Source organism: Anabas testudineus, chromosome 3 (genome assembly GCF_900324465.2).
Source record: "Anabas testudineus chromosome 3, fAnaTes1.2, whole genome shotgun sequence".
Taxonomy (NCBI): domain Eukaryota; kingdom Metazoa; phylum Chordata; class Actinopteri; order Anabantiformes; family Anabantidae; genus Anabas; species Anabas testudineus.
The window spans coordinates 16,079,606-16,223,784 of NC_046612.1; the positions used below are offsets into that span (position 1 = coordinate 16,079,606).

A 144,179-nucleotide genomic window follows, 5' to 3' on the forward strand; every position below is an offset into this window, starting at 1 on the left:
AGGCAAAGCACTGAGGACGGAGCAAAGGGAAACACAAATTACACACTATTCGTACTGAAAAGATTCAGACAGCAGTAATGCCAGCATTACTGTAATTAGTCGGCAGCAGCACAGCAGGTATGTCTGCCTCTTCAAACCACAGCTGTCTTTTTTGCCGGCATGTAAATGTGTCTTACGTCACGTATCTGCTGTGTCTCAGCAGTGCAGTGAAGTACTGTAAAGTGAAAAGTGCTGAGAAATAACTACTTATGAAAACTGTTGACACTAAATAAGTGTTTTTTTTTTCTAAACACGGAAGGCCTCTCAAACACACTTACTGTTTATTGTGTAACCTCTAAAAGGTGTCATTAAAACATAAATCGATGTTTTAGAAAGTAATTTGTGCATATCACAGGTAACAGGTCTCAGTATAGTATAGTATCTGACAGTACATCTGATAATACACACACATACATGAAAACACATACAGTGAACAAACAGCATAAAAATCATATTAGAATAGGTCTGAAGTCCAATTTCAGTATTTAATCATGTTGCTTTGAGAGTTAACCAATGTTGACATAAGGCTGGTAAATAGTAGTTTTAAAAATATATGGCTGTCAGTGTTCTGTATTTTTCTCATTGGCATCAAATCTCAAAAAGCCCAAAGCAACAATGAATAGATCTTTCTACAAAAAAATGTGCAGCCAAAGTCTGATATTGTCCATTTATCTGTGTCACGGGCCATTGTTGTCCAAAAACTACTAAAAAACACACATAGTAAATGATTCACACCATCTCAGTGGATGCAATTTCTCTCCAGTACGAGGCATTGCTGTTTATTTTTTCAATCAGTGCTACATATGCCTCCCCGCTGCTCTAAATTTTCAGGAGTGCACAAAAATGTGTGTTAATCCAAAGCTAAAAATAGACAACAAATGCAGTATTTACTCCCATTTGAGTAACATTTGCTAAAAGCTAATGTTCAGTGCCAAGCTTTTAAAGGGAATTACTTAACCTTTTTCAAATGAAGCTATGTATTGCAGTAAGCACTGTGGTAAACTGTATGAAGATGAAGGTTTCATATTATGCTTTTTGTGGTCTGATGTTATATATACTCTTGTGTAGCTGGGTGTGTTATTCTATGACACGACAAGCTAAAGCTACAAAAATGATCCAGTAGACCTACAGCTGTGTTTCAATCAATCAGAGAATGAACTATATTTGTATACATCATTTTGTGAAGGAGAGCTTTGTGTGTGTAAGATATAACACAGAGTCACTGCAGTTTCTAGACATAATAAATTAGTTGTGTTATAACAATTTCTTCTACAGGGAACAGTAACAGTACACCGTCATCATTTTTGTAGCTGTAGGCTTACAAAAAGATCTGTGAACTGCTTAGCCTGTGTTTTCACGTGGCTCCGACATATTTTTCTACAGTTTACTGAGACCTGGTACCTGGAGCTGGAGAAAGACAGCGACAGTTTTAAAATGAAGCTGTGTATTTATGATTTTGAGGAGGTTTTCCAGTGTCTGGCCGATCAGATTAGAGTCGAGTGCGGGGACTGCTCAAATCTTTTTGGTGTCAAAGCCAGTGGGACTGTTGCATAAAGAGGAATTATGACATGTATTTGTTTTTTTGTTTGTTTTTTTTACTTGAAATTTATATAATATTCTATTAGTGGAGCCAAAAAATTTAATATAAATTCAACATTTGGCATACTATGGTCACTTTAATTAATTGCATACATAATTAGAATAGAATCCATTGAGCCGTCTGCACATTGATTTTTTTTGTTTTTTCTGTAGTTCTACGGCGCTAGAACAGTGACTTCAATATTTGTCACTGAAAAATAATAATTTGGCATTGTAAACAATGCATCAACTGCAAATGGAAATGTTGGCATTCAAACTATAGTTTTGAAAATAGTTGTATTGGCACTGAAGAAAACTGATGAGTACTTTTCAGCTTTGACTTTCTGTCACTCCTTTGGCGTAGGGGAGTGACGGTGGGTGGTGGTGTGCTGGGCTGAGGAGATGGTGATTTGCATACTAAGGAGAGGGAACGTCCTACTTTCTGATCCACCATCGGCTCCGAGCCTCTGTCTGGCAGGGCACACAACACCGGGCATGACAGCTGAATTAGCGGTGGGGTTCCCTACTTCATGTACCACAGTCTGTTTCTGTCTGACATACTGTTTATACTCGTACAGCCAAGCACAGTTATTGTATTATGTTGATTTGGGAGAAGCCCATTGAAAACAGTACTAATATTAGCTACAGCTAGTAACTAACTATTGGTAATGTAACCAACTTTGGCAACTGATACAAATAGGAGATTTACTGTATGCTTTACAGTAAAGAAGAGAGAGAAGACATAAAGCATGTTGATTTACTAGTTTCTGCCAATGTAACATTACCTATGGTTCGCTGCTCTACCTCCATGGAACAGCAGGGCAAAGACGCTTCAAGCCTTTGTCTCACACAGTAGGTGACACAGTGTGAAGCCTGGCTAATGGATTTTAAAGTTCCCTGGAGTGGCAAATAAATAAATAAATAAAAACACATTTAGCAAGTACAAAAAATAAAACAAGGAAATAATAAGACATGAGAAAAACTAACAAGCAAACACTTTTGCAGCTTCAACAGCTTTAAAATTCTTTTTTCCCCTGCAAACAATTTATTAAAATTTCTACAAACTTTTCTCATCCACATTAAGTGTTCGCATCCTCCTACAACGTGTCAGCATCCACAGCCTACATTTCTGCTGAGAGCAGAGGTCAAAACCAAAACCAAAATGAATAAATAAATAAGTAAATAATAATAATAAAGATACATATGCACATTGTTTGCATTTATCTTTATGGATGAATATTTGTTTTACAGTTTTTGTTCATTTTATTTTTGTTATTCTTATGTTTTGTTTTTGATTTACACGATAACAATATTTGGAAGTCTATTACAATTACTATTAACATATAATGCTGATGACTTTGTGTAATCCTCTTGTACAATTCATTCTTAGTTTCTTTCTATGTTGTTTAAAGTTTCTAAAACTAGTTAAATTTCAATTGAAAAATAATTGCATGCTTCTCTCTCTCTTTCTCTGTGTGTGTGTGTGTGTATCTTAACTAGAGGGAGAGGTTGCACTTTTCCCTTCATCTGATGATGTGCTGCAGTTTGCTCTCAGATTTGGCAGGAACAGTGGAGGATTTGGGCATTGAAGGAGGTGTTGATTGATTGTATTGTATCCTCTGTGTAGAATTGATATTGCTATAACATCCCTGAAGAGGTAAAGCTCAGCGTCTGAAGAAGGAATGTATCCAGAATATCCACTGCAGGATCTCCAGGTTCCTGTGGCTGGAGCATAACACCATTTTACATTTGTCTTGTTACTAGTGACTCATTTGTCATTATTATCCTCTTTGAGGACTTGCTATTGTAATTCTAGCTTAAGATCAGCTAAATATTACATTACTATACAAATCTGTTTTAAGGAAACATAATTTCAGCCATATTTTATTAACATAATGATAATATATGGATAATGAAGGAAAATTAGATGTTGGTGACACTTAATTGTCTATAGGTGTGAATGGTTGTCTGTCTTTATGTCAACCTGGGATAGGAACTCCAGCACCCCACAACCTTTAAGAGGCGAAGCAACCTTAAAAGAATAATGGGTGGATGGAAAAATATCCAGTCTACAAAATTTAGCTTAATATCTGAAATGTTGCAGTACAACATAGCGTTTAGTGATAATGGTGTTGTTAGACTTTATTATGGTTTAGACTTCGGCACTTACAGCACTTAGCTGTGTGGCTTAATAGAGAAAAACTGTAATAGTCACATTAAATACAACATGTTTATTAAATTTGAAACAAAATCACATTTTATCTTTTATCCTTAACCAAAGTGCTTTTCTTTCTCTTTCGCTCTTGAAGAACTACATTTGGAGTTTTAAAACAGGCTATTTAATGATGTCAATAAAGCTGTGGTTTGATGGAGCTGCTTCGTCATAAAATTGTTATGACTCTAAATTACAATACTGATTTCCATTAAGTCTACAGTAAAATACAAAGATACACATATTGCACTGTTTGTTCATTTTATGTTTCTATTTTGAATCTCCTTCAAGAATTTGTATATGTATAATGCAGTTATTACATATTCACTTAAGATGTGGAGTAAACAAAGGATCTGAAACAGACAAGTTTACATTTTTACATTATTTTTGGACATCAAAGTGGCAGCGTGTGAACGTCTGAAAGGAAACAAGAGGAGTGTACTCTTCAGAGCTCAGGTGGAATTTGTGTCTAGGCAACCAGGCTGGATCAAAGCGTTTGTTTACAACTTTGTTTTTTTAAAGTGATAATTTTTAAAGGAAATGTTGTTTATCCAGATGTGTGCAGCAGTCATATGAGCTACCTCGCAGTCAAATGAGCTACCTCCTGTTTGCATGTAATTCTTTGAACAATCAGCAGACTGATATCATGTCAACTAGAACGCAAGAATTTATGACTTTCAGCTCTGACATTACCTGCAGTAGGTAGAGAGACCATTGCATTTTTCTGTAATATACCCTGTGGTTATTGATGTCTTGTATAAGTAAACTTTCCACAATCACATCTGGCCTTTCTAAAGTTCACGCCTTCAGTATTAACTATAATATTCCACAACTATTGTCTCTTTATTCTGAAACTGTTCACTGTGAAAGCGTTTATCTTTTCTGTTGTACCTCTCAAAGTCTGAATTAGGGTCAATGCCAAATGCAGTTGTTTGCAGTTGAGTCAGTCCAGCATCCTACACGTGTCTGAACTGTACCCTTTCTGTAAACTTCAATTAGTTTCTTTTAATTACTGCTTTGCCAAAGACTAACTCTGTTTTGTATACAATCCAATCCATTGATAAAATGTAGATTTTGAACTCTTTACATAGTATGGTTATTATTGTAACTTTTTGGGTGTTAATTATATTCTGGCATAGAGTGTTGAATACAGCACTTACATGTGAAAATAAAGAGACTGTTAGTTTAAGAGACTGGAGGTGATGACGGTTGATAAAGACCTTTACGGCGACTCTTGACAGCATCACAGATGTTGCACCTGCAGATCAGGCTGCCTATTCAGCACTGAGTCAAGTCAAATTAAGTGCTCGTTAACTGGTTCCAACTGGCTATATTATTTGCATATAAGCTCTTGTTGAGACGTTTAATTAATGCTGTGGAGAGATATTTCCAATGCTGCACTTCAGCCCTGTAACACATACGCATGAGGAAAATTCAAAAAGTCATTACACAATGAACAAACATGTAAAATAAAAGAAACAAACAAAGTCACAGTTTATAATTAATTTCTTAGCATATTAGCACTAGAATAAGGAATAGTCTATATTGTAAACAAATAAATCACACATTTTAACATTCCAGTGTTGACTAAGCACACACACATTTTGCCAGCTACTACTTGCACACACCAACTTTACTCATGTTGGGTTTCAAAAATAAAGTTCAGATAATATTTTGTTTTTGGACTTGGCATAAAACAAAACCACTAAGAAAGAAAGGTTGAGGTAATTTGTATGTATACAAATGTCAAAGTGTCAAGGCGTGTAATCCTTTCAAGAGGTGATGAGGTCTTTGGTTAGACCTTGGCTCGACTCCAGACTAACACAAGAAAAGTGCTTACTCTGAGTTCTGGAGGTGAACGCTGAGTTCTGATCCCACTTTCCTCTTCTCTCATTCCCTCTGTCCTGTGCTCCCACTCTCCTTCCCTCTCTCTCTCTCTTTGGCTTTGTAGGGATTATTTTGGTATCAGTACATATGGATTTACAGTCACAGTGTTGAGTACATCCTGAGTGGCATGTTCCTTTTTATTTTGTGCCAGTGTGCTTTTGTTGGTGTATGTTTAAAAAAGGAAATAAACAAAGTAAAATAAACAAGAAGAAAGAAAGAAAAAAGAATAATGTTGCTATAAACTATTAATAATATATTAATTAAATGTATATTAAACCATTTTTTGCAGTCATAACACTACAAACTTCACATCATATCCCCAGCTTAATAAGAGCCGCATCACTCAGATAGACAAAGTGTTTTAAAAGCAAAGAAGACCAAGACACATCATCAATACCCCTCCAGTTAAATATGAATGAGTTTTTACAGCCTCATATGACAGTATTTGTTTTATATACAGTATGAGTGATTATTATGAAGGCTAGTTGGTAATATTTTACTGTATATAATAATTTAATGTCTTTACTCATAAAAAACATACATTGTACCATTTTATACTATAGTTTTGTTATGTTTAGATATTCTCAAAGATGTATAGGCAGGTCTTTTTGATACATGAAAAAACATTGTTTGCCATTTTCCACCTGGCTTTTCTTTGCACATAATCATTTTAAAATCTGTATACTTTATTTGATATTCTAAGTATCCCTCTAATACTTTTTAAAAAATTCTGTCCAACGTCTGTCCTCCCACCACTCGTCTGTCTTCTTCCACTTATAGAAACTGTTGCTAGGCAACAGCTCATGGCTAAGAATGTTAATATTTACATAGAAATATGTAATAGTTGGTGAATAATGCTATTAGATATAAGTGTCATCTTAAAGACTTTTTATACTTAAAGTAGCCATAATATACTTATTTAAGGTTTTTATTTGATACAAAATTATATCATATATATCATATTCAAGTTTAAAAAGTGCAAATCTATGTTATAATGTGCATTTATCCAACTGCTTCTTCAGCCTTGAGACTGAAATGACTCATTTTAGTTCTTCCCCCCCCCTCTCTGTTCTCATTGGCCAGCATGTGGAAGATGGGGGGTCCAGAATATGTCCAGCTGGAACACAGACTGTAAACAGCACCAGTCTTTCAGCAGAAAAAATGTGGCAGGCTATATGAACAAGTTCAAATCCATGTTGCGGCTGTGAGCGGAGAGGCTGGTGCTGGTTCAGGTGTTAGTGTGTAAGAATGGTGTTTCTCTGGGGCGGCTAATGCCAGTGCTGCTAGCCTTGGTACTGTTGTGACGGCTGCAGCTGGTTCTGGTTTGAGTTGATATTCTTTCAGAAGTCCAGTGGGTGGCCTTTTGAAAAGACTCTTGAAAACAACACGACCCCTTTAATGTAGTGTACATGATAAGTTGAGAGGTGACAGTTCACCTTGAAAAAAATCACAACTTTTCTTCAAATAAAAATAAACCAATAATAATAAATCATATTATTAATAAATTGGTTTATTATATAATAATAATTTAACCAAATGAAAACTTAGGTCAGCCCCAATTTGTAGATGTTTGTCCAAACATACATGTGCAGTGCCTATAAACTCCCCATTTGAAGTTTTACTAAAGGTGCATCTATTGTACACTGACTTAAAGGGGGTGACCAATTATGTCAATACTTATTTTGTGCCTTATATTTTTAAAATTTATATTACTTTGTTTTCTTTACTTTATATTACTTTGTTCTGTTTTCACCTTCACACAACATGACAAGTGTGTTTTACAGTTGATCACTGTCAAAAATGCCAAATCAATTTTGTGTTGTAAAAAAAGTTAAGAAATGAAACATTGAAACTTTCATGTTGTGTTAATAGTTTTTAAAATATCTTTATTGACCATTTAATTCATCAAATGTTTTGACAGTTTGACAGCAGTAATTACATTTTTTTTACAAATTTACATTTTACTAATATACAGTAAAACTATTGTATATTAGTAAACTGTAAATTAGTTTATATTACGGTTCATATGTGAAGCTAGCTAGCACAGTGTTCAGCCTCACATGCCTTTACAGCCTCTCCTTACCGTAAACAGTGTTAACAGTGTTTTTCTGACATCATATGTTTCGGGTTTCATAAAATATGAATTTCTCCTACAGCTCTCCAGGCAACTGTGTTCTGCAAAGACTCCAGCACTCAAGAAACCATCAGATAGTTCATCTTGAGGAGGAGGAACCAGACTTAATGGCTGTGAGGGAGTCTACAGATATGTTGAGTTCATCAGCTAAAAGAGTGCACTCTCAGTCTAATTCAGCAGTCACCTAATACTCCCTCCTTTCTTCTTGCATTAGGTTTAATTTTTATTAGGTGTTTCTGTGCATCAGCTATTTGAGTCTAAACCATGTTTGTACCATAATGTACCGTAATGTACCATTAATAGTACATTATGTGAAGAAATGTAGAGCAAGTTTGAAAATTTCATAAATGGTATTACCTTAATCATGCAAAACAAGGATACGGGATACGGTTAAAAGCAATCCACAATTACTATTCTGTTCCTCATTGCTGTATATTCTATAGCTGTAGTTCTAAACACTGTATGTGGAAACAGTCCAGAAAGTGTGTGCTGCACCTCTCCTGAAAAATTCCCCATAACAATGAAAATAACAGGAACATCAGTGTTTTTTGTTTGTTTGTTTGTTTGTTTGTTTGTTTGTTTTAAATTCCATAACCATGCAATTAGAAACAGTGGCAGATGTTGATAGTACTACATGAGCCTTGGTAGTTGCTTCTGCAAAGAGGCAAGGAGTAGCTCATTTGCATTTAAATCTACAGACACTAAAACCGAGCATTATCCAGGATGGTAGAATGGAAACATTTTCTGACGTGCACAAAAGCATGGTGCAGTAGGAGTATTTCAGCTAGAAAATCAACAGATACATGTAAGGGACCTCTGAGAACTTGTTAAAAAGGGGCATAATGTGAGACCTTTAAACCGATAGTAGGGCAGAGCATTAATAATAGTAGTACTTAATAATATACAGTAGCAGGTGAACTTCTGCCTTAAACAGCTAGATGTCTTCTATGGCAAGGGAAGACTGTAAGTCAGTGTTTCTATCATTTTGTTGCTAACCCTGCATATGACCTATTGGTATACAGCTTACTGAACCAGTAGTCTGGCATTTATCAAGTATGTGAGAGCAGAAGTGTTGATCGATAATTCATTTTGGCTTTGCCGCCATAACGACATAAACAATCGAGAGGATCTGGTGGGAGCTGCTGCTAGATTAGTTCTCTTACGTTTGAGGTGCCCGAGTGAAGCAGCAGCCCGTCATTTGAACAACTGAACAATCGGGTAGTCTGCTCCCAGCTCATCAAAGCAAAGGAAAAGGGCAGAGAATATCTCTGCCACTGTCACTATTCACCAACGGAGGTTACCACCTGTTTAACATAGGACACTTAAGGTGTGTGGGAGCTCACAGCAACAGTTAAACTGCTCTACTGACTGAGCAAGACTCTTAAAACCACAACAATCAATACAAACTGCAGTATTTATCATTTATTAATTTGTCATTTGTGATTCATCTGTCAAACAGCAGGTTAATGTTTTACTCCGTAGAAAGTCAGACTTGGTCAGAAATGTCCATTGCAATTCAATAAGTTCAATAAAATTTGTTTTTATTGATAGCCAGAGGATATTTTGATGTTTTTCTAGCTGACTACACATTATGTCATGACTGTTCTCCAATAAAAAAAACAATACAAGAGCTCATTTGTGAGGTTACCATTTTGTGTTTTATAGTTAAAAAAACATCTAGCTGCAGTGTGAGCCAGGAACAGCATTAAATACTCCAAAGTGACATATGCCTCTAACAGCTGTAATTGTTCTGATAGCAAATGAGGAAACTGCATGCCAATATTTCATCAAGTGAACAGGTTTTTTGTCTTTGTCCAGTTTCAGCATCAGGTTTATTGTACAGTTTGAAGAAATTCAGACACACCAGTAGTTTATTATTTTTTTGTCCATTCAAGCAGTGGTCAACAATAATTAATTCCACACACCGTTTGTTTCCTGTTTTAAACTCACATTCTGTAATGTTATTTGCAACTGTGGCAAATCATGTTAATTAATTAGTGATTTGTCATTGCAAACATGAAATTGAAATAATTTAAATCATAAGAACTATTTTTTACTATGTATGTGTTACTATGTTTTTTATTATTATTATTGTTTTTATTTTTCACCTGCAATTCTAACAGTTCATGTGTGGTATCTCTCCTGTGCCAGCACAGGCACTATTTTAGTAGATGCTCCTATGCTTCATTTTAAATATTTAGAACAAATGACCTGCATGGAGGTTTGGATTTCACTTCTCCTGCCCTCTGTGAAATAAAAGTCTGATTTTCTATTATGCTTTGTAGGCATTTTAACATTGTAATTGCTTTTGTTGGTTTAAAGACAACTTACTGATAAATAACTTAGTGTCAAAGCCTAAAGTTCTGTAAAAAAATACACAGATTACTTCTTTTTAAATATTTGAAAAGCAACAAGAACTAAAGAGGGGTATGGGAAAAACAAGTGAAGTATAACATCCTGAATATTAAATATTGAAATCGTGCTATTTTCTTTCCATTACGCTGGAATTCACTGTGTTCTTATCACTTGAAGTCCTAAATAAGTAAAACGATTAGTATTTTTTTTTAATCAGACGATACTCAGCTTGTCATATTTGCCTGCTAGTGTTTTCATAGTAACAACCACACAACACTACTACAGATTAAAGTAAGCAGATGTCTTCTTCCACTCCAAAGGGCGACATTGGCTGACATCAACGTGTTGTTTTTTAAGCTCTCTCTCTCAAGGAGAACTCATTTCTGAAGCTGTAACACATATTTGAGATTTTCAGCCCAAAGGCATGTTCAGCAAGTATCGCTTTCAGGCAGCAGCCATATGAGTCTGCTGCTGCTGCTGCTGCCAGTTTGCCCAGATCTACTTTTGAATAATTTGTTGCAGCACTGGTTGCACTGGTTGTCTTGTCGTACAGGTAGGTGGAACGCAGCACTTTGTTGGCTGCTGTCCAGTCAACCCTCTGCCGTTGGTTGTGCCTCATAATTGCAGTTCCATATTGCCATATCACTTATCTGTCATTACAGACCACAGATGTTCCAGTACAGAGGTCTAAGTTATTTTCTTCTGCATAGATCAGCAGTATCTGCTCCTTTTCAGCTGTAACTGAACCAAACTATTAAATACAACAACTGTACAACTCGAAATCTCTGCTGTGATGTAAGCCTATAAAGTGGGAATGCTGTTACTCTGCAATCTGTTTTTTTTTTTTTTTAGCTGTTTGCTTCAGTGGGATATGATAATAAATTATCCATTAACTTGCATATTTATCAAACCAAATAAAAAAAGCATCTGGTACCTTACACACACAAACTACTCGGCACGCACACATAGTGCATTAAGCCCACATGAATGTTTTCCTCTTCTATTCTCAGCCTCTTTATAAAACCAGACACTTGGCTATTCCTCTAATCCTGTCTGTGTGGAGACCAGTGTCTGTAGCTACTTTGGGCATAAAAGCTGTCACAAATGTGGGTGATAGCAAACTATACTGAGATGTAACAATCAACTAGAAATTCAGTTTTACACCTTGCTTTAGGCCCTGACCCATATCTGTGTCACATTGACTAAAACTATGTTTGCAGTTTTAGTTACTGAATAGAAATGCTAATTATATCTTTTCATATAAAATGATGATACTATCTGAGTTTAAGCTGATTCTTATATTATTAAAATACATTAAAATAAGCAGCATTTACACTATATTATTGAAATCAGTAGGAGAAACTACTTCACTAGCATTCCACTTTGATAGCAAAGTCGATCACTTTCTTTTATATACTGTTTGATTGAATTGATTATTAATGAATATTAATTCCAGTAAATGGTCAGTGTGTTGCATTTTGCCCCATAATGGGAAAAAAACTGTCAAGTATATCTGGATAAGACTTAGTTTACATGGCAGCCAATTGACTTTTCTTTTGAAATGATAAAATTTAACTCTGTGTGATTCATTCAGATTGAAACCAATGTAAAATGATTCATTTCCCATTTTGATAAAATACTGTTGTCTGTAAACTGTTCTCTGTAGACAACAATCAAACAGACAAAATGAGAATCAGTAATTAAAGTGTATCACGTGGTGATGTCACCGCTGGCACATGAATTGAGCATTAACGGCAAATAAAGGGAATTTAAGGCTTTAAGGTTTGTGCACCTTGTCTATCTGTGATTTACAGTATGTATGATTCTGCTCAGAAACAGTCTGGCTCATTTCAAATTGGTTAACGCTGCGGTGACATCACCACGTGATATTACTTTCACTCTGTTCTCTGCTTCTATATTTGTCTAAGGTCATGTTGTTTACATTGATCTCAGCTGACACTGATAACTAGACATGTAGATAGAGCATAGAAGTGCAGTAGTATAAATGGTATAATACTGTGTAGTTTGGGTAACACAACATACCCCAAGTCCACTCATTTCTGGATCTCATGCTAGAGAAAGTGTGGAAAGTGGCCTGAGTGTAACAGAATGATGTCACAGAACTCTTTTCAGGACTCCAGGGATGACCATTTTAACATCTGAAAAGGTGTCCTTACCTGTAACCTTCCCTATTTATAGATGGTTGTTTCCAGTTTTCGGTTCTGTCATTTCAAAATGATAATCCATGACGTACATGGACCACCAAAGTGGTACTTTTAAACAATATTTGTTCAACATTTGTACCCCATTGAATCCAAGCAACAACCAGTCTTCCACCTGACTAAAACTTGTATTAATGCAGTTACATGGTTTGTGCCATAGGCCACTGATCCACCAGCAGAGTCCAGAAGTTGCCCTTTTAAAGGATTTGTCTGACCCACACCTTTCAGTCTCTGTGTGCTGCTGGCTGGCAACCTGTCCTATCTCTCTGTCCACCTTTCGTATGTTTAACAGGTGTTATTAGCTGTTTGATTATAGACGACAGCAGTCAAGTGGGAAACCATCTGTTTCGCAGCTTGCCAGTGGTCCGTTTAACCTGGCTGTCTTCTCTTAGAAGTAGCCTCCCTGAACAGAGCTTCCCTTAAAGGGGACGTTTCTACATACTAAGCAACTACATAAGCCAGGAGTATTGGTTTGGGTGATACTTGTGTTTCAGGTAGATTTTACAGAGTAAAAACAGCAAAAGGAGGATATTTTGGATGGTATAGACTACTTTTAACTACAGCATGATGAGTTCTACTTTTCTCGTTCACTGAACCTCTAGTGCACTGTTGAAGCAACACAAGTGTGTTCGACGATTTAAAAAGGTAGTGTACTGTATGTGCAAGCACACAGAGTGCCAGATAGAACACTGTTCCTTGCCATGGTTTCCTTTTTACAGTTTTACAATACTGCTGAAAATGATTAAAACCAATTGTATGGTATTAGAAGGTTGTTTGGTCAGCCTTCAACCAGGACTCAATAGACCGATAATAATAATTAGAAGAAATTCTCAGTTTAAATGTTCCTCCGTCCTTATTCTTCATCCTAGTCTGTTAATGGGTGACACAAGATAACGCAGCCTTATTTCTGACTCTGCAGAAAAAACAAAAAAGCAGGCCCCTTCTCAGTGAGAATACTACTTTGTAGCAATTGAATACAACAAGTGTCCCCTTAAGCAGCATGGGAGAAAATAATGATTCATTGACTAGAGATGCTAAACAAAAGAAACCTTTAACAAAGGAAAATCTCCTTTTTATAAATTCTGCCTTGCTTAATGGTGTATTTAGTATACCACGTGTCACAGTCTTCAGTCTCCTGCCTCTCTACTCTCGTCACCTGTGCACCAGTGTCTAACCCTCCATGACCTAACTGCAGTCAACGACAGATTGTGCTACTTCAATCCAGAAGACACTGTCCAGCTGTTTCTGAAACTCTGCCCGTTGCCAACCTGTTCTGTTTTGACCGCCGATTCCCTGACTCTGATCTGGTGCTCGTAACTCAGTTCTTTGATTCTGACCTGGATTGTGAACCCTGGACCCTTCTTAGTCTCCCCCGTTTCAGAAAAACTCACCTGTTAATGAGCTCTACTACTGGTGTCCTTAGAGACCAGTCTCTTACCACTCTCTGGACCCCTCCTGCTCCACCATCCACCATCTTGGTAGTGCCTGTTTCTTGGATAACTATGATTCAAACCATTCTGAGTTGGCAATTCTCCCACAGGCCCACAGTTAGTAGTATTCTGTTTCTTCTAGACCCTGTCGGCCCAGAACCACCACTTCACACCAGTTTCCAGACCTCCTTCAACTCGTCCAAGCATCTTAAAATAAAACTTGTTTTTAACCAGTCGTAGCCTGTCGTGTCCTCATTGATCCTGGTTGTGGTTTAAACTTATATATATTTTTCAAATTTCAAAACTTCATTATCAACTGATCATTTTACTGAAAAGGTAACCTTAAAATCAGTTAATTTATCATGCTGTTTTTTCTTTGCAATCTTTAGATATTTTGGTAAAGTGGTGCAATTCTGCATGTTTAGGATGACCAGGCGTCCACAACAGCACATGAATGCACCACAGCCTCACGGACACAGGGAAGCTTGGGTTTTTGTGGTTTTTATTTATTTATTTGTTTATTTTTCCTGCCTTTCTTGTCAGATGACGTCGAGCCAAGTGTGCTGGAAAAATAAAGTGAAATCACATGTCCACATCCAATTTTAAACCTACCCTGGTCCCACAGAAAATAAATCGTCTGATTTACTCATTGTAAGAACACTTTCATCTCCCACGAACATATTACAGCCTGAATGAGCTTATTAGTCAGCATGTGAATTGGATCCAGCATTTCATTGAGGTTGAGTGTATCATATTTTGACTAAATTGATCAGTTAGCAAATTAATGATTCCTTTAATGAAATAGATATTTTAGGGATTGAGACTGACCTTATATACAGAAACATGTCTGAACCAAGCCTGCACTAATAGCCTCACAACATTTTTGCCAGGCAGCCACCAAATACAGTGTGAATGATTGTGAGCCATTTTGTACTATTTGGATCGTGGGGATGTCATATAGTTAAAAGTCTCTTTACTAAATTGCTGCCTTTTATTTTCTCTCTTTGTTTTTTCTTTTTATTATTTTACGCAAGTCAGAGTTGTTTCCCTTGGAGATTCAATTTAATTGATTCAATATTAAGTTTTAAAATGCCAGCAAACCCAGTGTAGGGTAATGAACTTATTTTTTTCTTGCCGTGACAATGTTCTCCACGTTTCTGTGAGGTCCTTTGTTCAATGTGTTGAGTCAGCGGAGGGAGCTGGAATAGCCTATTGTGCAATTGGTTATGAAATTCTCAGATTTGCCTGTATGAATTGAATGATTCTGTCAGACAGATGCAGCGATTCAAATTAGATAAAAGAATCCAACTTCACATTTATAATGCCGAAAGATCACTTCCTTTTCCTCTCAAAGAGATCTACTTTCCTCCTCTGACCTGAAATAGAATAAACTAAAGTGCATTTCTTCATAGCATTTTCTTCTTGGCTCAGCATTCTGGGAACTGCTTAGTAGTCCTTTATAGTTATTTCTATGCTTGTGTTCATGTGTAAATAGGATGAAGATGAAGAAATGGTCACCACATTTCTGTGAATAGATTCCATGAAATTACTATACTATTGAAAAAAAAAAGAATTGCAATTTTTATTTGTATTCATGTACAGTATGAACTACAATCTCAGGTATCAATAATTGAACATCATCCTCAGAGAAATTAGTTGGACTCCTTACAAGCACAGTCTCTTGTTTTTTTGTTTTTTTTTCTTGTTTTTGTTTTGCTTTTTTATCTTTTTTTAACAATTGAAGCACATGTAAAATTATGATCTGAAGATTTTTTTGCATCATGTTTTTGAAAATATTTTTTGTAGAAATTTAACCATTTGATGATTATTCTCTCCAAAAATGAGAGAGAATATTCCCATGTAGAGTAACCCTCCCCTTACATAGACAGTTGGCAGAATAACACACAAGAATTTGATCACCTTGGCTTAGGGTTTTGCACAAAAATCAAGCTCACTCTGCTGGTATTTCAAGTCCAACATTCTGCATGTCACTCTTAATTTCATCCTGGCATAAAAGTCTCTCCTCACAAAGCCATTCTGCCCAAGTAAATACCAATACAGAGATATTCCATTCATTCCGAGTTACTTACAACCCTCATCCCTAATATGTATATATATATAAAAAATCTCAACCGTTTTTTCACTGTAGCCAGCATCAACATTGAATCATTAAGCCACCAAAAGCATTGAAAAGGAATTGAGCATTGAAAAAGAAAACAGTAGAAAGGGAAAGAATAGTTCACTCACTGACTTTACCGTTGACGTTACTATTCTCATTCATAGTCATTTATAATCCTCAGTGACAGGTTGATGATGAATGGGTTTCCGTTTCAAATGTTTCTGCTCCACTTAAAGTTTCATCTGTCTCTACCTCACCAGACATGACCAGCCTTTAAATGTATGTTTTGTATCTATCACTTTTGGTCACTAGGCCACCATTATTGTAGAAAATGAAAGAATAAATGCAAGTATCTGACTGATCAGACGTGCATGATTTTGTGAGTCACACTGCTTTATTAGCTTTTAATATTCGCTATGGTAGCGGCTTTCACAGAGATGTAAATCAATAAGGTGAGTTGGACAGTTAAATTCTTTTTTTCCCATCATTTCTTTCCTTCAAATAGCTCATAAGGTGTGTTTTTCTGCAGAGGTGACATCATGTGCAGGTCAAATCCCACCTAACCCATCTGTAAATATCCATTCTATTATGTCAATTTTATTGATAATCAGTCACATTTGTGAAATTGCCAGTGGGAAATTAAAATATGCTTGTTGCACAGAGACCAAAGCAAAAGGCATATCTACCTCTTCTTACTTTCTGCACAAGGTCACTGTTTCCATGGCGACAGTCTGATGGCTAGTTTTGCCTCCTTATTTCTTATCTACTTTTTCACTCCTCTCCCTTCATATCTGCAATATCTCTGTTTGAAGACCGCTCACGACCATTGTGGGGCTGGCTCCCTGACTCCCCACCCACTGTTCTTCAATTTTTATCCCTTCCTCCCCTATCCTTAAGCCTTTCTCATTGAAAGACTAAATGAAAAATCAAAGTATAAACAGACTACAGGAGAGACAATGTTTTGATGAGCTATAAATGATGCAACATCAAAGTGTGTGTTTGTGTGTGTGTGCGCGTGTGTGTGTGTGTGTTTCCCTGACGAAAATGAGACTGAGCAAGGGTCGCCTTTAATATCAAAGGCCTCTACTTCCTGTTAGATGTTGGGCACAGTGAGAGTGGAAAAGCCTCATGCTGTTTTGTTATCAGTTTTCCTCTGTTAGTCTGCAAATGAACTGCTGATACAGATTAATGAGCTATAACTCATCTCGTCTTATTTTGTTGCAGGTTCCTAGCTGCTTCACTGGCTATGTTAGCCCCATCTGTGTTAGTCTGACAGGGCCACACTACATTACAAAGCAGCCTCATTTGCCTCTTTATCTGTACTAACAGATGGACTATCAGCGCCTGAGCTCCTGTGACCCTGGCATGATGGCAAGGTAACACCACACTGAGTGGACGTAGATCATTACTGGGTTAACATAGAGGCTACAGACCACAGCCTTATGCTTCCCTTCATATTCCCAACCAATATTCTGCCATCATGAGACGCATACCGGCGGATAAACCAAGACAAATGACACATGGCGAGGGGTGAGGAACGTGCCCGAGCTAAGTGACTAAGAGACAATCAAAGAAAAAAAGAGTACAAGGAGGAAAACATAAAAGGGAGAAAGCAGAGAGACAAAGGGAAGAAGGAGAATTCAAAGAGAGGAGCAAGAAGTAGGTAGAGAAGTGTAAAGAATATGTAGGAAGAAGAGCAGGAGCAAGAACTTAATCTTAATTAAAGTGCAGGATGTATGGTTGTTGTTAAGGAGCCACAGGGGAAATGCACATTTATTCATTTGACTGCTTTACTCCTCAGGCATGCTGGCTTCACTGTGATATCATCCAGAGCTGGGTCATTAAAAGATCTCATTTTGTGTTGAGTGACAGCTTGAATATGATGGTAATGAAAATAACCCAATTTTGTCTCTCATAAACTTCAGCCAAATTGGGTAAGATATGAACAAGCAAACTGTGAACAACAAGCAAATAAATGCTCATAAAAACGGTCCTTCTACAAAGTATATTATTATAAGGTAAAATCAAAATTTTACACTAATGACATATTCGTTTTAGCAGACCAATTTCTAGAGTTGTTTCACATGAGCTGCATTTGAGACACTCATATTCACATTCACATATTCACCTTTAGTAAACTATTCTTTCCCTTGTGCAGTACTACACAGAGATAGAGAAATAAAATGAGCTAAAAAGCTATCACAAATTGTTTTTCTTCATGTAGCCACTAGACATACTTTTAATAAATAATCTTTGTTTTTGTAAAGACACTTGTTAAAGTATCATATGTTGTCCCTTTGCCAAATGCTGATTTATCACCATTACTGACATCAACTCCGTCAAGTCAATATCATGTTGTTTCTTTTATCTTCATGTTTTGGTCCATTGTACTCCATGTATGAAATTGCTGATACTGGATATTTAGTCAAATTCAAGATTAGATTTGAGTCTCTTGTACATTGTCTTTTGAGCAGGCTTGAATCAATAAAGGTTCCTGTGTGGCTGAGCTGTGTATGGTACTGAGCATAGGAGGGTGGTGGTAAGTGCTCTTGTAGGTGTTGTAGTGGTTGTAGTGCTCAAGAGGGGGCAGAGATAGGTGTCTCTTCATGGCAGCAACACCTGCAAGCTCTTCTTCAACAGTAATAACCTCCATAGATGAGGCAGGACCATCGGGATCCTGCTGGTTATGCTGCTTCCTCATCTTGTAGAAGATAACCAACAGAACAGCAGCCATAAGTGTGATGGCCACAAAGCAGCCAATGATAATCTTCGTTGTTTTCATCACCTCATCCAGGCCATTGAATGCCCCCTCTCCATCCACATCAAGAACTGGAATGGTGTAAGTCCGCTCTGTGGTCCTAGTGGAAACAGGAGTATCTTTTGTTGTTGAGGATGACACCCAGCCAAATGGAGGAAGTGGCGTTTGGCTATCATCCCCCGTGGTCTCAATGGTCTCCACAGTGACAGTGGTAAAATAGGTCACCCCACTGTTTTCCACAGAAGTAACATTAAGCACAGCAGAGGCAGAAATGTTGCCTGCTGTGTTGCTAACCATACAGGTATAGGTCCCAGTGTCCTGCATTGTGACACTAGTGAAGTTCAGAGTCCCATCATTGAGTACAGACAAACGCACCTTATAAGCCCCGTGTGTCACCAATGAGCCATTTGGTGTTAGCCAGCTGATGGATGTCAGTGAGCTTGTACGACATTTAAGCTCTGCACCCATGCCTTCAGTCACGTTCAAGTCACTGGGTGGCTCCACAATGACAGGAACATCACACTGGAAGTAGCTGTGGTCTAATTCTCCAATGTAGCGACCTTTAAAGACTGCAGGAGTATGGCAGCGGGCACAGCAGCTGGTATTAGCAGGTACTGTCTCCTTCAGCCACCAACTGAGCCATAAGATATCGCAGTTGCAGTTCCAAGGATTGTGATGAAGGTGGACCCTTTCCAAGCGATGCAGCGGTGTGAAGAGGTCATGTGGCAGAAAGGTAAGGTTGTTGTGAGCCAGGTTGAGCTCTACGAGTGACTGAAGGTCATCAAAGGAATTTCTCTCAATAGTTTGGATCTGGGCATGCATCATCCACAGTTTCTGTAGGTTCACAAGACCTGTAAATGAGCTGGGCTTGATAACGGTGAGTTGGTTTCCTGACATTTCTAGCTCTTCAAGCCTGACCAAAGGTAAGATGTTAGGAATCTCCTTGAGGTTACACATTCCCAAGTTCAGGTAGCGTAGGTTGCTTAAGTCCTTGAAGGCTCCATCAGAAATGTAGGAGAGACGTTTGAGCTCACCTAGATCCAGCCTCCGAAGCGAGGGAACCCGGTTGAAGGCATAAGATGGTATACTTTCAATGGGGTTGTTGCGAAGCCACAATTCCTTTAATTTGGATAAGTACTCAAATGCTCCATTGGGGATTGTCGTGAGCCGATTATCAAAGAGCTCCAATGTGTTGAGACTGGCCAATCCATTAAAGGCGCCAATTTCAATGCTGCGTATGTGGTTCTTGCTCAACTGCAGGATCTCCAGATGGCGCAGATGTTTAAAACTGTCCACCTTGATAACCTGGATGAGATTGTCCTGGAGGTTCAGGTAGCGAGTGTTGGTGGAAATGCCATCTGGGACATCCCGCAGACTGCGGCGGGTGCAGATGACTTTGCTAAACTGGTTACTACATGAGCAGACTGAAGGGCAGGTCTGAGCACGGACCAGCCCAGCCACCACCAGGATCTGAAGGGCCAAAAGCAGCACAAAGAGGGGGTTGGACAGCGCCCCCTTCAGCCTACGACCTCTCATTGTCTGGCGCTGGAGGGAGAAGATCATTGTGTTCAGCATTCATAGTTCATCTGCTGTTTGTATTCTCTGCAACAAAAGAATAAAAAAAGAATCATATTTAGTAATCAGACAGAAGGGAGTATTTTCTATTTCTGTTATCAGTTAAACTTGTTATTGACCCAGTATAAGGTCTTTTTAAATGTTAAAGTGATCACTTAGTCACCAGAAAAATAACTGAGAAGCATTTGCTTGTTTCAACTTCTCACTTTCTGTGTATCTCTGTAAAGTAATATCTCTGGCATTAATATTGCTGGGCTGATAAAACAAAGAGGAATTTCTATTGGGCAGTTTTCATATTTTTGATGTACAGAAAAAGTATTAATGGAATTAATAATAAAAGTAATTACTTGCAGCCATAGCATATTTATACAGTGCATATAATCTTGTGACGTCAAACAACTAAATAATTTAATCAAGTGAAACAAACAAAATGTTTCTTGAGAACAGCTGATTGACCCTGTCTCAGCACTAGTATTTTAGCATATAAACATAAATGTGCTGAGAGTTTATCACTGCAGTATGTATGGTTTCAGCCAAAACCTTTTAACCAAACTTCCAACGACTGATTTGCCTTTATCACAGAAAGCCGGGTAACCATCCATGCTGCAGTGGCAGGTTAAAATATTTTCAGTAATCACACGTGTTAACCCATTATCACTGACAGCTGTAATAGAATCACAAGTGAACAAGAGCATGATAAATGAACAACTTCTATTAAGTGATAATGTTTCCCATCTGTGGAATATAACAAGCTTTTGTTAGCTCCATGACTCTGGATTGTCCCAGATTTCCAGACTTCACAGAAGGTCATCTACACAGAAAATAAAAAAATGAAAAATGAGAGCTTAGTATCATCCGACGATTTAACCAGTGAATGTCCTGTAAACCCAGTACAGGTTATCGAAATGCTAATTATTTAATGTCACTCATAAAAGTAACTGTGCAGTCTGTTGATGTTAATGAGAACAAGGCACTAAAATGAAAGCATAACACCAGAGGAATGTTGCTTCACTGTTGACTTTACTATAACCTGCTATAGCCTGTTAATGTAATTTGAAATACTTCAGATAATTCGATTCTTTTCATTGATTCAAGATTAATACATTTTTATCCAAAGCACTATTGCAATGCGATTTACTTTTCATTACTATCCAATTTATAGTGGGGTGTGATATTTTTGTTGCATGACAGTAGCAGAATTTATCTCTTAAATGAAGTAACAAGAACCTCGTTACTCCATTAGATTAGATTAAATCAGATTAGATTTGTTCATTCAGCCCAAAGTATCGAGGAATATGCCTGAGTGTGCTTGAGATAAAAATAGACCAAGATATTCATGCACAGAGTACAGCCTGTACCTCCCACTTCCAAACAGCAGTGTTAATGTGTTGCTATCCTTTATTATCTTCTGCCCACAAAGACGGTAACCCATACATAAATCAATACATACATGTCAAACATGTCACATATTTTGTTCTATTATGAAATGTGACAGTACTGTGCTGAGCTGCTATTAACTTATGCAGACACCGTTCGTGAGTGCAGTTAATGCCTTTGCCAAGAGCAAAGCACTTTTGCCTATTGCAAAAAACATTAACCTTGGGACTAGGTCCTTAGATTTAAGCATTCTCCTCTCCTCTTTCCAACTCTAGTTCTATTAATCATCTCTTTCTGTTAACCCATGAGCAAGAAGAAAAGAATATATTATGACAGGTGTTTTCTAAACTGTAAAAAATGTTAACTGATGTAGAAATGTTCTCTGGTGATAAGTGGCTAACTTCATCAGCAGAAATGAGATTGAGAGATCTACATGTGGCATGCTTTTGCACCAGCCAGGCTGCCACACCGGTTGTGCTGAAGAGAGATTGTTGAGAGCCTCTGCCGGGGAATCAGATCGAATGAGGCCTCCCACTGGCAGGAGCTCATTTTGTCTGGCTGGATTTACAACAACCACCTAAGAGAAGAAAATGTCAGACATGACAAAGAGATTATCAGCTGTCAATAGTACACCTCAGTCTCCACTTGAATGAAAGAAAATAACTAATTCAACAATGAGCTTATTGATCAACCACTTATAAAGTATTTATAGTGTATAATAGGCAACATGCCTTCTTTATAAAACATTTTATCAGCACAGAATGCCTTAGTACATAAAAAGATGGTGCATATGTAGAAATACAGAAGAAAAAAAAATCACTTCCTTTGTTGGTGCAACACTGCATGGATTAATTTGATCTAGGCACACTCAACATGTATTCAGATCCACTGAAAGCAGGAGCTGGTTACATCTAAAATCCTGCCAGCAACATGAAAACACACCCACCCTTACTTTTCTGCTTCTGCACCAGCAGCCACTGGCACTATGTCTGACACTACCGTGATTTGCCAAATTCATTTGTTATAATGAGTTTGTTGGAAAAGTGCTAGGACAACATATGTCTCAATAATGGTGTGCATATCAAGGAGCCAGTTCTGTAATATAACAGCAGAGTATTTTAGAGCACTTAAATTACAATGTCGGTGATCAGAGTCCGTCAGTGTTGTGCACTGCAAGCAACGACGTTCTACTCCGACTAGCAAAATGTGTTAGCTTGGACATTTCTTCACACCGGCGAGGAATGCTTGGCTGTCTATAATGCGGAGACATAAATAATTAACTCTACCAATCGAGAAATTAACACCTTGGCTCCAAAGAAAAGACTCTTCGTTTCATTGTATATGTTATGAATGTAGCTGCCATACACATGAAATCTACAATATTGCTGTGGAATGCATTTCATAAACAACTTGCTTTCTGTTATTTGGCAATAGTGTTAGCTTTTATTAACCCCCTTCGAGTCTTAAAAACTGTTTTGTTTCATGCACAATACAGTAGCTAAGTGACAAAAACATAAACTTCTTAATGTGCACAAATGGCATAAAATGCTATTTTTTACTTCAATTGAATATTCGAACACTGGAATTAAAAAGAAAATAAATTTATAACATCATTTATTGTAATATTTTGGGGGGTGACAATGCAACTAAATAAAGGGCCAATAAATTGAGTCATTATTTATTAGAGAATTGCTAATCACTAGTCACATTTGCAGTTGATGCAGTGAGTGTGAAATTGATAGAGTGGGTAATATATGGAGTGATATGAAATCTGGCAAGTCTCACATCATGATGGAGAAGAAGCCTGTAGCCACCAACGAGGCTGTCTGATGAACTGAATATCATTTTGCTAATTCATTCATCACATTACTGATTCACTGCATTTGCATACGTTTGTTGCATGCCTTGTTTTAACCTGGTTTTGTTCTTTTGCTGTAACTTCACAGGGTTTCTGTGGCTTACAAAACCCGTGTACAGACAATTTGCCTAAGCGTTACAGATGGATGACACACTTGTTTTGTGAGTCTTTGAAATTATGACACAAATCTTGTTTGCTGCTGCATTTTTGCATATATACTCAAAATATGATAAACAACATAAAACAGAAAATGAAATGTTTATGTCGGGCAACAGATATGAGGAAAAGACCATGGTATGTTGCTCTACAATGTACCTGTAGCACTGAGCTCAAAGCTGTTCCTGAAGACATACATTTGCATTATTTACTAGTAAACTGCTTCTTTTTGTAGAATTAGCTCACAAGTGTATCAACAAAAAATATTAAATGTTTAAACTTAGCTGGAATAACAACAAACAAAGATGAAACTAATAATTTGATGGGAAATAAATCTTTACTTTTTTCATTTTATTTATGTTTAATTATTTTGTGAATCAAAGTTTGGAAAAAGGAGAAAACTTTGTTCTAGCTTCTCAAGATATTATGATGGTAAGCTAAATAGCTTTGACTTTTGGAGCATGGTGACAAAAAAGATTTGACTACAACAACACATCAGGAAATTATGAAGGATATTTTTCACTGCTTTCTGACATTGCATAGACAAACAAAAGAACAAAAAAAGAAAAATGTTACTTTTCTGCAGTTTGTGTCCATACAGGCGTCTGTGCATGCTCATGGGGTATAATGGGACAGTAGGCTTTAAGTCTTGCACCATGATAACTAGTGGCCAGCGGCTGCTGTCTCATTCTGACATCCACAGTGAGAATGGTTCACTCTTCAGTTCTGCTCCACCTGAAAGCCAATTCCCCTTCCTTCACTCTGGCTTTAGTACACTGAGTGCTGGTGTTAGGGAAATAAATCTTAAAGGCTGTTGGGTGCTGCTGACTTATCAGCCAAACTCTATTCTTTTAACAGGAACAGAAATGATGGCCCTTTCGTTGACCATACGAGTCTCAGAACAGCAAAAATGAAATGCAAAAATTTCTGGACATTTTTCATTCTCTTGGGATGGTATTATATAGCAAATATATATATTTTTTAGCACTGTCACTGGCTTCCTTGCTGCAATGAATTTTATTCTGTGTCTATGCCTGGAACTAGAGTAAGTTCAGGTTGCTCAGTAGAGAACTTGCAGTGTTTACAGTGGTTATAATCATAACATTCATATGTTAATGCTTGACATATTTTTATATATATATATATATATATATATATATATTTTTTTTTTTCATTTAGTTTGGCCAGTTGATGTAGACATAATGCTATGAAAGAAGCACTTGCACTTGTTGGTTTAAACTGTAAATAGCTGTACTTGGCAGTACAGCTAATGAAAAGAATTATGAAACGCTGCTACCATACACTTAAACATAGGTAACAACACAAGGAATGCTGCAAACCGCATTTTATTGTTGTTTATTTCTTTAGCTAAACCATGTGTGGCAAATTGTTCTGCGTGATGCCCGAAAAGGAATGGAGAAATCATTATTTCAGCTCTGAATGAAATTTAATTTAAATAATTTCTGTGCTTTCAATCTGATCATCACAGCACAACTGACGGCAGCCACAATTTTTCATTTTCAAGGTAATGAAAGCAACACAAGCATCCTGGCAAAATCGCTGAAGTACAACTGTGTGGAACCACAACATTTCATTCTCAGAATTATGAAAAGGCACTATCATCCTGATTGCACAGGAGATACAATTCGTAACACATTCCATAACATCTTGATGAAAGACTATTAGAGTCGCTGATTCAATTGCACATTGAAAAAGTGCAAACGAGGTCATACAATTGGGCACCGTTGAAGAGTTTTCTTCAACCTATGCAGAGATAAGGTTCTCTCAGCTATAGGGAACAGGATGCCACGACTGCAGGGACACTTTAGATTTATTAAAGCTGACTAAAACATACATTGTATCTTGTATTTATAGTACAAGATAAGTTGCATCATTTTAGACACTTGGTACATTAGTACACTGTAATACAACAACGTCATTGGAGTTTTGGAAAGCTTTCACTTAAAATCTCCACTGATTCCTTCAATTTTAGAGCTCTGTTAATTGATAACATTGATTGAACACTAGGAGCCAACCACTAGGAGAGACACTGACTCAATAATACAGCAAAACAGCAAATATGCAGTGAGTATACAGTTATTAACAATGAGGTATAACAAACTAAAAGGTTTTATAGAACTGCCAAGTTGGCCAACTCGATGATCTCTGCACTTTGAGCGGCACTTTTCATTTGATTTTCTGTTAATATAAAAATTAGTGGGTAAGCTTTAGGGTGACAATAAAGTCTATGCTCAGGACGTGTTTACACATTGACTGGTGCAGACTTACAGATGGGAGTCTCTCCGGGCTCACTGTAGACAAATACTCTTGTTAATATATTTCTGCAGTTGTTACAGGGTATATTATTGCTTTAACCAGGTTAAAGGAACAGATAGTAATTAAGGCCTTTTATCATGAGCTATAAGTTGGTACAGTTGATCTTTGAGATTAACCTCTGCCCTCTCTATAGGGCAGTAGTGGAATGGAATTAAATTTAAAGCAATAACAATAGATAGGTACAGATAGACGATAACTGTGAAGACAAAACCTATACACACATTTTGATTTGCCATCAGGTGACATGTTACTGCAGTGTGAAAGCAATACAAAATACATAATTTTTTCAATCGATATCTTGTGTCAGATGCAAAATATGACATTATTAACAGCTGTTTTAGCAGATAGACTGTAGATTGCAATTCATAGTGACAATCCTATTCTTTTCAAATGGCTTTGAAATTGCCATGACCCATATTTCAAACTTTGGAGGATAGTGGAAAAGGCAGAGTAGTAAGAGGATGAGCACCGTTTTTACAGCACTGTTAAAAAGATCACGCTCTGAATGAAGACTGCTTGAAGAAAGCATCAAGCTGTATATAGATGTTTTAAATAGAAGAGATGACAAAGCTAATTTCAGCCTATTTCAGAGCAATAGTTAGAGCATTCCAGGTGTGCATCTTTGAGACATAAACTCTACTATATGCTGGAAATGAATCTATGTTGAGTAGGTTCAATTAGTGTCAACCAAGTAGACCTGAGTGCAAGTGCCAGGAAATCAGGAAATTGCATTCTTATTGTAATATGCTGCTCAACAGAGTCACGTTATCAAATGCAGAGTTCCTGTATGCTAGTGCTATTTCATGTGCCTTCATTTTAGGTAAGTAGAGGAACGTTGCTATCTTGTGCTAACACAGTACAGAGGAGGGACAAGAGGGTAAAGAGACACCTTTCAAGTGATAATTCAGTTCCTATTCACGTATTACCTTATGCTGCCTCCATTATGATAATTGCATGGGCTAAATAATCTGCAGGGACCTCCAAGTTCAAATGCACTCTGCCAAGGCTCTGTCTGGTCTCTGCAAAGGGATTAAGACAAGATGCCCTGGGTGGCAGACTGACTGAATGCGAGGGCGCTTTTAGTATTCGTGTCACTTGTCTAGCTCGCCAATCTGCTCCCATGACTGCGTTCCTAAAGAGAGATTTGTAGGATCGGCCAACTGTAGGTGGAAGGGCATCGTGGCAGAGTCAAGGCTGATTGGACTAAAAGAAAAACATGGCACAGTGAAGTATGTTAGCATGACTCAGCCAGTGAGGACTATCTTGGTAATTGGTTAAACAGATATAGACTAACACTCTCAGTGCACAACATTTGGGTTTTAGTGTTCAAGAAACCGTGGAAACATATTCCCTCCACATGCAGTTCACAAAAGCAGGTGGCAGCCTGGGTTTAGGTAGGAGAGCACACACAGCAAGCAGCAGTGGCAGAATAATGAGCTGAACAGGCCGCATAAGCTGCCTTCTTACAATAGTTACACTGATCACCACTTCAGCAGAGGACTTACCAAACGTGCAGCCGACCAAAAGGAGGCTGTCAGCAAAAGATATTTGAATGAACTTGCGACACACATTTTAGTTTAAAACGTCAATGATTAAATATTTAATAAATAAAGTTCAACGTTACAGCTATGCCCTTGTTGTATTTTATATTTTGTCACTGGAACTTGGCTTTTTCTGTTTCATTAACATATTAAATATGATTTCTTCTTTCTTTGTGATTGTTTTGTTTTAATTTTATAAGAAGTAAATTTCAAATGTTCACTGTCAGGGATAAAAAAAAACTTTTTGCGTTTGCAATTTGTAAAAGCCATTGAGATTTCTACATTACTTTGGAATATCACTGGTGTAGTGGTATTCTATGGTAATACCTCCAAAAGGCTTAAATACTGTCATTTAGTGTTAGTATTAAGAAAGACAACAGTGTTTCATTAAAAATGACACAATAGCAATGTAGCTTCAATGGCCAGTCTTGGCAAGTTGCCACTCGCTGCAAAATGCAGAGTGCTCGAAGGGATTAGTTCACTGGAGTGTCCTCTGTTCAGTCACAGCTATTTGCCAATGAATTCCAGCCATTCTAGTTTGCAAATTGACTGAACAGGAGAAGTTGGAGGCAGTTCTCTCTGGAGCTTTTGTGTTTACATTGGGGTGACAGGATACTGACAATACATGGCACCATACGTAGTGTAGTTCTCTTGTTCTATTGTTTAAGTTTCTTGCACACTGGTGAAAATCCAATTTATGGATTCAGCTTTATGTTTATTGTAGTAAGTATTTGTGTTAAGTTTTTTAAAAGTCATTCACACTTTTCCAAAAAGTGCAATGCTGGGACCATATACAGTACGTCATCACCTATCCCGATGCTGACAACCAGTGATATGTATGATTAGTGTCAACAGTCTCAGAAGATCTGTGTAAATGTTAATAATGTGTAATGTGTGAAATTATTCTTAAAACATTTGTAAAACAGTAAAACATTTGAGTTGTGTTAAAATGTTTGCCTTTATGTTAGTTCTAAAGGTCAATCAAATAAAATATAATTAATAAAAGCACAGTTATGGCTTCAGACATAGATGATTGTGTTTAATTTTCTATAAATCCCAATTTTAGAATTCATGGTCTCAATGGTTTTGTTTAGGTGTGTTTGTTGTCTTGACTGGATTTAACTTGATTGGACCAAATGTCGCAGCAAACATGCTGGCGAGTTTTATTTTGGAGAGAACAACTGTAAAAATCTTAGAAACAAACAGAAACAAGCTGCTTCTCCTGGCTCGCCCTCGCTGACACAGTACTTTTGACTGTATGCGTTAATATGTAATGGTGAGCAGTTCTTCTTTTAAATTTTAAAAGTGGATGTTACTGTTCTGATGCAACAGTGATGGATTACAGAGGCTGAGACATCTAGTTGGGTTCAGATGCGTATCCACTCTGTGGCCAGGCTCCAGCTCTTATAATCATGTTTGGAGTCTTAAAAACACCCAAGATGAAAGCTGTAAGGAAACAAACTGTAGCTTCTGTATGGTTCATAGGCTTGCACATGAATTGGCCTACATAGTCTAAAAAGCACACGGCATCCAGTCTATTTATGCTTCCATAAAGAGCATACATACAGTCTGCACCTGTGAGACTATAAATAGCCTGCTCACACAATTACCTTTATGCAGATATCAACGGAAATCATTAAGTATTGCTCTGAGAATTAAAAATGCAGTAAGAAAAATGTACATGCCATTATGATCTGTCTCTATGACAAAACACAGTGCCATATTATAAATGTCTTGCATAAAAAATATTAAAAAAGAAAATGAATTTAAGACTTGCTTATACACTTGTACAGTAGATGCCTACATGTTTTAGTCAACGTCTAAACGTAAGCTAAACCCTTTTTCCTACACAGGGTGACAACAGGGTGATACTTTAATTGATCCCCACAGTTAAACTCTCTTTTCACTCGGCTTCCTCCAGGGAGGTCAGAGAGTAGGGTCATCTTCACATACAGTGCCCCTAGAGCAGGCAGCAAAGTCAGTGGGGAATCACTGATTTGCTCAAGGGCAGGACAAGAACAGCATGTGCATCACCAGTCCTTTCCTGTGCGGCTACAATAGAAAAATGGAGGAACTACTTCAAAAGAAATTCCCAACATAAGACACAAAGCTTCCACAAGTAGAGGGTAGATTTTTATCTGAAGTGAATATTAGGAGAGTGCCATTAGGTTGTCCTACTTCAAAGGCAATCTACTGTATTCACCTAGTCCTCTACATAGAACAAAAAGAACAATGGATACCTCTCGACCATTCTTCTTAAAGTACATCCCAGATATGTGCCAAGTTGGTAGTTGGTGCCACTAGTGGTAATTAGTTTCTCAAAATTGCAGTATGGATCCTGAACAATGTTCCATGTTGGCCATATGTTGTCATCTACTGACTAAAACTGTAGGACACTATAAATTCTTTCTATAAAGCAACTAGTTCATCCCACTGCAACAATTTGCAGCTAGGAAATTAAATTCCCTTCGACCAGATAACTATAATTATCTACCTCAGAATGAAGGGTGAGCAGGGGATTAAGGTCTGTTTAATAATAACCACCAGCAAATATATTTGGACTCAATAAATGGAAGCTGAAGAGCAGACATTTTCTCAGTGGTGTGATTCGGATGTGAATTTCTTTTCTCTCTCCTCTTCTCTTTTCTCTCTGTTAATCTGCTTTGTGGGAACCTGTTTTAAAGTCAGTTGGAGATGTAGGCAGAGGAAATGCAAATGTTCAAGTGGCAGTCAACTATATTGTGAAAGATAGATGGTGCACTGTGCTAAAGTCTCTCATGAAGATTCAGAGGATCACGAAACATCACTGTGAGCAATATTATTGTGCAACATCATATTGAAGGCTTTGTATTTGTTGCTATGTTACAACACGCACCTTTTTAACTTTGTGTTGTACACTAATGATGATGATCTGTACCTCTTGTTTTTGATGGTGTTATTACATTTTATTATCTACCTAATTAGATCTTAGAAGCATGCCAATTAGCTTAGCAGGCTAATTGGGTAAATAGGAGTGGATGCTTTGTTACTTGCAAAAATGAGTTCTCTGAAGGTGACGACTGGGATCTTGCTCGGTGGAATGAGCAGCATGCTGCTGGTGGGAGCAACACAATGTGCTGCTTGACGTGGATTTAGCTGGTTGTTGATGGTTTGCTGATTTTGAAGTGAATGTGACCTGTTATACAAGTTTGTGCTGTGTGTGTGTGTGTTTGGGGGCCGTTTGAAAAAGAAGTGGCTCTGGAATACTGGAAAATGCTACTGATGACTCTGTGTCATGGGATGAACGCAAGAAAAAAAAAAAAAATTGAGTGGGTGCCCACCTGGAAACCTGCATGCACTCTCACACTCATATTCATTTTGACACCATATTACTTTACACGTCAAGAGCCATAATTCACTTACATGCAGAAGGGCTGCTGGCGGCTATAATTGGTCGGATTAGTGGAATTGTACAGTTATGGTGGTTGGACTCGTGTGGGCCTGCCTCTCAGGTGGTATAGGTTAGGGTTAGAGAATGACATTCCCTGTCATGGGGTCTAGCAGATGTGTCACAGCATGGCCTAATACCCAGTCCGTGATAGATCAAAATATAATTCAACACAAATACTCCAATGCTCGCTCAGCCTTTGGCACGTTCAACTGTGGATTTTTATGGTGGTGGAGGAAGTGTTATTAGTGTTTCATTATTTACCAGGCCAGCTGCTGAACAGACTAGATGTGGTTGTGCTAGGTAAGGGATTGTGTTAGTTTTCTCACTGCTGATGCCTGATTGATTGTGTGTAGCCAATGTTGACAGCGTACAGTAGGTAGTCCATCTTGTTTTCTTTCATTATTTGCTCATGGTGAGAAGTCTCAGCTGGCATGCTAATAAGCTGTTAAGGATTGGTGTTGTGCCAAAATGTGTTTCCCAGTTGGTTTGTCCTTGTTTGTCCTTGCTGTTTGTTGTGTTCATTTTTTTTTTTTTGTTGTTGTTGCTTTTGTTTTTGTTTTTTTTGAGAATTCTCAGGCAAATTATCACGTGGACATTAAAGTCCTGTATTTATAGAATATTATAAATCACAAACTACATGGGCATATGAAATTATTCAACAGGGATGCAAATGTTATCTCTGACTACTGTGGTTAAGTGTGAATTCCTCTGTGTATGAAAGTAAAACTAACATTTCGATCTCTGACACCTGATTTACTCGATGCTCTACAAGCAAACACCGTGTTACAGACTGTGTTAACTTTGGTCTTTAATTCAGGGTTAATGTAACACTACTGTGGGTTATCTTTACACATTTCATATTGTTATTTGCTTGAGGCAGAACTATTCAGACACCCTTGTGCTGATTACTTTTGATCTAAGGTCTCTTGTTTTTCTCCTTTTCACATATGATATAAGTTGCTTGGCACCTAGCGATATTTTCATTCACAAAAGTCAGCTTTGTACTATTATTTATTCATTATCTTGTGTAAACTTTGTAGTTAATACATGGTAATCATGTTATTTCTTGTGGATTTCATCATATTATGGATATTTAAATTGATACTTGCTGAAAAGAACATGTTTGTGAAAATAAATATTTGAGAAAAATATTGAACATGAATGCAATTGTTCGTATATTTTAAATATAGATTTTTAAATGATTAACAAAAATTTTCATGTGCTTTTCGCGCTCTGTTGAATAAGATTGGCCCAACTGGATCTATATAAACACATTTATAGAGGTAAAAATAAAATATGAAAAGCAATATCATACATTTCTCCATGTAAAATGTGTCCATCTTCTTTTAAAACTAGATAAATGTTTGTCAATTCAATTATGACCTGAGTGACTTAGATATGGTCATAAAATATGTTGCTGCCATTGTACCTCTTTAGTGGGTAATTCTCACCTTTAACATTACAAGCAGTGATTTAAGTCCAATCAGCAGTCAATAAGAAAAACGATATAGCAGTTTTAAATAAACAAAATAGACAGGCGCTTTTGAGGTTTTATAACCTGTATGTTTTCGGACTGGGAGAAAAGTGGAGAACATGGAAAGAAACTGAGACAGACAGAGATGATATGTAAAAAATACAAATAATAAAACACCCACACAGAACCTTTGTGTGCAGAGTTTACATGTTCTCCCCCGGCTGGCTATCAGGATAAAACACACACCGATCTGCATCTTTTTTCCTATAGTTGTAGATGTGTTTCTGTAGATTTCTTTTCTTTTTTATCTCAGCTCAGTGGAATTTGAAGTTATGCACACAGAGCACATTGTCTTTCTCTGCCTCTTTCTGCATGTCTGCAGCTCCACTGCACCTTAATCCTGCAGCTTTTTTCACTCTCTTTCCTCGAAGCACCTATCTCCTTCCCCTCTCTCCCCTGAGAACCACTATCTGTCTCCCTCTATCCTGGAGCCTTTCTCTGTCTCCGTCTCATTCTCTACTCTCATCACTAAATAATTCTGTACAGAAGGAAATCTAATCAAGTCTGAGTGAGAGTGAGAAAAGCAGAGATGGGAAGAAATTGTGTGTGTGAATCCAACTTGGAGAGGGGGGTAAAAAAAAAAGAAGAAAAAAAGACAGAATCAGAAAGCAACATTGGCAGTGTGTGAGGGGGTTGTAGAGCGAGAATTGCAAGTGCATTAGCAGTCAGAGCACTTAGTGTGAGGAATCCATTCATTATTCATTAGCTAATTCACCATGTATAGTAATTAAAATCAGGGCCTGCTCCAAACTGGAAAGAGCTATGATAGACTGGTTTTCTATGTACAATATTTAAGAGGGCTGTTTTCAGTACTCGTGCTTCAGGGTTTTATAAATCATGTTTATGTGTTTAAAGGATCCAACATGCTGTCATAACTCTTCTAGAGCAGGAAGTACATAGTGTGACGTGTTTCTGACATGAAAACAAATCCAAAATAGAAATATGCATATGTGCAACATGACCTATAAATAATAAACCAGCGCATATTTGTTACACAGTATCTGTGGGGAGATTGCAAATTAAAAATAGAAATCCTCATTGTGAAAGTTTAAATTTAATAATCACAGCACATTTACCTCAGGTAACCTCAGATTATTTTGAGAAAGATACTTCACAACTCAAATTGCGTTGGATTTTTGTGCACAGTACGTTTATAAAAAAACTTTGTAATGCATGAATATATGTCATGCCCCAAAAACAGGCGTGTTTATTGGAGCCCAAAAAATGCTACGAGACCAATAATGTTGTGTCAATTAATAGCAAACTAAAATAGGGCGTGTTGATCATCCCCCTGTTCAGTCTGCGGGGAAAAAGAGAGGTGCTTGTTTGAGCTATATTTGAACAACAAAGTTGCTTGTTTTGGCCTTGTTCTGACAGCAGAGGTAAAGGTTGGAGTCAAAATAAGCCTACACGTTGTGTGTGTCTGTGATGTGCCTGTTTATTCTAACCAGTAGACTAATTGTCTCTGTGGCAGGTTGTTCAGATCAATGGCTATAACCTCGAGCTTCTTTTTTATTATCTGTTGACTACAGTTGAAAATCCTCCTTGGGTTGCGTGTGTGTATGTGTGTGTGTGGATAGCAGATATTATGTAGACTCCTCGTTTATAAAAGGAGAATGATCATGTATGAAAATAAATCCACAATTCCACCACAATACAGATGTGCAACAATCCCAATAATGATGATTTAATCATTCGAATTGTGCACATTCGCATGCTAATGTGTAACTTAATAAACCTTTAACAGAAAACAAGTCTACAAAATCACCAGCTTATAGACACCAATTACAAAACACTGAAACCCAAAGCAATGCATGTTTTTCTCTATTGAAAATGCATACCACACAATAGTGAAGCTACATACAGCATATCCTTGTCATAAAGACGTTTACATGTGTTCCTCTAAGCACTCAATGTGTTGTGGTTCTCGTAGAAACAAAAGCTCCTGTTTCACACATATACTGCTTAACATAGAAATTACATGGTATTACCTTCCAACGATGGAAAGCACTAAAAGATGAACAGAGACAATGAGGAACAAAATAGACTAGTCACTTTTTTGGACAAAGCAATGAGCACTTCTCACCAAAGCTGCTGCCAAAATGGGAAAAATCCCATCACATGTAGAAATTCTAAGTGTGAGAGGCTGCTTTGTCAACAAAAGCTGTAATTTATAGCGTTACATCTTCTGCTTCTTTTGCCTGTTTAGTATCTGAGGACAGGGCGTACTGTCCAAACAATTCATTAGTATAGAAACAGCATCAGACTATCAGTCAGGATTTGAGTCAGTGATACTTATCGTTGGTCAGGGTGTGTGCACGCTTGCTTTCCCGAAACATACACTGATGATTCAGGCCCGCTTCTGTGTAAATAGAGTGTCCAAAACCTAAGAAACACCTCTTAATATAATGCAGTCCACAACCCACTGTGACCTCAATGAGAAATGTGTAGCACTATTATCACCTTTCTGACAGCAGGAACAAAAACTGAGAAATTGTAACATGTCAAAGAAGAATTCATTACAGAGCTGCTGCACTGGATTGTGCAGGTGTCCCTAATGAAGAGGCCAGTGAGTGTATTTACTGACTGTTTCATATCAACAGCTAATTATTGTTCATTTGTAGAAGTTCATATTTCCTGCTCACAGGTGCCTCTCACCTTCACAGCGATGCTGGAGAGGGAACTGTGTCTTCAGTTAGCATATCTGGTCCCGTGTCATGATTTTAAGTGGATGTAAGTGACTAGCACACGAGTGAGTGGAAGATGGAGGGAAATCGACAGATGTTGGCTGAAGTCACTGTTGCTCCTCTCTCTCTCTCTCTCTCTGCCCTGGTGTAAAAGTGGTTGTTGATCCCTTGCATACAGATGGCATTACACAAGCAATCCTCTAAACGGCTAAAACGCGCTAACATGCTGGTGTCTGGAATGGCCTGCGTCTATCTCCAGCGCCTTTGCAATGTCAAACACCTTTTTTTTTTAATCTCCCGGCCGAGAGCCTTAGTTTTGGCATATGGTTCAGAAGTATTACCTTTAACTTGAGTTCTACAGTAAATGGATTGAATTGGATTTTACATATAGTGGGATGTTGGTAAGAGGAGGGTACAGGAGAAGAAAATAGAAGTGCCACTTTGGAGCTGCTTGCAGATAGTCTGCACTGACGAATCAATGCCTAATGGAAATGATTGCTTGAATGCACAATTATCTTAATAAAATAGGACTTTGATGTGGCATCCCTCCTCTGGTTGCCTCCCTCGTTCCTTGGTGGTAGATTGCCCTGAACTTAGGACGATTAACCTTGAACACTGTGGGAAAAGCAGAAGCCCACAAGATTTTCAATAATTTAATTATCCCTGCTGCTGCACATCTCAGAGTTCACTGCCACATTCTGTGCCTCCCCACTTACTGATAGATCAGGTCTTTGTTGTGCAAATTCCTATTCACTGTATCCTACCTTACCATTCAAGCTCTGTTACTGTACAGATAGCTACTTTATAATTTAACAAGTGAGGTGTTACCATTGTTCTACCTTGTCATCCAGCAAACCCAACTGATCAAGCAATGCATATGTTTCTACGATTCATGTATGTATGTATTGGAGTAGCCTGACTAATATCTAAAATGCATGTGCAAATTGGTTTGAGACTGATTAGGTGTGGCTGCAAAGAGCCACTGTAACTGTGATAGAGGTGTGAAAAAATCCATTCAGCTGCAGCTGCAACGTAGGAGTATGAATTGTAATTTAAAAAGTCGGCATTTTGCTGAGGTCATCACACGAGAGAAACAACTGGAGCACACTGAATGACTTGCAAGCTTTAATGGTGCAAACAGACTACTGTTTTCGTATCAAATCTGTCAAAATAGACAAAGGCAACGAGCAAATGAATATGTAATTTACCTAGATTAAGTGCATAATTGTCAAGTTGAACAGGATATGCGTCAGACCAGTCAGCGATTTCAATGTCTGGACTTTGGACTTATACTATACTGTAAACTATACTTGTACTATTAATCTCACATTATAAATAAGTCTTTCCTTGCAACATACACAACATTTATTCAGTTGTCAGTCAGTTTGGATGGTGTGTTGACAGCGAGACATTGTCAGTATCCAGCCAAAGATTGTTTGTGAAGGCGAGAAATCACTCTTGGACACCATAGCTTTGCCACAAGTGGGCTTTGTGTTTTAGTTTGTTCAACTACTACAACAGATCGGTGACTCCAAGGAGTCTAGACAAATTCTGCAGTTGCACATTTCGTGTCAGTTTCTGGAGAATCTCACATTTAGGCCCTTATGAATGAATCATTATAATATTATCAGCTTTCAATACAGCAGGTCAAACTGTGACCCTTCTCTTGTAGCTGTCGGATACTTTCTGAACCACTGTGCTTCTGTAGGGCTGATGGATTTAGATTAAAGTTAAACTGTATAAATCTTAGTCAGGAAATTCCTCCTGAGAGCAGAGGCCAGTCAAGAACAATGTCATGGGTGAACCTACAGTTTGGAGTTTAGTACCTTGGTTAAGCATCCGGCCAAGAGTATTTCTAAAATGTTTGGAAGAAATCCTCAGGAAACACAGTGACAACGTGTCAGGACCAGCACCAACTCCCTATTGCAGAACCCTGTTTCTCTGAGGTGACGGTGGGACCTTGTTTTACCACCTCAGACTGATTTTGTTGATTAATGGCCAAGTCCAGAACAGCTGCAATGATTTATTGTTTTCTCTTTTCTGTCTTTTTTGTACTTGAAACTCGGGACAATAACAGCTCCGTGAGTGGCATGTTCATTTATTCAGGTTGAGAAGCGTGTGCTCTTGGTAAGGTGTGGGAAGGGCTCGTGCTGATGTTCGAGTGCAGCAGGGAGCTGCCAGTCATCCGCTGAACAACCTACTTGACAAAAAAAGTTGATGTCCATTGATCATCACAAGCCGCACTAAATTGCGGGCCATGCTGGCACGGATCCATTCTGGGAAAAACAAACCATTACTGTACCACACATAAACAATTAAGGTGGCTTACTCAAAGTCTGCTTCCAGCTAAAAGTCTGTCATTCTGGCAATTTTGTCTGAGATGACTGAAAAGATAATGACGCCTTTTAAGAGCTACACGTCAGAGTAGGTCTCATTTTTACCACCTTGACAGTGTCATTTCTGCAGCTTATTACCATCACATTAAGTTATCATGCTCATTATGGATTCTATATTTTGATTAAAAACAGCAACACATGATTAAGTTAAATTTTAGACAAAGAGTCTGTTCAGACAGATTTAGGCAAAGAAAGTTATTTAATTATTGCCGTGGCCTTCAGTCTAGGGATCAACTGTAAGTCTAGGGACTGTGATGAAAAATGGTCTGATCACCTAATAGGAAAAATGTGCCATAAATCAACAATGTAACAGTAATTGACCAACTGCACAGAGATGACAAACTACTGTAGATTCCTGTGTGACCAATGTAAATGAGGTGCTTTCTAATTTGATGTTAACTGAAGTCAAAGAAACATTTCTAGTAACGCTGAGAACAGTTATTATGGCTGAGTGGCAGCTTTCTGTTGGTTGTGTTGTTTTGTTTTTTTGTTGGGGGGTGGGGGGGTGGGGGTGTTACATGAATGCGCATGTTTTTCTTTCTTGACCTCATCTCTTGTTCTTTTTACACTGTGCACCTTCTCTTAGTACATCTGATATGAGATCACAGTTGTTGCTGTGTCTCCACCCATGTCTACACCTAAGAAACGGTTTGAAGGTTAACACGGTTTTCTTTCATCCTACACACTGTTTACACAGACACACACACACACACACACACACACACACACGCACTACCTCTCCTCTGTCTCTCACACACGTTCAATCAGTTACACATGTACAGGTGTCTCATGGGGCCTCCTTGCAGTGCTGCACTTTCCTCTGGATATTCCTTAAACAGAAAATACGAGCTCGAGGACTTGGACGAGGGCCAGGCTTGTCTCCTCAATTTTGGGTCATAAACGCGGCCTCTGCCCAAGGACTGCAGGGCCTTTAAAACAGGACTCAGCTTGATTGGACATACTTCTGTTACTCTGTCCTGACTGCTAGCAAGCCAGCTGATCAGAGAGGCAGAACAAAGCCGGTCTCTTACAAGCTAGTCGGCTCTCAACCTCTTGTACAATAAAGAGGATATATTAAAGAAAAGAAAAAGGACTTCAGACTTTGCTGCTTGTAGATGGTGAAAACTGGAAACTGCTGTAAAGACAGAAACACAGGGATGTATTCAGCATCAGCAGTTCAATTCAACAGGGAGCGCAGCATCAGGATCAGTGATGGAGGAAAAACAACATTCAAATTCTACACTGAGAGTTTCGAGTAAAAGTTCAGTTTGGAGTCCCAGTGTATTCTGCATACGGCCTCACTCACACTGGTGTTTTCAACGTCTAATTTGTTCATGAATATTACAACATGCAACATTTGGCTCATGAATATGAAATAGATGGAACCACAGGCTCTCCCCATAATCAACAGTCGACACACACAGTCCATCGTGAGCTCCCTAGCTCTGCGGCAGCATTTTCTCTGGTGCATTTTAGCCAATCACAGCCGATCATAGCCATGGCAGAATGTCAGTGTTGGTACAAACTGTCCCGTGAACGCGCCTTTTTATCGCCAGGGATATTTTAGTGGATCACAAGTCTCCTGTCTCTCCTCCTCTTTTTCACTTCGTTTCTCTCATAGAGACAGACAAAGCGTATTTACAGTGTGACAGTCCTGAGACACCAACTTTCTCTAGCATGGAGCTAAAAAATGTGATTGTTTTATTTACTGCTTGTTGGATAAACTGTGTGCTCGCTGTAGAAACAATGAAACATGATGCGGAGCCCAACAGCTAATGCACCAACAATCTCTGTCCATCCTTTTTTTTTTTACGCCGCCTTAAGCCACATGGCTCTGCTCCAAGATGGCCATATGCCCCTTAGCCTAGCTGCTCTACGCTATTTAAATGACTCATGATACATAGTCTGCATATCATTAGATATTATCAAAGAAACATGACTGGATGATGCTAATAGACAATTTAGTGCATAGAAATATTGATGTTTGTCTGCCACGACTCGTGGTTTTAATTTTTTGAAATCTTTCACAGTGGTAATTTTCAGGGCTGCTTTACTTTTATTATCATTTGATCCACTGTTTTGTGAGAGATCACCATTTTCTAAACAAAATAAGTTTGTTTAGAAATGCCAGTGACAGTTTTTGCACCCAAGCAGACTCAAAATTGTTCATTTTTGTTCCAACCAACATTTTAAAAAAGCCATAATAATTTTAGCCCTGGTAATTTGTTTTACAGTGAAAGAGTTGGTTATTTCAAATCACTTTTCAAGCAGAAATTGGACACATTGATAGTTTCAGCAACTTAAACAGTTAGTTGGATAAAACAAACTATTTCAACATGTCACTTTGGGCTTTAGAAAACATAAATCTTTTGAGAAAAATGTATCACTGCTTTTGATAATGGGTTGAGATGAATCCTTTTCTTTCTCCCATGATTTTTAAACCATCAGCTTAACTCAACATTACATTTTGGTGAAGCTAAAAACACGTCGTCGTGACAAAAAGCACAGTCCGATTTTATTCTTATTATCAGGTATAATGAGACTCATACAGTAACCGTGAGGAAAGAACAGCGGATAAAATGATTCTGTTTCCTAACAGGACACACAAACTACCTGTGTTACTATCTATATCCAGGACAGATGTGCTTTCTCATTCGTTGAGATGGCAGGACCTGCTAACTGCAGCACAATTGATAGGCAGGTTAGTCGAGCCGTGCCACAGTTTCTAACCTCATTAACTGACCCGTATTGTTAGTCATCTTCATTACCAAGGTGTGAATGAGACAAAGACATGTGGCTTCCCCTCCGTTTGTGCCTGTATTCCCTGCCAGGATAATTAAAGTCCAGGCAACAGGTGCTGGTTAGATGAGCCTGCAAATCTTATCAGCAGTGTATTCTCTGAGACATATACATATAAACTGTTAATGATCTTCAAGTGTAACAAATAATTATGTTAGAAACCACTAGACCTGCCGCTAATGATTATTTGTATTGCATTCTACAGTACATTGCACATTCATAACTTTTCTTAATGTGGGGAGGTGCTGTCAGAGGCTTCTGTGACACAGGCTCAATTTACTTGACATGAGTACAGAAATAGCCATGCAAATGCATGCATCATATTGTTATACTTAATAAAAGTTATTAGACTAAATTTGGTTTTGATAAAGACTCAATGAGATCAGAATTACCCCTCTCTCCAGTGAGTTAAACACGTTAGAGGCAGCCAGAAACTTTTTTTTTTTTTTGCCATTATTACTTCAGCGCCAGCTGGATACTTAACCATAACTTAATACATTTCACTACAACTGTAAGGGACTTTGTGGCATTATTGAGGAGACAAGACACAAACAAAGGCATCATAAGAGCGTTTGTGTTTTCTTCCCTTTTGAATTTGAAGGACAAAATTCTCTCGTGGCAAACAATAAGGTTCACCAATAATATATTAGTGCATGGCAACAAGAGAACAAGATGTTCTAACAGCCTGGTTCAAGCCCAGAAAACACAGTGTTGAAGAAAGTGTTATCATAAAAAGGGAAAAATGCAGCAGAGGCAACTCTGAGCCACGCGCTAAAGAGGCAATCTTGTCAGCCTTACAAGTTTCCCTTCTCGGTTTAGTAGTGTATGACTTGGCACCAGCTACTGGAGTTTCATCTTTGCCAATTAAGCCAATCTAGAATATTCTAGCAACTAGAATGTGTCTTGTTTGCCAAAGCATTAATGAACTAGATTATATATCATTTAATTCTTAACACTGATTTGGGAACTCCCTTCATTGTGTCAATGAATCACTGTCTGTTCCTGGTGAGTTGCAACATGAAAGCCCATGCATGCATGCATGACTTCAAGTAATGTTAAGATATTCTCATCAAAGAGATCTGAGCTAAATGAACTGGCAGGAGATAAAATGTGTATTAATATGTGGGGAATTAGATAAATAGGGGGAAGTTAAAGAGAGGGAGACAGAAAAAGGAGGGTGGGGGGGGGGGCACCGAACATGAGAGAGATAGAGACTCATCATGACAGTCATCACTTCAGCTATTATCCCTAATTCTCTAAGGGAATATCTCAGTAAGGCGGAGTAAATTTGAGGCTGATAAGAAGACAATGAGATTTGCCCGGGCTTTGAGGCAAAGCCCTTCCAAGGGCTTGCTTTCACCTACTCTGGGTTTGAACTTGAGACATCAAATAACACTTGGTCTGGTGCAAGTTGGACTTTGCTGTGAACTTATGTTTTGAAATGTCACAAGGACGCGCCGCGTAAACTGGGCGGAGGTCTGAAATTCCCGGCGTACGCTGCCTGCGGCCTGTGCGCTGCGAGGATTTCATTCTCTGCCCTCTGTCAGTCTCTGACCACAGAAAAGGTTAAAGAGAGAACTGTAACATCTCCATCACCATCCAGGAGATTCCTTGTGGTGCAAAGCTGTGGGCTGTGACAGCAGGAAGCGTTTAGTTTGTTCCTCTCACAAAGGAAAGAGCTAATGAAACTGTGCGCACACATTGACGCCCACCAAAAGACGAACGTTACAGCCTGCAAACTGAAATAGTCTTGTTAGTGTTCAAATGCACAACATGTATACAGTGTATCTGTGGAAGCTGGTAGGCTCACTGATTATTCCTGATTCCAGGCTTTGTGTTTTTCTTTATAATTAGAAGCTCCATTTAAGTGTGAGCACATGATCCAAAATCTCACTTGCTGTGGGGTTAAAAGAAAGCCTGACCCAAATTATCCGCAGCATCTCTATTCTGCGTTCCAAAGTTTCACTTAAACCATATTCTTGCAAAGATTTAATTGGAACATACTGACCATACAGATGGACAGAGGGGAGATGGATTTTCAGTGTAGGAGTTTAGAAGTTCTGTGAAAGTTTGAAGCCTGCCTTTTCAGATTCATTGTAACAGCTGTGCATCCAAGCTGCTGTCCTCCATTAAAGAACAGGAGCCACCTTTCAAACATGAGCTGACTGAATGTTGGATATTTACAGCGGAGGTTTACAAATTCGTTGAGCTCCAGATTTCTTAAAGCTACAGTACAGTATGCAGATTCTTTAGAAACACTGTGCCCAGCTCTTCGCGGCAATAAGAAGCTACAAAAACCTGCCAGTCCATCAAAAAATGTGTGGACTTCTCTAATTAGAAGGGGCGAGCCTCACTCAAAAACCATTAGAGGAGCAAATTTCTGCACCGCTCTTCAATGAATCTGGGCCACGGAGGCCTTTGACAGCATTAGTTTTTTTTACAATATGTAAAAATTGTTGTCAGCAAGATACATATATAAAAGCTTATTCAGGGATGTCTTAAATCTCCCTTTAAAGTAAATATGCTTTGGTACCCTTGGGACAAAGGCACAGGGCACCACTCTTGTGGCCTGCTAGTGCACAGAGATGCTTCCTACCCTCCAGTGTAGCTCTGTTAAACAAATCCGTGTGATATGACGGTTGTGTCACTTTTCATTCTGATGTATCATGGGAGAAATGTGTTGTTTGATGTCTGTCTGTAACTGCAACGTCCTTTGTTATTAGTGTCTGTCAGCTGCCACAGACACACAAAGAATCTCAGAGAAGATAAAAAAAAAAAAAAAATCTAACTAACAAGACTGACAGCCCACCAAGTAACTCAGGTTTCTGCAGAAACGTTACATCCCAGCGAATTCTGATTTGATTTGACTTGTAGGTCAAAGATGTCGAGACATCCAGGTTAAAACTGGGTCAAATTTGGGTGAGTTTTCTTAAATGTCAGATTATTTTACAGAACTTTAGTGAGTGGATGTGAACTTTTAAGGTGTTGCTCTACATTGATATAGCCACTGGAAAAATCTAATTAAGCATCAGCTGAATGTTCTGCATGTGTAACCAGGGCTAATATACAAAAGAAAAGAGGTTTAGTCCAGCATCTGGACGTCTAGACAGCCTGTTACCTAAAGAGCAATAACACCACGCCTACCCACTGCAATAATAGCTGACCTTTCCTGAGTGTCTCTGGTATTGAGAGAGAAGGTAGAAAAATAAAGATTCAGTAAAAGATCTGTTTCATTCTGAACTTAACTAATGAGAGTGTTGGGATCAGATCCAACATGAAACCAGGTAACGCACTCCCGAGAAACAAAATCCCATGATGCACAGCCTTCTGTGCTTTCTTGCAAACTGTTGTGATTATATTCATATTTCTACACTCTTGAGAAAACTTTTGAAATGGTTCAAAAAAAGCCGTGAAAGTGTTGTATAAAAGCCATAATTGCCTTTTGGACATTGTTTGCTGTGATTATGCATTTTTCCGAGCAGTGGGCGGTACTCAGCTGTGGCTCACATCACAGAACCGCTGAACCTATAATCATAGAAAATAATGTTGACTCAAGCATTATTGCTAAACTGTATATGTGTAGGTTGTTGGTAATCTGTAGAGGGATCTATAAAGGGCGTTATGGCATTTGCAGAAAGTGGCTGGTTGCTGAAAAGGCAGAAACATGGTACCCGTAGCCTGAACATACTCTTTCTATCAGAGGCTCTCGCTGGAGTTGATGTTGCTGCAGGCCACTGCAGACACATGGCATACCACACAGATGGTGAAATAAAGCACCAACGGCTGCAGTCACAACAGTGAACGTGTCATGATGACATTTGTGCCATAAGTTGTGATTTTTTTTTGCAGGCATCGACGCTGTCTTTCTGCATAAGACACACTTAATGTTAATAAACAGTAGTGGATTAGCGGCACACACAGATACGGGCTCTTCATACATCACCACATTAATATTTGTTGATGTAGAAATGCAGACTCGTGAATGACACAGAGCAGGATTCACTGAATAATCCCCTTTCTGGTGCACAAAGGCGTAGCTTAATCTGCTACAGTGAATACTAAGTCTCTCCAGCCTGGCATGCGTTGGACTCTTTCACACCCGAGCAGTCCAACTCATTCAGATTGGCCTGTCTCTTGACTCGACACAAACACATGTTTTGTGGAGGTACTACTGGAAAGATACAGAGCACTATCTATCAAAATGGAGCCAGCTTGTAGTCAGTCTAATCTCAAGCTGCATCCCACTTGCTTATTTATGTCACACAGACAAACTGTACAACTGCATACAGAAATGGGCAGTCTTTCTTTATTAAGATAAAAAAGCAAAGGCCTGGATGAACTGTGCTGTTTTTCATTTTATCCAGACAGAACCTCAGCCATAAATTACTGCCACCCCCAACACCAATACTCATATCACACATAGAAATATGCAGAAGGCCAAGACGACAATATAAATTGATGAAACAACAGAAAAGCTCCCCGTGCGTAGTAAAGCATATTCCTCAACAACACAGACGCCCCTCATCAACGGACAAAAGCAAACCTGAGATGGAGAAGACAGTCATTTGAAAATGAATCAGCATTTCTGCTGATAACAAGTAGATACTGAAGGCTTTCAAAAATTGGCATTAATCTATTTTCAACACAGAAATAGATTCTGTAGTTTCACAAAGACCATTATAAAAATAAGGGTTTAGAATGATCAGAACAGTCACTAAATAAAATGCAGAAGTTCGACCCAATGAGCATTGAATCTATGGCTGCAACAATATCCTGTTTTCATTAGGGATTAGTCTGCAGTAAAGGTTTTTGTCTTGCTTTAGTTGATGACATAGAGAAAAATAACATTGCTCATCACAGTTTCCCAGAGCTTCAGGTGATGTGTTTATGTTTATGTGTAGTCAATATATAATCATATAAAAACAAAAGATTTAAAAAAAATCCCATCTGACATGTAGAAACCAGATAACATTTGGTATTTTGCTTGATGAATTATGTGAATGTTATTTTTTTTTTTTGCTCCATTACTCATTTACTGACTAATCGTTTCAGCACTAAATGAATCCTACATGCCTACAGTTAATTTTAGTGACATCGTAGGATGGCACTGAACATAATGGGACTTTAAATACTGCAACAAGCATTTTCTATTGTTGGAAATGTCACGCTGAAATCACACTGAGGCTTGGCTACCGCACCAGTGAACTGTAATTTTGTGTTTGACCCATAAACAACAAGGGGGGAAATTAGTTGGGAATCCTAGTTCGACTGACGGGTCATTTTATCTGAATGGCAGAAAGAACCAATATGCAGTTTATTCCACGCAGGTATGTGACTGATCCTTAAAATTACTCAGTGATTAACATCCCACCATGCTTGGTGTTGTGTGTAAAAACCCAGGGCAGACCCAGCTGCTCATTATTTTGCCTCCTGTGGCTGGAGGAGAAATGCGTGACTTTTATAGAGGGCTGAGTGTTGAAGCACATTCTGCTGGTGCCTCTGTGATGTGCCGTACATTGTTTGACTTAATGACGTTGAAACATCTTGAAACAAAATAATCACCTGGAATGAAGATGCATATATTTCTGAACAAGGCTCTATAAAGCGACTCACTGCAAATGTCTTTCTGTAGTGTAAGAAGGCAAACCCTAACCCTAACTTGTCAGGAGAAATTTAGGTAGCAATATTGTGATGGGACTGCATCAAATAAAGCCCTTATTAAACATAAATTACCTCTTTTACGCAGCAGGTTGTCCAAGAACAAAAGCGATGGTTTACTGAGGAAAAAAAAAACCTAGGATGTTGAGATGAGTCACTGTTCACCCTGTTCTGAACCAGTGGTTGACTATACGTGTATCACACATGAAAAGAAATCTATTCGCCCAAGTGCTTATTTCCCACAGTGAAGGCTTCTGTCAGAGCTGTTCTGGTGAGTGGTCCTGGCACAGTTTTAAATCCATTCAGTCCCTCAGTGAGCAGGTAAATGCCAAAAGCTACACCGCCTGTCAGGATGATCACATTTCTTATGCCTGGGTGTTTCTGTCCTGATGACGAAAGAATGGTACCAGGTGACAAACCCAAATCCACAGGCCACCACAAGTAAGCACCCAGCTAATGGTCAACAATGGATTATTTAGTGTTTAGTTATTACTTAGTGACCTAAAAGCCCATATAAACACTTACAGTGTTGGTGTGTGACCATAATTTTAGCAATTAGCAGTGTATTAAAAGTGCTCTGAAAGTTTGAGGTATCTGCAGTTTTCAGATATGAAGCTAAACTTGATGCTAATTTAAAACTGCAACTCTAACTCCTGAGAATTAACGCTGAAGTACAAGCTATTTTATGTCTTTGTGGAGAATTTTACCACAAACGAACACAAGTAATAACTTGATTTAACAGATTTCTATACATCAAATTCAGTAAATTCCCTATTTATTCATCAGCTCGGTCAAACAGGCTACAGGTCAAATTTAAGAAGCAAGTACGTGTGCAAATGTTGTGGCAGCTCACTTTAAATGACAGACCCATTCTTAAACACTCAGACTGTGTCCTTCATTTTACAGCAGGTCGTTAAGTAGCCAGATGTGAATATGGAAGTGCACACTTGAGGACAAACTGGTTTAGATTTAAGTGCAAAGCTTTTGGCTGCAGCAGGCACCAGCAAATTTCAGATGTGATGTCTGCTCTGAATGCAGCTCCCTCTACCCATTTTAACCAACACACAAGTATTTTCAGCATCAGGGCATTTTCAGCACCTCCCACTGATGGACAGCTCCTATTCACATATTTTCTCTTAAAGGGATGTTTTGCCAAAGCGACATTGCCAGGACTTGAACAGTTTATGTATTATTAAACTGCACCCAGAATTTCTAGTTATCCCAGTTTGTAGGGGGAAGAAATGACAAGCTCAATTTTTTCTCGAAGGTGAATCACCCATGGGTGGCTTTGCTGGGGTTTTGCAGATATGCTAGGTCAACACACAGCTGCATAGAGAGAAAGAGATGAAATGTGCAGGAGGTCTGGGGAAGAACAGATTCTCTTTAAAAAAAAAAAAAAAAGAAAAAGAAAGGAAGCTTGACCTGAAGCTTTTGCTATGACACACTCCCACTCAAAGCAGCCTTCCTGTGGGCTAGCCTGCCCACCTGGCCAATAAGGCGCTCTTTTTGCTGCAAACGTGAATGCTGAGAATACCTGAACTGAATTTGAATTACCATATGACGTAGGCCTTTCTCTAGCAGTAATGTCCTGCTGGCAACAGGGACTACCATACAGTCTGTACCAAGCGCTCAAACGCACAATTTGTTGCACCAGCCACCCCCCCCCACACACCTCCTCAACCCCCTTTCTGTTCCTATCTATCTTATCTACATCTCTCTCTCTCTCTTATATATATATATATATATATATATATATATATATATATATATATATATATATATATATATATAGCTCACCCACAAAACGCGCATAATCGCTCACACACGAAGCAGGATGCGACAGCTATCACAAATCACCTATAGAGGCTATCAAGATGAAAAGGGGACATATAAAAAGTATCTTTCTTTACACTGAGGTTTGTGAGTCAACATGAATTCACTGGTTAAATAGGGATGAATAATCGGTCTATACAGGAATATGAATATGAAGGGCTGAATCCAAGAGGATACTTACGCATCTTCTCGAATGAATCAAACGGAGGTTGAGAAAAAACCAGCAGGGCCCCAGTCCCCGTTTTCAAGATTTGATGTACGACCGAGGCACAAATCTCCATGTGAAAGAGATCGGAGGCTGCTGCAGTCCGCGTCCCTCTCGATCACAAGTCAAGATGCTCGCCTGCGAAAAATGCCAAACATTCAGAAAGAGTTGCGCGGATCCGCGGCGTGGTCACCATTCCCTCGGATGGAAAATGTGCGATGAGCTCCGTTAGAGGACCAGCAGTAGTCCCCCGGACTTGACAATATTCCTCTGGACAGAGGAGAAAATCCCGCAGAGTTTTTGATGGGGGATCAAGTGTGTGTATAGGCCCCTCTCCCCCAAAACCAGTCTCAGTCTAAAACTGACTCCCACCGGTGGTTTCTTCTTTTCAAAGATCGCCAAATCAAATTGGACTGGAAAAACAAACCAAAGTGTTTCGATTCTTTTGGATTTGGCACTCTGGCTGTGTCTCTTTTCCTGCGTGGATCCCTTTCTCTGAGCAGAACAGGAAAACCATGACAATTAACAATTACCTATTTACAGCACTGATAAGGTCAGCGCGCAGAAAGATGTGCAGGAGCGTCCTCCAAACAAAAATAAAAAAAAATAATAATAATAATAATACAAAAAAAAAAAACGAGAAAAGCCAAGCTGATAACGCCTATTGGATAAAATTAAGGATATCCGTCCCACTGCAACCATCACACGCGTAGCATCAGGACAAATGGGTTGCCATAGGCTGCTCTAGATGTCTCAGAGCGTGTGCCATACATCGTCTGGAGAAGAATCCACGAGATTGTCTATGTCTCCCAAAGCAAACCGGTGTATTCATTACATAACCTGAACTATTAGTAGCCCGATCATTCCGCTTGTCGGGGAGAGTGGGTCCGATCCCGGTGGTTCGGTGGCAGCAGCATCAGCAGCATCAGCAGCAGCAGCATCATCCGTGTGTTGCAAATGAAGCGGGGCTTTGCCACCGGCTCCTAACGCTTCCCCCGCTCGCTGCAGTCCATGACTTGAATAGCGAGCACGTTGAGATCACGGTCTCCAGGCACGGATGTGTGCGAGTCACGTGTGTGTGTGTGTGTGTGGCTATAAGTGTAGGTAGATGCGCGCGTGTGTAGGCGTGAGCGTGTTCCTGTATTGCCCAGGGACCACTTCAACTCAGACCACTTTGCCTCAGCGGCCAGCTGCCTATTTAAATCACCCAGCGGTCGTTAATTATCAGAGATCAATAGCATTAACGCATAAAGCCCAGATCTGATGTCTCTCAGTGTGTGTGTGTGTGTGTGTGTGTGTGTGTGTGCGTGGGCGCGCGTACACGTGTGATTCAGTTGTTGATGAGGTATGGTTGCCACCTACAGGCGTTAGTCTCCATCCAGTCATCCAAAACAGACCGTTTCCATAGTCTGCATCCACACATAAATTCCCATTCAACACGTCTTATCAGGTCTCCTCCACAGTAGAAGTACAGATAAATCCTGTTACAGAGTAAATCAGAATTAGTTCTAAGCTGACTAAAACTGCAGACGGTTTATTCCTCCTAAAATGTTGTCAGAAGCAGACAAACTTCAACCCGGAGAACGTCTGCATGTTGTGTTCATGGCACATAACATGTGCCCGCCGGGCTCATGCAAAGGAGCAACTCTCCCTCCCGTGCCACACCAGCATGGCAGACAGGTCGGTACTGTAGCAGAGGAGGATTAGAGACTTGCAGACAAGTGAGTGTGAATTCATTTGATCTGAGATGAACAGCCTGTCTCATTAGATGGTATAATGGACCACAAGTCAGCCTCCTGGTCATGGCGAGACCACGCTGCTCTCAAAGAGTGGAGGAGGGGGGAAGAAAAAGAGAGAGAGAGAGAGAGAGAGAGAACAAAGATGACCACAAATCAGTCTCAATTGAAACACATCACATGTTGTTGTGATCCTGCAATTACAGTTCATCCACAGAGGAGTGGAAGACCTTAAATAACCTGTTGGAGAAACATTAGCAGATGCTTCCATGCGGGCGATGATGGGTCAACGAACCCATGTTTGATGTGTAAGAAAAGGGGGCGACTCACGTACAACAGATCTTTACTGCCACCAGTTCTCCAGATGAACACCAGTGGGGGATTTTGATCAATCAGCGCTCACCTCCACCAGTATCAAAACACCAATTTAGGGAAATTGGGCTGCAATTAAGGATTCAAATCGTTAATTTAAATATCAATTTCATTACTTCGGTAGTTATTTTGTTCATTGATCATCTGTGAAATACCAGGAAATCGTCAAATGTACAGAACATTTTCCAAAGTGATTGTTTTTGGATGAATGAAAGTCTAAGACAAGTGGAAATTGTGAAGCCAGTAGGCGACATGTACGTGTAGGCTGACTCCTCTATTAATGAACTAATTGATTCCTGGACAAGAGGTTCCAGATACTCGACACTGTTCTGGTGGATCACAGCGACTCAAAACCTTATTAAAACCTATTATATTGTTTTTCTTTGTCATCTATTTATCGTCCAAACAGAAGAAGCAAACACATTCTGTAGCACGCATTATCGCTGGCTGCACAATCTTCAGAGGTGTCTTTCCTTGAATGAATAAAGTGCTACATTTGTTAGCGATGGCAGCTGCCAGGAGGTGGTCTGGGAGGATGGTGGGTGTACAAAGCACATGACTGTCATGCCAGAGACCAACAGTCCCGTCTGTGGGTAGGTTGAGGCAACAGCATCGCTTTGATTAAGGCTAGGAAAGGATTGTGTGTTTTGGTTAAATGCAAATAAACACATTGTGTCTGAAGTCACTGTGAACCACGCACATCTTTCCTTAACCTTCACCAAGTGCTGTCCGTGTTTGAGCACATCATCCACACCATTATGTTAAAATTACTTTCCTAATAAATGTATTTTGCTGTGGCCGTTTAAACATCATCTCCAGGTGTCAGTTGGGCAGACAGACCATGACAGCTGTGTATAGTACACCACCATGCAACCAAATATGACAATATGAGAAATAAGGCTTTCACTTGGTGGAGAACATGAAATCTGACACTGTCACACTTCATTCTCTTGTTCATTTATTCTCTGCTTGTCCCCCCTCCCTTTACTCTGTAGTATATTTTGTGCCATGGTAATTTGGTCTAAACCCTCACCTGATATTGCCTGTATTACCATTTACAGCATGGCCATCGGTTGAACTGCGCCTAATCGTCTTTGAGTTGTGCAATCGACTCCCGACGCCGGTTCGTAGGTTCTGAAGCTCCTGTTTTAATCAGGTAACATTTATCCAGCTTCAGTGGCTTGAATGAAAAAAACAGTTTGAACACTCTCACAAGACATTTTAGCGACATTTTCGGTATCTGTGAAAATCAGGCGTTTGCTCTTCATGAATAACTAAAAAGGCAGCTTGTCAAAACACAAGACAATTTTACATAGATTATATATGATCCTTGTCTAAGAAGCCAAATCAGTGGAAAACTCGTCTGAGAGATCTTTTTTTATTGCCTCAGATGAAGTCGGATGCAGGTTCACAAAATTGAACACTTGTGGGTTTCATATTACTTTAACTGAAGCATAGTTGAACTTTCCTCCAGTATAAATTTCCCTATGCTAATATTAACGTGGTGATAGTTACATAAACGTCCTGTAAGACTTTCGCTGTCTCCCCTACAAACACCCGAGATAGATTTGATACATTTTCTGTTATCAGCATTTTATTCATGCTTTGATGATCTCCTGAGCAGAAAAAATTAAAAATAAAAAGTGCAGGGAACAAGGGGAGGGATGCACACCCAGTGTTGCTCTAAATGAAAGCCTCAGCAGATCTGCGCAATCAAATCAATGTCAACCACACGCTGCTTCAACAATGTACTGCTTCGTTCCCATGTTTTTTCATACAATATAAATACACTAGATGGCTTAAGCCCTGTTTGAACAGAAATACTCAGTGTCAACGCCAAATACTTCCAGCCCACAAAATGATTTCTGGGCGGTAAATCAACACATGGAGTTTGAGGCATGGTTGACAGTTTGACAGCTTCTGTTACTTTCGTTTTCTATGCAAAAGGCAAAGTTGGAAATGGTTTGAACCACACTTATTACTATGCAGTTTTCATAGGGAGTCCTTTAGGTTTGGAAGTTTTGTGTCGTATAGTAAAAGTATATTAAATTCAATTTTGAATAATTAAGACAGTATTAAAATAGGATAGATAGATAGATAGATAGACAGATAGATAGATAGATAGGGCTGTCACATGATTAGCAAAAGGCACAATGTGTATCACTTTCCATTATCTTCACTAAACTTCAAATATAGTTTTCATAAAACAACTTGAAATGTGATACAAATGAGAGAGAAAGTTAAAAACGCTTTTATGCTTCATTCAATCGTTTTTGAGGAAGAATGTTCTTCGCTCTGACTTATTTAGACATGGTGGCTTTAATGTCTGTCAAACAAATTGAAGGACACAGATGGGGAAAGCTGCGTAAAACTGTTTCACAAATTATGGGCAGAGATGGCTTCAGTTGATTCTCTTTTATCCGTCATTCTGGTCTGTAGTCACTCTCTGTCAAAAAAGATTTGGCCTCTATATTTCTTTTTCTCTGTGAGACATCCCCTTTCCTTTTTCCTCCTCTCCTATCTTCCTCCATCAGCCTATTGGGATTGTTGGATCGGCTGCTGTGGTAGCACATGTCCCAGACTGCTTTCTGGGACAAACTTCAAGAAGCTGGGCTGGAAAAAAAAAAAAAAGATGGAAGTGAAAATATGGTAGAGAGAGAAGTAGAGAGAGAATCCTCTAGCACTACAGAGCCTCTTCAATTATTCAAATGGCTGCTGTCCCTCTGCACTTGTTCTCTCTGCTTGGTTTGAATATTAAAATGGCTGCCCCCAAAGAGACACATATCCAGAAGATGAAGCCCACGCAGAGAGCAAAGGCTGAGTGTGCTTGACTCCTTGCATCCCTGCCACAGCAGTCGATGAACGGGAGACTATCTATGCAACTGACTGCATGACTTTGAAGAGGGAAATATTCCTGTCACGTTTGGCCTAAATTCCATTAAAGACAGGCCGAGGGACTGCATTATTAGCATCTAGTACAGCATGCTACCTGTATCCCAACAGACAAGAGGCGCCCACTCCTCTCAGAAGTGCACAATGAAAAGGTAACAGAGAGGTTTTGATCCTGTCTTTGGGGCCTTGGCCCGGTCACCACAGCCGGATGAGATTTTTTGACACGATCATGAATTGATCGTGATAATGAGAGATTTCTATCCTCCTCACACAGTTGCTCAGATATAGGCAACTTTTGTTGTGTTACATTTTGGTCATTGTCAATAAAAGTGTGAAAAAAAAAATCCTATTATCAGACAAAATGAATTGAAGCCAGATAACCAGGCCTGGTTTTACTTCAGGTTGTGGTTTTGACCATTAAAGAGACAAAGGAGAAGAATTTGCAAAAAGTAAAGTGCACTCAGACCCTCCTGTTTTGATTTTTGTATGTGGTGTTAAATGACTTTTCTACAAATATAATGGTCATCAGACTTTTTATTAGAAAAGTCCAGAACCTCTGCAGTGTTATGTGGCACTGATTGAACAAGTCAACTATGGAGATGGAGCAACGTTCCTCAGCTTCAACAGATATTCTGACTTTTAGCAGGATTTCCTAATCAGCATGCGTAGAAACATCTGCATTCAGTTTCTGTCTCCACTCAAGTTTCCAGGTTTTCTTTAAACGTGCCAGTTTTCCGTACTTAAATTAAAGGTAGTGTGCAGGACTGAGCAACACCTTGCCACTTTCATTTTTTAGTGCTTGTGACTCAATAGAATCTCCCCCAAGAAAGAGCCTGAGGCATTTTATTTTGTATCCCTATTATTTATTTTATTTTATTTTGTTAGTATTCTGTGATCACAGTGAGCAGCGTAGGAGGATGAACCTTAATGGGACTGCGTTTCCTCTCATTACAGCAGTTCCAGATAATTGAAGTGGCATTTTTGTGTATGCATATTACACTAAAGCCCCTTTGTGGATTAAAAGAAAAAAAATTAGCCAGCTGATGAAATGGCTGCAAGGGCTGTACATGTTTTTACTCTGAAGTGAAATGAAATGTGCCACTTGAAGATGGTCCTAGGGGCAATAAGACTACTTCCTGTTTTAATGTAAAGCCAAATATAAATAAGTAAGGTTAAAAAATTGGTGGTTAATCATAACTACTAGTACAGTGTATAATTGGCATGTAATTGGACAAAGAGAATCATCCGTTCTCATTCTTTGCTATTTAACTGGAATATATTGACTGTTAGAAGTCTTTGATAATGATGGGAGAACTAATGCTAAACTAATGACCTATTTTATACATTATTTAATGCAAACTTAAGTGAAGACAAGCGAGTAAAACATGTCTGTATTTCAAGAGTCTATTTGTCAGTACAGTTTTTAAGGAATCACCTTGATTAAATGAATGCTATCAGGAAGGTGTAAAGTAAAAGCACATTTTAACCACTGATGTTAATTTGTTTCATAAATGCAGAAATATCTGAAGCAACAGTCAGACTTTTAAGTCTTTCTGGTTGGAGCTTTGCAAGGAGCTACAGGCCAATTATGCAAACTCTTTGATTCCGATTTTTGTGGCACATTTTGCAAAAGAAAGTGCATGAAAAAAGTGAGGATTAAAAAATTATATCTCGCCCTTCTCATAGGTTCTGGGAAAGATTATTTTTGGATCAGAGAAACAATGAAGACTCATGCAAAGCAGCAGTCCTCTATGCAATGCCAATATGGATATGTTGGCAAGCGGTCAAGTATGCTCCATGTTCCTATGGTTGTCGAACGCTGCTGTCCAACAGGCCTTGTTTCTCCAAGATACATTATTTTGATTAATTACACCAGGTCCCAATTGCATTTGAATGACCTCCAAAAAGTGTGCACCGAGTTCTAGTCATGTGACTTCCTGTACGGGCCCAGATTTCTATAATGCATGATAATGAGGCTTATTAGCATAAACATGAAGGCAGGTTTTTAAAATGTGCTGGGGTGTTATATATTTTATCTGGTAACTTCTTTTGACTGTTTTACTACCTCGTATGAACCTACAGAACAGCTCAGAAAGACTAAATGCATGAGGATGGTGATTAATGCAAATGCTTTAGGCACTGAGGGGTGCGCAGGGACAGCAGTTAAGGGAAATTTAGTGTGTCCTGTTATTTTGTCATAAACCCTGCGGCATGTCACAATAAAGCAAACCACAACCCGCTGAGTTGTGATGCTTCACTGTGTGTTCATCTCATACAGAATATTATATAATCTGTAGGGTGCAATTCTGAGACCTATGCATAAAACATCTTTACGCTGAGACATTTTAAGAGAAAGCCCTTAAAATTAGTATCAGTGAGTAAGTAGAGAGGATGAGTAACACACAGATTCCTTTGATACCCTTCAGAAAAATCTGATTTGGAAAGTTGTCTAATTTCAGCATGCCATTCATCCAGGATTCATGAAATTCTAATACAAATTTGTATAAAGAAACTTTCATCAGAGGGAGGTGACCATGTGCGCTTCTTGCAACAAACATCAAGCTGCAGGTTAAGATTCTGTTGTTGCACCTGCAGTAGCAGTTCAATGTCTTTCTTAATCAGAATGGATAGTGGGTGTCATAAAGGACCAAAGCAGTGACCTTCCATTTGTAGGATTGCCTCTCACACTCCGAGCCAGTCTTCTGCAACACTGATCTCTCAGTACTCATCTTTCAGAAAAAATTCTGAATGCCACACACGTTTGCATTCAAAATCAATGTTTAGAGAAAGAAGTAATCTATGGCTGGTGACTGCTCTATAGTTCACCTACAGACGCTAAAATTCTCATCTTAACAAGACATTTCTTTCCTGAAATCCTGCGAAATGGCTAAAGGATGACAAATATGATCTGGTGGTTGTATTAATCAATGCACAGGATCCGAGGTTAACATCTTTTGTGCCATAAGCAGCAACAGAGGAGCCTGGTTCTAATGTCAGGAGGAGGATATACTGTAGTCACCTACAAATAGTGACCGGGACATAAATCTATGTAGCAGCCAGACAGGCAGCACAATTAATTATGTAACTGACTAATCTAACTCCTCCATTCAACAGCCAACAAATATAATTAATAGTTGTTCTGTCTCCTGAGTTAGATAGATATCAGTTATGCAGTCCTTATTGCAGATGTTACGTTACTATAAATGCTATAGTCAATTTATCACTGATACTCGATTCCTTCTAAATCAGTATTTTCCTCTGTTGGAGGGTAGGTGAGGTTTGTGGAATGACTAAAGACCACCTGGAGACCTCTTCACAAATCAATACCAACCTCATGGTTGACGTTATCTCCTAAGAAGGGGAGTTAAGATTGATTGTCGTTAAGCACTTTACAGGATGGAAAGAGGATGAGGACGAATCATAAAACGCCCACGCACCACCTACCCATCTCTCTCAGCTGCAACAGAGTGTAGCCGATCAATAGGGACAGGATCAGCAAAAAAAATAAACATGACGAAGAATTAAATATATAAATAAACATGGAAGTAGAATAATTGCACTGATGCTGATAACATCTGTGGCCAAAAATGTCTTAATATTTCAGGATACTGAGAGCTCCTAGTAAGAAATGTTGAGTATGAGTACCTATCTGATATCTTACTTCACTCAGGAAGAAAAAGCTACTTCAGTAGCTTGTTCATTTGCTATAATTATTATTTTTTTGATATTGTTATTAATAGCACCTTTCAGTACAGTTTGTTCTTGAATATCTGCTTTGGAGTTGTTTTTGCCAAATCTATTCCTACCATCCATATTCAAATAACAGTATTTATACTCTTATAAAAAGATGCACAATGCATTCAACAGACACACACCCATGACCCTCTGTACCTGCAACTTCATGTAATTCCTGACATTGTGCAGCAAAAATACCTTGCACATATTTGTCAGTAATGCTTGCCAGTTCTTCACTAATCAAACTCAGTAACATATTAACACCAGTGGTCCATCCATCCATCCAGAGCTGCTGTACCATATTTCAAGCTTAATAATAATTAACAACATCCGGCACACTGAGGTCATTGTAATGTTATGCAGGAACAATTAGCCTAACAAAATTTAGATATTGACAAACCAAAAATGAACACACAGCCATGTTGGTTCGCAGTCAGATCCACCTTAACATCCTTTAGGTCACAGATAGTTCACACTCACTAAGTGTATAGAGAGTAGTAAGAACTCCTCCCACTTGTGTTTCTACATTTTCTGTTGGTGTTCCTTCCCGGTAAACACATTGTGAATACGGTCGATTGGTCACCTTACGTTAACACCCCTAGGAAAACCGCTCCAGTACATCAAGACATGGATTATCAGTTTAATGATTACAGGGAGAAATGTCAGGAGATGAAACAGTGAGGTTATTTTTATGTTTTCTCCGAAAATGAATGGCACTGTGCGTGAGCAACAGGAGATCCGATCTGTCTCGGTGTGTGGTGTGCCAGCCAAGTGGAAAGCCGATAGCTGCTCCATATGTTGAATGCTCAAATCTGTCCGTCACTAAACTAAATCCAACAGATAAAACTAATGTCAATGAACCCTCGTTCTGGTAATTATGCTATACATGGTAGTTTTTATTCATCAGCAAAACTCACCCCCTCGAAGTACGGCAGCAAGCAAGTTAAAGGCTGTGAAACCAGTGCTGTGAGAAAGTGTCCGTGGCCACGGCCACCCCAGGTCACCCCTGCTTCCGCCAATGGTGGCACAGACATATTCTCACATGTCTGAGGAACTAAGCTGTAGGTTTATATCTTTGCACCTACAGCTATTTATCACTGTCAGCCACAACTAAAAGCGTATTATGTTTTCAGTGCTTTTATTGCATCCTTTCATGCCTCCCTTGTTGTTATGTAGCTGAAAATATTCGCCTCTGTAAGAAACTTTTTTTTTTAAGCACATACAGCTCGCTTTACTTAACATTTGAGTCAACATCACATAAATGAACCACCTGATTTTCCTTATTAGTTCCACAGAGCCTAATTCTTGCTGTTGACTTCCCCACTGTACAACAGTTTTAATACGAATAGATTTGAGGCTGCTGAGGTCTTCGATCAGTCACGTTACTAATCTTAATCAAATGTGTAAATGTTTCCTCTGAAATAAGCCAACCAGGATTTAGCTTAGACTTAGTCATGTGTGAGTTAATTTATTTCCATGCAGATTAAAAATGATTTATTCCACAACATATTCATTGAGCAGTGTGGATCTCAACCTTAGTGGTGTGTAGTTTAAAAAATCAAGTAATAAAAACACAAAGACACTTAGGCTTGGTTGGTTAGGTTAGTAGTACGGTCACTTAAAAATATAATTGACTAAACTGCACCAGTTAACACCTGCAGCGATGAAGAAGAATTGATTTACAGTGGTGGCAGTCTTGACTTGTGACTTGTGTGCAGATCTTTGATAACCTTTCCGTATTTTGTTGTCTTCCTGCTGTTCCTCCCAGGCAGCGCTCGTTGTAGATCACAGACAGCTACTGTGTTTTATTTGCTTGTGACTAAATAAACCCACAGACCTGACAGCATTCTCGGCACCTGATGACCTGATGAGAAGCCTCCAACATAAAATGTGTAGGACTGGCATTTTGTTTCCCTTGTAATTACCATTGATTATTCCTACTACCCAGACAAACAGTTGACCTTGCAGTCAGTAGATGCAGTGCTATTTGGAGAGTGTTCTCATCGGAAAATTGACAGCAGCAGTTTGTTTAAACTCCTAAAGCACCTACTGTACCATTAGGCTTCTTTTTTTAAATTAATAAAAGCTGCCTCGTATACGTTAAAAATTGGTAAATATTTTGCAAGGGTTTTGAAGAGCCTGTATCAGAAGTCTATAATCCCTGTGACCTTTGACTGACTCAAAGTGCTACATGGGATTCCTGAGGCGCTATTGGAAATTGGAGTGTAAATTTACTTATACACTTCCTGAAAATATTTTTGTTTACTTCTGGTGCAGCGTCATCTGTCGCCACGTACTCCAGGATGTGTCAGTACACTGTGACGTCACTGCTGAGTCTGGGTAGGTTAGGGTACCATAAAGCACACCTCACACCAAACACACACCCACTAATGATGGTTGACATGGGAACAGAGGCGAAACACAGTTAAATTGCACCTGTCTACTGTTTGCATTTGTTCTATTTATGCGACATACAGGCTGCACACATATGCAGTAACTAAACACCTTTCTACACCTATTTTGAGTTACTTGCAGTCATATTATTATATTTCCCATGAAGACGTTTTGAGGAAAAAAAAAAGAAGAGTACAGGAAACTTAAAATACGAAACAATCTTTGACAGATGTGCTTTCCTACAAACTATAAAAGACAATTTTTGTGTGTGTGTGTGTGTGTGTGTGTGTGTGTGTGTGTGTGTGTGTGTGTGTGTGTGTGTGTGTGTGTGTGTGTGTGAAAGCAAATCTGAGTGGTGACATACCGGTTCTCGTTGCTTCTCAAGAGAATCAAATCATAACAGTTGTCAGCTGCACAAAAAATAATTTGGGTTAGATAAAAAGTAGGAAATGATTCATGACATATATTTTTTTAAAAGTCTGACTGCTCGAAGTTTGACAGCGCTGAGAACATTGAAGTAAAGTAGTTTTAAATACTATAAAGTACTTACAGTCAAATTGTTGTCACAGAAAAAAAAAACTACATACCTTAAGATCCAAACTATTTTAGACAGTCTTTGGCCTAAATTCAACTGGATTAAACAGTATTACACTGAGTCTAGGCTTTATATTTCTAAAGGTGATTTCATGATACGTTACAGTCGAACCACTCACTATTTTTAACTTTCTTAGAAAAGCATATTTTGTTATGCTAATATGCATTTTTCCTTCTTTGTGGCACCAGATCTTTGAAATGGTTGCATCCACTGGTGTTTTAATACCGGTGTTAGGATTAGCGTCACACAGCACGAGTGGAAACGGGAGCTGAGTGTGCCTTACATCTATCTGCATTTGTTCACAGAACTGACTAGAATAAGGACAACATTGGGATCCATCAGCCAGACAGTTCTCACTGGTAATGTTGTAGGTGTAAATGGAGTCATGCTCTGCTGAAAAAGTAAGGCTTGTGTGTGCGCTCCCCTCATCCATCATATTTGAGGGTGTATGTGTCTGTCTACGTGGGCAAAGAGAGACGGAGGATGCTCTCCAGTCGGGCCCCGGAGATGGGCTGAAAGGAGGATGACAGATGACGGATGAGGTGCAGTCATGGTTTCCTAAGAGCTCACTAAGACCTGTCTTCTAGCGGCATGTCTAAATTATTACCTCAGCTTTTTGAGGTGCTTGTAGCGCTCAGCCTGGTCTTGTGTTATTCCAGTGAGGCTGCAGACCTTTAAGTTTTATGAGCTCATGAATTTGTTTTTATCATTCGCCTTGTGTGGGATGCACGATAATCATCCGTATACCTCATTCTTTTCAAATTAATATGTGACTGTTTCGAGAGACTGTGTACAGCACATCTGGATATTCATCATGAATGCACTGGATAATAACTACTGTAGCAGTGATGTTAATTCAAGACTCTAAATGTCAAAGCCTCATCCACACCACTGGGAAGCCAGATGCTTTTCTTTCTCCAGTGCGAGGAAATCTCAGATCTGAAAGAATTCTATTTTTTATTCCCACTCACAACATAACATGTAAGCAGCCGTGTTTCATGATTCAACTTGCCAGCTGGCATTGCAATATTGACTTAGTATGTAAGGAATTCCTGTGTGAAACTGAATTATTTTACCACTGCTTTTACATGCTCCTAACTTCTTTGAACAGCTGGTCTCCAGCGATCACTCATATTATAAAATACTTGACACAAACAAGCCCTAATGATGAATACTGTCGAATACTCATTAATTCAAGAGTTAAAACAACATGCATGGAGTGTGATCTGCTCCCTGCGGGTAGACTCTCTTTCTTTTAGCTTGGATAGTGAGGGCCCCATTTCTCCTTGGCTCTAGAAAGCGGGAGGTTCACAGAATTGTGAACTAGACACGTCTGTGCCAGACAGTGGGCTATTGCTGAGTGGGTGCTTTAGCACGCCAAGTTGTTGGGAGGAAAGGGAGGCCAAACAATGCAATCCAAAGCGCAACAAAGTGGACTTTTATTTGCAGAAAGTAGACAAATATAATGTCTATGAGATTTGCATATATTTGCTAATGAGATAGCAACAAGACGTCACTGAACAAACAAATACGGTTTCTCTGTGGTCTGATGGCACGTTTGTGGTTTTGTAAGCTACAAAGAATCCGAAAACTGCAAAACAGCAATGACAGTTTTCTTTCATTGTGCATGTTCTTAACTTAAATAAAGCATGTATTGTATTTTTTAAGTGTACATAAAATGTATTCACACATTTGTCACAGAACTCTTTATAAAATACATATTAACCAACAGACTGGACCCAAGTCTGTGAAAACATAAATGTGTAAAAACAGAACAGCCTTTGTTTTCTTTTAATAAAGGTGCAATACAGAGATGACACTCGCACTCCTTTGTACTGGATCTCTGCTCAGCCTGGCTGTCTCAGTCATCTCTGTTGTGAAAATGTTATATTAGTATATTCATTAATTACCTACAGTGAGACAGACGAGTGGAGGCGCAGCACTGAAACATCTCTGCTGTCTCACAGCACACCTACATTTCTGTTCATTAAAGGACACTCCTTCATTTCTGCTCAATGTTCCAGTTGATCTTTGAAATCACTCATCAGTTGTATTGGTTCGATAGTCTGTCCTCCTCTATCTTCTCCTGTTTGTGCCTTTAGAAACTCTGGCACAGGTTTGCTGCTGCTCGCCCTTTTGCAAACCTGTCTGTCGCAATTAGTCCTTCATTAGAAGGCGTCGGTTTAAGATATCACACTCATATGCTGAAACAGATGATTGAACAGTGTAGACATTTTAGACAGCAGAGATTATGGCTATGGCACAGAAAGACAGTGAGAATGGACATTGTGATTGGTGACTCATACCTTTTCATGGGAGTTTTTTCGTGCTGCTACAAGCCACTGGCACATTATCACCTTATAAAGGTTAAAAATGTGTTACACATCTTGCAGACAAAAATCAACTTTAGCAGTTATTCAGAGTTATTTATTTAGTTCTGTCCACCTGGTGAACTCCTGTTGCCAAATCAGTTGATAAGGTATTTATTATGAGTCATATTGGGAGAGAAGAACCCATCACACATCAATATGAACATCAAATTACATACAATGTGATTTGATAAAGATTGTTAGATGTTATAAACAGTATAAAGTGATACTCTGATGTGCTGTAGACTTGATAATCAAGAGCCTTTTTTAAAATTCTGCTGATGGTTGAAATGATTTTGTGATGCTTGTTAAGGACATCCTGTGATTTACAGACTCCTCAGTGTCTACAGTGTTCCCAATAGCTTTTTTAAAAATTCATTTTAATCACTTAACTTTCTGTATACTCAATGGTAAAATAAATCACAGCAATATTAATATTACTCACAAGCATCAATTAGCAACAACAAGGCACCAGCAGAGGGCATCAAAAAATCATCAACCATTTGTAGGGCAACTTCAACAGCTACATTTAACAAGAACCCCAAGGATGCAGTGGGCACAACCAGAAAAAATGGGGCAGCCACATCCTTATGGGATCCAAATGTGACAGTAAAGCTGGGTTAACATATTGCTGTCATGTTGCACTTCAGAAGAGCTGTGAGTCGTGTCAACTCGCGCAGACTTAAAGTACCAGCTGCGCACAACTGGACAGTGCAGGCGGTCTCAAAAGCTCTTACATCAGAAACAATCACAGCCTGCTTTCTATTAACTGTTCGCGATGTGGCGTTGTTAAATCGCTTAGGCTGCCGCTCCTTTCTATGAATTCCAGCTAGGATAAACCATTTTACCTTCGAGGTTAAACGCACAGACAAATGTAATAACGCACTCATCCAATCATTCTGCCAGAGAAAACAACCTCCATTCCTCAGATGTCAGATAAATAAGGTTCTGCTTTGATCATGGAATATGTGTGAAACAATATATCATCTAACATCATCTTGGCTCGCACCTCATTTAATCCAGATGTGGAAATAAATAGATTAGAAGCATGCCTGCCAGAGCCCCACTGGATGTATCCAATCATGTTATGTATGAAACACACTGCAGGAATATGAAATATTTCAACTGTTATAGCCCGAGTTGTGTGGTTGCAGCTGTACAGGCACTCTGTCTTGCGGCTGCTTCTTGAGGCAGGGATGTGTGCCAAGAAGCAACTAAGTCCCTTGCAAATCCATTCACTGGGAATGGTTGTCATCCCTCCAATCCATTCAAATTTGATTTGGCAAAAAGTAGTTTGCATGACAGAACCCTGAGCTCCGATTGGGGGAGGTGGGGAGGGGGGAGGTGAGTGACGCACACACCCAGGAAGCTAAATGAGTCAGGAGGATTCCCTGGGCTCATACAATACACTTGGTTAATAGGCTACATCCAGCCTAATGTCTAATTCTGAAATGACACTTTATGCAGCTCCTAGGAGGCAAACAGATTTATACTACACTACATACATGGGGGGTGGGGCTGCCTCACCGCAATAAGACCCCTAGTTTGAAACCACTAGCTGTCTGGTGACTTCCTGTGTGCAGCTGGTACATTCTTTACATGTTTTTTGTTTTTTTTTTTGTTAACTGTCATTATGCCAAACCTTTTCAGGGTGTACGTACAATGGATGGGTACTGGGACAAGATGCAACAAACATTTAGTTTTATAGATTTATTTGTGTGGTCTACAAAGTCCAGGGGTGCTGCTATGATCAGTGTCCAAATCAACGTACCTGTCCAAGGTCTATGATGAATTAACCCAGCAACAAAAGGAGAATTAGTTAGGTTTACTGAAACAGACAAATCATCATACTTCAATAGTATTAGGCATGAATATGCTACTATGATTTATTTCTTCAATAACAAGCACTAAAAGTGATAATAACTTGAATTTAAGGTCTGGATTTTTAGAAAGCTTTCTGCAGTTATTTTTGACTCTCAGTCAAAGCTACGAGTTGCTTCTCCAGCCAGCAAATTTAAATTGGTCATAATTAATACAAATAGGATTTGGAGAAAAGTTGCAACTATTTATAAAACGTATTTATCTGACAAAAGTACAAAGATGAAAAAGAGTGTGAGAACATTGCAACTGTGTTACAGAATCAGTATTTTCCCCCAAATGCCCAGATACAGTGTATCTGCCAGACACACAATGTGATTACATGGACAAAACCTACCGTGACACACCCCTGCACAAAGGTACAGACTGTATACAGCAAAACCATTCAGTCAGACTGTCTTGGATGTACTGAAGCTATGTTACATTATTACAGTCTGGATGTTCTGAAACACTTTATATTCCAAAATCAGTAGCAGGTAATCAATACCAGTCATAACATTTCTTCATTTTTAACAAGGCATAATACCACCTGGAATAAATTCTGTGTTTGACTTGAAAACCAAGACAAGAGATGACAAGAAGTGGCTCAATAATTCACAACTCTTTCTTTTATTGCTCAGTTGTATGTTTATTTATTGAACATGCTAACAAGTACTTATTTGTTAAGCAAAAATCAGGTTAATGTCAAGTTTAACATAGATTACTGAGTTAAAATGTGATATATATATATTGTCTCTTTAACGATTCCTACCCTTTTCTGGTGTTTTTTTTTTTTTTCATATACATTATTCGTCATAATACAGTAAATGACATATTACCAATAACTACCAAATATTATACTTATTGAATGCAATTTATGGGTTATTTATATATTTATATTATTATAATTATTATCATTATGATCAGCAGCAGTATGGGTAATTAATGCACTATAATGCTTTGCAGCATCTGTACACGTTTTTGTAAGAATTAACTGTACTTAGATACTGTAAGGTAACCTCTCTACAAAAGCCCACATCTAGTAATAGAGTTCGATTTAAAATCTGTTTGCAGGTAGCTAATATATACTAACCTAATTTAGTACTTATAAACAACTTAAGGTTTGCATGTATCACATTTTCACACTACCAAGGGCTACTCAGATGTATTAGCACTTTTGTGACTGCAGTCGTGACTACACTTGCGTGGAACATGAAAGGTATAAAAGGATGCATTACATGAATTTATGATTGTAATCAATTTAATCTTTGTCAGGTTAGACACATTTTTCTCTCCGCCTCAAGGCTTTCAAGGACAATTCAACATCATAACTTTGGCTTTAAGGGCTGTTGATAAAGTGGCTGTGGTCTGTCACAGGCTTCTATTTGACATCAGCTAATTTAATCTATGTTTTTCATCGACATGGCTGTTTCTCCACAAATCTGCATTGAAAGAATGGTCCCAGGTTTAACAGCTATCAGTATTATTAATTAGAGGCATTTCACCATAGTAGCTGTATATGCTATATTTTTCATAATCTAACTGTAATCTAATTATTAACAAATGCCCTTTTCTCCAGATAAAATAATGAGAAAAAGTTACATTTAAAAATACAAGAAAAGCTAAATTAAAGCGCCCGATGGTTGGCCAATCACCTTCATCCAGAGTATATCATATTTATGATTCTTGGTGGTTTGTAGTAAAATTTTGTACATTCTAGGTTATCAAATTCTCCCATTTACCCTAAAATTCCATGTTGTTTCTTATTTTAAAAAGTAGAGGACATAAAGGTTAAACTTTTATGTTTTCACAAAATAAATTCAACAAACAAGGACAACTGAGAATGAATCATTAGGTGAAACAAAACAGTACTGGATCTTACAAAAGATACACAAGGAAGGGTCTTTGTGGTCTTTCAAGGAACAGCTTAATTAATCCAATTTATCCATATTACAATTATCCATTTACTTTGTAAAACAACTGAATGACAAAAGGGAGGGGCTCATGAAAATATAACTTCAAATAAGGAAGGACCAAAGTTTTCTTTAGAGGCCTACATGTCATTTATGCAACTGGCTTGGTTTTTGTCTGTTCACTTGCATGTATCTATATAGCAAGAAATAATTGTATTTGGGGGTTACAAACAATGGTCTTCTAAGTGGATTGATATTCTTTACATCTCTATCAGCAAAGTCAGGGTAGGCAAGAAAACAAAGTGCGGCTTGGGTGAGAGGATCAAGAGAATAAGAGGGCCCACAGCAAAGTGCTGCTGTCGGTCAGATAAGTTTGCTGAAGAGGCTGATTCGCACTGGAATTTGGCAGACGTCAAACCATTACTGTCTGCAGAGGACATAAGCAAAACTAAGTAGATGATTCATGTTTCTAGAAAACTGTACACAGCCCAAACTATAGCAAGAACCCTTTGTTTGTATGGCAACAACTCACATCAAATACAGTCACTTAGGTTGATTTATGTGGCTTACTAAGCTTATTTAGCCAGCTATCTTCATTAGTTTATGTGCCATGCAGTTAAGTAATTGTTGCTTTGTCTTCTTTTGATATGTCTCACATTTTATTGGCAGCAGCTGGCTGGAGACATTATCATTTTGGATTGGCTATACATATGTCCATTCCATTTATGTGAATGCAATATCTCAGAAATGCCTTGAGGGAATTCCTTTAAATATGGCACAGATATCCACTTGGATGCATAAACTGAGGATATGATGTGAACAGACAGGCCAAGTATCTAACTAGGACAGGAGATACAGAATACTGAAGAAGTGCAGTTTCAATTTGTTTGTTTCGGGGGTAGCTGATTTTCTCTGCTATTGAGTTTGCTGATTGAATCTCTTGTTATAGTAGCTAGAAAGTTTTCTGCATGCCTCACCGACATCGCTGTTTGGATGAGAGATAGGTATCTTCAACTCAACCTATTCAAGAAAGAAGTTCATGAAGATTTGCCCTTTTCAGCATCAGAAAGATCAGACCCTCTGGTCATATCTCATCTGGACTACTGCTGATGGAGTTACCAGTTTGCACCATCAAACTCCTCCAGGTCATCTAAACAGCAGACCCTGCTGACCTTTGCCTACAGAGTGATCAACTCAACAGCACCTGTCTACCTGACCTCCCTCCCTCATTGGCGACTTCTTGTGGTCCCCTCACCTCACCTCTAAAGATCCCAGGCAAAACCCTTCAGCTCTGGGGTTTCACGACGGTACCTACCTGTGCAAGCTCAGCTGCTTCACTCTCAACTTTCTAAAACTTGCTGAAAACCAAACTATTCTGCAACTTTCTCTGCACTTAAAACCTTAAAAAAAAAAAAGAAACGCACACTTGTACCCCATGTAAGGGAAGCAGCTCTTTCTAGAGCACTTTACTTTATAGTTCTTCTCTTCCACTTAGATATTTGCTTGCTTTGTATCTCACTTGTAAGTCGCTTTGGGTAAAAGGATCTGCCAAATAACCAAATGTAATGTAAATGGACAGACATGCATGTAAATTTAACTTTAACCAAAATGTGGCAATTCCAGTTTAGTTAGTAAAGTTTGTTCCTTAGGTCTGTTTGTCTTTGTTCTGTTAGTATGGTCAATACTTCCTCAGCCTAGTTCTATTTACTTTACCTCTTTTATTTGTGTAAGAATGTCAGAAATGCTGGAAACTGACTGCTCATCGTTTTATAGAGTGGGTATAATGAGTGCTATGCAATGATAGTGGAATATTACTAGCACTGAATAGGAAGAAGAAGACCTCACAACACAACACTTGCAAAATAAGTAAACGTCTCAGCAATTGATTTCACCTTCAGTATCCTTGTCTATATAATGCGAAACCTTGAAAAACATGAGACTGAAAATCTGTAGAAGCATAAATGGAGCAGCGAGTGGGTAGGCCTGACTGACATGAATGTTGGTCGGTCACACCAATTTTGTCATTGCTGCCTCTATCTGCTTGTAACAACGCTGCTCACAAAGGAAAATCCATGTTGCCTTGTTGTCAGTGGGCTGCCAGTTAATCACTGGGATAAAGGTCACCATGTTGAAATGCTTGCATAGTGTTGTTTTTTTTTTATAGTAGAAAATGATTTTGCATGATATTTTTGGATGCCAAACAAATACATAAAAAACACAACATATAAAGGGGTAAACCAACTCATTACAAACATATTAAGTCAAATGCACTATATTGAAACCAATATCTGTATCCTTGTTAGCCTGTGGGATAATGGTGGTACAGCAAGGTGAAAATGCAAAAGTGGTCTTTTAAATAAAAACATACATAAATGTATGTATTTAAAAGTATATTTTGTGCAGATGTGCGATTGTGTGCCGAGTGGCTGAAACACATACGCGTACAGTGCTTGTGTCTTAACATCAATAACATTAATTTATATCACCATTTGGTCTGTCACAAGGCTTTTACCGAAGCTAAAAATCATAAACACATTTACACTTTAATCAATATCATAAAAAATATGGTACAGCAATGAGTGTTCCTTTTCTCCTGAGACATGGGTGCCAAACACGTTAATACAACTTGAATGTAATTTATGGGTTGAGAGGCGCCACTACAGCAATTGAACTGTTATACATCCCTCACCTGACTGAAAAGGCTGGGGAAAATGACATTTTCGGCAATGCTTATAAGAAAAGGTAAGGCTGGTAACTCCCTCATAGACTTAAACTGGTTATCTTTTATCTTGGTTTTACTTTGCTTGTTTTAGGGGATGGGGAACAGTGTAAGCTACATTCTGGAAAACAGGTTTTACAGCTTCACCTTAATGTTAGAGCCCTTTACTGACTTCTGAAAGAAAGCATTACTGAATTTCCAGCACTGAAAGGCGCTCTTGTCCAATAACAGGAAAGCATTCCTGCCCGGCAAAAAGATGCAAAGCAACAGAATCAACGTTATATTCGTTACATCTGATCAAGTGCTGTCCTTTAGTCCAATTTTGAATTAACTTTACTTGGGTGTTTCCCTTTGATGATACATTTAATGGAACTAATGTGGGTTTACCTTTATTTAAAATTACACAGGGGACTTCACTGCAGAATATATATTGAATAATGAAAATGCTTATATTTATGTACTTAAAGCTAAAATGTACAATATTTGGGAATCAAGCTAGCAAAAATGTGAGACTAGAAATCAGTACAGACTTCCCAATTCTTCTCCACTCAGACATTCAGGTGTTAGTTGGCAAAACATTACAACAATTACAAATGATATAAAACTCAAACAGCAGTCAATTTATTTCAGTTTGGAAATTTCTGCTAACTGTCTCCATCTGCTGAAAGAGGCCCTGTTATAAATTCTAAAAATCCAAACTTTCTATTTACAACTTTCTTCAAAGCCTAGTTTTTCATGCACTGTCTCAGCTAACGCAGTGGTACCAGGCTGTTCGGTAAGTATAGATCACAGAAGCCTTTGAGAACCCTTCACCAAATTAAGATATTTGAGGCATGTTTCTACTAAAACATGTATGTATGGTTTTTGCATTTGTATTCCAGCTGTCTTAAGGTCATATGTTGTGAAACATCAGACATTCTACTGTTTTTGTTGTCTGTTTGTCAGTTAAAGTACTATGAGCTCCTAATGTCTGCTTATAATTTATAACTATTGCATGAAGCTCTGGGCTCTTTCTACCATCCACAATGAACCTGCTACTTCGATCAGTTTTACACAGTCACCAGGCATTTGTAAGAAATGTGTGTGTACCCAGCTGGCCCCGTTCTCTTTGCTCACATAAAACTCCTTCCATTTATAAGCTGTCCACGAATGCAAAATGAAATGAATGCAGGAATATCTAATATACACAATATGAGCAGTTTAAGTGCCTGGTGAGCAAAGTGTGAATTCTTCTGTTTTTTAAATATGTTGCATAAGTTGCAGTTAGTGTTAACAAAACAAAAAAAAAACTATAATAAAAACTAAAAAGAGAACTACTGTAATTTTTACCTGTACGACAGCTGACACAATGAGACGCTGACACTGTGAGCTTCACACAGTCTTTTTTTGTTTTTATTTTATGGGCTGGTGTTCCATTTCTTTTGCATATTAGCAGAATTTCTCATTAATCAGAAGACGGGGAGTCTTGGCAATGGTACTGCACCAGAGAAAAAAAAAATGTTGTCATTGTTTTGTTGTATATTTCTTGTTTTTTCCAATTTTAAATAAGCCTGCGGCATATTTGACAGCACTCTGTTTTGAGCGAGTACAGTGGTGGGAGCAATGGGATGGTGGCAGCAGAGGGAGCTTGTTAAAAGAACAATTCTGGCTTTCATGAGAGAATGAGTATGCAGACGACTGAAGGCATGCTGTGCAAAGATCTACAGTACAGGCATTATGCAAAGCCTATACCAAATGCAGTCGCCTGTGCTGGGAAAGTGGTGTGTGTCCATGGACACAGCAAGGGTCACTGTTATGCAACATACAGTATATTACATTATTTTCACTAAAGGATATTTTGCAAAATGACCACAGCCATGAGCTTACCTTAGAAAACACATACAATTTTCATAAACTTTAGTGGTCTGTATATTTTAATTTAAACATTTTTCAGCATTTATATGAGTGATTTACATTATATTTATTGTCTGAAACTGAAATATGGCTTCAACAATTCAGAAATGATTTGTAACAAATAATTAAAGAATGAAAAAGATTGTTTTAAAAATGTAAAATGGGCCTACATTTTAAAATGCTTTTTAGTTAACTGATGAATAATAATTTCTGAAACTCACAGTTAATAGTCACTGTTTTTAATGACTAAAGCAAAGGAAGTTAATCATCATTACAGATAACCTGAAATGCACATTATGCTTATGCCTGACATACACTGAGATCTTTATTCCTATACAGTCAAACTTTAATAGGAAAGCATTTGAACTCGTGGATGCTGATTTGACAGAGTTGTCCCACAGCGCTTTGCCGTGTACCTCCAGGTGCTTCCGGATAACAAGCATTCAATCTCTTACAACCCTGAATCTGCCCTCGCCATCAAATTTCATCAAAATTGAAGCAGACTGGTGTGAAAGGCAAATGATTACAATCCGCTCTCCTGATTGAACTCCACTGACCTTTCAGCATCAAATATGTCTTTAAAAAGGACCACTAGATGTCAAACTATTCCTTTTTCTTCCATTGGGAGGGCTGAAGGGTCCAGTCCACACTGCTTCATCTGGACAGCAATGTCAAACAAGTAGTCATAGCATTCACACCTACAAAATGCAGTTGGAGGAGAAAAAAAAAAAACAACAAAGAATTTATATCTATATTCTTTGTTACACACCCTTTATACTGACGTATACTGTACTTATGAGAGACTTAGAAGATCAAAGTGGTTAATAGTGCTGGAAGATGAATGCTCACATGGTCTTGGCTTTTTCCCATGACTTGCCCCAGACGTAGACTCCATGCCGGCGGACGAGGACCGCACACGAATCTGGGTATTCATCCATTGCCCGAGCCATGCGGTCTTTCAAATCCTTCTCCTCTGGTGTGTTTTCAATGATAGGCACAACCAAAGTGTCATCATATCTATGTATATACAGGGCACAAAAACATAAAAGTATAGTATGTAATAATAATATTATTCAAAATAAGATTAGTGCTGACATTGGGAAACTGGGAGAGAATCCACTTGTCCTGTGATTAACAATGATGTAAATACCATGAGACTATGATGAAACTGGACCCTTTCTGTGGTTGATTTGATGTACTACAATAAACCCTTACAAACGCAATGAGCCACTGTGTTGGTTTCCACAGTGAAGTTGGCGGTGGGTGGTGTTGGAAATTTGTCTGGTCAGATTATAGTAAGTAAATACGGTCCTTAGCAGCTGAGCCACACATTCATTCCAGACACAGTTTTGTCAAAAACAGTCAATGTTCAATGCAAATTCATTCCAGTGTTTGACCGGAGAGCCTTTACCCCTGTACTAAACTATGACAAGAGGCAATACACTTCCATGATGAAGACGGAAACCTCTACTTGACTGAAGAAATTAAAATGCTAGGAGGATCTTTGGACTCGACTAATTCTTGCTGCTTGACATACCGATAGTTGGTGCCCGAGGTGCCCTTTTGAATCCCCTTGATCATCTCCTGGTGAGTTATCCTGAACTCTTTGCCAGGATACAGCAGTGTTGCCATGACAGCAGCCTTGGAGTGGGTGTGTATAACTGCCTGTGCCCCTGTATTTTAGCAAAGGGAAAGTAGATTTAGTTTTTTGAGTGTTGTCCACTGGTATTGTCTTTCTCAATAGTTATATCAAAGCAAGGGAGAGTACGTCACCCCCTCCACACACAGTGATCAGACACCATTTTAATTGTGTTAGTCATGGGTTCCGTATTTGAGAGGCATCCTTATCTTTGCGGCACGCAAACTTTCACTTGGCATCCATGGACAACATGAGTAATAGCGGGTAATAAGAGAATCATCCCTTTGGCATGAGGGATTCCATTAAAATGTTTATATTACAATGCTGTTTGAACAACTGCATCATGTGACTGCAACTTTTTCTGCACCTTAACAAAACTGCATTTTTCTGAGAATCTATAAGAATTTCTTCAATATCCCACATGGAAGACCTTTATTTTGTAAAACTAATAATGTTCTACCACAAGTGAACATAATCACAATTGCATTTAGAGACATGAATCAATTTTTTTTCCAGATTTAAATCAGTTAAAGTAATTTTCTTTCTTTGTGCTCTAGTATACAATAGATCGAACACCAACACAAATATACTACTGAGTTCATTAAAAAGACAATTAGTGGTATTTGGATTATTGATCAGTTCTATCACTGACTGCCTGCAAACTGTGAGTAATATTGGTCGTGTTTGTGTTTAATTGCTTTACACTAACTCACCTCTCATGGTATAGGCATTCATAAAAAGTGGTGTACACTGGCTCTTCTTTAACTTCTTCCAGGCAGGTGGACAGCTGATGTCTCTCTCCTCCACATCACACACAAACATGTCTTCTGGCTGAGTAACACAGAAATACAAAAGGTATGATTTAAAAATTAACATGTGATACTTCATTGCAATATCACAAAGCTTAAAGTTGTGGTTATAACCTGCTCACCTGTATTCTCTCTTTCTGGACACCTGAGGGTGCAATGTAGATCTGCTCTCTATGAGTTACACAGCACACAACATTGCACATATTAATACCAACATACCAAGATCTCAGATGTTTTCAAGTTTAAATTATCTGAAACTTTGTTTTTCATGTGCAACTTTTCAGTTTTTTCCTGGAATGCAGTTTAAACAGCAAATGCACAACAAATTAAAATCCATCCGTTGTTTATTACATTGTAGTGGACAGAAGTCAGCATGGGCACACTAGCTGGGCTGTGGCTACGCAGCCTCATACATAAGCTGGGATGCACTTTGTGACCTGACATCTGTTAATCAGGGCTAGAATTAAACTCTTGCCATGCCAGGTGGATTTAGTGTTGTGGCTGATTGGTGTACATGTACAAACACATCACGTCCTAAACAGAGCATTGTTCGTTATTGGAAAAGGTTACAGTCTATAGTGATGGTCAAAAAGACCTATTTGGAAAAAACAAAAACAAAAACTGAAGTCAGAATTGTTGTGTTAAACTCAAATCCTTGGTTGATCACCTCTAAGTCTTTTCAATGATTATATCTTTATGTGCATATTAAGAGCCTTGACATTTCCCCATAGAGAGCTGAAAATGAAGCACTGCGGACTCTTCTTTAGCTAGCAACAAGCATGCCAGAAAAAGGAGTAGCCTATTGATTTTCACAGCAAGGTTTGGCAAGTCTGCCTCAGGCTCTGAGTCATTTCTGAGTCAGGCCAAGGCAACTTTGGAAAAAAAAAAAAGCATCTAAACTTAAACGTAGACCTACACTCGGAGAAAATAAAAATACACTTATTAGAATGTTTGTGAAAATCGTCTGACAACACTACAGTATTTAAACTCCTTTATCCGACGCATAGTTTCATCTGTTTTCTATTATGCTTAAATGTTAGAGGCCTTGTTATAACAACATTACTTCGAGATTTCTGAGCTGAACAATTAAAGCATCACACAGTGGCCAAGCAGCAACAATGTGGATAAAAGTGGTTCTCATTTAGGAAACCATGCAGACGATGTGTGGGCCACAGATTGGAGCTTCAAATGTCTCCTTTATTCTGACAGAATATGAAAATAAGTCCAGTAGAATCTAATTATCATCTGTCAAAAATCATAAAATGTAATGATGGGTGAAGGGCTGCAATAAAGCTGAGCACTGCTGATTTGCTATCTGAATCTAAACACATATGATAATTTAACAAGATGAAAAGAAAATCTCCCTTGAATCATTTTAGAGTTACAATTTTTTTTCAGTCTCAATAAAATATCCTTATACATGAAGCAGTAGTCAGTAGGTACCGTTTGATTTCATCTGAGATTTCATCAAGTTCCCCTATTAGCTTAAATAAATGTCTGCCAGTCCCCAGTCCCGGTTCCTCAAACAGAGATTCGATAATGGGAGGTGGTTTCTGCCTTTGTAGCTTCCATCCAAATAAATATTAAAAATAAAATAAAAAACACGGTTCAAAGATGTTTGTAATAACCTGTCAAAACCTCCAGTTTGAATTTGGTTTGAGTATGGTTCACCCTGGATTTGCACATATTGTCAACACCAATATAACTGACCTTACATCAGCCTCACTGCACATTTTTCAACATGTTATATTCTTTCTTTTGAAAATGGAAAGACACCTAGGTCTCAACTCTTTTATTCCCACTGATGAGCTGGTATGAGAACAATGTCCTGTATGTATACCAATGCTAAATGTAAATTCAATCATATTATGTCATATATTAAATGAAGACATCAACCCAATGAAGGTAAGATGGCAAAAAACATTTGGTGGTCATGAGAGTTTGATACACTGGAAGACTTGTGAAATGTGTTTTCACAAATGTTAAAACACAAATATTAAAGTTAAGCAAAAGTGTGTCAGATCAGTCAGAATTAATATCTAAAAAGTTAAAACTCTATGGGGGGGGATAGATTGATACAGTGACTCAGCATAAATATGTATGGCCTGACCATTGACAACATTTTGCAAGAATGTCTTCATCCACATACGAACCCTTGTTTCAGACTGATCCCCCCGCCTGTCCCTGTGACCCATCCCAACTGGTAGAACAGTCGACATAACTCAGGAATGAGTTCACGAGGATGCTCCTTCTCCTGGGAAAGAAAAAACGTTAACCAAGTTATCATGGATCAAGTTTAACCCATTTTTCAAAATGGACCAATAATGGAGAGGCCGCGAGTAATTTCTTTGACAGCTGTTGAACAAGCAGAAGACAAACATGCTTAAATATGACATCAGTTTGTGCAGTCATCTTATACTGTTTTTGTTAAAATATAGAGTACTGTGACAAGACAAAAGCCTGTAACTTAGGTTGTTACTCATCCAAGTCCATCTACCTACATTTTGTATAAAGCAGGATATCTGTCTAGTTTGTGTTGGGGTGGTTGATATTGCCTCAAGATTTATCACAATATGTCAAGTAATGATATCATAATATTAAATTAAAAAGGGACATGAGTAAGTTGAGTGAATACCAGAAAGTATTTTATTGTGTGAATCAACGTTGTGAATCCAGATGTCAGATTACTCCCTTTTTTTCTTAGTTGGAGTTGAGGTTTTATCTTCAAATTAACTATAGGAATGTTACAGTTTTGCTTGCTAGTCGTTACCGGTATATTGATGCCGAAACAACTAACATCTAAAGTGGAATCTTGTAAAGTGACTCTCCGCCAGAAACTGATTGCTGTCCTCGGGAGGGCGCGCAGCCTGTTAAAAATGCATCATCCAGTTTGTCTGTACAGCTGCTTCTGTTGGGCACAAATGCCAAAAAAATGATATAACCTGTATCTGTGCAGTAATAGCGAGGACATAATTTGTGACACTTGAGGGTTTGAGGAAATTATAACTGAATAATTGTAGTAGAAGCCACAAGAAGCCACTGGGGTTCCTTAATCCTAGCTGTGCTGCAGGTTTATGATGTTTAGGTTATATTGACATGACTATTTGCCACATTTGCCTGTCAAATGTGGATTTGTTTCATTATCAAGTTAAACTATAAAGGAAATAAGTGCATCAACTGGATACCCAAACAATTTCAAAAACAGCACAGATCTGCATTCATGTAAAAGAGAATACTGCAGCCTATTTTCATCACATATTGGCCATCTGCCTAGTATTTTGCACCTATTGGAAACATTACTGACATGAGCTACAAATAAAATAAAGAGAATGATGTTCTTTGCACTTATTGTGAGTCAGTATATTTTTCGTAATCTTTGCTGTGCATGAAACATTCAGTTCGTTGGACTAGTTTAAATACCCCTAAAGGACAGTCAAATAGTGATAGTATAAAAAGTACAATACAGTTATTACAGCTACTTACTTTGTAAGTGGGGGTTTCTCTTGCTTCTGATTACCTTTATTTCAGTCTTGTGGGTTATATTTTAAAGATTATAAATCGTACTGAGTTTGCTCCCACAGACAATTACTTCCTTGTGCACACCACATATCTTTTTTTTTTTGTGCCCATGTCTCATTAGGGGCTCTGTAAGATATAAAGAAACTCACTGAGCAACATTTTATCTGTGATTGATGCTTGCAGGCAGCAGCATTTATTAGTGCAAACAAAATGATTGGCACTCTCCACGCTTCTTTTCCAGTGATCTACTGTCCTTGACTGTGTTTATATGCACTTAAGTAACCATGTTACTCAGAGAAAGCAGTTTTCTCCTTATTTCTCCTCTCTCTCAGGCTTATTTTAGAAGCGTAGTTCACATATTTTAACTCTATAGTGAAAGAAAACATGCTTTCTGACTTTTTTAAATTCTGTTTCTGTGAAGATCTCTCCCTTGTTCAATCACAATTTTTATGCACTTGAGCATGGACCTTCTCCAGGAGAAAGCTACCTTAATTAGCTCCCTTGTCTGAAGCATCATCAGAAGCTGACACGTTGCTCTTGTCCTCAGACATTAGGCTTGTTTCATTGTGCATAAATTGTGTTATAAATTATTGCAACACAATATGACATATATCGCAAAATGACAGTTTTTATCACATAAAAATGTATATTATCATGGACGGTATGATGTAGCATGTCTCTAGTCTGTCACATGATAGAATATCATCCAAATGCAGTTCAAGTATTTATGTGTTGCGTTATACTTGCCTGTTTCTCTGCAGCCTCTTGACATGCATCTTGAAAGCCATTGCTGGGACCGCACAAAGATGACATCTAAGAAAACCATTGACCACATTTAATAATTTACAATGCCAAGAGAACATGTCTGGGAAACAGTAACATTAATCTTGGTGTCACATGAGACAGGCTTGGTGCTCTTAAGTCACAATGAAACATCATCCTGTCAGCATCTTATGTCCTCCTTTTGATTCATTCCCTTTTGGAATCAGATACTGTAGAGATAACACAGGGGAGAGTACGAGAGAACTAATTTACAGTTCTCAATAATTCCCCTCCTTCCTCCCCTCCAACATATTATGTAGAAGGAGGTCATTAAAGATAAATAGAGCTGTTCAAAATAGATAGATACCAGTATTGATTTAAATTTCTATTTAAAAAGAAAAAGTAAGTCAGTTTTCTGGTTTTCTTCATAAATTGGAAATGTGATTTGATCTCCACCAAAATTACAAATATAAACACCCATCCAAACAATACACACATTTTCATTCACACCTTTTCCATATGTCAAAAACCCCCAACACCTCCCATTGCATACCATATATATTTAAAAATCGATGCTAATACAGGTTTTGGTGAATTGTTCAATCTATTGGTATTATTGCTTTTATTCAAAATGTTTTAAATTCGATTTTTTTTCTTTAATCTGTATTTACCATAGTTATATGCCATTAATTTGGATCAATAAACCACAGTAATTAATTAGATAAATGTTTTAAATTGCTTAACAGGACCATTCACATTAACTTAAGCACTTTGTGTTTGTCTATAGTGTTACCTAGATAGTGATCAGATCACGTTTTATGTTCCATTAATGCAGAAAACCTAATAATGTACCCGAGTCTTTCCATGTCGTAGGTTACATAATCCCTTAAAAACATGAAGATGATCACAAATAAAAAAGTGCACAGAACTGATATTCTATATTTCATATGCCTAAATGAAAACCAATAAGCCATGAAGGAGGATCTCTCAAACTGGAACAGCTCCCTTTTGGCAACCTAGCGGCAGGAACACTAGCACTGGCAGCACATTAAGTTTTGCATGTGACTGATTTTGAGACATGAGCTGTGCAGCAGTTAAGTGAACAAACACTTATGCTACTTTCACACATGCACTAAAACCGTGAACTTCTTAAGACAGTGCAGAGATGAGATGCAAATGTCAGAGTCAGTCAGCTCGGAAATTATTTTTCATAATAAATTATTTTTAAGTAATAATAATCATTATTACTTTATCCTGCAAGCCCCCTAGTACAAAGTCCATTTAATGTCCACTTGAGCTCATGGTTGATTACAGGAGGTCACAGTCCGTTCCCTTTCAGCACCAAAACACCACAGGAAATATTTACCATGCTTTCTAGAGTTGCAATGCGCTTCTCTCCTTCAGGAAACTGCTCTTATATAGATAATGAATTGTTTCTAATCGTGTGACTGGCTCTACTTCAATGTTGACTGTCAACAAAACACAACGGATTTCTATGGTGTACAATTTGTGTCGTTTTGTGCATCCTGCATGCTCTAGCCAGTGACTCCCCCACCTCACCTACTCACATCTGACCTGCCTGTTAATAACATTATTCTCCAGACTTCCTTGAGTGCATATGTAAAAACGGCTTAGGAGAGCAGCTCCCTTTAGTGTTGATATGTAATACAGTGTTTGTTAGCTTGTGTTAGCTTATGCTAACAGAGTCACTAGTCAAGTGGAGCATAAGCTAATGTTAGCAGATGTCTACAGGCTATTTAGCTACCTGCAATTACCTAAAAGTCTTCAACTGTTGTAATACATTGCATAATACGTATATTATATTATATGTTTTATTTATTTATTTATCTATATATGTTATTTCCATTTAACATGGAACAGGGGATTTCTGTTAAAACAAAAAACTGCTCAAATATTTAAGACAATATATATATATATATATATATACACATACATTTTTTTAACCTTTTACACCTTTTGATAGTACATAGTATTTATTGTTCATATAGATATACAGTCTACAAACACACAGATCATTGGAGCTACAAACCCACTTGTGATCAGTGTTCAATCAGCATCTTTTTTCATTTTATTCTACTGATACTCTGATGTAGGTTCTTTGGAAACAGCTTACATGTCAGCACACATTTGAGTCAACGACAGTTTCATTGACGCGGTCTTCAATGAGTAGTATGCAAATTCTGGCTCCGCGGAATGACAACACAAGGTAATTTTATTACATTAGATGGCTCCGTTTCAAGTTGTGTGTTTATCAGTGTGATTATCAACTGTAGCCTCAGTGATCAATTCAAATGCAAAGAATAATGTTGCATAACAAGCATCTGTCATTAGACAAGATAATTAATTCAGTTCTGTCAACAGGCAGTTTGCTGCTGTGTCATACATGTCATAAATTTAATTAAGCATATGTGGCAGGTAGGTAGGTATTCACAATAAGTCTATTGTTTCAAGTCACCAAAAAAATCTGAAATTACAGGTAAGTCTGTTTCCTGCTGTTAAGATCTGTTGTATAGTTTTTCCAGAGAAACTACAAGTTAGCACACAAATTTGGATGAAAAATCTAATGATGCACATGTTTTGGAAATTATGTATTTAGGCTGAAATGAAACAAACCTAAAGTCAAATGTTGTCATTTGTTAATCCTATCCTCTTGTGAAGAAATGCCACAGAGTGCTATGGTAGAACCATCTGCACTCAGAACAAGTGTCCTGCTCCATTAAAACAGAAAAAACTAATTACAGCTATTTGAGACATTTGAAGATTGATTAATACATTAATTAAATTTGATGATGGTTATGATGACTGGATTCAAAGAGCACTGCTCTGGTGAGAAGCTTCTTATTTTTACTATTTTTACTGTTTTACACTCTGTCACAGCTGCAGGAGAAATACTGTATATGTCAAAGAATCATGTGTGTGTTATTAATTAAAGGAAATTAGCTGAAAACTTGGCAGCATCTTTGATTAGACTTATGATGTCACAGTCAGGTGAGTTGTTACTTTACACTTTTAAGCTTTTCGTAGTAATGTTATCGTTTATTGCATCTATTTTTCAATGTTTAATCCCTAATCTGTGATGTAGTGGAAAATTATTTGGATTATTAGTCGCTGAGAAAAGAGCTCTTTATCACAGTTTTCTGGTGTTATACACCAAATGATTAATCAACTCATCTGCAGATTAATGATGAAAATAATCGTTCTTGGCAATTTAACCTGGCTGCATATCTTAACAATAAATGGACCCAAATAAAATCTAATATGAAACAATCCATGTTGTTGACGATGGGAGAACATATGGCTGGATGTTTCGGTTAGCTAAATCAACATTACAGCAACCACGTTACAGTCAATTAGTTTCAGAAGACACTTGCTAACCGTGTTAAGTCTGGCTTAACAAACGAGGAGTCAGTGCTCAATAGCTCTGCTGCTGTCTCAACTTTTCTAACTAAGTTATTATTATCGCTAAATGTCCACTTTAGGTGACCTGAGACGGACAAGAGATTAACAACATAACGTCCCAGGTTAGCCTGAGTGACAACTAGCTAAAACTAGTGCTGATGTTGTCGCAGCACTTAGTCTAGCCTGCAGAAATTAAGGCGTGATTATAAAACGTGCACGACATGCATTCTTAAAGCCATGAAAACGTACCTTACTGCTGTTGCGAAATCAGTGGATGTGGTAAAAACAAACTAACGCTACGTTCAAAGTTGTTACAGCTGCAAGTGTTGGTCGCTTCTACTACGTCATTAATGTGCGACAGAAGGGCGCTACGCGCTTGGACAGATTGTAATTTATGGAAAGTATAATAATAAAAAAAAACAATAACTTAGAGGAAATTCAGTATGTTCAGTTAAAATAAATTATTTTAAAGTGGGGCATCTGGAAGAATCATCTTTAATTAAAAAAAGGTTAATAAACTCTGGGCTCCACCTGGACTGTACAGAGTAAATAGTACATTTAAAAGCACAATGATTTCCTCTAAAATATAGATTGTAGTAGCTCAAAACGTACTAGTACAATGTGTATTTATCATCAGTCACTTTTTTTATTAAGTACACATATATAACCTTGACATTTAACATTTGGGTAAAAAAAATAGTAAAATAATAAAAGTTTGTTATTAAGGTCAAAGTTCCACTGAACTATACAAAACATATCTTTGCCCTGACCATGTAGAAGGGCTGTTACCTCTGAAAATATCTTTATTTACAAATAAATAGCTTATTTATGTACATGTGAATAATATATGCAACTGTTGTCTGGCACAAACTACGTACAGTTTTTCTGTTTTTTGTTGTGCTTTTCTGTCTGATGGCTGACCACTATCACCACCATAACACAATGATTTTTGGTCATCAGCGTTTTGGTTTTGTTGTTATGGCAGGCTAGGCTACTGCATACGTCAGACTCTTAACACAAGTAGTCTACTGTTTTTCAGATGTGTTGCATTCAATGGACTATTTTCCAACTCTAAAAACTGTCAATGACAGACCCCCCAGTTCTCCTTTACCTAATTCCATGTTGATGTAGAGCCTAAATCTAAGAGCTACTCTTAATATGTTTTTTTTTTTGTGTGTGTGTGTGTGACCTGTACAGTACTTTTAAAGACATGTCAGAAACATGAAATGGGTTTATTTCATTAAAACTTGTGCATCTAGTCTGGACATGCTGTCTGTTGGCTTTAAGGATTTTCACAGTGGTTGCTCCATACAGCCACTCCTCTTCAATTGGCTTCATTTCTGGTTGAGTAAAATCCAAATCCTCTCGTGTTTGGGAAGGGTTAACTGCAAAGGCCATTGTGAGTTCCCATTTTGGCTAATATACTTCTATAGTTTGGCACATGTCAGTGTCTGTATCTTGTCAGAGTAAGAGTCAAGTGTCAAGAAATTCTCCAAATGCACCAGTGGCACAAGCTTGAGTAGAGTTGCAGCAAATTAGCTGAAATATGTCCGAAACCTTATAGCTATAACTATCATTTTTCAAAACCTTCATGAAGAGTTTTGTCTATCATACATTCATTGATTTTAATGAATTTCTGAAATGGAGTTTCATGCCATCAGTCAGTTGGTTGGTCAGCCAGCTACCTAAATTAAAATCAGGCATTTAATGGATTACAATGGCATTTCGGTACAGATACCTAATGTCCCAACCCTCACAACCTGTTGATTAGATGACTGGCTAAGCTAAATCATCAGCAGGATAAAGTTCCACTCATTTGAATACATTTCCAAAGAAATGCATGGCAGAAAGTTTGCATTTAATTAACATGGACTTTTTATTGTTTTTTGTTTGTGTTCATTAACGCTGACAATCCAGTAGATATATGTACATTTTGTTAACTTGATCTTTGATTAATTTCTAATCTGTGTGGTAATGTTACATCAGTTTAAAGAGGTCCCTCCCACATATGCTTCCTTAAACCTTTAGGGTGTTCTTATTGTACAACTGAAAAGGAGTGGCACATTAAAAGTAACTGCCTGCCTCATTTCATTTCATGTTTTGCCATGTAAAGCTTTTTCGGTAATGTCATAAACATAAAGGTTTTGCAGCCAAGTTTCTCCTTCATTGCTTTGATAAACCGGGTGTGTTTCAAGTTTCCACAGTACTTCCACAGTAGATGATGCATTTCTCAGGGATTTAGTAACTGTATTTTCAGCACGCTAAAAGACTTGTTGGCTTGGACAATGTTCAATAAGTTGTACATGTACCCTACCAATATAATCCATGACTTATACTAAATGCAAAGGGAATCACTTTCCAATGACTTTGTCTAGCAACATTTACTGTTCTTTAAACCTTGTTCTTGATTGTGTGTTTGTGAGTTTTAAGCAACCCTACTGTGTTTGATAATAAACTAGTTGAAAAGCCTGCCAACTGAACTGAAGTGAAACTGCTGCCATGCGATATCAGTTGTCATGCAGCCAGTGTCACAGCAGAGTAAACAGTGTAGCTCATGCAATTAATGCAACGGTAAACTTTGATTTACTGCTCACAGTTGCATGACAATAATGTTATTGTTAATGCTTGCTCAATATAGCTGCAAGGATTTTTGAAGCTAAATTACCTTATCTTTACATCTTATTTTGTATACACATGGGGTTTACAGATACTTAATAATAAGTTTCACATGCCATTAATATGATCACATTTGGATGCTACTCAATAAAAAGTTCTGTTTTTCCTTGCTAGAATTTCATTTCAGCTGAAAGGCTGTGACAAGTTTTCTTAGTTATTCATGATGTAACAGAAGTGAGAATTGCAGCGCACAAGTCACTGGGCTCTGTTCCCTTGGGATGTGGAGGTGGGAACAATGGTGACTGGCGTGAAACACAAGATAACGGTGAGGTCGAGGGAGGGAATCTTTTACAGTGGCTGCCTATTGGTCTGCACATGCCCAGTGACTTATCCTTAAAAGACCTTCTGTTCCCCTGGTTTGCAAGTGTTTATTCACATATTTCATTATGACACAACGCAGAGCAAATTCAGTGTCCTGCATTAGTTTGAAACTCTGTATACTGAAATGGATGTATGTCTGTAGGCATAAGAATGTGTTTTAAAGGAAATCACCAGGAGGAAACATTGACACTTCATATTTTTCTCTTTAATGTTTTTTTCACAGGTGAGGCATGTGTCCAGCAGTGTTTGTGGTCAGACCCTGATTTTGAAGTTTCAGACTGTTTCGCGTCTCAAGATTTAAATGTACTGGGATTTTTGAAGAAAACCTTCACAACACCAGGGGCTCGATTTTCACATCAAGGTTTGCTTGACGCAGGATGTTCAAGAGAAGTGAAATGCTGCTCTGAGTCGAAACATGTCTAAATGTAAAGAAACAGTCTAAACACAAGATGAGAAGCCAGTCATTATTGACTCAGTGGATGATGAAACATAGACAGTCTTACGTGTCAACCTTTTCTCCAAACTACAAATATTTAAAGGACAGTATAGTGTAAGGAACAATAAGTAATGCTACCTGTATTTAAAGCATTTCAATAAAAAAATCATTGACTTCCCCACATTTTCTCTCAAATGATTTTACTTTTCCCATTATATATTTTGTAGATCCTCTCACACAACCACTGGATAACCACACCATGAAAATCATTTGAATGGTGAATCACAGAAGTGTCTAGTAACTGAAAGCTGACTATTGATTGCCTGTGAAAACAAGGTTTGTTTGTTTAAGCCTTTGGGCTGTTCCTCTAGCTAATATATTGTAAACCTCCGTTCTTAACAGTAACAGAAATTAACCTTTTACTGGGTGTGGAGTGCAGGACCGGACATGTGCTCACCCACACATGCTGAGTAATTCATGATGAATGTCGCAAAGTCGTCAACATGACTGATAGCCTGAGAATAAAGTTCTATTGTGACGCATCAGTTTCCGTCACACATTTCAGCAACTTACACAAACAGTCATTCAGCCTGCAGGGAGATGATATTTAGCCAAATTCATGAGAAAATGTTTAATGAAGTATATAAGTCTGTACTAACATTTTAAAAGAACAAAATGAAGATTCACGTTCTGTTGAAATCGCTGCACGGCGAGAGATAGCATGATAAGGAAGAATGAATGAATAAAGGAGTGTTGTTTCAAGCATCTAGACACCTGCACGTAATGTATCTCTTAGATCTTGAACTGTTTCCAAATAATGTTTCTCAGCCAACCACTTCCGTGAGTAGTTTCACACAGAGTTTCCTAAACCATTTTCCCAGACATGTTCCAATGTTTCAACAATGACTAAAAGGCTACATTTAGTTTACCTTTGACTTTTTATAATTAGTTATTTTAATCCATGTGAAAAATCTTGGCAGGAAGGTATAATAGGTTTTGAGGCACTGGACATCAATTTCCAGGTATATAATCTTCTAATTTTCAAATTTTTTATTATGTTCTTCTCTTTGTATCCATGGTTTTGTATCCAATTTCTGATTATTAAAAAAAAAAAAAAAAGTCAGGTACATCTGTATATGTATTCATAATATTTTGTTCTAGCATGTACACTTTTTGTACACCTAATCCAAAGCTGTACATAATCTCTACATTTCATTAACCAGTTGCAACTATTTTTGCCCTGATAGTACAACTATTAGTAGGTTAGAAACGTTATTGTTCACAAAGATAAATATGTTCAGGTTCAGCTGGAGATGCTGTGATTCTGCGTAGTGTTGTTGTTTTATATTGTTCAATAGAAAACATCAAAAACACAGGACTTCAATCCAAAACAACAAATTGTATTAAAATATAATGGATAATAGGTTTAAAGAAAAAGAAAAAAACTGCTGCTGGAGTACAACATACAAAAAAAAAAAGCTTTTTGATACTTCCTCTTCTGAGATTAGGGAAAACTAATGACGATGGTTTGCAAGTTCAAACAAGAAGACAACTGTCATCCAGCCTGAGGCTTCCCTCTCTATTTCCTCTCTATTATCCAGTGACTTAACTAGGTTCTGTGCAGAGGAGTTCCCATCATTCAGCACTCATCTTACCTGAAAGTCACCCCACCATCACCGGTGTCAAGGCTTTGTTTAATTTTCCTTCCCTATACTTTACACCTGATGTGTAATTTACTGTTATATGGACCTGGCCAAATGGATGTATTCATGTGGATCATTTTTTCATTAATATGTGTATGGGATACCTAAAGAGAACGAAGAAGAAAAAAAAGAAAACATCAGGAAGTGTGTGAAGAAGAAGGTGTGTCCACAGGTATGCCAGCCCTCATGGGTGCTTTCGTGTTGCCAGTCATTGTTTTCATGATGAAACACCTACCTTCCTCCATGTATAAAAGCCGTGATTCACTTCAGTCTTATTAGCAGGTCAGTGTGTCAAATGGTTCCAGCTCTGTAGGAATTAACTTCACTTCATGGCTCCATCACCAGTTTCTGGAATAAAGATGAAGAATCTTCTTGTGGGAGTGATGCTTGGATTTCTTGCTGCTGTCCACTCAACACCTGTTGATGGTACGTGAATGTCATTTTTCTTCATATATTTGTCTTTGTGTATGTCTGTTAAATACTTTAATTGTTTCCATTATAGCTTAGTGTGAATGGGATTTTATTAGCAATGTATTTTTGTTTTGTAAAGAGTTTGTAAGAACTGTAAAATTGAGAGGAGATGGTTGGTGTTTCCCTTACATCCTCAGTTAAGATTCAGAGAGGGTTAACAAAAGTCTCTGGCAAAGTGATTTAGTTTTTTTGTTTGTTTGTTTTGTTTCAATTCAGGAATCAGAAGGACAATTAACTAAATAACTCTCATGGTATCCTTTTTCATATCCTTTGCGTCAGCACTTGCCCTGCCACCACCTAGGATGCTTTTTATGTTTCAGATGTAACTCGTTCTATAAGAGTCATATTTCATTGTTGGTAGAGAGGTTTCACTGGCACATCCAGATTACGTGCTTTTGTGCCATGTCTTTGTATAATGTTCAGAAGTGCTCTGGGAGGTGCATTCATGTGCATGTTTTGAATAAGGTGAAACCAAATATCTAATCTTGCATCAGAACTAACATCAGAACTAAACACAGCACAACAAGAAAAGGAGAGTGGAGATGTGGGATTAGATTCCAGCCATAGGGTTATATATATAAATATCCTCTTAGGACCTGGCGTACACATGCGTGTACATCACATTTTGGGTTCTTGTGCTTGCAAGCAAAAGGCATTGCTAGTTTTTAATGCAAAATGTTTTGAATGTGTTATAATTTGTTGTTGAAGGCATATGATGTATTTTCTGAAACTGTTGATGCTTAGTTTTTATACTTATCAGGATTCAATAAGCCCAAATAGCAAAGAGCAATAAAAAATGCATATCAAATCAGAACTGTTATGAGCTGTTTTGAGGTAATTGTTTGACTTGTCCTCTTGCTTCCTCTTCTTTTATGACACAAAATCCTGATCCAACAATATCTTCCTTTCAGCTAAAAGTGAAGAAAAGTCACGATTTTTTTAATGTCCTGGGTGTGTCAAACCTGCAGTAGGATCTTAATAAAACTAATGCTTTGATAGGGATGTCTTTCTTTTGTTAACCAAATCCACCAGGATTAATCATCCCTCTTACCACAACACAGGTTTCTACAAGAATTTGGGGTGAAGCACTTAATCCCTGTGTGGTCTCTTTGTAAATTTGTTTAAAAAAAGCTTAGTAACTTTCATTTCCACTCATGTCTCTCCTCTCTCTGTCTTAGCTGGAATCCTCACCAAAGATGAGAGCGACGTCCTCCGAGAGTCTATGAAGGATGAGTTCCTTATCCCGTCACTCACTACTCCAATACCCAAAAGAAACACAACTGTTCAAGCGTTCCAGCAGCAGTCCTTGGGCCTCAAAAAGAGTGAAATGATTGAGAGCAATCCAACAGAGAATGATAAAGACCACTATGTCACAACAATTCAGAGTGCTTCAAAAGCCCAGAGCGCTACCTCCACAGTGCCCTTAGTCCTAAATCATCTATTCACTAAGGACATTCTGGATTTAGGGTCTGGAGATGGAGAGCTGCAGAAGCAATTCACTACTACACTTCCTAGTGTGAAATTCAGCCCTAGAAAAGAAGCCAGTGCTGCTTTATCACCCTCCACAGCACCACCAGTGACCACAGGAAGCGAGGCAGTGGACTCAGGATCAGTAAAGGCTGAGGAGCTTTCTGAGTTAACCTCTGCAGAAAAGACAAATAGACAATCCTTTGTCTTGACTCATCCATTCAGTACTGACATTCTCGATTTAGGGTCTGGGGATGAAAAGCTGCAGAAGCAATACACTACTACACTTTCCAGTGTGAAATTCGGCCCTGCAAAAGAAGCAAGGGCTTCTTTGTCAACCTCCACAGCACCACCACTGACCACAGGAAGCGAGGAAGTAGAGTCGGGATTGGGATCAGGAAAGGCTGAGGAGCTTTCTGAGTTTACCGCTGCAGAAAAGACAAATGCACAATTCTTTTCCTTAAATCATCCATTCAGTACTGACATTCTTGATTTAGGGTCTGGACATGAAGAGCTGCAGAAGCAATACACTACTACACTTCCTAGTGTGCCATCCAGCCCTGGAAAAGAAGCCAGCGCTGCTTTATCAACCTCCACAGAACCACCAGTGACCACAGGAAGTGAGGCAGTAGACTCAGGATCAAAAATGTCTGAGGAGCTTTCTGAGAGAACTGTTGCAGAAAAGACAAATGCACAATCCTTTTCCTTAAATCACCCATTCAGTACAGACATTCTTGATTTAGGGTCTGGACATGAAGAGCTGCAGAAGCAATACACTACTACACTTCCTAGTGTGCCATCCAGCCCTGGAAAAGAAGCCAGCACTTCTTTATCAACCTCCACAGCATCACCACTGACCACAAGAAGTGAGAAAGTAGACTCGGAAAATGATGAGGACCTTTCTAAGTCTATCATTGTTAAAACAGGTAAATCAAATCTTGGAAAGACTGTGCCCACAATCACCTTCACAAAATCTATTGAAGAATTTAAGCCTGTGTTTTTATGTTTTCTACTTAAGAACGGAAACAAAACTACAGCCCTATTGGTGACTCACCCCAGAAAGCTGGACACAGTACGCCAGGTGAGTCCAGAGAAATGTAGCCAGACTTCTGCACAATTAAACTGTATCTTGTCCATCTTGTTAACGCCTACTTTTTTATATGGCCAGGTTGGATTATCATCCTTGTTGGTATTGTTGGCATTGCAGCACTGGTAATCGTCTGTGTTGCCGTTGTTACCAAAGAAAGGTAAGTGTTTCACAACAGGGTAAAATAATAACATATTTCACTTACGCTTTTTGAGAATAGGATTAAAGTCTCACTTGTCCTCATTGCACAGGTGGTATGGACCAAACCAGGTATCCCAGCTGGAAACCAAAACTAGTCAACAGAGGGAGCTAGAGATGGAGACATTCCTACACGAAGACAGGCCCAGGGAGAATGAAAAAACAACAGAGTACACAGTCATCCCTCTGGATGACCTTCCAGAGACCTATACATCACACTGAGGTACAGAAACAAGACCCACAGGATGATTGAGACTCATTACAGAACCACAAGACTGTGTTTTAGGGGAGATGAATGTGATCGTCAGGGTTTTTGAGAAGAACGTTTCTGTGGACTTCAGCAGTTCTGAGCCCAGTCTGAAACAAGAATCATAATCAGCTTTTTTTTTTTTTTTTTCCGGGTGACTTTTAAAAACTCTGACCACACCTTTGGTGGATGTATTTATTGTCATATTAGATATTTTATTAACTATAAACTGTTCAGGTAAGTGGTACAAATGCCATATATTACAAATAGGACAGTGTTTTTATTTCTTGGCTTCCTTTGGTTGACACATGGAAAATATTTGTGTTTAGTTGAGTAAAACTGGCCTTTGCTAAGTGTTTTTGTTGCAATATTATTTTAAAAATAATTGTAGTAAGAATCCATTTTGTAACTTATATTAAGGCTCTCTTTTCTCCACGTTCATGTGCTTTTCTTGACAACGTGCACAACACTTCTGATATTGTAACATGCATGTATAGAACGTTCATATGCTCACATCCGTTTTCATCTCAGAAATAAAGACAACAGCAGCTCATGAATAAGCATTTATTTGTTTCCATTAATATGCACAGATAAAACATTAACACTCTTTCAATTCATTTACTTGATGGATATTTTTGTGTTCTCCGTTAGTTAAATTGATTCAAGTGAAGTCCTGCTTATATTTAGTCAGTGAAAGTCGATGGTTCAGACAGAAGAAAACATTATTGGACCAAAGTGTGCATCAAATCAAAAACAAAGATAAAAAATATAGGCTACATTTCACTATCTAAAATTTGAACAAGTTCACATGTTCATGGAAAACTACACTAGTGACAAATGACAAATGAAACAGATGGACAGGTGATGTCCAGGATATATGTGGACTGCATGGATTACATGGATTTTTGACATAAATCAAGGTATGCTGATAATCAACAAGGAAGACTGTCTTTCATTTTGAGCAAGGCAGAACTTGTGCCAAAGACTGGGCGGCTCGCTGAGGTCTCACAAAATGTAGACATACTGTAGTTGCCAACACCAATACTGTCAAACACATACAACTGACTTACTGTGCTCATAATTCCTAAATAATCATCAATCTGCACTGAGTAAATAACACCATTCATTCATTCACTTATTAAAAAGGTGAAAAATTCCCGACTTTCTTCCCTTACAATCATTTGAATAATTTACCTCCTATGTCTATAAATATATAGTTACTGTCATTATAGAAACCTTTAGTATAGCAAAAACAATTCTGATTACATTTATCTAAGAAGAGTATATACACAAAGTGCAAGGAGGCACTTTAAACATAAACATATAAGCAGTTGCTTATATGAAAAGAAAAGAAAACATTATCTAGTCGTAACCTAGTTGTATTGTATATACAGCCAACATCGAATCACCTTGTTGCTTCAGAGTTATGCGCTGGAGGCAGAATGTAATATGCACTTGCTAAACACATGACCAAAGCTAATTAACTCTGCATGTGATTACAAGGTGGTTATTTGTTTTGTATTTTCATAGAATAAAGTATGCATAACTAAGTGATATTTTGATAAGCCCAGCTGTCGACATGCAGAAGGTAGCAAAGCTGGAAGGTGGGGCTGTTTCATTTCCCCTTTCAGTCCTGGTATTCTGCTGAAATTAATATTAATAACGTTTATCCAGAATACAGTCATCTAACTGCGCTGTGCAGTTGGCATCTTCAAGGCAAAGTTGTCATGTACTGAAGTAAAGAAATAAACAGTGTGAAATAAAACACAGAGCGATGCACTGGCCTGCTGTAAGTTTGGGAGTCATCACCCCCCTTTCTCTCTCATTAAACGTCTAAGTTTCCTCTCTTGCTCTCAGAAACACATAAACAGGTGAATTTCAGTACACAGGCATACTTTTGACTACAAACAGAAACTCACTGCTTCACTCAGTAACAAAATATAATAATAAGTAATAAATCAGTAAATAACTTGGGGGACATCCTTTGCATGCTGTGTTTCTGCTTTACAGCTCTCTGCAACACATCCTGTACCGTGTGCTGCCACATTTAGCAGCCTCACCCTCTTCTCTTATGATCTAAGTCCTAAGCTTTGCGTCTTAGGCTTGACCGTGTGTGTGACATCAGGGTGTAATCCCACATGTTAAACAGTCAAAGTTAATGCAGTTTAACCCTCCTGCACTTACATCATATTGCCACACGTAGCACCGTTTCATTCAGTTTGCGCTTTGTTTTCACAAACTCAGTTCGCGTTACTTTCAACCTTTGGTTAGGTGTTTACGGAAATATAATAAGAAGACAAAACATTTGGGAAAGCATAGATGCACAAAACATGAAATATGTCAAGTCAAATATGTCCAAGTTGAACTGTAACATTTTATCTAAGTTTATTTATGCTAACTTTTATAGTATTCCTCACTTGGTCTTGTTATTAAATTAAACTTTCAAGGCCATCATCCACACATTATCTCTCTACACTTTAAGCTACAAAGGATATTTTGCAATACAAAAATAATAATATAATAATAAAATGAAATAAAACAAAATTTAAAAAAGTAAGATGTTGCACAAAGAAGAAGAATTCTTTCGTTTACAGGACAGGAAACTTGCAGCAGCACCAATAAGGCCCTGAGGCAACAGAATAATTTATTCTTCTGTAAAAGTTCATGAAATGCACAAGTTCATTACAGTTTGTGTCTAATTAGTACAAATATAAGATCTAATATGCGTTTGTGAGTCATCTATAGTTTGCTCCAGTAGCTACCAAGACGAGTAGCTGAAAGAAAAAGACTGGTCAGCTGTTTGTTCTTGCAGTACAGCTGAAACTGTCAGCTTCCACTTTTTCTTCTTTTTGTAAGTAATTTTTTGTTGTTTGTGTTGTTGTGTGGGTAGAAAGTAAAAGCTGGTGCAGAAGCATCAGATTCTGCTTTACTCGCATTTCCATGGGTCCTCTTCAACAAGAGAGAACTCTGCAGTGTTGCCATTTGTGCCCATGGTGACCTGTAAGCAATTACCAAGAAAATCTAACTATTGGGGCAAGGCACCGTCATTTACAACCGAACGGCTGGGAGCAGAGAAGCCATTGCTTTATTACATTCAGGCCAATAAGCCTGGGACTGATTTAAGTTTGCTAGTCCCCAACTTAAAAACAGGTCAACTTTAATACTGATACAATGGTGTACTGTAGTAATAGACTATTTACAAGTCTCAGTGACTTGTAAATAGCATCACTTTGCTGACATAATTAAATCACATAGAGTATTAGAGCTGGCCATGTATTTTATGGATTCTCTGCCCAACCGAATTACAATGTTCATCAGTTATCAAAATGATCATAACGCAACTTTAATATTGGACAAGAAGTTGCATTATACAGGCAATAAAATATCAACATAATTCTGTGAGTGAAATGATCCTAAATTAACTGCAGTGTTGCAGCTTTTGGTTTAGAAAGCTTAAGTATGGGAACTATGTGAGACCGGCATTTTATGAATGTATGCATTACTTTGAATAAAACATCTTGAAACAGCAGTCTTTATGTATACCACTGGCTACAAAAACTCTGATGGCCAATTATTGAAAACTGTAATTTGGTCAGGGCTACCACAAATACATGTCCAATTATACTGTCAAAAGAAAAAAAAATGATGAAATAATAATATCAAGACATAGCAGAAAAACAAAAGTCAAATATAATAGTGCACAAGACAATGCATTGGATATGATTGGTGCTTAAAAATCAAAACACTTTCATTTGGATTTCATGAGAGAAAAACAAAGTTTTTTTTACAAAGTATATTATAAAAAGAACAAATGTTACTTTTGATAAACCTGGTATCACAAAAACTGCTTTTTCATTTGATTAACAGGTGAACAAATAAATATAAAAATATTTATTTAGCTTTTCACCACATTTTTAAGGAAAATTATGAGATTTATTATTCACACAAATATAGGAAGTCAGATAGAAAAGAAACACAAGCACACAGCACATAGACAGAGCTGGGGAGGATTCTCTACATACAGGTCTCTATGTCCGTTAATGTGACATGTACCTTACAGTCGTCTATCAAGATTGAGTTGTGATGCGCATAAACATTTTGGTTGGTGTTATTTTCAAAGAACGACTGTGTCTTTGCCATTTCAAAGTCATCCATCCGGGACTGCTGGGCATCAAAGGTGTCAAGCTCATCTTTGGAAAGGTGGTAAACAATACCTGCTCCATACGAGTCCCCTACCACATTGACTGAGGTACGGAAACGATCGCTGCATATTGAAGAGGAGACATGAGAGATAGTGATTAGTTAGGATAGCTGGATAACTACCAAATACCTGCATAACTAAATGCATATTTGGTATAGCAGTTGTTAACATGCAAACAACTGAAATGAAGATTGTGACCATCGTAAACATGACACCTGACAAAATGTCACCAAGCTATTGTTATTGTCAACATATTAGCACGCTCATGCTGACATTTAGCCTGGCAACCTCACAGAGATGCCAGCACGGCTTTAGGCTGTTAACAACTGAGGACACACAAAAAAAGAAAAGAAAAAAATACTAAAATAAATGAAAAGACCCTGAATGTGATTACTGCTCTGAGTGGCTCTGTGAATGTATAAGCTATTCAAGGTTTTAAAAGCCGGGAACATTTCTAAAAAGAGTTTCAACATTATATGAATAACTTACAATCGCAGAGTCAACATGATATCTGTAAATAGGTGAATCTGTAGGTGGGGCAGCTTATTCCCAGCAGAGTGATATCAGTATTATATTAAACCCTGAAAGTGCCACCAAGTACTGCACCACCCTTTTTCTCTTTCACTTTGTGTATATTGTATTTTCTTTCCTCTCATCCTCAGGTGATGGACATACACCTGAGGATGACAACGTATACAGTATGTGTACACAGTATTCTTCATTAAAATTTGTTTCTTATTTAATATGAGTTTATTGTTGATTATAATTTACTTTATCAAAACTATAAAACAGCAGGAAACTGTGACTTTTTAATTAGTGCTGACTGGAAAATGTATTTTAAATACATACATATTCAGATATACTGTAATTGATACATTGATTGCTTTAACAAAAGAAACCAAACATCTAACGCCTGTAACTGCTGAATAATATATTTGATTTGATGTTGAACTCACAGCAGCCAGTCGACAGCGACCAGGAGGCTGATGTCCTGAGTAGGTAGCCCCACTGCTGTGAGGATCAGAAGCATGGTCACGAGTCCAGCACTGGGTATACTGGCTGCTCCAACACTGGCCAGGGTGGCTGTCATACTAAACAGGAGACAGTTTTAACTTTTAGCAGGAGGAAAAACCACAGGCCTCTATCGTGTGCTGCTGCACACTTTTAACATCCAATATAATAATATGTAATAAAATGAATATTATATTTGTAATTCTTGTGCACATACAGCCATTTTTAAAGCACCAAGCATCTTGACATGTGTACATTATGTATACATGTCTATACATTTTAAAATTAAACGTGTAAAAAAAATCCCAAATGACAATATTTTCATTCTTTAAAACCCTGTTGAGAAAATATTACATGCAAATATGTTGTCATATCTGTATTCTCACCTGACAGTAACAATCTGGCCCCAGTCGAGCTGAATCCCATTCATCTGAGCAATGAAAATGGCAGCCACAGCCTCATAAAGCGCTGTGCCATCCATGTTGATGGTGGCCCCCACAGGGAGGACAAAACGCGTTACTCTCTTGTCGATGCCCAGATTCTCCTCTAAGCATCGGAACGTGACAGGCAAGGTCCCAGCACTGCAGTGAGCAAAGAAACCAACAAAACACAACAGGAGGAGATGCTTTACTATGATAGTCATGGACACGCGGTTCAGTTTGCAAACACTGCATCCAACTGGGGCCTGAAAACTTCAAATAATGAAAAACTTTACCACAAAGTACAGACTGACTGGAGAGTAATGAATTAATTTGCACTTGAAGTTTTTTTTAAAGTTAATGAGACCGTTCTTGTATTCATAGCGTAACAGAAGCACTTTGAACTATGGTAATTTATTCACTATTAATTTGTTACAGGAAACAAACTTATGCTGGCTAAAGATTTTATGAGTTAAACTTCCCAAAGAAACAAAAGTAATTACTGGTTTTACAGTGTGAATCTCACAGAGACAGCGGTTGTGACTCAGCAGTTGTTTTGTTTGTTTTGCTTGATAATTAATAAGTGCTTCTTGTAGATGGTAGCGCACTGAGCAGGCAGGCACTTGAAATGACCAAGCTCACTTCAGGAGAGGAACGAGTGTATCTCATGCCATTAATAAAACATTAAGTAAAAGAGAGGTATCCCACATGGAGGACAAGTGACTGATAAGACTACTTCATAGTTCCCACTTGAAATATAAGTTCTCGTTGTAATTTGGTTAAACTATTTAGTCAGGAAATCTTAATTAGAATATAGGGTTTTACTACTGGAAACCAATTGTAATGTTGAGGTTAACAGGGGTTAGAAAAATTGAATGTTAGCAATTATCAAATATATACACATATAGTGGTTTTGCAGCTTGCTGTGTTTGGGGCTGGAGTGGCCATGCTGATCCCTGTACATCCCAGTATTAGAAGCACCATGTGGTGGGTGTGGCTGAACAATATTATTACCATCCAAGAAAACATCATTTAGCACATGGTCCGGTATAAGGGGAACTGGGGGATTTACATAAACAGCAGGACATTGGGAAGGAATTTAAGATGGTGCTCATCAGTATTTAGATATAGAAAGCTCTCATACCTTGACGCTGTTCCAAGTGCAGTGACCCAAGCCTGGAAAATTCCCATGAAGAACTTGAAGGGGTTTTCTTTTACTATTACAAAATATATAAGTGGAAGGAAGATGCCTCCGTGGATGATGAGGCCCACTATCACAGTGACCATGTACATCCCCAGCTGCTTTGCAACGACTTCCAAGTCAGCAATGGAAATGATCTTTCCACAGATGAGGCAGGCGATACCAATGGGAGAGTACCTGAAGATAACCACAGGATATGTTCGTCATAAGAATTACACCAGTCAGCCACAACATTAGGGTGGACAGCACTTACCACATAATTGCGCTAACAAGCCTCATAACAATCTCATTCAGGACATTGAAAAAGTCCAACATCAGCTTGGCCTTTTCTCCCATTTTCCCCATTATAACTCCAAAAGCCACAAAGAATCCAATCAGACCTAAAGAAACATAATACAGCAGAGTTAAATGACCACATAATTAATTAAATTAGAAATTAAATATCCTGGAGTGATGGCTAATGGCTCATTGAAAGACACATGGATTTTACATTAGCTATTGTTGTTATATTCTCAGAGTAGGTCTGTTTTTGGCACATTTTATTTATCTATGTTTAAAATATCTAAAGGTTTTGGTGAATTGAACAGTGATTATTTTCGTTATGGATACAGTAATTTTTAAAAAGGTATGGAACTATTGTTTCATACCTATCTAACATCTACAAATAATTGTAAATGTTTTTCTTAAAAACTGCATTTTCTTATCAGTTGTTTACTAACTATGTTTAGAAACTTGCCACGTACCCAGGACATTCATCCCACTCTTGAAGTGAAGTGACTTTTTGACTGTGAACTGTGGATGTGCTTTGGTCCTGTTAGTGGGCACTGGTACTTTGGTAGATACTGTCTGGCTCTGCACAACAAGCAAAGAAAATAACAAAGAGCTGAAACAGCTGACATATGACTCAGACTTTACAGTACATGGTGGGTGAAAACTTTGTGACTCCTACCTGCTGAAAGCAGGCCTGCACCAAGTTCTCTGGGAAAAGATTTCGAATTAGATCAAAAAAAGCATCCACACTGGACACCTCGTCGTTCTTCTTCCCCTGCCCAAGATTAGCCCTCAGCTTGGGGTTCCCGGGATGGATAAGGAGCACCAGGATCACTCCCAGGACAGCTGCGATCACTGTTGTTGACATGTAGTACACCATGGCTCTTGTGCCTAAGCGGCCACTGGATTTGGCGTCCAAACCTGCTAGTCCTGTTGGCACAACGTGTTTTACAGGACAATAAATTAAAGCATTCAGCATTTAAACAAGTCTAAAATACAACATTTGTTCATGGATCCCACTTATTCAAACTTTTCTCTCTTTATTATATAATATAAAGTTAGATGTTTGCTATATGCATCTGCAGCATCTATTATATATGTATACAGTATATGTGTATTTCTGTGGAACTGCTGGCAGCACAGTTAGCACATATTGGCGAAAAATAAAAAAAGAAAAAAGAAAGGAAATATTCTTTTTATCCATCTGTCATTATCCATCTGCAATATGAAGCAGCATCCTTACCTATCAGTTTTGCAGCATTTGGCTAAATCTAAGCAGAATGTATAGCCTTATTTTGTAAGTCATATGAGGTTTATGTTTGCACTAAAAATACTGTAAGTTTGGAAAAACAATGACATCTGTGTACTTGTACAGCCAGTGATAACTGCGTGTCTCCAATCCTCTGCACAGCTTTTTGTCTATATAAAAAAAATTAACTTTTTTTTTTTATATTTCTCAGTTCACCTCAAAAGATCTGTCTACTCTCTTAATGCTCATGTTGCAATTCAAGTCCCAGATAGCAACAAGTAGCACCATGTGATCTCATTTCAGGTCACTTGTCAGCAAATTTGCAAGAAACATTTGCAGCAGCTACTGTACTTCACCCACCTGTGACCAGACTGGAAACAACAAGAGGCAAAATAAGCATCTTCAGCATCCTCATTAGTATTTCCCCTGGGAAGCCAATGATCATAATAACATCGGGAGGCAGGGGCGATACGTGCCGCAGCAGCATTCCAGCGATGGAGCCTAGAAACACACCTGAGCCAGCGACAATACATAAATCAAAAACAGAGCTACGTGACTCTGAACCACAAGTTAAAAACCATGACCAAGTCTGAATGAGCTTAAATAAATATTTCAACATCTGTGTGAAAAATAAAGAATTATCGTGTGCTAATTGCGGTATGTATATAGATATATATATATATAAGACAATGTTATATAAAAACCTCATCTTATGCTTTGCCATGATGTTGCTATACTGTGATTATTGTCTACATGTGATGAATGTAAGTTTTAACTTCATCAATTTACCTATGTAACAGCAGCTAATGAAATAAAACATACATATATTTATTAATTCAATATAAATGTACATACAGTATGGTCCATAAGTAATGGAACAACAAATTTTGGAATTGAGCCACTTTACACCACCACATTGAATTAAAAAATAATTGAATAATAAAAACAAGTGAGCAAAATCAAGAACTATTATTATTATTATTATTGTTACTATTATCATAATTCATACTTTATTAATCTCCTTTGGGAAGTTCTTGTGGACAGGTAAGCACATTTAAAGCACTGAGGTTTAAGGGTTCAGTGTTTTGCACAGGAACACTTTAACATATGACCTGAAATCAGGGGGAACTGAGAGTAAAACCTACAACCCTGGTGTTGATAGGCAACCGCCCTACCAACTAAGCCATGGTCATCCATAATTAAAGGGCTTTAACAAAATAGTGGCCTTTTTGCCTTTAAGTGAAGTGAAAAGCATTCTCTAGTGAGTGGCAATCAGGTGACATTAAAGTAGCTCCTCACTTAGATTTTGCACAGCATTTCAAATGTAACATGACTGTAGAGACATCATAGTGATACTTCTCCCATTGTATCATCAAAAAAGAAGGTGTGAACAAATATATCTTAATAGAATGCAGTAAAAAGGTTTTGTTTTATAAAAGGTAGCACAGCGGCTCAGTCTGTTACTCTAATAAATGTCTTTAGACTGGACATTATATAAACATTGAAAGATCATCTATAGCATCGAAACTCTCTTTCTCTCTCTTTCTTTCTATTCCCAATCACTCTGATATCAATTAAATTTAATTTTATGTGTATAGCTCCAAATCACAACAGTAGTCATCTCAAGGCACTTAACAGTGCTTAAGGTTTAAGACCGTACAAACTATAACTGTATACAGTTTGGACATGTTCATTTAATTAAAGGATCACATTTAAGAAAACTTTTCTTGTGTATTGTTTTCTGTTGTTCTATGTGATTACTTTACTGTATCGTCTTGTTGTATGTAATGTGTTTTATTGCAAAGGATGAGCTCTTTTGAGTGTAGAAGAAGAACATCTTCAGTATACAGTACCGTATGTCTGTGGAATGACAATAAAGCTTCTTGAATCTTCGAAATGAAATGAATGGATTGTGGTGGGATTGATGGGAATAGCATGACTCTTTCACTTACCAAGGATTGTAAGAGTGAGAACCATGTTCTTCATGATTTTATCACACAGGCTGCCACATACACTCTCTGGAGTGTTCACCACTATTGGCTCCAGATGGTTCTCATCCATCCTGACCTCCACTTGCTTCTGCATTTTGTTGGCACTGAAAGAAGTAAATAAAAAAAATAGTATGCTATACTTTATACACATATGGGCACATGTGGTGCTGAGACAACCTCTAAAATTCAGAGACATGAGTTAGCACGACACCAGGGCAGCATTCCTGCCCACTGTGGTTGTAGTGTTGGCATCTGTGGGGATAATATGAACCCTCCACAACCAGTAGGACATCACTGGTAAGGAAAAAAAAAACTATTAATTAGTTACATCATGTACACTGGAAAGATTTATGCATATCCTGGTCAATCCAAACTGGGGGCAGAAGTTGGGAAAATTGTATTGATATTTTGGCATTTGGCTGCAGTGCTAGCTAATTGCAAAAATGCAATAGTCAATTAATTCACATATTACATATGAAGTTACTATGTTAAAAATGGGTTTATGGTGTCATTAAGCATCTAATGAAGGAATATGCAAACATGAATAAATTCAATTTAATCTGCACTCTCTACATTCTGAATGCATACCAAGTTGTAAAAGTTAGCAAATTGCACTTCATAATTAATGAATCTGAGAAGAATTAGCACAGAATCAATACAGGGCATCTTTATAATCTGCATTTTAAACAAATTAATCATGTTTTTCTCTGTAACTTTGAGTAAACAGAACACCAGCTGCTACTCATCTGCCCCTTCTTTGTTACTGCTGCTGTTGCTTCTGCTGTATGTCCATGCATAGTAATTTATGATAATAAGAAAAATTATGTTTGTGTGTTGAATCAAAGATGTGATCAAGGAATGCGAGTTTCTAGAGGTGCATGCTTGTTGGGAAAATTTTTGCAAGTACATTTTACTAATATACTAATATGTGTATGTGTAATTTGGCCTTCTGCAGTTTTTTACATACCAATATGTTACAGAGGGGGTCTCCAGACTTTGGTAATTTTGTTGCTAAAAGACACTGGTAATTATTTTCAGTTTTCAGGATCTAATCTATCCTACTATGCACATTTTAACCTCACAGCTTCATCATGTCATTGAATCAATGAGTGTCTCAAGTTTGTTGTGGTGTGGCGTAAAGCCTCTTTGACTTAAAGATCAGCTGTCCCCTGTGCAGCCTTCAAATCCTGTGTAGAACACAGACGTGCACAGTTATGTAAGAGTAAATGCCCATGCCACTTGCACACTCTTGACCTTCATGATTTGAACACCTGGAATATTTATGCTGATTGCAAACACATAAGAAAACTTCACAAGTTTCACTCAGCAAAGGTTTAAGAGAATATTTTCTACTAGAAAAAAAAAAAGTTCCCCTTCTGAGAAAAAAAAAAGCAAGTGCCAAATTCCTAGTTATGGGTTTTATAGAAACAAGATGTGCTCTTCATCCACACTGAATGACAACTTTGGTAATTTAGCACTTGAATGAATTTCTGTACCAGACATGAAAGGGGACAATAAACATGTAAGGTAAGGACAGAACAACTGCCAAGTCAATCACACCTGTCTGATACACTGTGCTCTAGCATTAATGGAACTTAAGCCCTTTAAAGAGGATAAAATTAGCACCTCAAGCACACAACCGATTGAGTTACGTAACAGAAAAGGGACTTCCCATGCAAAGTCAAGGTGTCACCACCACAGTAACAACAGTGTTGCTGGAGATTACCACTTCAAATACTAAACTTCAGTATGGATACCTCATTTATAATAGTTGTGATTCAAGGAAACAAAAAAGAAAATCCCAATAAGTTTGAATTAAGGGATGTCATTACCAATGCAAGCAATTAAGTCTGCACCAAAACCATTAAGAGCTGCAGAAAGATAAGATTCTATACAATCTCTGGCTCTGAGGCCAATGCAAAGGGTCAAAATATAGGATAGAGAGTGTGCAGTGTTTAAAAAGCACAGACAACAAAGCATACTCAAGAATAATAAATAATATATCATAGTCTACTAATATGTCACAGCTGGATGATGCATTAGAAATGCAACAATGCATTTCTAATGCATCATCCAGCTTTGAGTGGAAAGCTGCACAGAAGCCTGTGATGTTTTATCTACTACCACATCACTACACACTATCAAAACTGCTTACCAGTTGTTTTGTATATTGCTTGAGACTGAACTTGTACTTGTGGAGTGCTACTACACAGCCACCGGTGTCAGCGAAACAATTAAGTCATGGCTTTTGCAAGAATAAATCCAATTGAAACCTTCACTTCCAAAAAAGTGGTTAAAAATCTGCAGAACACTTCTTCATGAGCATTCGATGTATATCCACAATCACAGATGCCTCCTTCAGCTGTAGGGAGGTGCACGCAGGTAAACTGGCTAACATGAAGGTCTGACATTAGGCTTCAAGACAGGAAGGTGGAGTCAACCTTCTAAGATTAGCAGGGGAGTGAAAGCCTTGTTGCTGCCTTCTTCTAAGTTTTGTTTTGTTTACTTCTCCTTCCAGCGAGAGCCATGAAATGAAAAGCTTGCAGAGTTTCTATTTTTTGGGCACCCTTTAAAAATGTTATGTAAAAAATAAAATGTATAACTGATTTCCAACACAGTGATGTCAGGACGGGACAACTGTGAGGCTCTAGTGAACAATTTAATAAATGTATTAACATGTCATTTTAGGATTATGATTATCAGAAGAGAAATACATACAAGCATAATATAATACAATACAGCTATTAACATATCTTATGTGAGGAGGTGCTGATGAAACCTTCAGCCTCACTGAACAGCACTGGCAGCAGTGCAGAAATATTTGCTTCTCAAGGTTTTTGAGAAGGGCTCAATCCAAACCAATCTGAGATTTTCAATTAGTAGTTTTGGAGCACTCTCAGTTATTGCAAATTCTCGAAAAGCACTGAAGCACTGTGCAGAGCATGATGGGGCGTAGCAGAGCACAGCAGAGCAGCGAGACGAAGGGCTGGATAGGGCAGAGGGGATCGAGCTCAAGTCTGATGCTAGTGCTAAAATAAGTTGCATGTTGGAGCTTCAGTAATGGTCAAATGTGACCTGTTTATACATTAGTAAACTAATGCTCAAAAACTGATGCAAAATCTAGAGTTAATGTCAAGTTTGGTAACTTCCAAATAAAGGAGCGAAAAGCTTCAGAGATAATAAAATATTTTATCTTGTGCTGCTGTGCTATCACCAGATTTTGGTCCCGTGTTCCCAAATCACTCAGCAGAAACCGAGCATAGTAAGTAGTATGACTGATTTAGTGTTCTGCTTAGTCAGTGAGTTGCCTCTTCCTGGAAGTGAACACGACCATGACTTCTTTCAGCCTCTCACAGAGTGACATGGCTATTGTACTGTACATGCAATCACTGTGAGGGTGTTGCCATGACAGCATTTGTTCATTAATATAATGTGGGGGTGAATTTTAATGTTTACAAGATGGTTATCAAGGTGTCTGCGATGTCACCGGAGCCATTTGGATATTTTGACAGTCATCGTGCTCCTATTTGGTCTCTTATTATAGGTCAGTGATGATGCTGTGCACTCTCCTTAAGCCTTGTTAGTTCTCATTCACAGCATAATTTAGTTGTTAAAATGCAGCTTCGACAGCTGGCCTGTGTTAATACTTCATCCCTTGATGTGGGAATCAGATAATTGCTTGGTCAGAATCAAAGGAGAATTGAATGCCAGCTGTCTGATAGCAGATTAACTGACTATTAAAAGACTGTGTAGCACTTGTAGGAAATAGGTCTTTTATTTTTTAATCTATTCATCTATTATTGCCATAAAGTTTGGGGGTAACTGTGTTGAGTAGGTGACACTTTATATCTACGTGAGGACGGCTTTTACCAAGCTGCTCTCGGAGCTTGGACAGTGAGAAGAGAAACAATCTCAGCGCACATGGCAAAACATTGGTCCATGCAATTCCACACCTTTCCTCTCCTCAGCACCAATCTGACCTCATGCAGCGACACCTGACAACGCACGCCACGCTTAGACAGCAGGTGTCTATAATTAACTAATCTGTCCTGAGCCATCCTAATCCAGCACACATACATGGGCACACTCAGTCTACAGCTGTAATTTCACAGAGAATATTTTTAAAAATAAAAAAAAAAGATATTGTGCAATTGAGGCTACTTGGCTATAATAGTTGATCACCATATTGTAATCAGATAATTTTAAAGTTTAAGAGATTGTCTCTATGAGCTTGTCCTTCATGCTTGATTGTGTCGATGATGCTTAAATGCTTATGTATATTTCCTTTTAAAAAATGCAAAAGGGATCATCGGTGAGTGTTTTTCCTGCTAATTTTTCAATTTTACTGACCTTTGTTGTTGGCTGGTACCTCCCTAAAGAATATATAGTGCAGTGTAATCCATCAAAAATAAGAATGTCAAACACCCGCTTTGGTCTAATCTGTCTTGTTTTCTTCTGTTTGAATAAAATTTGATATTAAAATGTCATGTGCCACATATTTGACATTCAGTCTTAAAATTTAACAGCAGGATCAATTGTTTGTCGCTGCCATGACATGCCATTTGTACAACGAAAGGGCTATTGGTCACTGTGTGCTGGATACTGTTCCCCAAGTCCTAAAGATATCCCTTAATTTATACTCATATAAATAATGAGTGTCAAAATCCTGAGTCCTTGATCTGTCTAAGAATGCTTTCTAAAGCTAATATAAGGCCTGTACTCTGAACTGACAGTGACTTAGTACCAATTATCTCTTTGTGCTTCAACATGTTCTTTGCTGAACTGCAGCAGAGGGAAAGTAACACAACTGTACTGAACAGATTAGAAGGATATGCAGTTGATTTGACAAACTGGCTGCCTGAATGAAGCCTCATTTAGAAAACACTCTTACACTGAGTACTGTAGATTTTGTCCTCATCACTTGTCTAGGAACTATTTTAAAAGGGGATGTTTTTGACTTTTTTTGATTGAGCTTCCTCGTTGCTAATGCAGCTTCCTTGTGTTTTTCATTATGCCATCATCAGCACAAAAAATTTTCTTCTTTCCTCATTTCTTAATTAGATTGTGTATTGTTTCCCTTTGATGCATCAGAAATTCAACTGGCAACTATCTAGGCTCAAAGTTCAATATCAGGACTTATCCATTTTATATTAAACTAGGTTTAAATGGAGACAATTAGTCTATCTTCTATGCATGTCATCTGATTTGCCAATACATATTTGAATGTATTGCTACACGCCAGGGCGTAACACTGGAGTCTTAGAAAACCTACACAGAGAAAATTAGTTTGGGGTAAAATATCTTTAATTTGTCAACCAAGGGAATGCTGAAATATTGTAAATACCAACAAATCATCCAAATTAAACAACCAAATAGGATGTTTTCCCCTACTTTCTCATAGGACCCGTAAAAGCATACTGGCAGAAACTGTACCAGACTGTCATTGCCACAAGCTTTAATATGAAGCATGTGCTTAAGGTTATAGAATGGTTAGTTTGGGTTAGGCTTAGGCATAAAAAACCTTAGTCTTGCTAATCTTGCTAACAGATCCATTCACCCTGATCTTTTCTCAAGGTGAAATTTATCACCCTGTTCTACAGCCAATACAACAGAGTAACAGTAAAACTATGGTCCTGCTAAGCTCGTGCACAAACTTATCTACCATGTGAAGCAATTTCTTTACAGGGAGATGGTATTATAAAAAAATTGTAAAAGGCCAAAAGAGACAAAATAGGGGAAATTAATTCTATGTGTTGTAATCTAATAGAAATGTGTGAAGTGAAACCACCATAAAATATCAAATTCAGTAGCAATTGCAATATCAGTATTCATTTTGTGTTGCTATGTTCAACAGGTGAATGAATGTATGTGAATAATAGCAGACATTTGACAGACATCATTGATAAAACATGAAAGTTAAACCAAATATAAAGTCTACATGTTATAATAGCCTGTCTCTGTATGATAGCATAAAACAGCTCTCTTCAGGTCAGCTGGAGTCCAAAAAGCCGAAGAGGGGCAGGGCAGTCCATTTTTGTTACTGAGCAACACCAATAATCTCAATGTTTTGTTTATCTATGACTGCTAAATATAACAAAATGGTCTTTTTTGTATGTATTTATGTAAAACATATATTAAATGGGAAATTATGGTGCCTGTACCTCAAAGGCATTTACAACTTGAATATAAATGATAGTTAAAAAGAATACATCTCCCAGCATGCTTTAACCCCTGTTGCATAACAGACACATGGTTGAAAGTCCATTAAGTGCACAGAGATTTAGTCTAAGCATGTCACAGCCTGGGGGTCAGCCAGTCGGTGAAATAGTGATAATTCAATAGGCCAGATACATTAATGAGCATTAATGAGCTTTTCTGATGGATCCATGTGCCAGTGTCAAACTGTTTACACGTTTCCAGTAGGGATTTCCTGCTCTCACATCAGTTAAATTATATGTTACATCACAGGTTGGAATAATCTCAATTTGCTGTAGAGGAAAACCAAATGAATATTGTCTAAACTAAAATAAAAACAACCTCTGCTCACACTTCAGTCGCTTAGGCAGTAAGTCAGTTATTTTTTGTTTTAATTATAATATTCATAAATTTTCTTTAATTTAGAGCCACATTTTGATTTTATACTGCAAAATTTCAAGTAATATATGATTATTATAGGTCATGTTGTGTCTGTTGGTCAGGAAACATCTGGTCAGTAAGAGGAAGTTTGAAATATTTACAGTCACAGAGAAATTTTAATTAATAATCTGAAATTACCTTTGTATAACAGCCTATTGTTGTTTTCAGGGCTCTAAAAAAAGAGTTTACTGGTGCGTCTCTTACTTGAAGTTTGCAGCACATAAGTGACTGACTTATTAGAGTATAGGGCAAAATGTAATTTTTTTTTTTATTTTTTGGAACAGTGGTTCAAATCTGTGATGAAATACAACCAACATGGGCTCAGAACCTCTTTCAGTGAAATAAACAAATTATTTTATACAGTATTATATTATTATTAACCATTACTGTTGATATTTAAAATACTGTTGTGTGGGAGGAACCATTTTTAAAAAAGAAAACTAGGAGAATTGGAGCTAGAACACAGATTTTGTAGCTGTCTTTGTGAATCTGTTTGGTTTATCAGTTTAATGTGAAATTACCATGAAATTAAGTTGACACAGGGAGCTCTGCATTTTTAAGCTCTGTTTGTAGCTATTCTTCCCAAAAGCATTTAGCTTAATATTAATTCCTAAAGCTAAAGTATTACTGTTATTTATTAACTTTTTTTTTGCTCCTTGACTGGACAAAACTTTGGAGCAGTTTCAGTTTTATCTTGTTGAAGAAAAAGTCTTTAAAATTAGACGATCAACTGCTGCTACTGTATGTGCTATTTACAGGCTTCCATAGCATTTTCTCTTTTATCTTCAAATCAAAAAAATTCAAATTTATTTCAATCAATCATTTTCAATTCATTTTTTAAAAAGCGGTTAGCTAATGAAGCTAACCTTTTAAATTAGCTAATTTGGCCCCAATGGTTAAATTTGAATTAAGAAACTAAAGGCAACAATGTAAATTTGTTGTGGTGTTATCACATCATTTTTGTGTATGTTTTATAATGGTATATGTATTTATATCCTTATTCATTTAATGTATGTTTCTGTATATATTTATAAAAGATAAATATTGAAAGGATAAACCATTATGAAATGACACATATTGAACAGCCTTCTGCCATAAGCATGGGTAAAATAGAATTTGAATTGGCGACAACCAGCCAAGTTTAAAAGATTTATGTCAGCAAGGACAATATTATTATTTATAGTAAGCTTTTGCCAAGGTGCATTAAATAAAGTGGTGATGTTTCATTTGAGCTAAATTGGAATCAAATACACTTTCATCACAGAAACAAGGTTTTCCGGCAGTATGATAATCCTAAGCATGCTATACATCGAATCGGTGTCCCGACTGTCTCAGAGCTAAGTATTTCTCCTGCAGTTACCCACCAGACCTCAGCTGTAAAATATGCTACAATAATCAGTAAATCAATCAATAGTCAATCAGTGTGGGTTCCCTCTTGTTACAGTTGATCACAAGCAATCATCCAACAATAATAAATAGAGCACTTTCACTAAATACCAACACACATTTGGTTTATGTTAGTGAAATGAATTTAGTTTGAAATGTGTATTGACTTTTATCTTGTATATAACAATTGACATCTAAAGTCTTTCAAGAAGCATTGAGAGTGCATTTACATCTATTCAGCTACTACATACTATTCAAATACCCATGCACAGTGCTATCACCAGCCAATAGCAGCTCTGTTTTGCACCATATAGAGACATGGATTGCAATCATGATGCACGACTGATGATCCTGCATCAGTGATGATTTTAATGACATCTGTCTTGTAAGAGCTGCATTTTCATTTGGATCTGAGCCAAAGCTCAGCACCAGCTCCTGATTATGAAAGTTAACTGCTCTTACTTATGCAGGAGATGTACAATTATCACATTTCAGATCAGATGAGCAGCTCTTGACTTGCTCTGCCATCATGCCCTCCACTTGAGGATGAAGTTGAGAAGGAACTGCTGTTTCTACTCAAACTCATTTCACATTTATTTTTTCTTGTCCTTCTTCACACAAGGCAAATTACATTAACATTAACACTACATTAAAGCTTGGGCTAATTATACAGCTAAGATGATATGATTGAGTGCTGTTTGAACAGAAGTTTGGTGAGAATAACAAGCATTCATTTCTCTCTCTGTGCATTCAAGATCTTGTAAAAGAAAGTGTTTAACATTAATTAAAACCAGCCACGGATGACTGCAGTGACCTAGCAAACTCACGACCACATCCAGTATGTACCAAAACAGAGCTGGAGTTGTTTGGAGTTAGGACTTTTGCGATGATGCAACCTATTAGCAGACTCAGCTCGGAGTCTTCAAAAACATTAAGAATTGTTAAAAACCTTAATGGCATGCATGAATGCGCTTTAGCTTTGTTGCAAGGATGGAGCTAGGGCAGCTGGTTCCCTTGTTTCCAGGAAACTGAACTTAGTGGTTGCACTTGGACATGCCTACTGAGAGTAATTGCACATTTAGAGGTTAATAATGTGCCTCATGCCTGAGGCTCTGAATAAGCTAATGGAGGAGGTGGGACTTTACATTTCTAAAAAGGCATTTTAAATTGAGAGAACCTGCAGAGGAGCTACTGATTCAATTGGAGAGTACAATGAAAACTTGAACCTTTTAACATGTGAATAAAATATTTCTTAATTGTCTCACTGGCTTGATTAATAAAAAAAAATATATCATACATATAATTAGAGATGTAAAAATATTCACATATGTTTATAAATATATTTATAAGATGTAAAAGAAAACATTTTATTAGCATGAAAGGATTTGATACATTTTACTTTACTGCCCAGGCCACATCTATCTATTTATCTATCTACATACCTATGTATATATATATATATATACATTTCTTTATCATATTATCATATTGTACATACATGTACACTATGCACATAATTATGTGATTATATTTGGAGACACATTCTCTAACAGGAATCCATCGAGTTAATTTTACTCTGGATTTACAATACAGCCCTTCTAGCTATTCTTTTGAACTTCATCCTCATGCAGCCTTGTCTTGAGTTTGAGAGAGTGGTGGGAGTGAATCTCACAGAGCGCCGTATCTGTAGTGATACACATGTGGCCCAAGGCTAGCAGTTTTGCATCGCTTTAAGAAACTGTCATTTCCATAAAATGCATGAGTTGACTTGTTCCTGTCCTGAGATGGAAACTCATTAATCATTTAGTTCACTAAACAGATGTGTTTCTAGCATTTTAAGGAGTTGGTTAAGGACCAACTGAGCTTTTTTTCAAGCTCACTCATGATTTTTACTGACAGGCATTGTGCCAGTATCCTGAGTTGACCTACAATGAGCTTTTCACTCAGGAGTAAAGGGAATACAACAACAAACCAAGTACAGCATCAACCGTTGCATTCAGGTACTGTATTCATACAACTGCATTACAAAACCTGGCAATCATCTTCAGTACCAGGACCAGCATCATGCTGAAGAAGAGGCCTTGGGGGAACAATTTACATCACAGACAGAATTCTTCTTTTACATTTTTTTTTATTATTTTGCCAATTAAATGAATGCACAAATATTCTCATGAGGAAAGTAATATACCTATCCTTAAATAAATATGCTCACCTGGGGAAGTCTTCTCTTCTTTCAATGTGTGGACTTCCTGATTGTACAAAATAATAATTTCCTTTAGGTGTGCACAAACCTAAAGTAGTATTCAGATTTGCAGAGTTTTAAGAGAGAACAAGTGTTGCAGTGGGTTCTGCTACTCCTCCTCTACTCTAAGGTATAGAAATCCTTGCACCTGCCCCTTGCAAACACTGCACATGCATACTGTGCACAGTGATGCACAGACAGAGGAGGTGGAGTTTGACATGAGAGGTCAGCACTGCACCTCCTCTCTCAGGTGTGTTCTCTCAATTAAGGAGTAATAGATTAGCAGGCTTTCACCCCATTTTTAGAAGCATGACATCATACAATAAAATGGACGCTTCTTCTAGTTACATTAAATTTAAGGTCCCAGCTCATTAAGTCAGTTGTTTAAAAGATCTTTGTGCATGTGTTTACTGTTTAGTTTGAATCTTTCCTTGATTTTTGTATGTGTAGGTATGTGCAACAGAGTTACCAACATGTTAATATGTAAGTACAATTGCATTTTCTAGCCTTGACTTCTGCTTTTGCGGATTTTCTTGTGCTTACTTTGCTTTATTCTGTTTATTCACTTTGGAAGTTGCACAGACTGACTACTGAGCTTCTCATTGTTAAACTGGCCAGGCTTAAAAGGTGTCCTGCGCAAAGCCGCAGAGAGCACAGTGGGTGTCTACGTCTCAGGAGTAAGAGCTAAGTTTAGCAAATCCTCTCATGGGTTTCTCAATGACAGCACGTGTTGGATAGTCTGCAGTGAAACTCTAGAATGCAAACACGCTGCAGAGCGTACATGTACAGAGAAGAGGTATAATAACCCTTTGGATCTTCAAGGTTTTCTGCAGTCATTTGACATTAAACATGATCTGATGTTTATCTAAGTCAAGAGTGTGAACAAATAAATTGTGCCTAAAATAATAACGTGTTTATTTGTCGTTCGTGTGTTTATTGAGAACAACCATAAAAAACTCATGGTGAAAGTGGAAGAAGTATGTGATCTTTTATCCTGAAGAATTTTTGATACACTTGGGAATGTGTCCTCTCCCCAGTCGCTACAAGCTGTCCAGGCCCTGATGCAGCAAAGGAGACCCAAATCATAATGTTTTCTCCACCATACCTTACGACTGGGACAATGTTTTCATGATGATATGCAGCGACCTTTTTACACCAGATATATTGCTGCGTGTTCTTTCCAAATAGTTTCATCAGTCCACAAAACATTTTGCCAATACTGCTGCACTGTGTCAATGTGCTCTTTGACAAACTTCAGGGGTGCAGCAATGTTCTTTTTAATAAGCAGCAGCCTCCTTTGTGGTGTCCTGCCATAGACACCCTGCTAGTTCAATGTTGCACCTCCCGTAAATTTATGAACTCAAAGTTAGACTATTTTTAATGATGCCTTCAAATCTTTGGTTGTGACTCTGGGTTGTTTCTTTGTTGTTTGCCTAACTGTAGACTGGTGAAGTCTTTCCCATCACTTTGTAACCGTTTCTAGCTTAATGTAAATCAACAATTCTTGATATTAAATCCTCTGAAAGCTCCTTTTGGCAAAGCCCTGCCCATATAAGCATTTTCTTCTTGTGCAGAGCCAAGGTGGAGGTCAGAGGTGTTATTATTTTAGGCACATTATATTGCTCAATACTCTTGACTTAGATCAAGATTCGACCAGTTTTATTGACAAATGAATGCAAAAAAAAACATTCTTGCGACTACATCTACAGATAGTGGAATTGCATGCAAAAAACTGAGATTATCTGTCATTGCCTGCTCATGCATACTTGCACATACCTGCCTTACCATGCCCCCTAACCCTTTGCAAATAACAATTTAGCCATCTTGAAAGTTGTTTATTCTTCATGTTAGTAAGAGATCAAAGCGATGGAAGAAATCTGGTGACTTGCCCAGTGATACAATCATCAGGGTGGAGCAGTAAAACAACAACCATTCAGTCTTAAATCCTCAGATTTAAAACTGAAAAATCAAAGAAAAAAAAAAAGAAAGGAAAGTGAGTGATAATGTAATCAACTGAATTTAAAAATGTTCTTGATATGTAGTAGAAATGCCATTTAGATTATTTCTTTAGTTTTTTTTTTTTTTAATCTTTATATGAAAACCTTTATTTTGAAAAAAAGTATTTGACAAAAACACATGGTAACATGAAGAGATCATGAGACAGTGGGGGTGTATCTTAACTAGCTCACACCAACTTATTCAAGGTGGGTGTGACCCAAATTTTGCACAATAACATGCACACAAAAGCGATACATGAGGTGATCCAGTTCTCACCTGACGTAACACTGACACAGGCACGACAAGATTAAGAAACCTCTAAATAAAAACGAACATTTGAAAATCTGACTGCATGTGTGACATTTCTAGGCAAAACTACTTCATGTTTTTTTCTATCCAGTCTCGAAAGTTGGCCACTCGTGTGTGAACTGTGTAAGACTGCTGGTGGCAGTCTACTTCCTCAAAACTGAAACTCTCCAAACCAAGCAGCTGCCAGTCTTTGTTGGAGGCTCCCTTAATCTCTTTGTGACCTGACAAGACGTCAGTGGTGGATGAAAACGCAGCAGGCACAATCGCGAGGCCTGGAATAATACTGGGGCAAGAGCTTTGAGGAGTGGAAGGTTTCCTAATGACACACAGGGTATTGTCACCGGTCATGGTGGTGTTTGCTCCTCCTTGAGCAAATTTTCTTTCGCATTGAGCAACATCACACAATTCAACAAGTTTCGTCTGGCTCAAGGGAGCATAGCGGCTCAGGTTTCTGGGATTGTTTGTCAAAATCCACCTTGACGCATAAGCCTCTTGCAGCATCACTTCTCCTCCTTGCATTTTGGGTAGACACACTGGCAACACACGCTCACTGATTTTGGCCTTGTCTTTGAGCTTGAGCACAGCCACATTGAAGTCCGGTGCAGAGAAAAAATGTGGATGAATTAAGATGTCTGAAACCTGACAAAGAGAAAAAAAAATAGATGGATAAGAAACTGGAAGTTACCGTACCTGCGTAACCCAGATTCCACTAAAAATACACCAGGTTTTGTTGTTTTTGGAATACCTGTTAAGATCAGTTAATGTGCATCAAGATGCACAAATATTTAAAAACCAAATCAAACATAGTCGTATCCCAGTAAAGCATTAAGCGAACATTTAAATACCACAGGATTTTCTCCTGGATGGGTTTTACAAACAAAAACCTATCCGGAAGATTATATTTATTTAATGAATATTCTTTGCTTAATTCTTCATCGCTGCATCTGCTGCTTTGTGGATTTTTCAGTCATAGGAAACTTTTGTGCACTGGATGACCCGGAATTTGAAATAGGTAAAACCAGTGCAAGACCACAATCAGCATGGTTTTATTCATTTGCAGCTAAAATGTTGTTTAACTATCTACACTAGATTGAAAATAGAGTAAATCTGTTATTTTTTATTTGGCAGTGAGGTCCTTACATATTTCAATTTAAATTCTCTAACATGCAGCTTAAAAATCTAACGCTTTCAGTCTTTGAACTCATTTAGCCCGGCGTTGAGTTTGGCATCTAAATTTGAGCTGCTACAGATGTCTGGTTCTCAAATGTTCGGGTTCGGTGCTTTCTGGGAAAAGAAATGACTCAGAATATTTTGTGGTTGAACTACCAAACTATCACCTTGGGAGAACATATTTTTACAAACTCATCTAAAAGCAGAAATATGAAACATCTGATGGATGGAGAGTAGTCTGACTAGTCAAAAATGTACCCTTAGGTGGTGCAGGCTTTTCAATCGATCTTTGGGTGTCTGGTAATGCATCCCTATGACAACCTTCACACTTGTTGGGTGAAGGGGCTGCTGCTTGACCTTATCTACCACACACTGAGCTGTCACCAGGATGCTATGCTGGGTGAGCAGAGCACCGCTGCAGGCCAGGTACCAGAATGTGGCCTCCTCTGAGGTCCCCTGCTGGTCAGACACGGCCATTCCACGCAGCCCGTGGGTACTGGCAGTATGATCAGGAGGTAAATGGATATAGACAGCTGCATGCCACGGCCACCGAGTGTCTGACAGGTTGTGTTTGCTGGAAGTGTTGAATTTGCCACAAACTATGGGAAGGTAAAATTCAGAGAGGAGAAAGAATGTGTCAAAAAAAAAAAAAAAAGGAATTTCATAACAAACTAGCAGTAAGAGCAGGTCGCAGTGTTGGTAGAAAGTTTTTCATAGAAATTCAAAATAAGACTTGAATAAACAAACAAACACAGACCCAGGTGTTTTTGCTTATCCTGGCTAATTAAAGGTATCATGATTTTACAAAACTTGTTGATTGGCTTTTACAAAACCAATCAACACATCTCATTGGCCAGAGAGAGATCCTTTTACTGTATTACTGAATTCATCTTGTCAGTTATTTAATGTTACACAGCTAACACACAGTCACTTTGAAAAGTACTCACACCCCTTCACTTACATATTTTACAGCGCTGCATAATTGCCAATTGCCTTTTTTTGACGACTGATGAAAAATGTAATATGAATATATTTCATATATATTTCCGATTGTCAATTCATAGCTGTTGTTTTCCTCTTCGACAGTTATTCAAGTTTCACTTCACAAAGCTAAACTGCTCCTGTGCTTATACCTGGTGAGCAGGAAACATGACGCCCACTCCACCTGCCAGTCTTCAGGCAAGTGCGTTGAGAGCTTCCTGTGTGGTGGTAGAGAGGTGAGGCGCATTTGTACTCGATGCTTGTGTAGACTCGGTGAAAGCCACGAGTAGGCTCCTGCACCCTGGCGTCATTTCTCTCTACATTGGACTGGCTATCTAATCTAACTGGAAGAAAGCCAGCGGACAACAAATCTTGCATGTTGAACCTGGATGAGAGGAAGAAAAAGTAATGTGGTTTACCTTTTCAGGCACATTTTGTTTCAGTCCCTATTATAAATTTTTTTGTAGGTAGACCTTTGAATATATTTTTTTAAACTACTGTTTCATCAATAAGGCCCCTTAATCTATACTTATATTAAAGTTGCATTATCTTATTTTATTTTACTACCAAATCCTTATTTCTTTATTTTATTTCATGCATTCATAAGCATGGGATGGACAGAGAGAGGGGGTTCACAGTGACCTTGACCTCTGACCATCAACATCTAGGCAGTTCGTTTTTGAGTTAAAGGAGATACTTGGGAGAGGAGAGGTGAGGTACACCCTGGACAGGTCGGCAGTCCCTCGCGGGGCACATATACAGAGACAGACAACCTTTTCACAGTGACCACACACAATCTCATTGGTTTGTCCCTGAGTCAAAGTGAATACTTTAAAGGTATTCCTGTGATATTGTGTTCACAAGAATGCGATGGACAGACAACCTCAAAACATAGTGCCCCCGGCCACAGCTGTCACTGGCACAAAGGCATGAAAACACTGGCAGAAAGCATGAAACACTGCTGCTACTGCTGTCGTCCCACACATCCAAACTGGGAACACAAGTGAATGGCTTGAAAGCAACATACAGACTGCATCTGTTTTCAGCAGGACTATTAGACCTGTATCCAAACAAACTATTTCATCAGAATAATTTGCAAGATGCCAATGTAACATAACACTCCCACACACAGTGACTTTAAGTGTACTGAATTATGTAAACACACACAGAACAGTGTTATACTGGATACCTCGATAGTGTACGTGGATTCGCAATAGTCTGTTGCACAAGTTCAGACACTTTGGGTTCTCGACAGGCTGCAGGGAAAAATAAAGCAGGCGATTAGTGCATACAAACCACTTTTTCAGCCTACATTGCTGAAACAGCTCTGTTTTAGTATTGAATAACTGTGAGCAGAGGGCTTAGTTTTCCAGTGTGAAAACGAACAACTCTATGCAAAAAACATAAAGGGACAAATTCTTAATCTATTTTCTTTACAAATAACTTTTTAGTATGCAGTCACCATGGTGATCTAATCACTAAATGTCTTCCCTTTTTCATATCAGGATATGTACATTTCCTGGGAAATTTGAATCCTACATACATGTTGTAAACACTGTGTCCTGTTACTTAGTAATGAAGTGAGAAAATAAGCTACTCTGTGTGTGTAACAGTGTGTTCCCAAAAATAAATAAAGAAATAAGACAACTACCTTTCACACACTTTGGTGGGCTGCTACTCCAGGATCCATTAGAGAGGCAGATACTCTGGTGGTTTCCACTCAAAATGTAGGAGTTCTTACAGAAAAACTCAATCGTCTCTGCACCTCCGCCTGTGTCCTGAGAAGATCTCTGGTAGCCGTTGAGTAATTTAGGTGGAGGGACGCATCGAACTCTGCTTGTTTGACCTGAATAGGTACAGTATATGTGAGAGAAAGAAAACAATTCACCATTAACTGCATTATGTAGCTTTTATACTGTATACAGATCCCAGCACGCTGGTGAGAAAGCACCTTTTACACACGTGGGAACTGCGCCACTCCACGTGCTCTTAGGCAGACAGGTCCTCTGCTGGGGGCCGATCAGTATGAAAGGTGCATGACACTGGTAATTTACAGATAAAAGCTCCTTCTTTGGGCCATAAATGGGCAACAAATATCCATTCGCTGGTTTCTCTGGAAGTGCGCACACTGGATTATTGATACCTGTACCTGTGGAGAAATAGTCAGCAGTGATTTATGAAAAATCAAGCTATGCTTGAGTTTCGAACACAAATTAATTTAACTTAATTATTCTTATGGCTCAATTAAACCACATGAATAGTGCAAAGTCAGGAAATGCATCATTGTGTCTAATTGAGATCTAACTTAATTGTTTTACTGAAGTCACAGCTCTGTCAAACATGCAGTAGAGTTCTGCCCCAGTCTGTAGGGTTAAAAAAGAAAAACTCAAGCTTTCACCTAAATGAGTATATACAGTATGTATAGCTGGACTGGCTGTGATAAACGCATCATTCATTGAAGCTGTACATGTCGAATTACCTTATCAATGCAGTTTAATCTGCATAAAAGCAGAGAGCAGGTCAATTTGAAATCAGTGCATTCAGAAGTGAGAAGCAGGAGACTTCTTGGAAGACCCCCAAACATTACCAGCTTTGTACCAGACTATATCACCTTTATAAAATCTCCCAATGAGAAAGAAATTGAAATAGATTTCTCCTTCACTGCTCCTTTCTCTACAACCACTACCTTTTAGTTTTGCCTGTTTTTAGCTTATTCACTTGTTCAAGCTGTGAACCACTGTGACATGCTCTGGTTAGCTTACAAGAGTTAATGTCCATGGGGAAAGACAGAATAAATGGGATGCAAGTTGGATGCATGATTTGCTTCTTAAAGGGCAGATGGAGAGGAGTGACTATGATAAATCTGTGTCACTGACTGTTTCACGTCACTCCCCAGTGTAGGTTGCACACACACTGGAAAGTAAATAAATAAAAAAATATCCAGGAGCAAATACACAGAAAGGTGCTGCACTATGCATGGAGGAACAACAGAATCTGTATCATGATATCAGGAATACAGACCAACAGCAGTATCACTATCACATATTGTTTTTCTTATTTTGTGTACTCCACAGAAGAAACCACCATGTTTTAATTATTATTTTTTTAATACTTAACTAACATTTATATTACTAACAATGAATATACCTGCCTGACCTCTCCTGAAAAGTAATAACAAATCCATCCAAGTTGTTGTAGCCATCTGAGGTGAATAGGATGTGCAAGTGATTGCCAGAGCTTTTCACTGGACGAGGCAGCTGATCTCCACAAAACCGACCAATCACCGGGGAGTCTAGGTCATCGCCGTCGCGTACCTCGACATAGTCATAACGACAGCTATGGTCCGATTCCAAGCTGAGCAGAGAAAACCTGAAGAATACCCACAGACAAAATATGTTTAACATTTTTATTTCAGTCCAGCCTAGAAGATTTAACAGCGGTCTTTCAAATACCAATACCAACAATATGGTACAAACAATAATCCCAATTATGTCAGGTCCTGTCAGGCTGCCTATCCACTGTTCTTTGTCCTTAAAATGATCTGACAGACCGATAACAAGCTGATCCCCCATAAAGTCAATCGCACTATGAAAAAAGTAGTTTCCATCACATAAAAAGCACAGCAGGTCTTTTGGTTTGGCCGGTCTCTGCAAGATTAATACTGAGGATCACTCATCACACAAAATGTGTTAACAGACGTCTGTGTTTCAAATACAACAACATAATATAACAGGTGAAATCATCTAATCTGAATCTTTTAACGTTCTCTTTCTTTATTTATTGGATCACTGAGCCTATAAGCAATCAGATAAATACAATAAATGGGAAGGGGGAGTAACCTACCTCAGTTCAATGGTGCTCCCTCTCTCCACTTGCACTGTCCATTGACACCGGGCATTTGCTGGGTAACTCTCCAGGGCTATGTGACCCTGAGCCCGCTGAATGACACCTCCACATGCTACCCACAAGAGAACTGCAATTACTTTCACTTAGTAAATTTACCTTCCCATCAAACGTCCTGAAAAGTAAAAACAGAGCCATCAAAGTGGCAGCAAACGTTTGTCTTGTTGCATGCAGCACCAGTAACGCGGCGTGCTGTTTAAGAGGGTAAGTAATGTGCAATAAAATAATAATAATCATAACAAAATTAAATAAATTAATAAAAAAACTGAAACTATCAAACCACCGACACTTCACTATGATTATTAACAGCATGCCCACTTACATGATGTCTTTTTCAATAATTAAAACTGCAGAATAAGAGTTTGATAAATCCTCACTTCAATTGATTTCTGTCAGACACCACCAAATGAGACCAGGGTGAGGGTTGAAATCAGCGTTTGGCATTTAATGACTTAAGGCTGAAATCTTTCTGATACTGTAAAACAAGAACAGAAGGTGCACAATAGCTGCGTGCCTTCCCTTGTGTATGTCACACTAACAGTACGTGACAGAATCACATCGAAACGGCAATTTCCCCCAGGCTATGACAAACAAAGAATGGAAAACTTTCATGAGAGTGAATAACAGGAGTGGCAACTAAGTAAACCTGCCAGCTTCCCACTATGAATAGGGAAAGTTACCAGGGGTTTTCCATGTGTACGCTTATTTGCAATTATTTGAATGTGGTAGCTGCTGTAGCATCAGAGTATGTTTTGACAATGTTATTGTTTTGGTGAACTATAATTCTAAAATCGAATGCAATACAAATGAATTCTGCTTTTACAAGGTTATAACTCTGGCCGGATGCTAACACATGCTGACTATAGCTGTTATCTTGGCTGAAACCAAGCAAAAAAAAAGCCTTACTGCCCCCAAGTGTCTTCATGGCATATTACACATTTGAATGTGGCAGCAAAAACACTGTGTACCACATCCTGTAACTGATCATGACCACTGTCCCAAACCCTTTAATGTATACATGATGTATATATAATTGTGGATTTTAAATTAAACTAAATATGAATATTTCTATCGAAACAAACATTTCAAACCTTTAAAATGCAAAAGGTAATTGTCAATCTGTCACATACTGTTTTACTATGGAATGACTCTGTTTGTCAGTGGTGTCATTTACTATAAGATTTCAAATAATGACTATGTTACCAGTAACTGTTTCAAACATTTCATCTCAAATTATACTCACAAATGTAATGTAAAACATACGCAGCATCTCGTATTAAACAAATGTTCAGACTAAGAGTTGTACAGATGGTATATAAGAGCACGTCAGCATTTGGGCAACTCACTTTTACAGTCCCCTCCACTCCAGCCTTGACGACACTCTGTGCAATACTTTCCATTCACAAAGAAGTTATCATTGGCTTTCCATGTTCCATTGTGGCAAGTTTTACAGTTCTCAAACAGGCTGCAGCCTTGCGAGGACAAAGGCACACATAAGAGTTTGAAACACAAATACAAGTCAGTTTGCAACTCTTCACAACTTTTCCAGGGAAATTCATCTAATCAAGAGGGAGTCATGTTGTTTGGAACAGAAGAACTGTGTGGGTAGAATGAGCAACAATGGCACAACAGGAGACAAAATAACAACCTGGCAGATAATTACAACAAGACAATATCTACAAGCAACATTGACGGTGTACCTGGGTGAATGATGCAGGGATCGCACTGGTCCAGAGCGTTGCGGCAGCAGGGAACAGTGTAACCTACCCTCGACCCCTTTGAGGGACACTGACACTGGATTAGTTGGTACTCACAACATGGTCGGCACATGATGCTCCAGGCAGAGCTTGGGCAGTTGTCCCCATTTGTCAAAGCTGTGCAACCAAAACAAGACACGATAGCATCAAACCTAATAACTACATATGATGACATCTGACTTGTGACGCCTTAGTTTATTGGTACTCAAAATAAAACGTGATTAATTAAAACTGCGAATGATGCTTGTCTCTTAAAAAGAGTGCATCTGATGTGATCCTGCGACATACTTCTGTTTATACATATGGTTATCTAAATGTAGTGAACAGGGAAGAAGTGCACACTTGTCCTTTGGTATATTTCCCTGCTATCTGTCCCTCTACAACACATGGACAACATTTCAAGATGAGTGAACAAGTCGCTGAGGTGTGAAATTTATCTTGGCATGTGATATTGTGGCAGATGATCCTATCAAGCTCAAGCTGGACTGCACACTCTTCATGAACCAAATCTCACATCACACTTAAGCTGTCGTAGTATGAAGTATCTTGTGAACTTTGACCCACGATGATGCACCATGTGGCGCAGCGGAAATTGGACAGATTAAAATATGTTCAATACGTGTTTGTTTTCTCCCAAACCTTCCTTTGAATATTAGATATGTATGTAATGAACATATGAACAGCTAAACAAACATGAAAAGGAGCAGTGTAAAGGTCGGCATCCATGTTAATTCGAATTATCAACAGGTATGGATTTATGTGCTAAATCAAATATGAAAATCTGGCAGTTATTGAACCCTCACTAATTTGTCTAATATCAACATTAATGGGTGAGGAAAAGATTGTACCAGAAAACATTACGTCTTATTCTTCAATGAGGCACATAAGTCAGGACAAGTCTCAGGAGAGATGACTCACCAATCATAAAATGACTCCACCGTTACTCAGCTACTGAGTTAACAGTTTTCTTTGTTTGAAGCAAGCAGCATTTTCACAGAAGAGTTACAACTTACAACTGCAAGAAATGTTTACTTACCTTGTGGCCGGGCTGTTACACAAAGACAGAGATTTAGGAGAATGCAGCAGAGGTTATGGTCCAGAAGAACAGGGCTGGGTGCTTTTCTCGAGAAGAAAGTGAACATGTTGGCTCCCAGAGTTGCTGCTACAAACTTCCAAAGAAGTTCTAAGAAAGTAGAACGAGCTCGGTGTTATCTACAGAGCTGCCTGTCTGTGCAAATATTGATTGATGATGGATTCTTCCATCTCAGCGTAATGGACAAATATCCTCAACTCATTCCTTCGTTCATGTGTTCCTGAAATCAATGCTAGGTTTAAATCAATCCTAGGTCTGAAACGGGCTCTTGTCTATCTGCTCTTGCTGCGAGTGCAGAATGACGACTGTGTGCTGAACAGTAAGAATTAGGAAAAATACTTGTTGGCAAAGGAAGTGGAAAGCACATTTAATGGGACGTAAGAATGTGAATGAGGAAAACAGTGAGAGACGAAGAACTTCCAGAAATCTGTCGGTTCAATTAGAGGGAGCTTCAAGAAAAGAAAAGTTCCACATTCACAATCCTTCACTTTTCTAAATATTCCAAAAGTCATGACACAATTACATATCTGCATGTGCATCAAGCCACAGTAACTGTTTACTGATGCGTCATCGTGCACCCGCCATCATAGCAGACATGACAATTTAACAAGTTCTTGGAAGACAGATAACAGATGTCTTCTCGAATGGCCGTATGAAATATCTATGATGTCAGCCTCTGTTTATTTGCCAGGAGCAATGAGGCTGACAGGATCGTCACAGCCCATTTCATGACTGCTTTGCTTTTCCATTGCCTGAGCCTTTACCTACAAGTTTCCCTGTCCTGATAACTGTTCTGTTCTTCTCCACGGCTGCAGGTTGTAAGCAGACAGTGCATCATTTGACTACTACATGGCACATTTTGTCAGTGTCCAGCGAAAAGCAGGAGTCTCCAAATGTGGAGAGTTTGAATTTTTAAACATAATTCATACATTTACATGTTTCATGTTTATATTGAATTATACTTTATATTTATAATTACACATATATTTGCATTGAGCAGTGTCCTGCACTTCTTAACATAAGCAATTTACATTTAGCTGGAAAGAAAATTGTCACAGCAAACCAAGGATTTTAACCATTAGAGGGCAGAAAATGCCCATAATAATGAGATCATCACCTAAAGTTGCTGGTGCTAAAATATTGATATATTCAGCAGACACATTACAACAAAACATTCAATATTCACTTTTTTGCGTTGGTATTCATCTGTTCCGTTATTTATTTATTTATTTTGTATATTTGTAAACTGCTGGGTGCTAAGCAACTTTTGTGAAAATCTGTCCAGCTTTACTGAGTGCGAGCAATTATGCAGGAGGGTAAAACGGGGAAACAACATGAAAATTACAGGCGTGTCAAAGAGCACGACAGCTGTAATTAATGCCAAAGGTGCTCATTCAAAGTACAGCCTTTTACAGCCAAAATTAGACACAACATGCTTGCTCCCACACTTTCAACTCCACAATTCATAAATATATATTTTATTTTATTTTGGAATGTACTGTACAAAGCAGCTGTGGCTCATAAGTTTTAAATAACTTCCGAATCTCACTGAGGATGGTCAGACAAAGACTGCGGATACTAGTATAGTACCCGACTTTAGCACTCAATGTGGTGCTGCATGGGGAACATAGGCACAGAACTACATCTGAACTAAAGAAACAGTTTCACTGCAACACTATGAGTGAGACAGAACCAATGGAACCAGTCAATAAAATCCCATTTTGAGATTTTGGATCCAAGCACAGGACATAAAGTACAGAGCTCGGACACAGATCTCATGAAAACATTACGCCCTCCTAACGCCGTCAGTGAAGGACTCAGGTGCAAAGGATTGTACAAAGTATGTACTGTAGCTGTTCCCAAACTTTTTTCTTGCCAGCATCTATTTGTTTTGTCAAGTGGATTTAATGTTTGGTGATCGGTGTAACTAACAGAGGTCTGTAGAAACATAAAGCATCCATCTGATATCACTGCATGGTGTGAATGTGTTTTCAAGTTGTCACCGTAGTCATCGCTTTTTAGCTAAAAACACCACAGTAGTAATTAAGTGTCCCTTCCCATCACCTCTTTGAACTGACACGTTAGGAAAAAAAAACCCATGATTGAATACTTGCAATATTTGCAGCCTTTAAAGTGTCAATCATTACTGAAGAATGTGTCTCACATAAGAGAAAAAGATAAGGGGTGGAGTGTATTCCACACTATGACACAGTTGTCAAACTTTCATTAGTGTCAAGGCCAAATTCACTGTTAAAATGAGTTCTTGACATCAGAGACCAGTGTTTTTTAGTTCATGTAATTATCCATGGTGCTCTGTTCGCTATTTTAAGCCCCCTGTTGCTGAGAAATATTCCATTTAAAGCCCAGAGACTCTTATCCAACCCAGCTCCAACAGTCACTGACCTCCTTCACCTCCATCAAGTGTTTACAACCAAGTGCCATAAGGAGGAATTAGGGATCTCTCACATCAACTTATCACCATGAATGAGGTTCAGAAATAAGAACAACTTATAAAGATATTTAAATACAGTATAAAGTTACGCAGAACAATTGTACTTGTTTTATTCCTGGCACTACTCCACAAAGTAGCTTCTCATGCACCTCGGGACTGTAGAAAATATGTACAGAGCATCCAGAAAGTTTTCACAGATGGATACGGAGACAAATTTATAAAATTCATTATCTCCTCAGAATTCTACAAAAAATATCCCATGTTGTCAAAGTGAAAGAAGTTTGTTTGAAATGGTTGCAAATTTATTACAAATAAAAATAAATAAATAAATCACATGTACCCAAGTTTAACTTTGTTAAACGACCTTCAGCACCAATTGAAGCCTCAAGTATTTTTGAGTATGGTGCTACCAGCTTGGCACAGCTATTTTTAGGCAGTTTCTTTCATTCCTCTTTGCAGTACCTCTCAAGCGCCATCAAGTTGGATGCCAAAGAGTTCAATCTTTGTTTCATCAGACCAGAGAATTTTGTTTTCCATACTCTGGGAGTCCTTCAGGTGCATTTTGGCAAACTTCAAGCTGGCTGTCATGGGCCTTTTACTGAGGAGTGCTCTCCTTCTGGCCACTCTACCATACATGTGTGACTGGTGAGTGCTGCAGAGATGGTTGTTCTTCTGGAGCTCTTTCAGATGAACACTGGGTTCTTGGTCACCTCCCTGACTAAGGCCCTTCTCTCTCTATCGCTCTAGGAAGAGTCCAGGTGGTTTCAAACTTCTTCCATTTATGGATGATGGAGGTCACTGTGCTCATTGGGACTTTCAATGCTGCAGAAATGTTTCTGTACCCTTCCCCAGATCTGTGCCTCCATACAATCCTGTCTCTGAGGTCTACAGACGATGGACTTGATGGCTTGGTTTGTGCTCTGACATGAACTATTAACTTTAACTCTAACTCATATAGACCAGTGTATTCCTTACCAAATCATGGGATTTAATCCATTTTGGAATACAGCTGTAATATAACAAAATGTGGAGAAAGTTAAGCAGTGTGAAAACTTTCTGGATGCTCTGTACGTAGCAGCTATACTGTATTTGACAGAAATGCCAACATATCACATTAATGAACGGAAATGCATTAAAATAAACTATTATCATCATCAAACATAGTCATGAGTCATAAAGTGTAATTTTCATTTATAATAAGTAAACTTACAAATATTTGAAACTGAAATGTTGAATATTTCATGTTTACCTTTAAATAAGCTCACTGGCTGGGTTTTTGTTAAAGTGAAATGTTATAACAATTTAAAGACATGGTACAAAGCTGATTTTGATTAAAGATCATGGTTATCCAGACCTTTTCAGGCCTGAGGTACAGTACCTTTTGTGTCATTTCCCACAAGTTAAGAGTGAATGAACAAATAATTACTCATTTGTGGTACAATTACACATTGCTATGAAATCTAAAGGTAATAATACATATGTTAGTCATTACAACACATAAAAAATTTCAATTCAGACGCAACCAATTAAAACCAAAAAGAGCAGTTTTTGGTGGTTGCGCACTTGGACAAAAATGTCTTGCTTTGCACATTTATGAAATCAAAGGTGCAAAATTCACAGTGTGAGCAATTTTCCTCATTACAAATTCTTCATTGTGAACCTTTAGCAGATCAACTCTTATTGTTTTTTTTTTTTGCAGGTGTTACAGGTTTGCACATGATTTAGTACACGTAAACCAAATATTCTGAAAGAGATCTCTTTCAGTTTGCCCCACATTCGTTTTGAAATGCAAATACATTTTTGTATTTGCAACAACATATCTATTGTAACAACACATCATCAGTAGGGTAACTAACTAACCTGTCTCACGACGGTCTAAACCCAGCTCACGTTCCCTATTAGTGGGTGAACAATCCAACGCTTGGTGAATTCTGCTTCACAATGATAGGAAGAGCCGACATCGAAGGAGGTGGTTTTTAAGTTTAGCTCAGAAACAAACTGTGCTATATTGTAAACAACACAAACTATTTGAAATGGTGAAGGAGTGTTTTATTTTGAGATAAAAGGCATATCGTTTGTCGATCCCACTGATGACAGGTTTGTGATCATCTTGACTGTGGTATCTGCCAAAAACTACTGGACATTCGTCTAGCCCAAAGCTTACCCAGGATCTATCTTTAAAACACTCATACAACCATGATATACGTGATATACATTCATAGAAATGGCAGCTCTTTACATGTTTTACATCTCCTTCTAATAAAAATAATATAATCAGTAGTAAACAGCATGTTTAAAAACACTATTTTGCTAGTAAATATCTTTCCTGTGAATTAAAGCTTTATTTTTCCTTCACTTGCAGACTGCACTTCATCAGATTTCATTACAAATATTGGTAAAAAGGTCCCAAAAACCTGTGAATAGCTTTAAATAAAATAAGTGTATTTACAGACCTTAATTCAAACCGTATAAAAAACAATAGACTTTTAAAACTTTTCAAAATCATTGATTCCACATACATCATAAAGCACGTCAACCACTAATCTACATTCTCCCATCACATGAATTGGAGCCAAGTTTCTCAGTATAGTTACACTCCTATGTTGCTTTTCTCCCCAGGAAGCAGCTTTTCCTTGACTGATACCTCAGGATCTTTGCGAGGATGCTTCTTCATTTCTAGACTTTTCACCCAGGTGTAGGCTGAGGAGCCACAAAGAACCATCATGTTACTGGTCCACCACAGCAGGCTTTTACTGGAAGAGTTGTACACAACCGCAATAACAGTCTGTGCGCAGGCCTTTGCTGTCCCTGAAACATTGTGTGTGAGCGGACTGGTATACTTGATCTGGAGACCTGTGACGTAGCCAATGGCAAAGCCGAACACTCCTCCAAGTGTCATCATACCCCAAAACCCGAGGTCGTTGAGGCGGCTGAAGCTGGCAAGATGACCCAACTCTCCAAACACAAGAATGAGCGGGAGGAACAGGACGCAGGCGTTGATGTTGTTGTAGTAGGACAGCTTCCAGACGTTTCCATCCACTGCTGGCATCACCTTCTTCGTGTAGATGGCGTTCAGAGAGACACAAGCGCTGGCCAGCACCCCAAAAAAGACCCCTGACCAAGAGAGGGACCCAGCTATGCCTTCCTGGTCCACACCAAGCCAGAATCCACCTGGGAGAGAAGGACATACTGTTAGGGTTCAGGCCATAGAGAAAAGTGTGGGCCCCCTGCTCGTCCTGTACTTGCAGGATCTGCCACTTTAGAAATGTTACTAACCTATTTCAGTAACGCACAGCTCTTTGTCATATCAGGATATTATTGATCTAAGATGAACAGATAAATAAACTGAAGTCAAACCTACCTAATATGATCCCACAGCACATCAGAGCTTGGAAGGATGTGGTTTGCTTCAGGATCACGTAGGACAACAGCACATTGAAGACGGTGCTGAGTGAACGACCGACCGTGTAAAAGGCCACTCCGACATATTTGAGGCACAGGTTGTTGAAGGTGATCATGCTGATGAACACCACGGACAGAGGCAGGATCTCCCGAGACGTCTTCACGTCGAACCGGACCGACGGGAAGTCGATGAGCCCCGGGCACAACTTGGACAGGAGCTGCAGGAGCCAGCAGAGGCCAACAGTCACCGCGCACTGATAGAAAGTGACAAATAACGGCACGTCCAGGTCCCGGTTGTCGAGCAGGTGATTATTAAGGAACACCATTGTTATTGAGACGAACCAGTAGAGAGCGACCACCGCTGCTATCCTGAGCGCCCGGAAGAGGAAAGTCTGCCCGTGGTCGTCCTGGTCCATCGTTTCCGAGCCGGCTAGAGCCATCCTCAAGATGCCGGACCGCTTCAGCTGAGTCCTGTTCATGATTACAAAGAATTGACAACAACCTGGTCCAAAACTGGACCCGCTACGTGGGCTTAAAATGTAGCTAGAGACCAGCAGCACCAGCTAACTAACTGGTTTCAGTCATGACTGCTGTGTTCAGCCACCGGCCAAAACAAAAAGACTTCCGGTTTGTTTTTTCAAAATAAAATCCAAACAACTCTAGAGCTGGGTTACGCTTAAAGAAAATACAAAGAACGAAATAAATACATGGTCTTTATGTGGTTTTACAACTCTGCTAAAAGGCCGGTGCAGTCAACAAGTAAACTTGTACCGACTTCGGGCAATCCCTTCTTTTACTAGGTGGATAATAAAATAAAAAAAAAAAAACAGCCCAAACAGGAAGTTGTTCTGAGCGTGACGACTTCCGCTTTCTCTTTTTTTATTTCATTTATTTAAATTATATTTTCCCTGAATACATGTATTTACAGATCAAAATGTCAACTTGTGATTAAACTAACTCACTCATTCAACTGTTTTAACAGTATTATTATAGCAAGCTATATTTTTATCTTATATTTTATGTAATAATTAATACAGTTTTTAGTTCACACCAAATGTGTTTATATAGGGGGCAGCAGATCCACCCATAGACTGCACTGTTTCCCCATAAGGTTTATCTGATATTGTTCAACTGAAAGTAAACATAGTTCTACAGGTACAATGCTAGTAAATGTATTCTTTGATTTTTGTAGGAGGAATAAAATAGATTATTAATGAATTTTAAGTCTGATCTCATTGGAAAAATAGCCTACTGCAATAAACACTGCTCCAGTTCAGACGCACTGTACTAAAACCTCTAGACATTAGAGGGCAGCAAACAATCATCATTCTTGGCATCACTGCTGCAAATTTTTTTTACCTCAGATTGAAACCTAACATTGTAGTTGCAAAGTGAAAATATGTGTAATTTGGTACAACATATGATCAAAATGTAACTGTTAGACTCATGGTTTAATATAAACTTTGGTTTGTAACACTGCATCTTTCATGTCATCAACGAGTACAACAGAATACACTGTATGTGCATTAGCATGTTTTAGCATTTTTATTTGACAGTGAAGAAAGACAGCAATAGATATGAAATGTGGTGAGAGGAGGACAGCATTAAATTAAAGGTTGTCAACAAAGTCAGACCAGGCGCATTGTGATAAATGGCATCTTAGGACACTCAAGATTAGAACAGATCTTAAGACCCTGCATCCTATTTTGGTGATTTTACATACTGTACATGGGCTTGCTTGTTTTTGTTTGGTTTATTTTTTTGAATTCGATTTCCTTCATGCAGAACCACCTCAATTCATTCATCAAGTTAGCCATTTGTATGTGTTACCTTCCCTTATTCTGAGAGAGGCTGCTTTTTTTATTTACTTTTTTGTATACATATTTACACTAATTTGTAGATTGTCATGTATTTTCTTAATATATGCGTGCTCCTTTCACAACAATGTGTTTTAAAATAAAATACTATCTAAGAAAATTATTTTTTGTGCTTCCAGACCAGACCTCGTGTAAAACGTTGTGTCTTCTTGCTACCATCGTTTTCCTTTTACACAATCACAAGCTTGCTCAGTTCCTGTAAAATTGCTGTAAGTGAGTGTTGTCTATTGGTGTTTTATTTTCCACTGCAATACACATCGAGTCACTTTGCTGGTGTACCGGTGTTAGACGCTGAGCCAGTAAGCTATGCCCATGGACTCACAGACTCACTCATATACTATGCTCTCAGCAAGGATGTAAAGCTCAATTTTCCTCCAGGAATGCAGAGGCACTATTTGTGCAGCCTGATGCAGCCTATCAGCACATCCATCAAGGGGTGTCTGACCCCTTATTGTGCCTCCTTTTGCTCAGGTTTTGGAAAGAACGAAATGCTGTGCTGGAGCTGAGATTGCTGTTCATGAGACAGTCTGTCTCCCTGACCCCTGCCAGTTGGGGACATTTCCACACAAACACAGAAACTGAGGTAAATTTTTAAATCACAGTTTGAAATCTGTGCATGAGCATATCATCGCCTAATATTACAGGATGTTCCACTGTCCATGTCACCAACTGTACTTTATGTGTCCAAATAATGTGGCCAATATAGCAAATATTTGAAACAAATAATTGCGTGGAGTACAGAGCAACAAGTGAAAACATAATTTTATGCAGAAAAAAGGATTTTACTTAAAAAAATAAATATATATATTTATTTCATTTAGGCACAGAAGTAAATCAAGGAAAAGTCAACAAGAAACTTCAAAGCAGAGGTAAAGCTGCCACATTTCTCCCTCTTCACACCTTTGAGCCCACAGAGCTACTAAAATGACACTTGAATGCATTTTAATGTGCTGTTGAACAATTGCAACAACGCAACAGTGCCCACACTACAATGACACTTTCCTGTTTCCACTATCACTCATCAATTCAATGGGAGGCAACAACATAGCATGGAGGAAGACTACTGTTTCATTAACAGTGCATAGATAACAGTGCCACTGTTGTGCTGTTCTATAGGTAATTGCTATTCATAATGTGTGGTACAGTCCACAGGGCAGCTTAATTTCAAACACATATAATCCTCCCTTGTGGACCAAGGTTGGTTCCCCAACTTTACTGCTTTTACCACTTTGATCTCCCCGTAGTTGTACAAACCTCTTCTTTCTCGCTGTACAGAGACACAAAAGGACCCAAGACCCCCCTTGAAGTTAAACTCTGTACATTTAGAGTTTTATAGGCTTAAACGAAGAACACAGTCATGTAAAGCGGAGTTAATAAGTTGTCTAGCTGGAATTGATTCCATGTTTTAAAGGCTGCATTTAGGACACTGCAGTAGACAGTATGCACTCCCCTCCAAAAGTATTGGAAAGGTGAGGCCACTTCCTTCATTTTAGCTGCAGACTGAAAACATTTGGGTTTGGCATGAAAAGATGAATATGAGTTATGAAAATATCAACATTTCAGCTTTTATTTCCATATGTTTACATCTGGATCTGATGAAAAAAAAACATAGACATGCAAGAATGAAAACAATTTAAGGGTAAAAGATTGTTGATCTCACAACCACAAATCTCAAATCTCGTTTTGTGCTGTATTGAAGGGGAGTAATATGCACCATTTTTGAAATCCAAAAACTGTGCAAAAGGTCTTTATTATCACATTTATTATAAAGAATAATTATCAAGATTGGATTTCCTTTTGCTTGCTCACACCTATTATAGTTGTGCTATAACTATTCGCAGTTCCTAATACAAAGCAAATAATTCCTAATCGACGGGACATCTTTGTCCATCAGGGCACATAAAACATTCTAACCTTGTAAGACTTTTAGAGTCAAGGAAGGAGGACATTCTCTTGAAGAAGACCATAAAACATGAATGAACTATTCTCTTGGAATTAAATAGCACCATAGAGCTATTAAGAACCCCTTTAACTATTCAGTAAGCTGTCCATCGTCCTCTTAGCTTGCCTACATGAAATACAGCTGCAGTATATATGCAGATGCTCTATTTGTCACTGTCAGACTGACACGTTTGGCCTAGTTCAGTTGGCTGACAGTCTCCAAACTCTTGTCCAAGATGAGTCTGATGACTCATCTGTTCATGAGGAGCATCAGTATCCTGTATGGTGGAGCGACATGATGGCCATGGTGCTGCCGTTAGCACTCTGGTGTAATTCTAAAGATACCTTTCCTCCCAGCTTTCAAAAGTGTGCTCAGCAGCATCTGTATTTATGCTACAACACAATATAATATTTTTACAGCTGTAAAGAGCAGTTGACAGATGCTGAACTGAAAATATGTTGATTTTCTGGGAGATCATTGATATGTGGATTAGGAGACAATTTATATTCACGTCGCTGTATAGAAAGAAATTGTGTTTTCTTGAAATATGCATGATGCTAATCTCATAACTGAAGAAAAAGGCAAGACACATAACCACTATATTTCCCTCTTTCTGGTTCAGCTAATCGTTTCTGGCAAATTGAATAAAACTAGTTCATCCCTGAGAATTGACCACAGCACAGTGCATATGAGTACACTACAAAGGTCACCAGCACACTACCTCGCTGAGTGACTCGCTGATTACAACATCGCTAATGAAGCTGAAGTGGTTGTGTACTTGTATTTCCACTCCCCTGCACTGCTGTCCAATGGTCTGGTTAATTATCTCCTTGGTTTTAAATGTTTTCACACCAGTCTTGAATGTGCTGTTAGTGTTCCGATGTAGCAGTAAATAAATCTCACTTTCTCTCCCCTATATTTTTTTCTTACCCAATCATTCTTACTACACTTTCCTTTGCTGTTTATCTCTTCTGTTGTGCTTCCCTTTGTCAGTTTCCCGCTTTAGTTTCCTCCTTTCATATCTGCGACTACTCTTCTCTAAACCAATGAAAAAGTTCCAATGAAATTAGCCACTGCATAAAACTAAAAGTATGAGACCAAAGTCGATGCAATAACAAGCCACACAGTTCCAGTGCAATTTTTACTTATACTAATTATATTAGAGATTCATATCGGTACATTGCTGATGTTCAGTTGTGTTCAGTGTTATTTAGGGGCCATAGGTCCAGTCTCTTTAGCAGTTTGCAGTCTAAGGTTAACCGCCATATTGGGCGGTTTGTTATTATTAGTGCTGACCCTCATAACCACAACCCTGACTACTGAAAGGAAGTAAATGCTGGGAATAAAGCAGGTCATTTGAACGAAGCGCTTGGTTGCAGGATTATTGTAACACCAAAAAAAAAAGTGACTTGTCATATGGTCACTCATACTAGTGACTTAGTAAAAACAATCAAAAACAGTTGTTGTGGAAATGTTAGCACATGTGCAGCTATCTAGTCTTACTAGAAAACAATCATCAACATTCAATCAAAAAATGTAAATATGATTTTACAGTGCTCAAAGGAAAATCCAATGAGCTAGCTTCAATTACTTTTTGTAGCTGCTGAGGCTTCATATCATAAAATATAAAACCAACTCAATGTATATCACAAGTGCAGTCTAGTGTCACAGCTCCAGAAAACAAATATCTTTGTCGGTGACAGAGAGAGTTTTTTTTTTTTGTTGATTTCCTGATTTCAACATGCACATTACTTGCCAATGAAGTTCCAACTGAAGACAATTAACAGGTTGCGAAACACCTCTTCTATCTTGTTATTGTCAGGAACTTGTATGTAGACACATTTGAAATTTGAAACCTTTTTGTGTTAGGCACATTAAAAGCTCAGGAAGCAGAAATAGAGCCATGAACCCATCAGATAGATTTTTACTTAAAGGAAACAATGTCTATGACGTTAGTATTCAGTAATAACATGTCCAATGTCAAAGCCTTCTGAGAACTGGTGCTTTGAGTCAAGGTTCACTTCCTTAATAATGATTTTTATTTGATATTTGATGATTCTGTCTCATTGCATAACATAGCTCTCCAGTTCTGGAATTATATGTAAATAATAAAAACAAAACAAAGGTTAATGCTCAGACACAAACATACTCAAGTAATAGAATTTAGGCAGAAAGACTCAGAAATGCATGCAATCATTAAGTGCTACTGTAAACCCAGTGCCAGTCTTTGAATGTAGCACACAAACATGAGTCATAACTGTAATTACATATCATAATGTGCTTAATTTCATGTTAACACTCATTCAGATGGTCAGTTGTAATTTGGGGTTTAAGTCAACTCTTCACTTTTCAACTCTTGCATCACCCCATCCCTCAAAATCCTCCACCGCGAAAAATAAATCATTGCCGTGAAAAGACAAATGATTGAATAAATGGCACTGGCGTGTGTGTGTTTGTGTGTGTGTACACAGTAGAGTGCAGTGATGGGGGACAGGCTGGTAAAAAAAAAAGGAGCCGCATTCTCCATTCTCTCATGGTTTAGTCAGTGTTTCTGCTGACATGGTAAAATATTGATGTGGAATAAATTCCCGTCTAATTAGAGTGGCTGAATTAATCGGGAAGCATTTAATTAGCAGCGTTTTCTTTTCAGTCGAGGGGAGGTTTTGATCTGAGCCACATGGCTGCTCCCTCTGATGTGCCGTGGTTCACAAGCTTTTAAACATGAACTACTTTTGTTAGAAGCTTCACTGAAAATGAGCTTTCTTGGAGAGTGAGTGAGGAGTGAGCGTAAGTTGCGTAATAAATTAGAGAAGCATATATTATATGCAATAGCATACGTACACTGTTTTGCACTGCTGTCACAAATATTAAATACCTAAAGGTATTATGCCGATGTTTGCTTGGCATGGTGTGCAGATAGTTTTTGGATATTTTAGACTGGATTAAAGTGATAGACCAACAGGCCAAGAGGGACTTTTCTAGAGCCACATAGTTAAAAAAAAATTGTTTTGCTCTTTGTCCATTTTGCTGCCATTTCCTATTCATGCTGTTTGTTCCTGAGTGAATGGATTATCTGTCATGCATCCATATGTATCAAAATAGTTCTTCAGATTGCCAGGGTTGAATTATTAACTTCTGCAACAGAACTCCGAAATCACATTGAAGAGGCACACTATTCAGGCAACATTTTCTTTCACTACAATGAACGTGTCAGGAGCGCTTAATTCTCCTCCCATCAAACTAGCAATGCAATATCCCTCAGTATGCTCAGTAATATCTGCCTCACTTAAAGCCCCCTCTCTGAAGACTAGAGAATAAACAATAGGTGTCACCATTTCCACCCATTTCATCAAAGCTTGTTCCCTTTTAAAGTACATTTTGAGGCTCATGGTGAACAAGAGGTACTGTGCTTTAGCCAAAAGCAAAGTAATTTCAGGCAAAGGCAAAAACATAAATAAATAAATAAATAATAATAACAGCACTTTTGAAATTAAATATCAACGTTCAGTACCGTAAAAACCAGGCTATGGGAACAATCTGCACAAATCTGTCAAATACATCATAATGTCAAACCAAAATCTTTAAAACACCAGCTACTTGTAAATCATACTGCACAGTAGTATTAGCTAAACATGAGTATATTGCTTCATGCGAAAGCTCATAAAGTATCATTGGCTTTTGGCAGATTTGATTGATGAGACGGTCAAAAAACAGTCTGCCCTGCTGTCCTCAGCCCATCAGTGATGAGTGGGAAATAAAGATGGCAGAGTCAGTGGTGCGATTTATGGCGTCTGGACTCAGTATAGTCGAAGATGCAGAAGCATACAGATGACTGTCACATAGACTGTTCTTACAGGAATACATTTTTTTTACAGTACAGTGCAATGAATGCCAGACTTTTATGGTTACAAAAGTGGATGATTTATTCATATTGCATGATTTCTCATTTTAAATGCAGCCTGTGGTGCTGGTGTGATAAATGTTGACATTATATTTTTTACATTTCCAACTTACAATAGAGCAACTCCCACATTTTGTGACAGGGATTCACTTATCTTTCTTACACATTTACCTCTTTTTGCTGATGATGATCGCAGCATTTTCTGTCATTTCAGTTTGCATTTATTTAAGTATTAGTTCAGTATCTGTATCATAAACGATATCTGCACAGGACGTCTCAGAACATGCAAGGAGGATTAATTGTTTACACTTGACTTCGAAATGATGAAGGACAAAATGGTAAGTTTAAGAAGTACACCACATTAGGTGAAGCTGGACATCCATCTTTAGTGCACACAAATTATAAGAGGTGGATATTGTACTCCAAGATGGCAGCCAGTTATTCCAATAAAAGATGTATGTGTGTTCACGGGCCTAATTTCCAGGTTGGACTGGTTTGCAGTGCTGGATGAAGCCTTATTGCATCACGAGAAAAGCTGAGCATGCTTCCATCCATTTCCATGATCTTTGCTGTGATGTAATAAACGGGGATGGTATTTAACTTAAGCTTTAGTATAAGCCTTTTCGGATATGCTCTGAATGTCAATTGAAATATGCCAGTACGATAGATGTATCTGCATACCAGGCCCCTAGCCTCCTGCAGCTGACCTCTGACTTTGACTGGAGAGTGACAAGAGGCAGAGCAGTTAAACTACAGGGATAAATAGTCTGTCACACTGTTATTATCATATTGGCATCAGCCACACACCAGTAATGTATGCATATGCTGTTACCTGTTTAGATAACAAGCTGAGGGAGGAGAATTATCATAGCTGCTCAGTTTGCAGGGCAAACATGTCAGTGTTTGTTTGTCATTGGGATCTGTCTGTTTGCATTGTTAGGTCATTACCTCAGCAATTCAAAAATGTAAGTGGATGACCTTTTTACAAAGTTTAGATTTTGTTCAAGTTCAGTTATCCATGCTGAATATTGGCTGTAGCAGCTAACATTTACCAGACAACTATGTTTGTTTCCCGTACTGTTTCCTGATTACTGAGCATGCTGTTGTTCCCGGTTCTGTATTAACCAGCCTACAGCAGGGCAGAGCCATTGTTTATTTGATTCCTATAAATTGGATAGGTCCAAAAGTATTTGCATGATTATAAGTTGATGTTGTATAGCTTTGATAAAACAGACATCCACAAAGAAATGAAGATTTAGGATTATTACCTCAAGAAAGATATGAAGCCATGGCTATTAAATGGTTAACAAGACATCTTCCTCTCTGTCTTCCACATCATTATATGAAAGTCACTTCAGGAAAAATGTGGAGGACAGCTTTGATAAGTAACAAGAAAACATAGTGTCAGTATTTGATATCCACAAAGTTCTGTTGTGAAGGACTGTTTTATCCAAAGGTGATGTAAACAGAGTCTGTGTCCTTCAGCATCAATCCAAACAAAAAGACGTGCGCTAGATAAATCAAACATGACACTGAACCACTGGTCTCAGACAAAATGGCCAGTTTACTCTGCTCTTTGTTATCATCAATGAGCATAGAGAGTCGAGGTATTGGCTCAAGTGAACTGCCAGGGATCTCTTTTGTTGCCTGGTGGAATGTGACACTGATGACTGAGCATGGGGAAAGCAATATCACAGTCTTGTCTCTTTCCCTGTTTTTCACTAGTCCACCATTCAGGAAATGTCACAGAGGAGAGATTAGTGGACGCATCTCCCACTTTTGTAACACACCCCAGGATTCTCAGATGTTGTTGGTAATTTGTGCAGATGCACGTATATACACTTAAAGATCTAAAGATCAAGATCAATACATAGATGACTTACACATGGTCATAATTAATTATCCGATCTTACACAAATTAAAATGCCATCTTTTTAATTTGTGATTATTTAAGATGTAAAAATGTCATTTCATTCAGGTGGGCTTTAGATGCTTTAATGGCATCACTGAGTTACTGTTGTGTTTAGGTGTATGCATGGTAAGGATCTATCCATTTGGAATGACTTTCTCATAAAGTCTTATACTCGATGCTAATGATGGAAAACTGACCCAGAAACCAATCCAGAAACTGATGCTTAGGTAAGTAGCTCGACTAAGGAGGTTCATTCTTGTACACACACAAGAGGAATGGTGAGCAACAGTGTAATCAAACAAAGTCAATGAAGGGCAATATGTTTCTGGAACAGAATAGAGTCTGTCACAGGTTTACTAATGGGTTCTTAACAGACTGAGAGTGGAGAGGGTAGGGATTGTGTACAACCAATCTAGGCTAACCAGAGCTCAAATGCTGTGCTAACATCATTACAAATTTACAAATGTTGTCATATAGATAGTATTGAATTTTGCATGTTAGGAGAGCTGTGGATTTTCTAATATCACTCTGAATACTAGAGACAATACTGCTGTTGTTCTGGACTGATTAAAGTACCGGTAACTATTACAGACTCTACTTACCTTTCCTTGGTAAGATAAAAAGAAAAGACAAAACATATTTAGAAAGAAATTTAATGAAAAATTAAACTGCACACCTGAAAATATATAGTACATATAACCATTGTTCATTGAGACGGCTCTGCCAGCTTTATGTGTATTAACTTCAGAGAAGATTTATGTTGAAACATCTGCAGCAATGCTGCATCCAGGCCCTCTGATCTACTCAAATAATACATATTTCTTTATTTGGAAGATGAAATGAAACTACCGACTAAGCATTATATTTTTCAAAACATCTCTGCTTTTATCCCCTTCATTCTCTTAGGTTGAAAGAAGACCACTGGATTCAGGACTATCACAGTCAGCTGCCTTTATATAGATATTTCTTCTCTAGATTTCTATAAAACCTTTCATGATTTATACTCTGCACACTAAGTAGCTCTAAGTTACTGCAGATTAAAAGATTACAGTTGATCAGAGATTCCATTAGCAGGATTGGTAATAAACTGAGCTGTGATGGCTGTAGATTATGATTTATATACTGATCCTAAAAGGAGCCAGTATAGCAGCCACTGCTACTGTGGGAAGCAGTGCTGGTTGAGTAGCTTGTGAAGTCAGGCTTGATATCACCCTGCATGTGCCCTAGCACCTTATTAGACATGCTGTATGCAAACAAGTTAACACCCATACTATGCATATTCTTATGACACAAACTTGGCAGAGCGCAGCACAGAGCATGTCAAAATATGGCATCAGCCCAATGTAGAGTTCTTGGAGAAATTCCAGCAGGGCCAGAATCAATCTATTGCCAACTGCAGCTGATTCATCACCGAACACAAAATGCATGCAAAGAAAGGAAAACAAGGGTCTATAGGATAGAAAAGCTACAGAATATAATTTGTAGTGACTTACAGAGATTTAGCAAAGAAAATATTACTATTTACCATCATAACACCAAAATGTGACTGAGAAATAGAAGCCATACACTGTACAGTGTATTTGTTCATGTATAAACAACTATACACCTTCGTCTGCACTGGTCTATAAACTGGAAACTGACCACTTATTGCAGGGACCCTTCATATAGCAGTATATCTTCTAGATGTTAACATATCACAGCATCAGCACTTCTTCAGTATTAACCTGCAATTAATTCCTTTGCTTTGATGAATGTGATTTGGTAATTACAAAGTGGAAATCTACAGGAATCTCATGTTGACTTTCAAACGAGACTGGAAAAGTGAATTGGTAAAAAAAAACCCATCTCTGAAGTTCAACTGAGAGAAATCGGGTCACAGAAAGAATGACCACTGAAGCTCAAAATTAAAGCACATGCTGGAACAGTGTGGGAGCAGCTTATTTCATGGGCTAGCAGCAGACAGTTTCAGGACTTCCTGCAGACTGGAGAGCATACAGTGTGTGTGTGCGGATGTGTGTGTGTGTGTGTGTGTGTGTTGAGGGAGAGAGGGAATGTGTGAGTGTGCGGCAGCAAGCTGTTCCAACCACCTTTTGCCCACGTTTCCATCTGTCACACTCTGCCTGGTTGCTGTGAAGAAACTATATATCACTCAAAAGCAGTTCCAGAGGATTCAATTGTTATCAGGTTCAAACCTGTCCAACAAAAACCTCTAAGTGGAAACTGACCACAGCCTTATAGAAAAGATCCTCTCAGTGCTTTTTTTTTTTGCGCTTCAGTAATGTCAAGTTTTTGTAAAATAAGAAGATCCAGTGTGTACTGTTACTGTTGTAAATTATCTTTGCTCTTCAGCAGCACAGGAAAGGGAACTCCAATTACTCTGCTGCACTACATTTGTTCTGCTACATTTATTAGATAGTTTCACCATAAGTTCTATGAATTAACACAACCACTCAACAGTATTTTCTAAATCCCTTCATGCCCTGAAAGAGTCCTTTTAAGAAGAATAATCCAAGAAAAGCTGGCTGTATAGCATTTCCAATAAATCTGTAAGAGGTAATGCTTTGTTAATTCAGGGATCACTATACTCAAATGTGTTGACCTTGCAGTGCAAGTGAAGCAGTTATTTTCTACCTTACACTTTTACTTTACAATTTCATGTCCAATTTTACTCATTTTTGCCACAGACTGCCTTCACCGGAGACCTTCACATGTTGAGAGCACAGTGTGAATTAAGTTCTTACTTTACTGTTGAAGTAGCTGTAATAACTGTAAGAAAAAGAAATTCCAATAGAAGGCTTGTTCATGTATTATCTGTATTGACGCCATACTCTAAAACACTTACTGTATGCATCCCCCACTCACACTAAGAAAAGGCAGAATAAAATAGAGACAATACAAAGGAGAGATGGTTTTTCTGCTGTCAAAGGAACACACGATAAATATAGCAAAAGGGGAATAATGAGCATTGAAAAGAAAATGTAAATGAATGCTCAGACTTTTAATGCATTTTATGGTTCACCATATGCAAAAGCCCTTGACAGCCGAGAAGCTGTCAATCTGAGTTGTCAATCTGTTGTTTCTGTTCTCTCTCTCTCTCTCTACACATGTGACAAGTTATATCGTCAGTCTTTTCACAACTATTCTGAAAGCAAAACTGTGTTATTAGCATACCACAGGAGGAGCAAAATAGGGAGCACACACTAAAAAGAAATAAAGGTAGAAAAGGTGGCATATAAGTAGGTCCGCTTTTTTTAGCAGGTAATCATTCTTGGGAGGAAGTTGTGTGGCATTGGGTCGATTGCTGGGCAAAACTGTGAAAAAAAAAATGCAGTAAGAAATCCCATGGAGTTTATCCCTTCGTGCCAAATGGGAAATCACATTGTGGTTTACCTGGCCTCTTTCTTAAATCCACCTTCTCCATAGATTCAGTGTTGGAGGCATTTTTTTGTTGGCATAAGACTCTTGTGTTTCTGCTATAGTGAACATTCATTACCCGTTATATGAGTGAAGAGATTGATCTGTCCTGAGGTGTGACACCTCAGCAATATACACCAGCTTTAAAATGATTTGAAAGTAACCAGTGTCCCTATAGAAAAAAAGACTTTTAGAACACTCAAATTATATATATATAGGTATGCTGTCTGGTTGGATCAATGCTACCATAGTGCCGTTTATTTTACCTTTATTGTACTGTTCAGAAACTCTCTCCTGCTGCAAATGTCACACAGGGACTAATCCTCTCTTCTGCATTGGAAAACTATGACTCTCAGTTTCTGAGGCTGCAGCACAACTTTAAGTGTAAGTTTTGTTTCTTCCAATAAAATGTGTAAGAAATGCAGTAATTGATTTATACTGCACAGACTATGGTTCAGTACAATCACAATACCCATAATATGTAACATGTACATTAAACTAACTGGAGTTTGTTGTAGGTTTGGAAATCAGTTTGTCTAAAGATCAAAAAGATCATGACAGTTTTTAATTGGAATTTGCTCGTCTGCACTACAGAGACCTATATTCTACCTTTGACCATTTCTTCTTTTAGTCTAACATTATTTTGGCAAAAACGTAGAATTTCCTTTGTTGATACAAAATACGTCATTCATTGGTTTAATCATTCATTGGTGCTAGACTACAACTTGAAACTGCATTTTCATCTCGGAAATTAGTTTTAATTATTAACCAGCAAAAATATTTCCAAGCAGGATAAAAGTTTGGCCTATTCCCTCAGTTTAAGCTAACAATTTCCTCTTCTCCATTATGCTCTTATCTCTTCCTACCGAGGTGGCAGGGAAATTAAATTACTTATCTCCAACTTCATTAACTTGCTTATCTTTACCAAGGCACATATCAAACAGAAGTTTTCTTGAATGTCTTCCCCTATTCCGAGTTTTTTTTTTATGCGTAACATATTTCAGGAGTAGACAAGAGGACTGGGTATATCAGATGCAGTTTAATGTGGGAAAGAATTTCATTCTGCTTCATTTGCGTGACATGTTGAACATATCTTGTTTTCAAGTCCTATGTCTGAGATCAGTGGTGACCATTTTCTGGATTAGCATTGCACAGAAATGTAAAATCCTGTGTTGCTACTTTTGCTTTGGAACTTCAACCTGTGTAGCATGTGTTAGAGCAGCTCAACCTTTCAAGGACAAACCACACCTGAATTGAAGAGTGCAACATATAGGGGGAAAAATCAAAGGGGAATTAGGTAGATTTATTCACAACCTCGTATCATTTTCACTTCCTGGTAGATTTCCAGGAGACACAGCAAAGTAAAGGTTTATTGGGTTGTACTTACTGTACAGCCACACTGATTTAGATGAAAAAAATATGCTGCTATTATTTGGCATAAAATCCAAATTCCATCAAATATTGGGCACAGAACAGAGACTACAAAAGTTAAATGTAAGGGCTATGAGTTTTTCAGCATAGAGGATCAGGAGAGTGACACAGCAACATAGGTTTGTAGATTTAATAAAGTAAATGAAAGTATGGTGTTGAGGGGCTGAAAGGAGAGAGTCCCTGTTATAGCTGGTGGGAAAGGGGCCTCAAGACACTGTCCTCCTGTGAAATATCACACTGTGAGTCATTTGTAACAGCAGAAAAAAATGGCCTGTGCACATGTACGTTTCACCGTTTGTCAATGTCTAGCAGCTGTGGATGTGTTTGGGGTGGATGGGTAACATGTACACAGCAACAGCATTGTACATTAACATGGAAATACACTGAAATCATGACAGAACAGATGTGGAATTACTGTATGTAGTCAACAAAAGTGTGTTAAATAATATATATGTTTTTAGATTTATTTATTTTTTTATTCTTTAAAGTAGCCTGGGATGGTTTTCAGTCAGTCGGTCCCTGTCAGTGCCACTACAACTACTGTACAAATCCATAATATAGCAAGAAGTAAAAGACAGTCCATCATTATGTTAAGAAAATCAGGTCAGTGAATCTAAAAAATCTCAAGAATTCTAAATCTATCACCAAGTGCATTCGCCAAAAGCTTCAAACAGTAACTATGCTGCAGAGGATGCATTAATTAGAATTACAGTACCAGCCTCCGAAACAGCAGATTTACAGCACTTCAGGTTAGAGCCCACAGAAATGCTTCTCAGAGCTGACGTGGCATTTTAACATCAAACCTGAATCACAATAAAATGCAGTTAACATAAAATTTGAAAGAGTGAGAAACAAATTAGCCCCACAAATTCAGAATTTATTTAGCAGCTACTGGCTTCACTTTTAGCAATTTACAGTTTGACTGCAGTGCTTTCTACATGAGATAATTTATTTGAATCCCCAATTTCTGTCAAAGTTTGTGCAAAACAGCCTCTATGATTGTGACACAAATAGACATTTTTACTGACTATATCTGCTGTACCAGACATTCAGTGATGTTGTTGTATAGTCCAGATTTCATATATTATTTATCTGAAGAATTTTTAAGCAATAAATAAAAATACAAATTATGATAAGTGATTATGAAAGTATTGTATATTTATACAAATCTATACAACTTAAGCATATTAGTAACCAAAATTTTAATTGCTACTGTATTTTTAACAAACGGCAAAAATCAGACAACATTCAAAAATATCTTTTCCACAAAGGAAGATTCAGTAAGACTGTTTCTATGGAAACTGTACAACATCCATTATGGTAATGTGGTCACTGTTCAGAAAGAAAAGAAAACTTGAAAAATGATTTTCTCTGAAATGAATGCACATGACAGATCAATTTAATTCAACAAAACATTCACATCTAAGTGAAAATCAAGAAGATGGAGGAACAGGGAAGCATAGACAACATCTTTTATTTCTGCCAATGGTTATACATAGTGAATCTCAAGGTCTCTCATGTCCTGACTTTACTTTCAAATTAATTGGTGAGGCCTATTATTGTTGTTAGTATTATTGCTAGAGTTATTATTATCATGTCTGAAAAAAAAAAAAAACATTTCTAAAGACCTGCATTCTGCAAAGAATGTCAAAGTTGAGGTGCCATTTTAACATGAAGTTACAATAAATATTGGATCTCGTCCTGGATGTTACAGTGTCCACCAATGCCCCCAACAAAACATTCATCAGCTGAATCCAACACATATTGACAGCTCAGTTCAGTTCAACTCCTCCTGCTTTACAATGTGTTGATTTATGTCAACCAACAACTGGGAATGCAACAACTGTGTGTGTGGCTCGCAATGTACCTAAGTTTATAGCTATTCTCTATTCTCCATGCACCATTCACAATGAATCACTCACAGAGCTACTGCACAGGCAGCACAGGTCAGTCAGTTTAAATCATAACTGCACTTACCTAAAGTCTGTTATTAATCTTAATCAATCATTATATCTGGTGATCATTGAAGCATGATCAGTTGATCATCACTTGTCTTTTGTGAACAGGTTCCTTAGTTCTGTCATTAAACTGTGTGAATGGGAAGGTTATCAGTGTGCTGCTGGACAAAAACGGACACATGCTCGCATTTGGAAAATCCATGCCCTGAAATGCGCATTGTGTCTCGCTCACATCCTTTTAACAAAAAAAATCATCTGCCACTTTGAAATAATGTCTGTATATGTTTTTCTACTTTATTAAAAATTATTATTTTTAATAATAGCATGCTAGGAGATGCTGGGCCTCTACAAACATGTCGTGAAAATTCTGCTAAAATAACAAGTAATGCAGTATGTTTTTACATTTTCCACATAATGTGGAATCACTGGCACGGGTGAGGTGTCCATATGGTTCTGTCACTAAAAATTAATGTTTGCAAATTCAGTATGTAATCCCACTTTGTGACCTTCATATCTACAACGCTACATCAGTCTGCATTTCTACCAGACAGAAAGGAAGCCTGTAGCCCAGTGATAAAACTGTAAGAGTTGCACAGCAGCTAGATTAAACTGCAGGTATTCACATGTGCAGAAATGTATTTCTACTGACCTTGCACATGAAATTCACTTGATTGTCAGTTCATGTTTTTCACTGAGCACAGTTATTGCAGTGTGTCTCCATTC

At 38.1% G+C, this 144,179-nt stretch overlaps 6 protein-coding genes across 7 annotated transcripts; 1 reads left to right on the forward strand and 5 right to left on the reverse strand.

Moving 5' to 3' along the window:
* Positions 1–18,045: 18,045 nt before the first annotated feature.
* LOC113174646 (leucine-rich repeat-containing protein 4C-like) lies at positions 18,046–48,435 on the reverse strand. The gene is made up of 2 exons (XM_026378725.1): positions 48,097–48,435; positions 18,046–20,336 (listed from the first exon to the last, which is right to left on the reverse strand). The coding sequence occupies exon 2, from the start codon at positions 20,307–20,309 to the stop codon at positions 18,414–18,416; it is 1,896 nt and encodes a 631-aa protein (XP_026234510.1). The 5' UTR covers positions 20,310–20,336; positions 48,097–48,435; the 3' UTR covers positions 18,046–18,413.
* A 21,632-nt stretch (positions 48,436–70,067) lies between these two features.
* On the reverse strand, positions 70,068–81,101 carry apip (APAF1 interacting protein). The gene is made up of 8 exons (XM_026378907.1): positions 80,994–81,101; positions 77,310–77,375; positions 75,197–75,297; positions 73,166–73,214; positions 72,948–73,065; positions 72,133–72,268; positions 71,445–71,612; positions 70,068–71,293 (listed from the first exon to the last, which is right to left on the reverse strand). Exons 2-8 carry the CDS (start codon positions 77,373–77,375, stop codon positions 71,194–71,196), a joined length of 738 nt encoding a protein of 245 aa, XP_026234692.1. The 5' UTR covers positions 80,994–81,101; the 3' UTR covers positions 70,068–71,193.
* Positions 81,102–85,608: 4,507 nt separating this feature from the next.
* LOC113174957 lies at positions 85,609–89,907 on the forward strand. 2 transcript variants are annotated; one of them, XM_026379180.1, is made up of 7 exons: positions 85,609–86,052; positions 86,163–86,306; positions 87,530–88,302; positions 88,549–88,744; positions 88,837–88,899; positions 88,987–89,065; positions 89,157–89,907. In XM_026379180.1, exons 2-7 carry the CDS (start codon positions 86,210–86,212, stop codon positions 89,323–89,325), a joined length of 1,377 nt encoding a protein of 458 aa, XP_026234965.1. In that variant the 5' UTR covers positions 85,609–86,052; positions 86,163–86,209; the 3' UTR covers positions 89,326–89,907. The 2 variants fall into 2 exon arrangements, with proteins under 2 accessions (XP_026234965.1, XP_026234964.1); XM_026379179.1 differs by having other exon boundaries at positions 85,610–86,052; positions 87,530–88,744.
* A 2,369-nt stretch (positions 89,908–92,276) lies between these two features.
* LOC113174464 (excitatory amino acid transporter 2-like) lies at positions 92,277–99,792 on the reverse strand. Its single transcript, XM_026378505.1, has 10 exons — positions 99,654–99,792; positions 98,062–98,214; positions 97,132–97,382; positions 96,926–97,034; positions 96,436–96,562; positions 96,126–96,359; positions 94,949–95,143; positions 94,508–94,642; positions 93,404–93,614; positions 92,277–92,348 (listed from the first exon to the last, which is right to left on the reverse strand). Exons 1-10 carry the CDS (start codon positions 99,784–99,786, stop codon positions 92,277–92,279), a joined length of 1,620 nt encoding a protein of 539 aa, XP_026234290.1. The 5' UTR covers positions 99,787–99,792.
* An 11,874-nt stretch (positions 99,793–111,666) lies between these two features.
* On the reverse strand, positions 111,667–121,392 carry si:ch211-102l7.3 (inactive serine protease PAMR1). The gene is made up of 11 exons (XM_026377665.1): positions 121,111–121,392; positions 120,018–120,191; positions 119,664–119,789; positions 118,258–118,372; positions 117,566–117,783; positions 116,366–116,563; positions 116,066–116,260; positions 115,604–115,670; positions 114,567–114,799; positions 113,692–114,032; positions 111,667–112,902 (listed from the first exon to the last, which is right to left on the reverse strand). The coding sequence occupies exons 1-11, from the start codon at positions 121,214–121,216 to the stop codon at positions 112,330–112,332; spliced, it is 2,346 nt and encodes a 781-aa protein (XP_026233450.1). The 5' UTR covers positions 121,217–121,392; the 3' UTR covers positions 111,667–112,329.
* A 4,259-nt stretch (positions 121,393–125,651) lies between these two features.
* Positions 125,652–127,810, reverse strand: slc35c1 (solute carrier family 35 member C1). Its single transcript, XM_026377522.1, has 2 exons — positions 126,981–127,810; positions 125,652–126,790 (listed from the first exon to the last, which is right to left on the reverse strand). Exons 1-2 carry the CDS (start codon positions 127,498–127,500, stop codon positions 126,210–126,212), a joined length of 1,101 nt encoding a protein of 366 aa, XP_026233307.1. The 5' UTR covers positions 127,501–127,810; the 3' UTR covers positions 125,652–126,209.
* Positions 127,811–144,179: the final 16,369 nt, after the last annotated feature.

Bases quoted from the DNA above. Each gene is read 5' to 3' on its own strand.
- LOC113174646 (XM_026378725.1), bottom strand. From the start codon at position 20,309: ATGCTGAACACAATGATCTTCTCCCTCCAGCGCCAGACAATGAGAGGT.
- apip (XM_026378907.1), bottom strand. From the start codon at position 77,375: ATGTCATCTTTGTGCGGTCCCAGCAATGGCTTTCAAGATGCATGTCAA. The intron at 75,298-77,309 runs GCAAGTATAACG...TTTCTTTCCCAG, and splicing joins AAGAGGCTGCAGAGAAACAG to GAGAAGGAGCATCCTCGTGA. The intron at 73,215-75,196 runs GTTCGTATGTGG...TGTAACTCATAG, and splicing joins GGGATCAGTCTGAAACAAGG to AGAGCAGATCTACATTGCAC.
- LOC113174957 (XM_026379179.1), top strand. From the start codon at position 86,210: ATGGCTCCATCACCAGTTTCTGGAATAAAGATGAAGAATCTTCTTGTG. The intron at 88,745-88,836 runs GTAAATCAAATC...TTTCTACTTAAG, and splicing joins GTCTATCATTGTTAAAACAG to AACGGAAACAAAACTACAGC. The intron at 89,066-89,156 runs GTAAGTGTTTCA...CTCATTGCACAG, and splicing joins GCCGTTGTTACCAAAGAAAG to GTGGTATGGACCAAACCAGG.
- LOC113174464 (XM_026378505.1), bottom strand. From the start codon at position 99,786: ATGCAGAAGCAAGTGGAGGTCAGGATGGATGAGAACCATCTGGAGCCA. The intron at 93,615-94,507 runs GTGAGTTCAACA...TTCAATATGCAG, and splicing joins GTCGCTGTCGACTGGCTGCT to CGATCGTTTCCGTACCTCAG. The intron at 92,349-93,403 runs GTACATGTCACA...AATTGCTTACAG, and splicing joins TCTTGATAGACGACTGTAAG to GTCACCATGGGCACAAATGG.
- si:ch211-102l7.3 (XM_026377665.1), bottom strand. From the start codon at position 121,216: ATGTTCACTTTCTTCTCGAGAAAAGCACCCAGCCCTGTTCTTCTGGAC. The intron at 120,192-121,110 runs GTAAGTAAACAT...TTGGTTGCACAG, and splicing joins TGTAACAGCCCGGCCACAAG to CTTTGACAAATGGGGACAAC. The intron at 116,261-116,365 runs GTGCTTTCTCAC...GTACCTATTCAG, and splicing joins AGTTCCCACGTGTGTAAAAG to GTCAAACAAGCAGAGTTCGA.
- slc35c1 (XM_026377522.1), bottom strand. From the start codon at position 127,500: ATGAACAGGACTCAGCTGAAGCGGTCCGGCATCTTGAGGATGGCTCTA. The intron at 126,791-126,980 runs GTAGGTTTGACT...CTTCTCTCCCAG, and splicing joins GTGCTGTGGGATCATATTAG to GTGGATTCTGGCTTGGTGTG.